The sequence below is a fragment of the Protomyctophum bolini genome (assembly GCF_963924005.1).
Source record: "Protomyctophum bolini genome assembly, chromosome: 4".
Taxonomy (NCBI): domain Eukaryota; kingdom Metazoa; phylum Chordata; class Actinopteri; order Myctophiformes; family Myctophidae; genus Protomyctophum; species Protomyctophum bolini.
Genome location: NC_137865.1, coordinates 42,232,522 through 42,376,700, shown reverse-complemented (window position 1 = coordinate 42,376,700; position 144,179 = coordinate 42,232,522). Strand labels below are relative to the sequence as shown.

Sequence of the window (144,179 nt, the reverse complement as noted above, 5' to 3'; positions counted from 1 at the left end):
GATTTGACAAAAATGAAAAAAACGATGGGTTATAGCCCATGTTTTTTGAAATTTTGGGAAAAAAAGTTAGCCTCGTTTCTCATCATTTTGGACCATGGGCTATAGCCTATATCGTACGGCATACTATAGCGCGCCGTTTTTCATCATTTTTGATGATTTGACAAAAATGAAAAAATGAAAAAAACGATGGGTTATAGCCCATGTTTTTTGAAATTTTGGAAAAAAAAGTTTGCCTCGTTTCTCATAATTTTGGACCATGGGCTATAGCCTATATCGTACGGCATACTATAGCGCGCCGTTTTTCATCATTTTTTATGATTTGACAAAAATGAAAAAATAAAAAAAACGATGGGTTATAGCCCATGTTTTTTGAAATTTTGGAAAAAAAAGTTAGCCTCGTTTCTCATAATTTTGGACCATGGGCTATAGCCTATATCGTACGGCATACTATAGCGCGCCGTTTTTCATCATTTTTGATGATTTGACAAAAATGAAAAAATGAAAAAAACGATGGGTTATAGCCCATGTTTTTTGAAATTTTGGGAAAAAAAGTTAGCCTCGTTTCTCATCATTTTGGACCATGGGCTATAGCCTATATCGTACGGCATACTATAGCGCGCCGTTTTTCATCATTTTTGATGATTTGACAAAAATGAAAAAATGAAAAAAACGATGGGTTATAGCCCATGTTTTTTGAAATTTTGGAAAACAAAGTTAGCCTCGTTTCTCATAATTTTGGACCATGGGCTATAGCCTATATCGTACGGCATACTATAGCGCGCCGTTTTTCATCATTTTTGATGATTTGACAAAAATGAAAAAATGAAAAAAACGATGGGTTATAGCCCATGTTTTTTGAAATTTTGGAAAAAAAAGTTAGCCTCGTTTCTCATAATTTTGGACCATGGGCTATAGCCTATATCGTACGGCATACTATAGCGCGCCGTTTTTCATCATTTTTGATGATTTGACAAAAATGAAAAAATGAAAAAAACGATGGGTTATAGCCCATGTTTTTTGAAATTTTGGGAAAAAAAGTTAGCCTCGTTTCTCATCATTTTGGACCATGGGCTATAGCCTATATCGTACGGCATACTATAGCGCGCCGTTTTTCATAATTTTTGATGATTTGACAAAAATGAAAAAATGAAAAAAACGATGGGTTATAGCCCATGTTTTTTGAAATTTTGGAAAAAAAAGTTAGCCTCGTTTCTCATAATTTTGGACCATGGGCTATAGCCTATATCGTACGGCATACTATAGCGCGCCGTTTTTCATCATTTTTGATGATTTGACAAAAATGAAAAAAACGATGGGTTATAGCCCATGTTTTTTGAAATTTTGGGAAAAAAAGTTAGCCTCGTTTCTCATCATTTTGGACCATGGGCTATAGCCTATATCGTACGGCATACTATAGCGCGCCGTTTTTCATCATTTTTGATGATTTGACAAAAATGAAAAAATGAAAAAAACGATGGGTTATAGCCCATGTTTTTTGAAATTTTGGGAAAAAAGGTTAGCCTCGTTTCTCATCATTTTGGACCATGGGCTATAGCCTGTATCGTACGGCATACTATAGCGCGCCGTTTTTCATCATTTTTGATGATTTGACAAAAATGAAAAAATGAAAAAAACGATGGGTTATAGCCCATGTTTTTTGAAATTTTGGGAAAAAAAGTTAGCCTCGTTTCTCATCATTTTGGACCATGGGCTATAGCCTATATCGTACGGCAAACTATAGCGCGCCGTTTTTCATCATTTTTGATGATTTGACAAAAATGAAAAAATAAAAAAAACGATGGGTTATAGCCCATGTTTTTTGAAATTTTGGGAAAAAAAGTTAGCCTCGTTTCTCATAATTTTGGACCATGGGCTATAGCCTATATCGTACGGCATACTATAGCGCGCCGTTTTTCATCATTTTTGATGATTTGACAAAAATGAAAAAATGAAAAAAACGATGGGTTATAGCCCATGTTTTTTGAAATTTTGGAAAAAAAAGTTAGCCTCGTTTCTCATCATTTTGGACCATGGGCTATAGCCTATATCGTACGGCATACTATAGCGCGCCGTTTTTCATAATTTTTGATGATTTGACAAAAATGAAAAAATGAAAAAAACGATGGGTTATAGCCCATGTTTTTTGAAATTTTGGAAAAAAAAGTTAGCCTCGTTTCTCATAATTTTGGACCATGGGCTATAGCCTATATCGTACGGCATACTATAGCGCGCCGTTTTTCATCATTTTTGATGATTTGACAAAAATGAAAAAATGAAAAAAACGATGGGTTATAGCCCATGTTTTTTGAAATTTTGGGATAAAAAGTTAGCCTCGTTTCTCATCATTTTGGACCATGGGCTATAGCCTATATCGTACGGCATACTATAGCGCGCCGTTTTTCATCATTTTTGATGATTTGACAAAAATGAAAAAAACGATGGGTTATAGCACATGTTTTTTGAAATTTTGGGAAAAAAAGTTAGCCTCGTTTCTCATAATTTTGGACCATGGGCTATAGCCTATATCGTACGGCATACTATAGCGCGCCGTTTTTCATCATTTTTGATGATTTGACAAAAATGAAAAAATGAAAAAAACGATGGGTTATAGCCCATGTTTTTTTTAAATTTTGGAAAAAAAAGTTAGCCTCGTTTCTCATCATTTTGGACCATGGGCTATAGCCTATATCGTACGGCATACTATAGCGCGCCGTTTTTCATCATTTTTGATGATTTGACAAAAATGAAAAAATGAAAAAAACGATGGGTTATAGCCCATGTTTTTTGAAATTTTGGAAAAAAAAGTTAGCCTCGTTTCTCATCATTTTGGACCATGGGCTATAGCCTATATCGTACGGCATACTATAGCGCGCCGTTTTTCATCATTTTTGATGATTTGACAAAAATGAAAAAATGAAAAAAACGATGGGTTATAGCCCATGTTTTTTGAAATTTTGGAAAAAAAAGTTAGCCTCGTTTCTCATCATTTTGGACCATGGGCTATAGCCTATATCGTACGGCATACTATAGCGCGCCGTTTTTCATCATTTTTGATGATTTGACAAAAATGAAAAAATGAAAAAAACGATGGGTTATAGCCCATGTTTTTTTGAAATTTTGGAAAAAAAAGTTAGCCTCGTTTCTCATCATTTTGGACCATGGGCTATAGCCTATATCGTACGGCATACTATAGCGCGCCGTTTTTCATCATTTTTGATGATTTGACAAAAATGAAAAAATGAAAAAAACGATGGGTTATAGCCCATGTTTTTTGAAATTTTGGGAAAAAAAGTTAGCCTCGTTTCTCATCATTTTTGACCATGGGCTATAGCCTATATCGTACGGCATACTATAGCGCGCCGTTTTTCATCATTTTTGATGATTTGACAAAAATGAAAAAAACGATGGGTTATAGCCCATGTTTTTTGAAATTTTGGAAAAAAAAGTTAGCCTCGTTTCTCATCATTTTGGACCATGGGCTATAGCCTATATCGTACGGCATACTATAGCGCGCCGTTTTTCATCATTTTTGATGATTTGACAAAAATGAAAAAATGAAAAAAACGATGGGTTATAGCCCATGTTTTTTGAAATTTTGGGAAAAAAAGTTAGCCTCGTTTCTCATCATTTTTGACCATGGGCTATAGCCTATATCGTACGGCATACTATAGCGCGCCGTTTTTCATCATTTTTGATGATTTGACAAAAATGAAAAAAACGATGGGTTATAGCCCATGTTTTTTGAAATTTTGGAAAAAAAAGTTAGCCTCGTTTCTCATAATTTTGGACCATGGGCTATAGCCTATATCGTACGGCATACTATAGCGCGCCGTTTTTCATCATTTTTGATGATTTGACAAAAATGAAAAAATGAAAAAAACGATGGGTTATAGCCCATGTTTTTTTAAATTTTGGAAAAAAAAGTTAGCCTCGTTTCTCATCATTTTGGACCATGGGCTATAGCCTATATCGTACGGCATACTATAGCGCGCCGTTTTTCATCATTTTTGATGATTTGACAAAAATGAAAAAATGAAAAAAACGATGGGTTATAGCCCATGTTTTTTGAAATTTTGGAAAAAAAAGTTAGCCTCGTTTCTCATCATTTTGGACCATGGGCTATAGCCTATATCGTACGGCATACTATAGCGCGCCGTTTTTCATCATTTTTGATGATTTGACAAAAATGAAAAAATGAAAAAAACGATGGGTTATAGCCCATGTTTTTTGAAATTTTGGGAAAAAAAGTTAGCCTCGTTTCTCATCATTTTTGACCATGGGCTATAGCCTATATCGTACGGCATACTATAGCGCGCCGTTTTTCATCATTTTTGATGATTTGACAAAAATGAAAAAAACGATGGGTTATAGCCCATGTTTTTTGAAATTTTGGAAAAAAAAGTTAGCCTCGTTTCTCATAATTTTGGACCATGGGCTATAGCCTATATCGTACGGCATACTATAGCGCGCCGTTTTTCATCATTTTTGATGATTTGACAAAAATGAAAAAATGAAAAAAACGATGGGTTATAGCCCATGTTTTTTGAAATTTTGGAAAAAAAAGTTAGCCTCGTTTCTCATAATTTTGGACCATGGGCTATAGCCTATATCGTACGGCATACTATAGCGCGCCGTTTTTCATCATTTTTGATGATTTGACAAAAATGAAAAAATGAAAAAAACGATGGGTTATAGCCCATGTTTTTTGAAATTTTGGAAAAAAAAGTTAGCCTCGTTTCTCATCATTTTGGACCATGGGCTATAGCCTATATCGTACGCCATACTATAGTGCGCCGTTTTTCATCATTTTTGATGATTTGACAAAAATGAAAAAATGAAAAAAACGATGGGTTATAGCCCATGTTTTTTTAAATTTTGGAAAAAAAAGTTAGCCTCGTTTCTCATAATTTTGGACCATGGGCTATAGCCTATATCGTACGGCATACTATAGCGCGCCGTTTTTCATCATTTTTGATGATTTGACAAAAATGAAAAAAACGATGGGTTATAGCCCATGTTTTTTGAAATTTTGGAAAAAAAAGTTAGCCTCGTTTCTCATCATTTTGGACCATGGGCTATAGCCTATATCGTACGGCATACTATAGCGCGCCGTTTTTCATCATTTTTGATGATTTGACAAAAATGAAAAAATGAAAAAAACGATGGGTTATAGCCCATGTTTTTTGAAATTTTTGAAAAAAAAGTTAGCCTCGTTTCTCATAATTTTGGACCATGGGCTATAGCCTATATCGTACGGCAAACTATAGCGCGCCGTTTTTCATCATTTTTGATGATTTGACAAAAATGAAAAAATGAAAAAAACGATGGGTTATAGCCCATGTTTTTTGAAATTTTGGAAAAAAAAGTTAGCCTCGTTTCTCATCATTTTGGACCATGGGCTATAGCCTATATCGTACGGCATACTATAGCGCGCCGTTTTTCATCATTTTTGATGATTTGACAAAAATGAAAAAATGAAAAAAACGATGGGTTATAGCCCATGTTTTTTGAAATTTTGGGAAAAAAAGTTAGCCTCGTTTCTCATCATTTTTGACCATGGGCTATAGCCTATATCGTACGGCATACTATAGCGCGCCGTTTTTCATCATTTTTGATGATTTGACAAAAATGAAAAAAACGATGGGTTATAGCCCATGTTTTTTGAAATTTTGGAAAAAAAAGTTAGCCTCGTTTCTCATAATTTTGGACCATGGGCTATAGCCTATATCGTACGGCATACTATAGCGCGCCGTTTTTCATCATTTTTGATGATTTGACAAAAATGAAAAAATGAAAAAAACGATGGGTTATAGCCCATGTTTTTTTAAATTTTGGAAAAAAAAGTTAGCCTCGTTTCTCATCATTTTGGACCATGGGCTATAGCCTATATCGTACGGCATACTATAGCGCGCCGTTTTTCATCATTTTTGATGATTTGACAAAAATGAAAAAATGAAAAAAACGATGGGTTATAGCCCATGTTTTTTGAAATTTTGGAAAAAAAAGTTAGCCTCGTTTCTCATCATTTTGGACCATGGGCTATAGCCTATATCGTACGGCATACTATAGCGCGCCGTTTTTCATCATTTTTGATGATTTGACAAAAATGAAAAAATGAAAAAAACGATGGGTTATAGCCCATGTTTTTTGAAATTTTGGGAAAAAAAGTTAGCCTCGTTTCTCATCATTTTTGACCATGGGCTATAGCCTATATCGTACGGCATACTATAGCGCGCCGTTTTTCATCATTTTTGATGATTTGACAAAAATGAAAAAAACGATGGGTTATAGCCCATGTTTTTTGAAATTTTGGAAAAAAAAGTTAGCCTCGTTTCTCATAATTTTGGACCATGGGCTATAGCCTATATCGTACGGCATACTATAGCGCGCCGTTTTTCATCATTTTTGATGATTTGACAAAAATGAAAAAATGAAAAAAACGATGGGTTATAGCCCATGTTTTTTGAAATTTTGGAAAAAAAAGTTAGCCTCGTTTCTCATAATTTTGGACCATGGGCTATAGCCTATATCGTACGGCATACTATAGCGCGCCGTTTTTCATCATTTTTGATGATTTGACAAAAATGAAAAAATGAAAAAAACGATGGGTTATAGCCCATGTTTTTTGAAATTTTGGAAAAAAAAGTTAGCCTCGTTTCTCATCATTTTGGACCATGGGCTATAGCCTATATCGTACGCCATACTATAGTGCGCCGTTTTTCATCATTTTTGATGATTTGACAAAAATGAAAAAATGAAAAAAACGATGGGTTATAGCCCATGTTTTTTTAAATTTTGGAAAAAAAAGTTAGCCTCGTTTCTCATAATTTTGGACCATGGGCTATAGCCTATATCGTACGGCATACTATAGCGCGCCGTTTTTCATCATTTTTGATGATTTGACAAAAATGAAAAAAACGATGGGTTATAGCCCATGTTTTTTGAAATTTTGGAAAAAAAAGTTAGCCTCGTTTCTCATAATTTTGGACCATGGGCTATAGCCTATATCGTACGGCAAACTATAGCGCGCCGTTTTTCATCATTTTTGATGATTTGACAAAAATGAAAAAATGAAAAAAACGATGGGTTATAGCCCATGTTTTTTGAAATTTTGGGAAAAAAAGTTAGCCTCGTTTCTCATCATTTTGGACCATGGGCTATAGCCTATATCGTACGGCATACTATAGCGCGCCGTTTTTCATCATTTTTGATGATTTGACAAAAATGAAAAAATGAAAAAAACGATGGGTTATAGCCCATGTTTTTTGAAATTTTGGAAAAAAAAGTTAGCCTCGTTTCTCATCATTTTGGACCATGGGCTATAGCCTATATCGTACGGCATACTATAGCGCGCCGTTTTTCATCATTTTTGATGATTTGACAAAAATGAAAAAATGAAAAAAACGATGGGTTATAGCCCATGTTTTTTGAAATTTTGGAAAAAAAAGTTAGCCTCGTTTCTCATCATTTTGGACCATGGGCTATAGCCTATATCGTACGGCATACTATAGCGCGCCGTTTTTCATCATTTTTGATGATTTGACAAAAATGAAAAAATGAAAAAAACGATGGGTTATAGCCCATGTTTTTTGAAATTTTGGAAAAAAAAGTTAGCCTCGTTTCTCATCATTTTTGACCATGGGCTATAGCCTATATCGTACGGCATACTATAGCGCGCCGTTTTTCATCATTTTTGATGATTTGACAAAAATGAAAAAAACGATGGGTTATAGCCCATGTTTTTTGAAATTTTGGAAAAAAAAGTTAGCCTCGTTTCTCATAATTTTGGACCATGGGCTATAGCCTATATCGTACGGCATACTATAGCGCGCCGTTTTTCATCATTTTTGATGATTTGACAAAAATGAAAAAATGAAAAAAACGATGGGTTATAGCCCATGTTTTTTTAAATTTTGGAAAAAAAAGTTAGCCTCGTTTCTCATCATTTTGGACCATGGGCTATAGCCTATATCGTACGGCATACTATAGCGCGCCGTTTTTCATCATTTTTGATGATTTGACAAAAATGAAAAAATGAAAAAAACGATGGGTTATAGCCCATGTTTTTTGAAATTTTGGAAAAAAAAGTTAGCCTCGTTTCTCATAATTTTGGACCATGGGCTATAGCCTATATCGTACGGCATACTATAGCGCGCCGTTTTTAATCATTTTTGATGATTTGACAAAAATGAAAAAATGAAAAAAACGATGGGTTATAGCCCATGTTTTTTGAAATTTTGGAAAAAAAAGTTAGCCTCGTTTCTCATCATTTTGGACCATGGGCTATAGCCTATATCGTACGGCATACTATAGTGCGCCGTTTTTCATCATTTTTGATGATTTGACAAAAATGAAAAAATGAAAAAAACGATGGGTTATAGCCCATGTTTTTTTAAATTTTGGAAAAAAAAGTTAGCCTCGTTTCTCATAATTTTGGACCATGGGCTATAGCCTATATCGTACGGCATACTATAGCGCGCCGTTTTTCATCATTTTTGATGATTTGACAAAAATGAAAAAAACGATGGGTTATAGCCTTAGAGTATATATACAATAGAGAAGACACCCAAGTTCTCCTCCCGTCCACTTGCATTGAGTTGCTCAGAAGCGCATGAGGCGAATCCACTCCTCCTTCCGGTTTAGGAGCCCTGTGCATTCTGGATTTTTGCCCTCAAACACATGAACGCGCGACGACCGACACATGAACTAGCATCGTGCGTGTGTGCGTGTGCGTGCTACTCGTGGTGAACGCGCATCGCTATGTTGGCAGCAGACTCGTCTGCTGTTTTTTATCATATTAGCATTTTGAATAGATTAAGAACATGGATGTATCTGATTCTTTAAATTCGTTATTTTTATACACCTCTATGAACTGTTTACACACCATATAATATAATATTAATGCAATAAACTGAAGTTCATTCCAACTTGTGTTATTGTGTGGTGCAGTGCTGCAGTTGAATATTTGCTTTTAAAGGGACTTTATACTTTTGCTAATTCACATTTAGAAGAAAGTGAAAATATAGGCTACATACATTTTACAAATACACTTTACCAATGACAATGTAGAACAATTTTAGCTCTGAAGAACACTTTAAGCCTTCATGGCAAATGCAAGGTCACAGCACCACTCTAAACTATTAAATAATAATGCTACAGATCTCTAATAAAATGCCAAAATACAATAAATGATGGGTTCTTTTTCATAGCACTTGTAGCACTATGAATGCAAATATAATAAATATTAAATATGTATCAGACAACCAACAAATGTAATACAAACTATATATTTATATAACAAAATAATATTTAAAGTGTGACAATATTGTCACAATTGTAAAATTGTAATTGAAAAAGAATGTCAATATAGTTTAAAAAAGAGCACTTTGACACTTGTCATGCCAATTTGCGCACCACTATGAGCAATGACTTTTTAGACATATTACTAACAAAAATACCAAATCGTACATGATCTACTGCTTGACCAGACAGATATTGTTTTTGGTTCTTTAGACAATATGAACATATTCCAATATCTGATATGCAGAATAAATGCTGCGTAGGCTATTCTATGCCATTCAGGTTCATATATGTGCATAGGAAATATGTCTCAAAACTGGATGTACAGTATTCCAGTCCCACTGTTGTTTATCCAGTGTGAATAATAGATTATTTTAAAAATCATTGCAATTTGATCTGTGACTTTTGCAGAACCCAATGTTTTAATTCAGAGGTTGGTTTAAAATGAAAGCATTTTGATTATCTCGGTAAGCACATCAATACGAATCTGGGTTATTATTGTGGTTATCTTAGCACTTCATCATGGATTCCTTGGGTGAAATTCCCAGTTTTACACTTCACATGTGACATAGAGAAATTCTTCCTTGATCTCCACCTTTTCTTAACTGCACTTTGTCCAAACAGAATAAATGTAATTTACACACTTAACCATAATTTGATTTTAATTGGAAAATTGATCATTTTCAGTGTTATGGAATAATTTAACCATTGATTTTAGACTGTAAAGAGACGGCACTGCACAGAGCTCCACGACCACCAGTCAATCATTCAACCTCTGCCCAGGGATGGAGGCTTGAAGACGGGGTAAATGGAGAGACATACGCCTGGCAGAAAATGAGTTTCGCCTACTTGTAGGTTATCAAACCATGTATTTATATCGGTAAATAATCATGTTGATGCTAAATCAACATTAACATTTCATGTACAGCTGCTATTTAAAAAAAAAAAAAAAAGAATTCGGACTCGGGAGTTCTACAGCAGAAGCCTATGGTAAGTGAATGGGAAGTCCTGGCAGTCAAAATGACATAAGCGATCTTTATAATCTTAATACTTGGTCACAAACCAACTATTTTACAAGAACAATATTGATGTAACTAGAGATTAGACAAATTATCTATATTTTATATACACAGAATAATAAGTAATGAGCAAAAGTCCTGATGCGACATTTCCTGGTTTTAATGCGGTCTGTCTCTCAGCGCTCCGCTCTGGGGCAGAGCTCAGAGAGCTGGCTGAAACTTGCTGGAGTGGGCGGAGCCTAGTGCGCGTTCATGTGTTTGAGGGCAAAACCTTACCAAACTGCAATACCTTCTTCGGCCACTATGTCCATTGCGCTTCAGGATTTCCTCTGGGTGTCTTCTCTATTGTATATATACTCTAAGGTTATAGCCCATGTTTTTTGAAATTTTGGAAAAAAAAGTTAGCCTCGTTTCTCATCATTTTGGACCATGGGCTATAGCCTATATCGTACGGCATACTATAGCGCGCCGTTTTTCATCATTTTTGATGATTTGACAAAAATGAAAAAATGAAAAAAACGATGGGTTATAGCCCATGTTTTTTTAAATTTTGGAAAAAAAAGTTAGCTTCGTTTCTCATAATTTTGGACCATGGGCTATAGCCTATATCGTACGGCATACTATAGCGCGCCGTTTTTCATCATTTTTGATGATTTGACAAAAATGAAAAAATGAAAAAAACGATGGGTTATAGCCCATGTTTTTTGAAATTTTGGAAAAAAAAGTTAGCCTCGTTTCTCATCATTTTGGACCATGGGCTATAGCCTATATCGTACAGCATACTATAGCGCGCCGTTTTTCATCATTTTTGATGATTTGACAAAAATGAAAAAATGAAAAAAACGATGGGTTATAGCCCATGTTTTTTGAAATTTTGGGAAAAAAAGTTAGCCTCGTTTCGCATCATTTTGGACCATGGGCTATAGCCTATATCGTACGGCATACTATAGCGCGCCGTTTTTCATCATTTTTTGATGATTTGACAAAAATGAAAAAAACGATGGGTTATAGCCCATGTTTTTTGAAATTTTGGAAAAAAAAGTTAGCCTCGTTTCTCATCATTTTGGACCATGGGCTATAGCCTATATCGTACGGCATACTATAGCGCGCCGTTTTTCATCATTTTTGATGATTTGACAAAAATGAAAAAATGAAAAAAACGATGGGTTATAGCCCATGTTTTTTGAAATTTTGGGAAAAAAAGTTAGCCTCGTTTCTCATCATTTTTGACCATGGGCTATAGCCTATATCGTACGGCATACTATAGCGCGCCGTTTTTCATCATTTTTGATGATTTGACAAAAATGAAAAAAACGATGGGTTATAGCCCATGTTTTTTGAAATTTTGGAAAAAAAAGTTAGCCTCGTTTCTCATCATTTTGGACCATGGGCTATAGCCTATATCGTACAGCATACTATAGCGCGCCGTTTTTCATCATTTTTGATGATTTGACAAAAATGAAAAAATGAAAAAAACGATGGGTTATAGCCCATGTTTTTTGAAATTTTGGAAAAAAAAGTTAGCCTCGTTTCTCATCATTTTGGACCATGGGCTATAGCCTATATCGTACGGCATACTATAGCGCGCCGTTTTTCATCATTTTTGATGATTTGACAAAAATGAAAAAATGAAAAAAACGATGGGTTATAGCCCATGTTTTTTGAAATTTTGGGAAAAAAAGTTAGCCTCGTTTCTCATCATTTTTGACCATGGGCTATAGCCTATATCGTACGGCATACTATAGCGCGCCGTTTTTCATCATTTTTGATGATTTGACAAAAATGAAAAAAACGATGGGTTATAGCCCATGTTTTTTGAAATTTTGGAAAAAAAAGTTAGCCTCGTTTCTCATAATTTTGGACCATGGGCTATAGCCTATATCGTACGGCATACTATAGCGCGCCGTTTTTCATCATTTTTGATGATTTGACAAAAATGAAAAAATGAAAAAAATGATGGGTTATAGCCCATGTTTTTTGAAATTTTGGGAAAAAAAGTTAGCCTCGTTTCTCATCATTTTGGACCATGGGCTATAGCCTATATCGTACGGCATACTATAGAGTGCCGTTTTTCATCATTTTTGATGATTTGACAAAAATGAAAAAATGAAAAAAACGATGGGTTATAGCCCATGTTTTTTGAAATTTTGGGAAAAAAGGTTAGCCTCGTTTCTCATCATTTTGGACCATGGGCTATAGCCTATATCGTACGGCATACTATAGCGCGCCGTTTTTCATCATTTTTGATGATTTGACAAAAATGAAAAAATGAAAAAAACGATGGGTTATAGCCCATGTTTTTTGAAATTTTGGAAAAAAAAGTTAGCCTCGTTTCTCATAATTTTGGACCATGGGCTATAGCCTATATCGTACGGCATACTATAGCGCGCCGTTTTTCATCATGTTTGATGATTTGACAAAAATGAAAAAAATGAAATAAACGATGGGTTATAGCCCATGTTTTTTGAAATTTTGGAAAAAAAAGTTAGCCTCGTTTCTCATCATTTTGGACCATGGGCTATAGCCTATATCGTACGGCATACTATAGTGCGCCGTTTTTCATCATTTTTGATGATTTGACAAAAATGAAAAAATGAAAAAAACGATGGGTTATAGCCCATGTTTTTTTAAATTTTGGAAAAAAAAGTTAGCCTCGTTTCTCATAATTTTGGACCATGGGCTATAGCCTATATCGTACGGCATACTATAGCGCGCCGTTTTTCATCATTTTTGATGATTTGACAAAAATGAAAAAATGAAAAAAATGATGGGTTATAGCCCATGTTTTTTGAAATTTTGGGAAAAAAAGTTAGCCTCGTTTCTCATCATTTTGGACCATGGGCTATAGCCTATATCGTACGGCATACTATAGAGCGCCGTTTTTCATCATTTTTGATGATTTGACAAAAATGAAAAAAACGATGGGTTATAGCCCATGTTTTTTGAAATTTTGGAAAAAAAAGTTAGCCTCGTTTCTCATCATTTTGGACCATGGGCTATAGCCTATATCGTACGGCATACTATAGCGCGCCGTTTTTCATCATTTTTGATGATTTGACAAAAATGAAAAAATGAAAAAAACGATGGGTTATAGCCCATGTTTTTTGAAATTTTTGAAAAAAAAGTTAGCCTCGTTTCTCATAATTTTGGACCATGGGCTATAGCCTATATCGTACGGCAAACTATAGCGCGCCGTTTTTCATCATTTTTGATGATTTGACAAAAATGAAAAAATGAAAAAAACGATGGGTTATAGCCCATGTTTTTTGAAATTTTGGGAAAAAAAGTTAGCCTCGTTTCTCATCATTTTGGACCATGGGCTATAGCCTATATCGTACGGCATACTATAGCGCGCCGTTTTTCATCATTTTTGATGATTTGACAAAAATGAAAAAATGAAAAAAACGATGGGTTATAGCCCATGTTTTTTGAAATTTTGGAAAAAAAAGTTAGCCTCGTTTCTCATCATTTTGGACCATGGGCTATAGCCTATATCGTACGGCATACTATAGCGCGCCGTTTTTCATCATTTTTGATGATTTGACAAAAATGAAAAAATGAAAAAAACGATGGGTTATAGCCCATGTTTTTTGAAATTTTGGAAAAAAAAGTTAGCCTCGTTTCTCATCATTTTGGACCATGGGCTATAGCCTATATCGTACGGCATACTATAGCGCGCCGTTTTTCATCATTTTTGATGATTTGACAAAAATGAAAAAATGAAAAAAACGATGGGTTATAGCCCATGTTTTTTGAAATTTTGGAAAAAAAAGTTAGCCTCGTTTCTCATCATTTTTGACCATGGGCTATAGCCTATATCGTACGGCATACTATAGCGCGCCGTTTTTCATCATTTTTGATGATTTGACAAAAATGAAAAAAACGATGGGTTATAGCCCATGTTTTTTGAAATTTTGGAAAAAAAAGTTAGCCTCGTTTCTCATAATTTTGGACCATGGGCTATAGCCTATATCGTACGGCATACTATAGCGCGCCGTTTTTCATCATTTTTGATGATTTGACAAAAATGAAAAAATGAAAAAAACGATGGGTTATAGCCCATGTTTTTTTAAATTTTGGAAAAAAAAGTTAGCCTCGTTTCTCATCATTTTGGACCATGGGCTATAGCCTATATCGTACGGCATACTATAGCGCGCCGTTTTTCATCATTTTTGATGATTTGACAAAAATGAAAAAATGAAAAAAACGATGGGTTATAGCCCATGTTTTTTGAAATTTTGGAAAAAAAAGTTAGCCTCGTTTCTCATAATTTTGGACCATGGGCTATAGCCTATATCGTACGGCATACTATAGCGCGCCGTTTTTAATCATTTTTGATGATTTGACAAAAATGAAAAAATGAAAAAAACGATGGGTTATAGCCCATGTTTTTTGAAATTTTGGAAAAAAAAGTTAGCCTCGTTTCTCATCATTTTGGACCATGGGCTATAGCCTATATCGTACGGCATACTATAGTGCGCCGTTTTTCATCATTTTTGATGATTTGACAAAAATGAAAAAATGAAAAAAACGATGGGTTATAGCCCATGTTTTTTTAAATTTTGGAAAAAAAAGTTAGCCTCGTTTCTCATAATTTTGGACCATGGGCTATAGCCTATATCGTACGGCATACTATAGCGCGCCGTTTTTCATCATTTTTGATGATTTGACAAAAATGAAAAAAACGATGGGTTATAGCCCATGTTTTTTGAAATTTTGGAAAAAAAAGTTAGCCTCGTTTCTCATCATTTTGGACCATGGGCTATAGCCTATATCGTACGGCATACTATAGCGCGCCGTTTTTCATCATTTTTGATGATTTGACAAAAATGAAAAAATGAAAAAAACGATGGGTTATAGCCCATGTTTTTTTAAATTTTGGAAAAAAAAGTTAGCTTCGTTTCTCATAATTTTGGACCATGGGCTATAGCCTATATCGTACGGCATACTATAGCGCGCCGTTTTTCATCATTTTTGATGATTTGACAAAAATGAAAAAATGAAAAAAACGATGGGTTATAGCCCATGTTTTTTGAAATTTTGGAAAAAAAAGTTAGCCTCGTTTCTCATCATTTTGGACCATGGGCTATAGCCTATATCGTACAGCATACTATAGCGCGCCGTTTTTCATCATTTTTGATGATTTGACAAAAATGAAAAAATGAAAAAAACGATGGGTTATAGCCCATGTTTTTTGAAATTTTGGGAAAAAAAGTTAGCCTCGTTTCGCATCATTTTGGACCATGGGCTATAGCCTATATCGTACGGCATACTATAGCGCGCCGTTTTTCATCATTTTTTGATGATTTGACAAAAATGAAAAAATGAAAAAAACGATGGGTTATAGCCCATGTTTTTTGAAATTTTGGAAAAAAAAGTTAGCCTCGTTTCTCATCATTTTGGACCATGGGCTATAGCCTATATCGTACGGCATACTATAGCGCGCCGTTTTTCATCATTTTTGATGATTTGACAAAAATGAAAAAATGAAAAAAACGATGGGTTATAGCCCATGTTTTTTGAAATTTTGGGAAAAAAAGTTAGCCTCGTTTCTCATCATTTTTGACCATGGGCTATAGCCTATATCGTACGGCATACTATAGCGCGCCGTTTTTCATCATTTTTGATGATTTGACAAAAATGAAAAAAACGATGGGTTATAGCCCATGTTTTTTGAAATTTTGGAAAAAAAAGTTAGCCTCGTTTCTCATCATTTTGGACCATGGGCTATAGCCTATATCGTACAGCATACTATAGCGCGCCGTTTTTCATCATTTTTGATGATTTGACAAAAATGAAAAAATGAAAAAAACGATGGGTTATAGCCCATGTTTTTTGAAATTTTGGAAAAAAAAGTTAGCCTCGTTTCTCATCATTTTGGACCATGGGCTATAGCCTATATCGTACGGCATACTATAGCGCGCCGTTTTTCATCATTTTTGATGATTTGACAAAAATGAAAAAATGAAAAAAACGATGGGTTATAGCCCATGTTTTTTGAAATTTTGGGAAAAAAAGTTAGCCTCGTTTCTCATCATTTTTGACCATGGGCTATAGCCTATATCGTACGGCATACTATAGCGCGCCGTTTTTCATCATTTTTGATGATTTGACAAAAATGAAAAAAACGATGGGTTATAGCCCATGTTTTTTGAAATTTTGGAAAAAAAAGTTAGCCTCGTTTCTCATAATTTTGGACCATGGGCTATAGCCTATATCGTACGGCATACTATAGCGCGCCGTTTTTCATCATTTTTGATGATTTGACAAAAATGAAAAAATGAAAAAAATGATGGGTTATAGCCCATGTTTTTTGAAATTTTGGGAAAAAAAGTTAGCCTCGTTTCTCATCATTTTGGACCATGGGCTATAGCCTATATCGTACGGCATACTATAGAGCGCCGTTTTTCATCATTTTTGATGATTTGACAAAAATGAAAAAATGAAAAAAACGATGGGTTATAGCCCATGTTTTTTGAAATTTTGGGAAAAAAGGTTAGCCTCGTTTCTCATCATTTTGGACCATGGGCTATAGCCTATATCGTACGGCATACTATAGCGCGCCGTTTTTCATCATTTTTGATGATTTGACAAAAATGAAAAAATGAAAAAAACGATGGGTTATAGCCCATGTTTTTTGAAATTTTGGAAAAAAAGGTTAGCCTCGTTTCTCATAATTTTGGACCATGGGCTATAGCCTATATCGTACGGCATACTATAGCGCGCCGTTTTTCATCATGTTTGATGATTTGACAAAAATGAAAAAAATGAAATAAACGATGGGTTATAGCCCATGTTTTTTGAAATTTTGGAAAAAAAAGTTAGCCTCGTTTCTCATCATTTTGGACCATGGGCTATAGCCTATATCGTACGGCATACTATAGTGCGCCGTTTTTCATCATTTTTGATGATTTGACAAAAATGAAAAAATGAAAAAAACGATGGGTTATAGCCCATGTTTTTTTAAATTTTGGAAAAAAAAGTTAGCCTCGTTTCTCATAATTTTGGACCATGGGCTATAGCCTATATCGTACGGCATACTATAGCGCGCCGTTTTTCATCATTTTTGATGATTTGACAAAAATGAAAAAATGAAAAAAATGATGGGTTATAGCCCATGTTTTTTGAAATTTTGGGAAAAAAAGTTAGCCTCGTTTCTCATCATTTTGGACCATGGGCTATAGCCTATATCGTACGGCATACTATAGAGCGCCGTTTTTCATCATTTTTGATGATTTGACAAAAATGAAAAAATGAAAAAAACGATGGGTTATAGCCCATGTTTTTTGAAATTTTGGAAAAAAAAGTTAGCCTCGTTTCTCATAATTTTGGACCATGGGCTATAGCCTATATCGTACGGCAAACTATAGCGCGCCGTTTTTCATCATTTTTGATGATTTGACATAAATGAAAAAATGAAAAAAACGATGGGTTATAGCCCATGTTTTTTGAAATTTTGGGAAAAAAAGTTAGCCTCGTTTCTCATCATTTTGGACCATGGGCTATAGCCTATATCGTACGGCATACTATAGCGCGCCGTTTTTCATCATTTTTGATGATTTGACAAAAATGAAAAAATGAAAAAAAACGATGGGTTATAGCCCATGTTTTTTTAAATTTTGGAAAAAAAAGTTAGCCTCGTTTCTCATAATTTTGGACCATGGGCTATAGCCTATATCGTACGGCATACTATAGCGCGCCGTTTTTCATCATTTTTGATGATTTGACAAAAATGAAAAAAATGAAATAAACGATGGGTTATAGCCCATGTTTTTTGAAATTTTGAAAAAAAAGTTATCCTCGTTTCTCATCATTTTGGACCATGGGCTATAGCCTATATCGTACGGCATACTATAGCGCGCCGTTTTTCATCATTTTTGATGATTTGATAATATTGAAAAAATTAAAAAAACCATGAGTTATATTGAAGCGTGCACCTACACACGCACAGGCGCACATGCGTATGCACACCTGGACCTGTAAATGAACAACACAAAAACTAAGGCACTGGTGTCGGACTTCTGGTTTACCGGAACGGGGTTCAACTCCCTGCAGTGCCCTGCTCAATGTGTTGTATTTACCGGAAAGGATGGGAAACATTAGCAAATTGCGGAGTGTTAGAAAAATTTCCATTTCCATTTCCAACTATTAATGGCAGCTGGGTTTCATCATTCAAATAAAATAGAATTCTGTCCGTTTAGCTATAAAATTATGTCAGGGAATAGGGATACACAGTATATGTCTTTTATTTGCATTGCATCTCCCCCCCCCCCCCCCCAAGCTTTTATTTTCGTTCGAGTAATAGTACAACTCTAATAGTATTACTTATAATAATGTAATTAAAGATAACTTCATTCAGATTTATTTATTTTTATTTCATTTTCCAGATTTTCTTTTAGGAAAACATTTTTTCCGCAATTTTCCGCAATTTCGCAAATTTTTCAAAAAAATTAAAAATTAAAAATTCCGCAATTTCCGCAATTTTTGAAATTTTGAAAAAAAAAGTTAGCCTCGTTTCTCATCATTTTGGACCATGGGCTATAGCCTATATCGTACGGCATACTATAGCGTGCCGTTTTTCATCATTTTTGATGATTTGACAAAAATTCAAAAATTCAAAAAACGATGGGTTATAGCCCATGTTTTTTGAAATTTTGAAAAAAAGGTTATCCTCGTTTCTCATCATTTTGGACCATGGGCTATAGCCTATATCGTACGGCATACTATAGCGCGCCGTTTTTCATCATTTTTGATGATTTGACAAAAATGAAAAAATGAAAAAAACGATGCGGAAAATTGAATCAAAATTCAAAATTCCGCAATTTCCGCAATTTTTCAAAAAAATGAAAAAACATGGGCTATAACCCATCCTTTTTTTTCTAACACTCCGCAATTTGCTAATGTTTCCCATCCTTTCCGGTAAATACAACACATTGAGCAGGGCACTGCAGGGAGTTGAACCCCGTTCCGGTAAACCAGAAGTCCGACACCAGTGCCTTAGTTTTTGTGTTGTTCATTTACAGGTCCAGGTGTGCATACGCATGTGCGCCTGTGCGTGTGTAGGTGCACGCTTCAATATAACTCATCGTTTTTTAAATTTTTTAAATATTATCAAATCATCAAAAATGATGAAAAACGGCGCGCTATAGTATGCCATACGATATAGGCTATAGCCCATGGTCCAAAATGATGAGAAACGAGGCTAACTTTTTTTTCCAAAATTTAAAAAAACATGGGCTATAACCCATCGTTTTTTTCATTTTTTCATTTTTGTCAAATCATCAAAAATGATGAAAAACGGCGCGCTATAGTATGCCGTACGATATAGGCTATAGCCCATGGTCCAAAATTATGAGAAACGAGGCTAACTTTTTTTTCCAAAATTTCAAAAAACATGGGCTATAACCCATCGTTTTTTTCATTTTTTCATTTTTGTCAAATCATCAAAAATGATGAAAAACGGCGCGCTATAGTATGCCGTACGATATAGGCTATAGCCCATGGTCCAAAATGATGAGAAACGAGGCTAACTTTTTTCCCCAAAATTTCAAAAAACATGGGCTATAACCCATCGTTTTTTTCATTTTTTCATTTTTGTTAAATCATCAAAAATGATGAAAAACGGCGCGCTATAGTATGCCGTACGATATAGGCTATAGCCCATGGTCCAAAATTATGAGAAAAGAGGCTAACTTTTTTTTCCAAAATTTCAAAAAACATGGGCTATAACCCATCGTTTTTTTCATTTTTGTCAAATCATCAAAAATGATGAAAAACGGCGCGCTATAGTATGCCGTACGATATAGGCTATAGCCCATGGTCCAAAATGATGAGAAACGAGGCTAACTTTTTTTTTTTAATTTCAAAAAACATGGGCTATAACCCATCGTTTTTTTCATTTTTTCATTTTTGTCAAATCATCAAAAATGATGAAAAACGGCGCGCTATAGTATGCCGTACGATATAGGCTATAGCCCATGGTCCAAAATGATGAGAAACGAGGCTAACTTTTTTTTCCAAAATTTCAAAAAACATGGGCTATAACCCATCGTTTTTTTTATTTTTTCATTTTTGTCAAATCATCAAAAATGATGAAAAACGGCGCGCTATAGTATGCCGTACGATATAGGCTATAGCCCATGGTCCAAAATTATGAGAAACGAGGCTAACTTTTTTTTCAAAAATTTCAAAAAACATGGGCTATAACCCATCGTTTTTTTCATTTTTTCATTTTTGTTAAATCATCAAAAATGATGAAAAACGGCGCGCTATAGTATGCCGTACGATATAGGCTATAGCCCATGGTCCAAAATGATGAGAAACGAGGCTAACTTTTTTTTCCAAAATTTCAAAAAACATGGGCTATAACCCATCGTTTTTTTCATTTTTTCATTTTTGTCAAATCATCAAAAATGATGAAAAACGGCGCGCTATAGTATGCCGTACGATATAGGCTATAGCCCATGGTCCAAAATTATGAGAAACGAGGTTAACTTTTTTTTCAAAAAATTCAAAAAACATGGGCTATAACCCATCGTTTTTTTCATTTTTTCATTTTTGTCAAATCATCAAAAATGATGAAAAACGGCGCGCTATAGTATGCCGTACGATATAGGCTATAGCCCATGGTCCAAAATGATGAGAAACGAGGCTAACTTTTTTTTCCAAAATTTAAAAAAACATGGGCTATAACCCATCGTTTTTTTCATTTTTTCATTTTTGTCAAATCATCAAAAATGATGAAAAACGGCGCGTTATAGTATGCCGTACGATATAGGCTATAGCCCATGGTCCAAAATTATGAGAAACGAGGCTAACTTTTTTTTCCAAAATTTAAAAAAACATGGGCTATAACCCATCGTTTTTTTTATTTTTTCATTTTTGTCAAATCATCAAAAATGATGAAAAACGGCGCACTATAGTATGCCGTACGATATAGGCTATAGCCCATGGTCCAAAATTATGAGAAACGAGGCTAACTTTTTTTTCCAAAATTAAAAAAAACATGGGCTATAACCCATCGTTTTTTTCATTTTTTCATTTTTGTCAAATCATCAAAAATGATGAAAAACGGCGCGCTATAGTATGCCATACGATATAGGCTATAGCCCATGGTCCAAAATGATGAGAAACGAGGCTAACTTTTTTTTCCAAAATTTCAAAAAACATGGGCTATAACCCATCGTTTTTTTCATTTTTTCATTTTTGTCAAATCATCAAAAATGATGAAAAACGGCGCGCTATAGTATGCCGTACGATATAGGCTATAGCCCATGGTCCAAAATTATGAGAAACGAGGTTAACTTTTTTTTCAAAAATTTCAAAAAACATGGGCTATAACCCATCGTTTTTTTCATTTTTTCATTTTTGTCAAATCATCAAAAATGATGAAAAACGGCGCGCTATAGTATGCCGTACGATATAGGCTATAGCCCATGGTCCAAAATGATGAGAAACGAGGCTAACTTTTTTTTCCAAAATTTCAAAAAACATGGGCTATAACCCATCGTTTTTTTCATTTTTTCATTTTTGTCAAATCATCAAAAATGATGAAAAACGGCGCGTTATAGTATGCCGTACGATATAGGCTATAGCCCATGGTCCAAAATTATGAGAAACGAGGCTAACTTTTTTTTCCAAAATTTAAAAAAACATGGGCTATAACCCATCGTTTTTTTTTTTTTTTCATTTTTGTCAAATCATCAAAAATGATGAAAAACGGAGCACTATAGTATGCCGTACGATATAGGCTATAGCCCATGGTCCAAAATTATGAGAAACGAGGCTAACTTTTTTTTCCAAAATAAAAAAAAACATGGGCTATAACCCATCGTTTTTTTCATTTTTTCATTTTTGTCAAATCATCAAAAATGATGAAAAACGGCGCGCTATAGTATGCCATACGATATAGGCTATAGCCCATGGTCCAAAATGATGAGAAACGAGGCTAACCTTTTTTTTCAAAATTTCAAAAAACATGGGCTATAACCCATCGTTTTTTTCATTTTTTCATTTTTGTCAAATCATCAAAAATGATGAAAAACGGCGCGCTATAGTATGCCGTACGATATAGGCTATAGCCCATGGTCCAAAATGATGAGAAACGAGGCTAACTTTTTTTCCCAAAATTTCAAAAAACATGGGCTATAACCCATCGTTTTTTTCATTATTTCATTTTTGTCAAATCATCAAAAATGATGAAAAACGGCGCGCTATAGTTTGCCGTACGATATAGGCTATAGCCCATGGTCCAAAATGATGAGAAACGAGGCTAACTTTTTTTCCCAAAATTTCAAAAAACATGGGCTATAACCCATCGTTTTTTTCATTTTTTCATTTTTGTCAAATCATCAAAAATGATGAAAAACGGCGCGCTATAGTATGCCGTACGATATAGGCTATAGCCCATGGTCCAAAATTATGAGAAACGAGGCTAACTTTTTTTTCCAAAATTTCAAAAAACATGGGCTATAACCCATCGTTTTTTTCATTTTTTCATTTTTGTCAAATCATCAAAAATGATGAAAAACGGCGCGCTATAGTATGCCGTACGATATAGTCTATTGCCCATGGTCAAAAATGATGAGAAACGAGGCTAACTTTTTTTTCCAAAATTTCAAAAAACATGGGCTATAACCCATCGTTTTTTTCATTTTTTCATTTTTGTCAAATCATCAAAAATGATGAAAAACGGCGCGCTATAGTATGCCGTACGATATAGGCTATAGCCCATGGTCTAAAATGATGAGAAACGAGGCTAACTTTTTTTCCCAAAATTTCAAAAAACATGGGCTATAACCCATCGTTTTTTTCATTTTTGTCAAATCATCAAAAATGATGAAAAACGGCGCGCTATAGTATGCCGTACGATATAGGCTATAGCCCATGGTCCAAAATTATGAGAAACGAGGCTAACTTTTTTTTCCAAAATTTCAAAAAACATGGGCTATAACCCATCGTTTTTTTCATTTTTTCATTTTTGTCAAATCATCAAAAATGATGAAAAACGGCGCGCTATAGTATGCCGTACGATATAGTCTATAGCCCATGGTCAAAAATGATGAGAAACGAGGCTAACTTTTTTTTCCAAAATTTCAAAAAACATGGGCTATAACCCATCGTTTTTTTCATTTTTTCATTTTTGTCAAATCATCAAAAATGATGAAAAACGGCGCGCTATAGTATGCCGTACGATATAGGCTATAGCCCATGGTCTAAAATGATGAGAAACGAGGCTAACTTTTTTTCCCAAAATTTCAAAAAACATGGGCTATAACCCATCGTTTTTTTCATTTTTGTCAAATCATCAAAAATGATGAAAAACGGCGCGCTATAGTATGCCGTACGATATAGGCTATAGCCCATGGTCCAAAATTATGAGAAACGAGGCTAACTTTTTTTTCCAAAATTTAAAAAACATGGGCTATAACCCATCGTTTTTTTTATTTTTTCATTTTTGTCAAATCATCAAAAATGATGAAAAACGGCGCGCTATAGTATGCCGTACGATATAGGCTATAGCCCATGGTCTAAAATGATGAGAAACGAGGCTAACTTTTTTTCCCAAAATTTCAAAAAACATGGGCTATAACCCATCGTTTTTTTCATTTTTGTCAAATCATCAAAAATGATGAAAAACGGCGCGCTATAGTATGCCGTACGATATAGGCTATAGCCCATGGTCCAAAATTATGAGAAACGAGGCTAACTTTTTTTTCCAAAATTTCAAAAAACATGGGCTATAACCCATCGTTTTTTTCATTTTTTCATTTTTGTCAAATCATCAAAAATGATGAAAAACGGCGCGCTATAGTATGCCGTACGATATAGTCTATAGCCCATGGTCAAAAATGATGAGAAACGAGGCTAACTTTTTTTTCCAAAATTTCAAAAAACATGGGCTATAACCCATCGTTTTTTTCATTTTTTCATTTTTGTCAAATCATCAAAAATGATGAAAAACGGCGCGCTATAGTATGCCGTACGATATAGGCTATAGCCCATGGTCTAAAATGATGAGAAACGAGGCTAACTTTTTTTCCCAAAATTTCAAAAAACATGGGCTATAACCCATCGTTTTTTTCATTTTTGTCAAATCATCAAAAATGATGAAAAACGGCGCGCTATAGTATGCCGTACGATATAGGCTATAGCCCATGGTCCAAAATTATGAGAAACGAGGCTAACTTTTTTTTCCAAAATTTAAAAAACATGGGCTATAACCCATCGTTTTTTTTATTTTTTCATTTTTGTCAAATCATCAAAAATGATGAAAAACGGCGCACTATAGTATGCTGTACGATATAGGCTATAGCCCATGGTCCAAAATGATGAGAAACGAGGCTAACTTTTTTTTCCAAAATAAAAAAAAACATGGGCTATAACCCATCGTTTTTTTCATTTTTTCATTTTTGTCAAATCATCAAAAATGATGAAAAACGGCGCGCTATAGTATGCCGTACGATATAGGCTATAGCCCATGGTCTAAAATGATGAGAAACGAGGCTAACTTTTTTTCCCAAAATTTCAAAAAACATGGGCTATAACCCATCGTTTTTTTCATTTTTGTCAAATCATCAAAAATGATGAAAAACGGCGCGCTATAGTATGCCGTACGATATAGGCTATAGCCCATGGTCCAAAATTATGAGAAACGAGGCTAACTTTTTTTTCCAAAATTTAAAAAACATGGGCCATAACCCATCGTTTTTTTTATTTTTTCATTTTTGTCAAATCATCAAAAATGATGAAAAACGGCGCGCTATAGTATGCCGTACGATATAGGCTATAGCCCATGGTCTAAAATGATGAGAAACGAGGCTAACTTTTTTTCCCAAAATTTCAAAAAACATGGGCTATAACCCATCGTTTTTTTCATTTTTGTCAAATCATCAAAAATGATGAAAAACGGCGCGCTATAGTATGCCGTACGATATAGGCTATAGCCCATGGTCCAAAATGATGAGAAACGAGGCTAACTTTTTTTTCCAAAATTAAAAAAAACATGGGCTATAACCCATCGTTTTTTTCATTTTTTCATTTTTGTCAAATCATCAAAAATGATGAAAAACGGCGCGCTATAGTATGCCGTACGATATAGGCTATAGCCCATGGTCTAAAATGATGAGAAACGAGGCTAACTTTTTTTCCCAAAATTTCAAAAAACATGGGCTATAACCCATCGTTTTTTTCATTTTTGTCAAATCATCAAAAATGATGAAAAACGGCGCGCTATAGTATGCCGTACGATATAGGCTATAGCCCATGGTCCAAAATTATGAGAAACGAGGCTAACTTTTTTTTCCAAAATTTAAAAAACATGGGCTATAACCCATCGTTTTTTTTATTTTTTCATTTTTGTCAAATCATCAAAAATGATGAAAAACGGCGCGCTATAGTATGCCGTACGATATAGGCTATAGCCCATGGTCTAAAATGATGAGAAACGAGGCTAACTTTTTTTCCCAAAATTTCAAAAAACATGGGCTATAACCCATCGTTTTTTTCATTTTTGTCAAATCATCAAAAATGATGAAAAACGGCGCGCTATAGTATGCCGTACGATATAGGCTATAGCCCATGGTCCAAAATTATGAGAAACGAGGCTAACTTTTTTTTCCAAAATTTCAAAAAACATGGGCTATAACCCATCGTTTTTTTCATTTTTTCATTTTTGTCAAATCATCAAAAATGATGAAAAACGGCGCGCTATAGTATGCTGTACGATATAGTCTATAGCCCATGGTCAAAAATGATGAGAAACGAGGCTAACTTTTTTTTCCAAAATTTCAAAAAACATGGGCTATAACCCATCGTTTTTTTCATTTTTTCATTTTTGTCAAATCATCAAAAATGATGAAAAACGGCGCGCTATAGTATGCCGTACGATATAGGCTATAGCCCATGGTCTAAAATGATGAGAAACGAGGCTAACTTTTTTTCCCAAAATTTCAAAAAACATGGGCTATAACCCATCGTTTTTTTCATTTTTGTCAAATCATCAAAAATGATGAAAAACGGCGCGCTATAGTATGCCGTACGATATAGGCTATAGCCCATGGTCCAAAATTATGAGAAACGAGGCTAACTTTTTTTTCCAAAATTTCAAAAAACATGGGCTATAACCCATCGTTTTTTTCATTTTTGTCAAATCATCAAAAATGATGAAAAACGGCGCGCTATAGTATGCCGTACGATATAGTCTATAGCCCATGGTCAAAAATGATGAGAAACGAGGCTAACTTTTTTTTCCAAAATTTCAAAAAACATGGGCTATAACCCATCGTTTTTTTCATTTTTTCATTTTTGTCAAATCATCAAAAATGATGAAAAACGGCGCGCTATAGTATGCCGTACGATATAGGCTATAGCCCATGGTCTAAAATGATGAGAAACGAGGCTAACTTTTTTTCCCAAAATTTCAAAAAACATGGGCTATAACCCATCGTTTTTTTCATTTTTGTCAAATCATCAAAAATGATGAAAAACGGCGCGCTATAGTATGCCGTACGATATAGGCTATAGCCCATGGTCCAAAATGATGAGAAACGAGGCTAACTTTTTTTCCCAAAATTTCAAAAAACATGGGCTATAACCCATCGTTTTTTTAATTTTTTAATTTTTGTCAAATCATCAAAAATGATGAAAAACGGCGCGCTATAGTATGCCGTACGATATAGGCTATAGCCCATGGTCCAAAATGATGAGAAACGAGGCTAACTTTTTTTTCCAAAATTTCAAAAAACATGGGCTATAACCCATCGTTTTTTTCATTTTTTCATTTTTGTCAAATCATCAAAAATGATGAAAAACGGCGCGCTATAGTATGCCGTACGATATAGGCTATAGCCCATGGTCCAAAATTATGAGAAACGAGGCTAACTTTTTTTTCCAAAATTTAAAAAACATGGGCTATAACCCATCGTTTTTTTTATTTTTTCATTTTTGTCAAATCATCAAAAATGATGAAAAACGGCGCACTATAGTATGCTGTACGATATAGGCTATAGCCCATGGTCCAAAATGATGAGAAACGAGGCTAACTTTTTTTTCCAAAATTAAAAAAAACATGGGCTATAACCCATCGTTTTTTTCATTTTTTCATTTTTGTCAAATCATCAAAAATGATGAAAAACGGCGCGCTATAGTATGCCGTACGATATAGGCTATAGCCCATGGTCTAAAATGATGAGAAACGAGGCTAACTTTTTTTCCCAAAATTTCAAAAAACATGGGCTATAACCCATCGTTTTTTTCATTTTTGTCAAATCATCAAAAATGATGAAAAACGGCGCGCTATAGTATGCCGTACGATATAGGCTATAGCCCATGGTCCAAAATTATGAGAAACGAGGCTAACTTTTTTTTCCAAAATTTCAAAAAACATGGGCTATAACCCATCGTTTTTTTCATTTTTTCATTTTTGTCAAATCATCAAAAATGATGAAAAACGGCGCGCTATAGTATGCCGTACGATATAGTCTATAGCCCATGGTCAAAAATGATGAGAAACGAGGCTAACTTTTTTTTCCAAAATTTCAAAAAACATGGGCTATAACCCATCGTTTTTTTCATTTTTTCATTTTTGTCAAATCATCAAAAATGATGAAAAACGGCGCGCTATAGTATGCCGTACGATATAGGCTTTAGCCCATGGTCTAAAATGATGAGAAACGAGGCTAACTTTTTTTCCCAAAATTTCAAAAAACATGGGCTATAACCCATCGTTTTTTTCATTTTTGTCAAATCATCAAAAATGATGAAAAACGGCGCGCTATAGTATGCCGTACGATATAGGCTATAGCCCATGGTCCAAAATGATGAGAAACGAGGCTAACTTTTTTTTCCAAAATTTCAAAAAACATGGGCTATAACCCATCGTTTTTTTCATTTTTTCATTTTTGTCAAATCATCAAAAATGATGAAAAACGGCGCGCTATAGTATGCCGTACGATATAGGCTATAGCCCATGGTCCAAAATGATGAGAAACGAGGCTAACTTTTTTTCCCAAAATTTCAAAAAACATGGGCTATAACCCATCGTTTTTTTCATTTTTTCATTTTTGTCAAATCATCAAAAATGATGAAAAACGGCGCGCTATAGTATGCCGTACGATATAGGCTATAGCCCATGGTCCAAAATGATGAGAAACGAGGCTAACTTTTTTTCCCAAAATTTCAAAAAACATGGGCTATAACCCATCGTTTTTTTAATTTTTTAATTTTTGTCAAATCATCAAAAATGATGAAAAACGGCGCGCTATAGTATGCCGTACGATATAGGCTATAGCCCATGGTCCAAAATGATGAGAAACGAGGCTAACTTTTTTTTCCAAAATTTCAAAAAACATGGGCTATAACCCATCGTTTTTTTCATTTTTTCATTTTTGTCAAATCATCAAAAATGATGAAAAACGGCGCGCTATAGTATGCCGTACGATATAGGCTATAGCCCATGGTCCAAAATGATGAGAAACGAGGCTAACTTTTTTTTCCAAAATTTCAAAAAACATGGGCTATAACCCATCGTTTTTTTTCATTTTTTCATTTTTGTCAAATCATCAAAAATGATGAAAAACGGCACGCTATAGTATGCCGTACGATATAGGCTATAGCCCATGGTCCAAAATGATGAGAAACGAGGCTAACTTTTTTTTCCAAAATTTCAAAAAACATGGGCTATAACCCATCGTTTTTTTCATTTTTTCATTTTTGTCAAATCATCAAAAATGATGAAAAACGGCGCGCTATAGTATGCCGTACGATATAGGCTATAGCCCATGGTCCAAAATTATGAGAAACGAGGCTAACTTTTTTTTCCAAAATTTCAAAAAACATGGGCTATAACCCATCGTTTTTTTCATTTTTTCATTTTTGTCAAATCATCAAAAATGATGAAAAACGGCGCGCTATAGTATGCCGTACGATATAGGCTATAGCCCATGGTCCAAAATGATGAGAAACGAGGCTAACTTTTTTTTTTTTAATTTAAAAAAACATGGGCTATAACCCATAGTTTTTTTCATTTTTTCATTTTTGTCAAATCATCAAAAATGATGAAAAACGGCGCGCTATAGTTTGCCGTACGATATAGGCTATAGCCCATGGTCCAAAATGATGAGAAACGAGGCTAACTTTTTTTTCCAAAATTTCAAAAAACATGGGCTATAACCCATCGTTTTTTTCATTTTTTCATTTTTGTCAAATCATCAAAAATGATGAAAAACGGCGCGCTATAGTATGCCGTACGATATAGGCTATAGCCCATGGTCCAAAATGATGAGAAACGAGGCTAACTTTTTTTTCCAAAATTTCAAAAAACATGGGCTATAACCCATCGTTTTTTTCATTTTTTCATTTTTGTCAAATCATCAAAAATGATGAAAAACGGCGCGCTATAGTATGCCGTACGATATAGGCTATAGCCCATGGTCCAAAATGATGAGAAACGAGGCTAACTTTTTTTCCCAAAATTTCAAAAAACATGGGCTATAACCCATCGTTTTTTCATTTTTTCATTTTTGTCAAATCATCAAAAATGATGAAAAACGGCGCGCTATAGTATGCCGTACGATATAGGCTATAGCCCATGGTCCAAAATTATGAGAAACGAGGCTAACTTTTTTTTTCCCAAAATTTCAAAAAACATGGGCTATAACCCATCGTTTTTTTCATTTTTTCATTTTTGTCAAATCATCAAAAATGATGAAAAACGGCGCGCTATAGTATGCCGTACGATATAGGCTATAGCCCATGGTCCAAAATTATGAGAAACGAGGCTAACTTTTTTTTCCAAAATTTCAAAAAACATGGGCTATAACCCATCGTTTTTTTCATTTTTTCATTTTTGTCAAATCATCAAAAATGATGAAAAACGGCGCGCTATAGTATGCCGTACGATATAGGCTATAGCCCATGGTCCAAAATGATGAGAAACGAGGCTAACTTTTTTTTCCAAAATTTCAAAAAACATGGGCTATAACCCATCGTTTTTTTCATTTTTTCATTTTTGTCAAATCATCAAAAATGATGAAAAACGGCGCGCTATAGTATGCCGTACGATATAGGCTATAGCCCATGGTCCAAAATGATGAGAAACGAGGCTAACTTTTTTTCCCAAAATTTCAAAAAACATGGGCTATAACCCATCGTTTTTTTCATTTTTTCATTTTTGTCAAATCATCAAAAATGATGAAAAACGGCGCGCTATAGTATGCTGTACGATATAGGCTATAGCCCATGGTCCAAAATGATGAGAAACGAGGCTAACTTTTTTTTCTAAAATTTCAAAAAACATGGGCTATAACCCATCGTTTTTTTCATTTTTTCATTTTTGTCAAATCATCAAAAATGATGAAAAACGGCGCGCTATAGGATGCCGTACGATATAGGCTATAGCCCATGGTCCAAAATGATGAGAAACGAGGCTAACTTTTTTTCCCAAAATTTCAAAAAACATGGGCTATAACCCATCGTTTTTTTCATTTTTTCATTTTTGTCAAATCATCAAAAATGATGAAAAACGGCGCGCTATAGTATGCCGTACGATATAGGCTATAGCCCATGGTCCAAAATTATGAGAAACGAGGCTAACTTTTTTTTCCAAAATTTCAAAAAACATGGGCTATAACCCATCGTTTTTTTAATTTTTTAATTTTTGTCAAATCATCAAAAATGATGAAAAACGGCGCGCTATAGTATGCCGTACGATATAGGCTATAGCCCATGGTCCAAAATGATGAGAAACGAGGCTAACTTTTTTTTTTTAATTTCAAAAAACATGGGCTATAACCCATAGTTTTTTTCATTTTTTCATTTTTGTCAAATCATCAAAAATGATGAAAAACGGCGCGCTATAGTTTGCCGTACGATATAGGCTATAGCCCATGGTCCAAAATGATGAGAAACGAGGCTAACTTTTTTTTCCAAAATTTCAAAAACATGGGCTATAACCCATCGTTTTTTTCATTTTTTCATTTTTGTCAAATCATCAAAAATGATGAAAAACGGCGCGCTATAGTATGCCGTACGATATAGGCTATAGCCCATGGTCCAAAATGATGAGAAACGAGGCTAACTTTTTTTTCCAAAATTTCAAAAAACATGGGCTATAACCCATCGTTTTTTTCATTTTTTCATTTTTGTCAAATCATCAAAAATGATGAAAAACGGCGCGCTATAGTATGCCGTACGATATAGGCTATAGCCCATGGTCCAAAATTATGAGAAACGAGGCTAACTTTTTTTCTCCAAAATTTAAAAAAACATGGGCTATAACCCATCGTTTTTTTTATTTTTTCATTTTTGTCAAATCATCAAAAATGATGAAAAACGGCGCGCTATAGTATGCCGTACGATATAGGCTATAGCCCATGGTCCAAAATTATGAGAAACGAGGCTAACTTTTTTTTCCAAAATTAAAAAAAACATGGGCTATAACCCATCGTTTTTTTCATTTTTGTCAAATCATCAAAAATGATGAAAAACGGCGCGCTATAGTATGCCGTACGATATAGGCTATAGCCCATGGTCCAAAATGATGAGAAACGAGGCTAACTTTTTTTTCCAAAATTTCAAAAAACATGGGCTATAACCCATCGTTTTTTTCATTTTTTCATTTTTGTCAAATCATCAAAAATGATGAAAAACGGCGCGCTATAGTATGCCGTACGATATAGGCTATAGCCCATGGTCCAAAATTATGAGAAACGAGGCTAACTTTCTTTTCCAAAATTTCAAAAAACATGGGCTATAACCCATCGTTTTTTTCATTTTTTCATTTTTGTCAAATCATCAAAAATGATGAAAAACGGCGCGCTATAGTATGCCGTACGATATAGGCTATAGCCCATGGTCCAAAATGATGAGAAACGAGGCTAACTTTTTTTTCCAAAATTTCAAAAAACATGGGCTATAACCCATCGTTTTTTTCATTTTTTCATTTTTGTCAAATCATCAAAAATGATGAAAAACGGCGCGCTATAGTATGCCGTACGATATAGGCTATAGCCCATGGTCCAAAATGATGAGAAACGAGGCTAACTTTTTTTTCCAAAATTTCAAAAAACATGGGCTATAACCCATCGTTTTTTTCATTTTTTCATTTTTGTCAAATCATCAAAAATGATGAAAAACGGCGCGCTATAGTATGCCGTATGATATAGGCTATAGCCCATGGTCCAAAATTATGAGAAACGAGGCTAACTTTTTTTTCCAAAATTTCAAAAAACATGGGCTATAACCCATCGTTTTTTTCATTTTTTCATTTTTGTCAAATCATCAAAAATGATGAAAAACGGCGCGCTATAGTATGCCGTACGATATAGGCTATAGCCCATGGTCCAAAATGATGAGAAACGAGGCTAACTTTTTTTCCCAAAATTTCAAAAAACATGGGCTATAACCCATCGTTTTTTTCATTTTTTCATTTTTGTCAAATCATCAAAAATGATGAAAAACGGCGCGCTATAGTATGCCGTACGATATAGGCTATAGCCCATGGTCCAAAATGATGAGAAACGAGGCTAACTTTTTTTTCCAAAATTTCAAAAAACATGGGCTATAACCCATCGTTTTTTTTATTTTTTCATTTTTGTCAAATCATCAAAAATGATGAAAAACGGCGCGCTATAGTATGCCGTACGATATAGGCTATAGCCCATGGTCCAAAATTATGAGAAACGAGGCTAACTTTTTTTTCCAAAATTAAAAAAAACATGGGCTATAACCCATCGTTTTTTTCATTTTTGTCAAATCATCAAAAATGATGAAAAACGGCGCGCTATAGTATGCCGTACGATATAGGCTATAGCCCATGGTCCAAAATGATGAGAAACGAGGCTAACTTTTTTTTCCAAAATTTCAAAAAACATGGGCTATAACCCATCGTTTTTTTCATTTTTTCATTTTTGTCAAATCATCAAAAATGATGAAAAACGGCGCGCTATAGTATGCCGTACGATATAGGCTATAGCCCATGGTCCAAAATTATGAGAAACGAGGCTAACTTTTTTTTCCAAAATTTCAAAAAACATGGGCTATAACCCATCGTTTTTTTCATTTTTTCATTTTTGTCAAATCATCAAAAATGATGAAAAACGGCGCGCTATAGTATGCCGTACGATATAGGCTATAGCCCATGGTCCAAAATGATGAGAAACGAGGCTAACTTTTTTTTCCAAAATTTCAAAAAACATGGGCAATAACCCATCGTTTTTTTCATTTTTTCATTTTTGTCAAATCATCAAAAATGATGAAAAACGGCGCGCTATAGTATGCCGTACGATATAGGCTATAGCCCATGGTCCAAAATGATGAGAAACGAGGCTAACTTTTTTTCCCAAAATTTAAAAAAACATGGGCTATAACCCATCGTTTTTTTCATTTTTTCATTTTTGTCAAATCATCAAAAATGATGAAAAACGGCGCGCTATAGTATGCCGTACGATATAGGCTATAGCCCATGGTCCAAAATGATGAGAAACGAGGCTAACTTTTTTTTCCAAAATTTCAAAAAACATGGGCTATAACCCATCGTTTTTTTCATTTTTTCATTTTTGTCAAATCATCAAAAATGATGAAAAACGGCGCGCTATAGTATGCCGTACGATATAGGCTATAGCCCATGGTCCAAAATTATGAGAAACGAGGCTAACTTTTTTTTCCAAAATTTAAAAAAACATGGGCTATAACCCATCGTTTTTTTTATTTTTTCATTTTTGTCAAATCATCAAAAATGATGAAAAACGGCGCGCTATAGTATGCCGTACGATATAGGCTATAGCCCATGGTCCAAAATTATGAGAAACGAGGCTAACTTTTTTTTCCAAAATTAAAAAAAACATGGGCTATAACCCATCGTTTTTTTCATTTTTGTCAAATCATCAAAAATGATGAAAAACGGCGCGCTATAGTATGCCGTACGATATAGGCTATAGCCCATGGTCCAAAATGATGAGAAACGAGGCTAACTTTTTTTTCCAAAATTTCAAAAAACATGGGCTATAACCCATCGTTTTTTTCATTTTTTCATTTTTGTCAAATCATCAAAAATGATGAAAAACGGCGCGCTATAGTATGCCGTACGATATAGGCTATAGCCCATGGTCCAAAATTATGAGAAACGAGGCTAACTTTTTTTTCCAAAATTTCAAAAAACATGGGCTATAACCCATCGTTTTTTTCATTTTTTCATTTTTGTCAAATCATCAAAAATGATGATAGTATGCCGTACGATATAGGCTATAGCCCATGGTCCAAAATGATGAGAAACGAGGCTAACTTTTTTTTCCAAAATTTAAAAAAACATGGGCTATAACCCATCGTTTTTTTCATTTTTTCATTTTTGTCAAATCATCAAAAATGATGAAAAACGGCGCGCTATAGTATGCCGTACGATATAGGCTATAGCCCATGGTCCAAAATTATGAGAAACGAGGCTAACTTTTTTTTTCCAAAATTTCAAAAAACATGGGCTATAACCCATCGTTTTTTTCATTTTTTCATTTTTGTCAAATCATCAAAAATGATGAAAAACGGCGCGCTATAGTATGCCGTACGATATAGGCTATAGCCCATGGTCCAAAATGATGAGAAACGAGGCTAACTTTTTTTTCCAAAATTTCAAAAAACATGGGCTATAACCCATCGTTTTTTTCATTTTTTCATTTTTGTCAAATCATCAAAAATGATGAAAAACGGCGCGCTATAGTATGCCGTACGATATAGGCTATAGCCCATGGTCCAAAATGATGAGAAACGAGGCTAACTTTTTTTCCCAAAATTTCAAAAAACATGGGCTATAACCCATCGTTTTTTTCATTTTTTCATTTTTGTCAAATCATCAAAAATGATGAAAAACGGCGCGCTATAGTATGCCGTACGATATAGGCTATAGCCCATGGTCCAAAATGATGAGAAACGAGGCTAACTTTTTTTTCCAAAATTTCAAAAAACATGGGCTATAACACATCGTTTTTTTCATTTTTGTCAAATCATCAAAAATGATGAAAAACGGCGCGCTATAGTATGCCGTACGATATAGGCTATAGCCCATGGTCCAAAATGATGAGAAACGAGGCTAACTTTTTTTTCCAAAATTTCAAAAAACATGGGCTATAACCCATCGTTTTTTTCATTTTTTCATTTTTGTCAAATCATCAAAAATGATGAAAAACGGCGCGCTATAGTATGCCATACGATATAGGCTATAGCCCATGGTCCAAAATGATGAGAAACGAGGCTAACTTTTTTTTCCAAAATTTCAAAAAACATGGGCTATAACCCATCGTTTTTTTCATTTTTTCATTTTTGTCAAATCATCAAAAATGATGAAAAACGGCGCGCTATAGTATGCCGTACGATATAGGCTATAGCCCATGGTCCAAAATGATGAGAAACGAGGCTAACTTTTTTTTCCAAAATTTCAAAAAACATGGGCTATAACCCATCGTTTTTTTCATTTTTTCATTTTTGTCAAATCATCAAAAATGATGAAAAACGGCGCGCTATAGTATGCCGTACGATATAGGCTATAGCCCATGGTCCAAAATGATGAGAAACGAGGCTAACTTTTTTTCCCAAAATTTAAAAAAACATGGGCTATAACCCATCGTTTTTTTCATTTTTTCATTTTTGTCAAATCATCAAAAATGATGAAAAACGGCGCGCTATAGTATGCCGTACGATATAGGCTATAGCCCATGGTCCAAAATGATGAGAAACGAGGCTAACTTTTTTTTCCAAAATTTCAAAAAACATGGGCTATAACCCATCGTTTTTTTCATTTTTTCATTTTTGTCAAATCATCAAAAATGATGAAAAACGGCGCGCTATAGTATGCCGTACGATATAGGCTATAGCCCATGGTCCAAAATTATGAGAAACGAGGCTAACTTTTTTTTCCAAAATTAAAAAAAACATGGGCTATAACCCATCGTTTTTTTTATTTTTTCATTTTTGTCAAATCATCAAAAATGATGAAAAACGGCGCGCTATAGTATGCCGTACGATATAGGCTATAGCCCATGGTCCAAAATTATGAGAAACGAGGCTAACTTTTTTTTCCAAAATTAAAAAAAACATGGGCTATAACCCATCGTTTTTTTCATTTTTGTCAAATCATCAAAAATGATGAAAAACGGCGCGCTATAGTATGCCGTACGATATAGGCTATAGCCCATGGTCCAAAATGATGAGAAACGAGGCTAACTTTTTTTTCCAAAATTTCAAAAAACATGGGCTATAACCCATCGTTTTTTTCATTTTTTCATTTTTGTCAAATCATCAAAAATGATGAAAAACGGCGCGCTATAGTATGCCGTACGATATAGGCTATAGCCCATGGTCCAAAATTATGAGAAACGAGGCTAACTTTTTTTTCCAAAATTTCAAAAAACATGGGCTATAACCCATCGTTTTTTTCATTTTTTCATTTTTGTCAAATCATCAAAAATGATGAAAAACGGCGCGCTATAGTATGCCGTACGATATAGGCTATAGCCCATGGTCCAAAATGATGAGAAACGAGGCTAACTTTTTTTTCCAAAATTTAAAAAAACATGGGCTATAACCCATCGTTTTTTTCATTTTTGTCAAATCATCAAAAATGATGAAAAACGGCGCGCTATAGTATGCCGTACGATATAGGCTATAGCCCATGGTCCAAAATTATGAGAAACGAGGCTAACTTTTTTTTTCCAAAATTTCAAAAAACATGGGCTATAACCCATCGTTTTTTTCATTTTTTCATTTTTGTCAAATCATCAAAAATGATGAAAAACGGCGCGCTATAGTATGCCGTACGATATAGGCTATAGCCCATGGTCCAAAATGATGAGAAACGAGGCTAACTTTTTTTTCCAAAATTTCAAAAAACATGGGCTATAACCCATCGTTTTTTTCATTTTTTCATTTTTGTCAAATCATCAAAAATGATGAAAAACGGCGCGCTATAGTATGCCGTACGATATAGGCTATAGCCCATGGTCCAAAATGATGAGAAACGAGGCTAACTTTTTTTCCCAAAATTTCAAAAAACATGGGCTATAACCCATCGTTTTTTTCATTTTTTCATTTTTGTCAAATCATCAAAAATGATGAAAAACGGCGCGCTATAGTATGCCGTACGATATAGGCTATAGCCCATGGTCCAAAATGATGAGAAACGAGGCTAACTTTTTTTTCCAAAATTTCAAAAAACATGGGCTATAACCCATCGTTTTTTTCATTTTTGTCAAATCATCAAAAATGATGAAAAACGGCGCGCTATAGTATGCCGTACGATATAGGCTATAGCCCATGGTCCAAAATGATGAGAAACGAGGCTAACTTTTTTTTCCAAAATTTCAAAAAACATGGGCTATAACCCATCGTTTTTTTCATTTTTTCATTTTTGTCAAATCATCAAAAATGATGAAAAACGGCGCGCTATAGTATGCCGTACGATATAGGCTATAGCCCATGGTCTAAAATGATGAGAAACGAGGCTAACTTTTTTTTCCAAAATTTCAAAAAACATGGGCTATAACCCATCGTTTTTTTCATTTTTTCATTTTTGTCAAATCATCAAAAATGATGAAAAACGGCGCGCTATAGTATGCCGTACGATATAGGCTATAGCCCATGGTCCAAAATGATGAGAAACGAGGCTAACTTCTTTTTCCAAAATTTCAAAAAACATGGGCTATAACCCATCGTTTTTTTCATTTTTTCATTTTTGTGAAATCATCAAAAATGATGAAAAACGGCGCGCTATAGTATGCCGTACGATATAGGCTATAGCCCATGGTCCAAAATGATGAGAAACGAGGCTAACTTTTTTTTCCAAAATTAAAAAAAACATGGGCTATAACCCATCGTTTTTTTTCATTTTTTCATTTTTGTCAAATCATCAAAAATGATGAAAAACGGCGCGCTATAGTATGCCGTACGATATAGGCTATAGCCCATGGTCCAAAATGATGAGAAACGAGGCTAACTTTTTTCCCCAAAATTTCAAAAAACATGGGCTATAACCCATCGTTTTTTTCATTTTTTCATTTTTGTCAAATCATCAAAAATGATGAAAAACGGCGCGCTATAGTATGCCGTACGATATAGGCTATAGCCCATGGTCTAAAATGATGAGAAACGAGGCTAACTTTATTTTCCAAAATTTCAAAAAACATGGGCTATAACCCATCGTTTTTTTCATTTTTTCATTTTTGTCAAATCATCAAAAATGATGAAAAACGGCGCGCTATAGTATGCCGTACGATATAGGCTATAGCCCATGGTCCAAAATGATGAGAAACGAGGCTAACTTCTTTTTCCAAAATTTCAAAAAACATGGGCTATAACCCATCGTTTTTTTCATTTTTTCATTTTTGTCAAATCATCAAAAATGATGAAAAACGGCGCGCTATAGTATGCCGTACGATATAGGCTATAGCCCATGGTCCAAAATGATGAGAAACGAGGCTAACTTTTTTTTCCAAAATTAAAAAAAACATGGGCTATAACCCATCGTTTTTTTTCATTTTTTCATTTTTGTCAAATCATCAAAAATGATGAAAAACGGCGCGCTATAGTATGCCGTACGATATAGGCTATAGCCCATGGTCCAAAATGATGAGAAACGAGGCTAACTTTTTTCCCCAAAATTTCAAAAAACATGGGCTATAACCCATCGTTTTTTTCATTTTTTCATTTTTGTCAAATCATCAAAAATGATGAAAAACGGCGCGCTATAGTTTGCCGTACGATATAGGCTATAGCCCATGGTCCAAAATTATGAGAAACGAGGCTAACTTTTTTTTCCAAAATTTCAAAAAACATGGGCTATAACCCATCGTTTTTTTCATTTTTTCATTTTTGTCAAATCATCAAAAATGATGAAAAACGGCGCGCTATAGTATGCCGTACGATATAGGCTATAGCCCATGGTCCAAAATGATGAGAAACGAGGCTAACTTTTTTCCCCAAAATTTCAAAAAACATGGGCTATAACCCATCGTTTTTTTCATTTTTTCATTTTTGTCAAATCATCAAAAATGATGAAAAACGGCGCGCTATAGTTTGCCGTACGATATAGGCTATAGCCCATGGTCCAAAATTATGAGAAACGAGGCTAACTTTTTTTTCCAAAATTTCAAAAAACATGGGCTATAACCCATCGTTTTTTTCATTTTTTCATTTTTGTCAAATCATCAAAAATGATGAAAAACGGCGCGCTATAGTATGCCGTACGATATAGGCTATAGCCCATGGTCCAAAATTATGAGAAACGAGGCTAACTTTTTTTTCCAAAATTTCAAAAAACATGGGCTATAACCCATCGTTTTTTTCATTTTTTCATTTTTGTCAAATCATCAAAAATGATGAAAAACGGCGCGCTATAGTATGCTGTACGATATAGGCTATAGCCCATGGTCCAAAATGATGAGAAACGAGGCTAACTTTTTTTTCCAAAATTTCAAAAAACATGGGCTATAACCCATCGTTTTTTTCATTTTTTCATTTTTGTCAAATCATCAAAAATGATGAAAAACGGCGCGCTATAGTATGCCGTACGATATAGGCTATAGCCCATGGTCCAAAATTATGAGAAACGAGGCTAACTTTTTTTTCCAAAATTTCAAAAAACATGGGCTATAACCCATCGTTTTTTTCATTTTTTCATTTTTGTCAAATCATCAAAAATGATGATAGTATGCCGTACGATATAGGCTATAGCCCATGGTCCAAAATGATGAGAAACGAGGCTAACTTTTTTTTCCAAAATTTAAAAAAACATGGGCTATAACCCATCGTTTTTTTCATTTTTTCATTTTTGTCAAATCATCAAAAATGATGAAAAACGGCGCGCTATAGTATGCCGTACGATATAGGCTATAGCCCATGGTCCAAAATTATGAGAAACGAGGCTAACTTTTTTTTTCCAAAATTTCAAAAAACATGGGCTATAACCCATCGTTTTTTTCATTTTTTCATTTTTGTCAAATCATCAAAAATGATGAAAAACGGCGCGCTATAGTATGCCGTACGATATAGGCTATAGCCCATGGTCCAAAATGATGAGAAACGAGGCTAACTTTTTTTTCCAAAATTTCAAAAAACATGGGCTATAACCCATCGTTTTTTTCATTTTTTCATTTTTGTCAAATCATCAAAAATGATGAAAAACGGCGCGCTATAGTATGCCGTACGATATAGGCTATAGCCCATGGTCCAAAATGATGAGAAACGAGGCTAACTTTTTTTCCCAAAATTTCAAAAAACATGGGCTATAACCCATCGTTTTTTTCATTTTTTCATTTTTGTCAAATCATCAAAAATGATGAAAAACGGCGCGCTATAGTATGCCGTACGATATAGGCTATAGCCCATGGTCCAAAATGATGAGAAACGAGGCTAACTTTTTTTTCCAAAATTTCAAAAAACATGGGCTATAACACATCGTTTTTTTCATTTTTGTCAAATCATCAAAAATGATGAAAAACGGCGCGCTATAGTATGCCGTACGATATAGGCTATAGCCCATGGTCCAAAATGATGAGAAACGAGGCTAACTTTTTTTTCCAAAATTTCAAAAAACATGGGCTATAACCCATCGTTTTTTTCATTTTTTCATTTTTGTCAAATCATCAAAAATGATGAAAAACGGCGCGCTATAGTATGCCATACGATATAGGCTATAGCCCATGGTCCAAAATGATGAGAAACGAGGCTAACTTTTTTTTCCAAAATTTCAAAAAACATGGGCTATAACCCATCGTTTTTTTCATTTTTTCATTTTTGTCAAATCATCAAAAATGATGAAAAACGGCGCGCTATAGTATGCCGTACGATATAGGCTATAGCCCATGGTCCAAAATGATGAGAAACGAGGCTAACTTTTTTTTCCAAAATTTCAAAAAACATGGGCTATAACCCATCGTTTTTTTCATTTTTTCATTTTTGTCAAATCATCAAAAATGATGAAAAACGGCGCGCTATAGTATGCCGTACGATATAGGCTATAGCCCATGGTCCAAAATGATGAGAAACGAGGCTAACTTTTTTTCCCAAAATTTAAAAAAACATGGGCTATAACCCATCGTTTTTTTCATTTTTTCATTTTTGTCAAATCATCAAAAATGATGAAAAACGGCGCGCTATAGTATGCCGTACGATATAGGCTATAGCCCATGGTCCAAAATGATGAGAAACGAGGCTAACTTTTTTTTCCAAAATTTCAAAAAACATGGGCTATAACCCATCGTTTTTTTTCATTTTTTCATTTTTGTCAAATCATCAAAAATGATGAAAAACGGCGCGCTATAGTATGCCGTACGATATAGGCTATAGCCCATGGTCCAAAATTATGAGAAACGAGGCTAACTTTTTTTTCCAAAATTAAAAAAAACATGGGCTATAACCCATCGTTTTTTTTATTTTTTCATTTTTGTCAAATCATCAAAAATGATGAAAAACGGCGCGCTATAGTATGCCGTACGATATAGGCTATAGCCCATGGTCCAAAATTATGAGAAACGAGGCTAACTTTTTTTTCCAAAATTAAAAAAAACATGGGCTATAACCCATCGTTTTTTTCATTTTTGTCAAATCATCAAAAATGATGAAAAACGGCGCGCTATAGTATGCCGTACGATATAGGCTATAGCCCATGGTCCAAAATGATGAGAAACGAGGCTAACTTTTTTTTCCAAAATTTCAAAAAACATGGGCTATAACCCATCGTTTTTTTCATTTTTTCATTTTTGTCAAATCATCAAAAATGATGAAAAACGGCGCGCTATAGTATGCCGTACGATATAGGCTATAGCCCATGGTCCAAAATTATGAGAAACGAGGCTAACTTTTTTTTCCAAAATTTCAAAAAACATGGGCTATAACCCATCGTTTTTTTCATTTTTTCATTTTTGTCAAATCATCAAAAATGATGAAAAACGGCGCGCTATAGTATGCCGTACGATATAGGCTATAGCCCATGGTCCAAAATGATGAGAAACGAGGCTAACTTTTTTTTCCAAAATTTAAAAAAACATGGGCTATAACCCATCGTTTTTTTCATTTTTGTCAAATCATCAAAAATGATGAAAAACGGCGCGCTATAGTATGCCGTACGATATAGGCTATAGCCCATGGTCCAAAATTATGAGAAACGAGGCTAACTTTTTTTTTCCAAAATTTCAAAAAACATGGGCTATAACCCATCGTTTTTTTCATTTTTTCATTTTTGTCAAATCATCAAAAATGATGAAAAACGGCGCGCTATAGTATGCCGTACGATATAGGCTATAGCCCATGGTCCAAAATGATGAGAAACGAGGCTAACTTTTTTTTCCAAAATTTCAAAAAACATGGGCTATAACCCATCGTTTTTTTCATTTTTTCATTTTTGTCAAATCATCAAAAATGATGAAAAACGGCGCGCTATAGTATGCCGTACGATATAGGCTATAGCCCATGGTCCAAAATGATGAGAAACGAGGCTAACTTTTTTTCCCAAAATTTCAAAAAACATGGGCTATAACCCATCGTTTTTTTCATTTTTTCATTTTTGTCAAATCATCAAAAATGATGAAAAACGGCGCGCTATAGTATGCCGTACGATATAGGCTATAGCCCATGGTCCAAAATGATGAGAAACGAGGCTAACTTTTTTTTCCAAAATTTCAAAAAACATGGGCTATAACCCATCGTTTTTTTCATTTTTGTCAAATCATCAAAAATGATGAAAAACGGCGCGCTATAGTATGCCGTACGATATAGGCTATAGCCCATGGTCCAAAATGATGAGAAACGAGGCTAACTTTTTTTTCCAAAATTTCAAAAAACATGGGCTATAACCCATCGTTTTTTTCATTTTTTCATTTTTGTCAAATCATCAAAAATGATGAAAAACGGCGCGCTATAGTATGCCGTACGATATAGGCTATAGCCCATGGTCTAAAATGATGAGAAACGAGGCTAACTTTTTTTTCCAAAATTTCAAAAAACATGGGCTATAACCCATCGTTTTTTTCATTTTTTCATTTTTGTCAAATCATCAAAAATGATGAAAAACGGCGCGCTATAGTATGCCGTACGATATAGGCTATAGCCCATGGTCCAAAATGATGAGAAACGAGGCTAACTTCTTTTTCCAAAATTTCAAAAAACATGGGCTATAACCCATCGTTTTTTTCATTTTTTCATTTTTGTGAAATCATCAAAAATGATGAAAAACGGCGCGCTATAGTATGCCGTACGATATAGGCTATAGCCCATGGTCCAAAATGATGAGAAACGAGGCTAACTTTTTTTTCCAAAATTAAAAAAAACATGGGCTATAACCCATCGTTTTTTTTCATTTTTTCATTTTTGTCAAATCATCAAAAATGATGAAAAACGGCGCGCTATAGTATGCCGTACGATATAGGCTATAGCCCATGGTCCAAAATGATGAGAAACGAGGCTAACTTTTTTCCCCAAAATTTCAAAAAACATGGGCTATAACCCATCGTTTTTTTCATTTTTTCATTTTTGTCAAATCATCAAAAATGATGAAAAACGGCGCGCTATAGTATGCCGTACGATATAGGCTATAGCCCATGGTCTAAAATGATGAGAAACGAGGCTAACTTTATTTTCCAAAATTTCAAAAAACATGGGCTATAACCCATCGTTTTTTTCATTTTTTCATTTTTGTCAAATCATCAAAAATGATGAAAAACGGCGCGCTATAGTATGCCGTACGATATAGGCTATAGCCCATGGTCCAAAATGATGAGAAACGAGGCTAACTTCTTTTTCCAAAATTTCAAAAAACATGGGCTATAACCCATCGTTTTTTTCATTTTTTCATTTTTGTGAAATCATCAAAAATGATGAAAAACGGCGCGCTATAGTATGCCGTACGATATAGGCTATAGCCCATGGTCCAAAATGATGAGAAACGAGGCTAACTTTTTTTTCCAAAATTAAAAAAAACATGGGCTATAACCCATCGTTTTTTTTCATTTTTTCATTTTTGTCAAATCATCAAAAATGATGAAAAACGGCGCGCTATAGTATGCCGTACGATATAGGCTATAGCCCATGGTCCAAAATGATGAGAAACGAGGCTAACTTTTTTCCCCAAAATTTCAAAAAACATGGGCTATAACCCATCGTTTTTTTCATTTTTTCATTTTTGTCAAATCATCAAAAATGATGAAAAACGGCGCGCTATAGTTTGCCGTACGATATAGGCTATAGCCCATGGTCCAAAATTATGAGAAACGAGGCTAACTTTTTTTTCCAAAATTTCAAAAAACATGGGCTATAACCCATCGTTTTTTTCATTTTTTCATTTTTGTCAAATCATCAAAAATGATGAAAAACGGCGCGCTATAGTATGCCGTACGATATAGGCTATAGCCCATGGTCCAAAATGATGAGAAACGAGGCTAACTTTTTTCCCCAAAATTTCAAAAAACATGGGCTATAACCCATCGTTTTTTTCATTTTTTCATTTTTGTCAAATCATCAAAAATGATGAAAAACGGCGCGCTATAGTTTGCCGTACGATATAGGCTATAGCCCATGGTCCAAAATTATGAGAAACGAGGCTAACTTTTTTTTCCAAAATTTCAAAAAACATGGGCTATAACCCATCGTTTTTTTCATTTTTTCATTTTTGTCAAATCATCAAAAATGATGAAAAACGGCGCGCTATAGTATGCCGTACGATATAGGCTATAGCCCATGGTCCAAAATTATGAGAAACGAGGCTAACTTTTTTTTCCAAAATTTCAAAAAACATGGGCTATAACCCATCGTTTTTTTCATTTTTTCATTTTTGTCAAATCATCAAAAATGATGAAAAACGGCGCGCTATAGTATGCTGTACGATATAGGCTATAGCCCATGGTCCAAAATGATGAGAAACGAGGCTAACTTTTTTTCCCAAAATTTCAAAAAACATGGGCTATAACCCATCGTTTTTTTCATTTTTTCATTTTTGTCAAATCATCAAAAATGATAAAAAACGGCGCGCTATAGTATGCCGTACGATATAGGCTATAGCCCATGGTCCAAAATTATGAGAAACGAGGCTAACTTTTTTTTCCAAAATTTCAAAAAACATGGGCTATAACCCATCGTTTTTTTCATTTTTTCATTTTTGTCAAATCATCAAAAATGATGAAAAACGGCACGCTATAGTATGCCGTACGATATAGGCTATAGCCCATGGTCCAAAATGATGAGAAACGAGGCTAACCTTTTTTTCCAAAATTTCAAAAAACATGGGCTATAACCCATCGTTTTTTTCATTTTTTCATTTTTGTCAAATCATCAAAAATGATGAAAAACGGCGCGCTATAGTATGCCGTACGATATAGGCTATAGCCCATGGTCCAAAATTTTGAGAAACGAGGCTAACTTTTTTTTCCAAAATTTCAAAAAACATGGGCTATAACCCATCGTTTTTTTTCATTTTTTCATTTTTGTCAAATCATCAAAAATGATGAAAAACGGCATGCTATAGTATCCTGTACTTGGCCCATGGTCAAAAATTATGAAAAACTACACCATGAAGAGAGGTTGGATTAAAAGCAGAGATGTACAGTATATGAGCTAGCACAGCTGGTCATCAAAAATGCACGGCAGCTGTAAATGGTTGTGTAAAATGTTATCAACCCCCAGGATCTCCACCGATGATGACAACTGGGTGAAGTCTCTTATTGGATCTGGCAACAGTAGTTACAGTATGAAGAAGCGCAGGCTCCATAATTGAATCATAGCTACACTATGGTTGACAACTTGTTAAAAACAACTGTGGAAAATTGTCCCCCAAGGATGCTTGTGCAGGCGCACGCACACACGCACGCACGCACGCACGCACACAAACAAACAAAAACACACACAATCACAGATCATTGCAGGGGATCATGTTTAGCTGAGTTTTATATTTGCACACCCAAAATGGCAAATCTATAAATCAGGCATTAGAGGTTGTTTCTTACCATGTTGTACAGAGTCAACTCAGATCAAGTTTACGTGGTTATGGGAAAATATAATCTAGCACATTTTAAGTTATACAAATGTGCTTCACAAGAAAAAAAAAGAAAGAAATACAAGAAATCTAAAAAACATAAAACAACAAGATCAACAACACCAACAGAAAAACACAGTAATGAAAGAAATACACATGCAGAGAATAGAGAATGTTGTGGTTATGTTCATGCTGTGAAAGTGACGATGGGTTCTTGAATCTTGGCATTTGCAAGTGAACTTTTCGTGCTCTGACTTTGTAAAAAGAACGCATGAGACGCACACAGAGTCCACTCCTTTTTCCTTTGATCAAATATTTATTGAGGTATCAAATGGAAACATTGCAGCTCACCATACACGCCACTCAGTATGGTTCCCGGAAACAAAATGAAGAAAGAACAAAGCAAGACAAAGGACGAAAAGCAAACAGCAAATAAAGAACAAAATGAAAAGCTAAAAAGAAATCATACATGCTGTATAATGAGCCCACATGGTCAATTCATGAACTCCCATGCACTATCGCACTACCCCAGGGTGCCGGGGAAGATCTAGCCACACGCTCCTTCAAATAGAACACCAGTCACCACAAGTCCATATGCCGAGCAGACGGTGCAAACAGGAATGTTCAATACACTTCAGATCAGAGAAGTAAAAACACATTCACATCCAGTTACCACCAATAAACAAAAATCACACCTGTGTGAACTGAGCGGTGCGACTATGCTCTTATTGTTATAGGACAGGTACTGTCAGTGCCACCAACAGTGCCACCCCAGCTCACAGAGTGCTACTGCAGCTGTCCGTGCTGAAACGGACATACATACCGTACATGCATACATGCATACATGCATACATACATACATACGGTACATACATACATACCGTACATACATAGGCTACATACACACACACCAAAGATGAAGGAATGACGAAGTGAAGTGTTGAGAATTTATTAAGAAGATTCACCAGAGTAATTTATTACTATTATTATAATTATAATTATAATTATTAATATTATTACAAGACTATAAGGACTGTCTGAGAATGTTGTAGATTAAATAATCTTCCAAAAATGAAGGAATGAAGAAGTGAAGTGTTGAGAATTTATTAAGAAGATTCACCAGAGTAATATTATTACTATTATTATAATTATAGTTATTAATATTATTACAAGACTATAAGGACTGTCTGAGAATGTTGTAGATTAAATAATTTTCCAAAAATGAAGGAATGACGAAGTGAAGTATTGAGAATTTATTAAGAAGATTCACCAGAATAACAACACACAGAGAGTGAGGAACAGGCCTCCTCCTTGCCTATTCCATCAGCCCCTCCGGGCGCAAGACTCCTCAACCCCATCCTCAGACAGTCCTTATAGTCTTGTCTTAACAGAGATGCTCTACTCCTGAATGTCCATATACGGATCTGCGCTAAACTCGTCGCCATATCTTGTAGAATAAATAATCTTCCAAAGATGAAGAAATGACGAAGTGAAGTGTTGATAATTTATTAAGAAGATTCACCATGAGAGTAACAACACACAGAGAGTGAGGAACAGGCCTCCTTGCCTATTCCATCAGCCCCTCCGGGCGCAAGCCTCCTCAACCCCATCCTCAGACAGTCCTTATAGTTTTGTCTTAACAGAGATGCTCTACTGAATGTCCATATACGGATCTGCGCTAAGCATAAGGGCGACACACAAATAAGTATACCTTTGCTGACAGCGTGGAGGAGTCAAGTCAGCTGTTAGATTGACAGCTGCATTAATTAGACTGAGCACATTGGTGAGCAAAGAGACTTAATGGAAGGAAGACAAATACACAATAATGCATATATTTGGCACTGTAGTTGGCATTCTAAAATTCCAATTACAACACACACACACACACACACACACACACACACACACACACACATAAAGAGCTGAGTATTGGAGCGGCTAGACACCGCTCAAAAATATAACTCACCTCCTCACCATATTGAATGTATGTGTCATACATACCAATTTGAATCAATAAACTCCCCAGAACTGATCTATACTGATCTCCCACGAGCCCCATTAACACTCCAGCCAATTACCAGTGGACAAGCAAAACACAATGAGCCAATCAATATACATATTCCAGGTCAGAGGAGGAGGAGGAGAGCCAGGGTGTGTCAAAAGCCAGGATAGCAAGCCAGGGTGAACAAAATGGCCTACTGGTGGATCTACTAGTGTGCCCATAATTGATCCAGTTCATTGATCCAGTGGATAAATGGGACCATTATGTGGTCGATCTCCAGAATATGATGGGATATGTTACACCCCTACAGCCAGGGTCTTAAATCCTCCGCTTTAACTGCCATGTTGGCACCCCTCCAAACACAACACCACAGAAGTCCACATGCTGAGCAGACGAGACGATAATAATAACTAGAAAAAGTGCACAGGTCTCCACCAGGAGGACAGGAGTCTGTGTGATATTTGGCAAAATGTTTAGGAGTAATATAAACGTGTTTTGTGTGTGTGTGTGTGTGTGTGTGTGTGTGACTGTGTGTGTGTGTGTGTGTGTGTGAGACTGTGTGTGTGACTGTGTGTGTGTGTGTGTGTGTGTGTGTGTGTGTGTGTGTGTCATGACTTGGCCTGTTGTAGCGCCACCATGACGCTGATTTGAAAACGGTCAAGTGACATTTCTTCCTCACGGCCAAGCTACACCAGGCTTTTCAGAGCGCGTTTACGCGAATACTTACATACAATTGTCATCACACAGACAATTTCTCTGTGTATATGAAACAGACTGTAGGGCCTACGGACACTCGGACACTGACCCTGGTAGGCTACGGGAGGGGGGAGGGGGGGTTATATGTATGTATACACAGGCATATAAAAAAAATGGGGGGAAAGAAAATGGCACATGAATTATTGTAAAAAAAAATGAGAGGGGAGTTAAAACAAAATGGAGAGATAAAACAAAACAAAAGTACAATAATGTTGTAAATGACTATGTTGATCACTCGCCTCCCGGTTCTATTGTACAATTGTTTGAATACCGTAAGTGTGCTTATCAATAAACAGAGCAGTGCAGTGGAGCGGTACTTTACCGCCAGTGGTGCCGGTGGTGAGCTGGTCTTGGCCAAAAATGTCAGGGCCAAGCTATAGGCAGCTGGGCGCCAGGAGGAGGTAGAGAAGGTCGTCCAATGATCCCTGGGTCGGTGGTTCGAATTCCGGCTCCTCCTGTCCAGTCCATGTGTCCTTGGGGAAAACACTGAACCCTACATTGCCTATAATGAGTTGGTCGGTGTGAGCTTTCCACCATTGGTGGGAAGTGAGGACACTGGCGTCGACTGTTCGCCGCTTCACCTTCAAATGTATGTTTTTGTAAAGCGCTTTGAGCATTGTAAAGCGCTTTGAGCATTGTAAAGCGCTTTGAGCATTGTAAAGCGCTTTGAGCATTGTAAAGCGCTTTGAGCATTGTAAAGCGCTTTGAGCACTTGGAAAAGCGCTATAAAATGCAATTCATTAGGCCGTGTAAGTTCCAGACTTACTATTAAGCACTAGTCTTTTACGCACTGGCAATACTGCGCCTGTATTTTATGTGAGCATTCAATGAAGGCATTTGCATTGAAGTCACAGTCACGCACACACACGCGCAAACACACACACTCACGCACGCGTACTGTATATAAGGCATTTTTAACAAACCATACATCCTCCACACATTCAGTAAGCATTTGGCTAATTGTTGTATATACCTCTGATGGATATAGTTAGATTAGATTGCTTACCACTTAATTCCTAAGAGAAGTGAACTCACTGCTCCTGAGTTGGACTGTTTCCAATAGGGGATCAGCCATGCCTAATTGCCTTTTCTGGATTGGCCTTATAGAATGTGTCCAGAGCATTAATGTTCTATAGAATCAAAACATCCCCACTGCCAGGATGTAAATTCAGTGGAATTTTCTGGAGACCGTTACATTCAGCCAATTAACTTCATTTCACCCATATACTGTATAGGCTATACAGTATTAGGTCGCTGTAAGGAAGATGCAAAGATATTCCTAATGTTAATTTTCTTCAATAGCTAGTAAAAGCCGGTAAACGATTAACTGGATCAAGATCAGGAAGAATGAGGGTTTTACAGCTCTTGTGAAACAGGACCATGAAGTAAAAAGATAAACACTTACTACGCTGCCCGCGGTATACATCTAAGCAGTCGGTAAGCTTGTAGTAAAAGGGCTAACACTGTATGAAGAGGTCTATAAAGTCCTCTCCAAATGTGCAACATGTAAAGAATGCAAAGAATGCAACATAAATACTCAACGTAACCTCTTATCAGTGGTGTAAAGTACTTTTACTTAAGTACTGTATTTAAGTACAATTAATTTTGGTTTTGTCAGTTCTACTACACTATATACCTCTCAGTGGTCAAAATATTTTTCAAACATTTGAAAACTTGAAATGAGACTTATTATGCATAATGACTACTTTCTATGTTTGGTACTTTAAGTACATTTTGATGGCAATATCTTTGTACTTTTACTCAAGTAGGCCTACATTTACTTAACAAAGTAGGCTATTTCTATATTGCAGTAGTAAAAAACTGTAAGTACTTTTCCACCACTGCCTCATAGCAGGTAATGGATATGCAGTTAAATTGATTCTGTGATTAACACTAGTCTGACTCTTTCCCCTTTTTTTTTTTATAATTCAAAATTGTATTGCTTTTTCAGTTTAGTCACAAAGGAATAACTGCATAGAATATACATAAAATAATCATACCAACAATTAAAGACAACAAATGAAACAAAACTAGACAAGAAAAGAATAAATAATCTTTAATGACACCGTTTTGATTTCCCGGCCTGGCTGAGGGTGGTACTGGTATACGGCAGATGCACTTTTTGGCACGCTCCTATTAGGCACAACAAGTGCATCAAATCCCTACCCGAGCCATGGCTAAATGATTCCATCCCAGGTGTCAGACGCACATGCAGGCGTTCTGAGAGAAAATGACTCAAGGAAAAGCTCCATATATCCCTAGACATCCTGCTATATACGCAACTGCCTCTCTGATTACCAGAGGGCAGTGAAAGCTGTCAAAACCAAGTTCTCTTTAACATTTTCAACTCCCTCACTAACCCCCCGAACGATACACTATTGCCTTCTCCACCTACCCTCTGTGTAAAATTCTGACGATTTTGGTATTGACACAATGTCAGACCTACTGTATAGGGCCGCACTCGCACACTTTCATCGCCACTGACCCCTCCCCTGTGGCCTGTCTCTAAATCAGTTCCAGCCATAACTCTCTACAATGCAATTACGCACCTTCGACCCACGAACTGCCCCTCCGACAGCATTCCCCCTCAAAGAAGTCCTTGGTGCGGTTGGTTCAAGTGTGTTATCACTAATCAACTGCTGCCTAACCTCAGATTGTGTGCCTTCAACCACGCTGTGGTAAATCCCCTATACTTAAACATTAGATCCATCCATTTTATCTAATTTTAGGCCTATCTCCCAGCTACCTTTCCTTTCGAAAGTTCTGGACAATGTAGTCTACACTCAACTACCTTTTGCTCCTTGATCTTTCCCTTTGACACTGTAGATTACATAGGATTCTCCTATCACGCCTCAAACACCAGGCTGGTATAACAGGCACCGCCCTGTCCTGGTTCAAGTCCGTACCTGACTGATAGGACTTTTATTATCATCACCTCACGTGTGGCCCCCCCAGGGATCCGTCTTGGGCCCACTATTTACCAAACATAACATCTCCTTCCATTGCTTCACCGATGACGTCCAGATCTACCTGTTCTCAAACTAGACTCAAACAATTCATTCCAGACACTGCTCGATTGTTTGCAGGATGTGAAAATGGTCATCAATTTCCTGATACTCAATGAAAACAATAATATCCGACCAGTGTCATGAACTGTGTATAGGCTTACTATTATTGTATAGTTATGCTTCTAGTGTTTGGTTTTCCAGTACTAAAGATCCCCAACCCAGATTCTGACCAAGACTCAAGACTCAAGCACTCCAGACAGAGGTCTGCAGTCTCGGCCCCAGCTGTCCCACCGCCCATAAGCCCTTTTGTTCCCCAGTTCTCAGGGCCCCAGTTTCCTGCCTCTCCCCAGCCCTCTGCTTTGCTCTGGAGCTCCCTGCCCCTTGTCAAGCGGTTTGGTTGGTCCACCAACCAGCCCAATAGCTGCCCTTCCGGTTTGTCTGTCTGGTGTCTGCCCGTCTCCATATCTATTGGTCTGCTGTGTCTGCCAGTCTGCTTGTCTGCCTGTCTACTCCCCAGTCCTCTTATTTCCCTTCTATCCTGTTTAACCACCTGTCAGGGCCCCAACATTGCAGCTCTAGGCCAAGCTTGAATCCTGAGCTTTTGTTTCATAAAATTAAAAATCCACCGTAGACATGTTATAGAACTACTTTCTGTCAAGAAATTCTGTGCAGGTGATTCTTTTTTAAAGTGTTGGAGTTTGGAAGCACTCGTCAAAGTCACTGAACGGCCCTGCGTACCACCTGTTTCCAATGTGCACATAATGCAAGAGGCAGCAGCGCGACCCGTTAACCCATTCTGACCTGAGATCAGATTCATACGAGGTTTCCACTGGACACAAACTGGTCTGATTAACCCATTCTGACCTGAGATCAGATTCTAAAAAATGTCAGTCGATTTTTCAAAAATAGCAGACCTACAAGCTTGTAGCGCGCCACTCGGTGGCGCGCTATGAGCTTGTAGATCTGCTATTTTTCAATAGGTAAAGCATAACATGATGCTAACACCAAAATGGGTGCCCGGTCAGAATGGGTTAATAAAAAACGAGTGCAATGGAGGGTATAGCAACTCTAGATTCATCCCGCAAAAAACCCAGAGTTGCAAATTGCGGACCAACTTGACACTGGGAACTGCACCCCCTGCGGTGGTGTGGCACGCATGTGTCGAATTTGAAGTCGGTGTTATTTCTCCTCAAAGCTTCCATTCTATCCGAGCCTTTATTTAACAATTTTACTTGAAGAGGTTTTATCTCTGTTTTGAAGCAAAGGCTGTCTTGGCTCTTCAGTAATATTTCAACATTGCAAAACAGCTACTGTATTTAAATATTTCTGAGATTCTGCAGTTCACTTCAGTTTACTTGGCTTCACTTAGTATTGAGATGGCACGTATAAGCACTGGTATGTATGTATGTCTAACACGTGCAGGACCCCACATTGTATTTTTAGACAGATTCAGATTTATTTATTTTTTTGGTGCCAGGTACTCCCATACAATATTTGTCTCTGACAGAACTCGTACTCCATCATTCTGATAGATTAGTCCTCATCCAACGAACTGGCCAGATGTATGGAGAACCGGGATGTCTGGAAACGACGATGGAGGGCTCGTCTGAGGACGACCTAGACCTAGAGAGTCCTCATGATGTATACTATTTTCCTCTATTTTTACAGTTCCTGTAAAAACAATTAAAAATAAATCTGCCATTGGATAAAGCTGAAGAGGTGGATGCACTCTTTTCCATAATCCAAAAACAAGCGACTCTAACACAATTATTTCAAGATATGTTGAAAAACGCATTTTGTGAGCTTGTAGATCGGCTATTTTCAGGTACCTAGTTAATGTATGTAGGGTTTAAAGTTGGTAAACTGATTTTGATGCTGCTTGATTTCATTTTGCGGGGAAGACCACTGAAACACATTAACTTGTTGCTGCTCACACATCTGTCCATGAGGTTTCACAATAACATAACATGATGGCATAAACATCAACAAGAGCCACAACAACGGTAATAGTAATTAATAAACATTAATAATAATAAACATTTGTATTTCAAAACAAGGTTTTGAAGTGCTTTTCAGAATCAGACTAAAACATCACAACACAAGCAGCATAACGAATATAAGACACAATAAAAGATTGAGACGGGAATGGGCGAGGAGTCCCGATCACGGTTTCTTTCTCCCGATCCGATTCCGATCATTTGATTTTGAGCATCTGCCGATACCGATCTTTCTCGATCGGATGTTTACATTTTATAGAACACGTTTATGCCACATCACAATAGTACAATATCGCAAATCACTTGATTCCTCCCCTGGTAACACCTCTATCCTCGAGCCAATTCATCCAGACATGGACTGTCCTTGATGGGTGCTTTTTGTGGCTCATCAAAGAGTGAGATTTATGATGTCTGCGTGTGGCAGTGGTGTCAGACAGACATTGTCATTACTGAAGATTGTGTAGACGGCATGTCGATCCAATAAACTTTTATAAGCAATATATATCTTTAATCATTGACTTTATAAGACAATGACTCCTTGTTTGAATGCCGGTACACAAAGTGCTTCTATTGCCTTTTTTGTCAGGACTAGAGTAATTGCTTATATTCAAATGCTTCTTAAAACTTTTTTCTTCTTTATGATCTCTTTTAATCTTTTCCCCATTTTGAACAGTAATGGTAGCTGTAAGCTAAATTGCTACATTTCTATTCAGGTTTTAGCCCTTTAGCTCTTTTTTTACTTCCTTTTTTCTGTCATCGGAATTTCGATGACAGAAAGACTGACTTGCTAAGGGCCGATTCATACTCCTGTTTCGGCGCTGTAGTGCCGAAATGATTTCGGCTCGTCAGAAAATTTCAGTAGCACCGAAGAGCCGACTTTAGGACGGTACCCGCCCCCCCGAACCTCAAATGACGTCAAATTGTAGGCTCTACAGCGCCGAACCGACTTTTATTCGGCTCTAAAATAGGAGTATGAATCGACCCTATGCCTGATCGTCATCAGGCTTAGCAAGACATTCACTCCAAAATGTGTATTTAATGTGCGGTCTCGATAAACATGCATGGTTGCCCATCAAAGAAGTTATTTGTTTGATTTGTTTATTTCTAAAAATGTAGTAGAGTAAAAAGTACTATGATATTTGTTGGAGAAAAAAAAGAGTTGAATAAACAAAAACAAATACTCAAGTCAGATACTCAAAGAATGTAGTCCAGTACTCAATGGACTTTGTTACTGTTTGTTACCATTGGTGAGACATTGTGCAATTGCCATACTCTATTTCCCTTTGGAGTAGACTAATTGCATGATGGTTAAAGTGCGTCTTTAAATCAAATTTGCATAGAACTTTTGCAGCCCGACACAAATATATAGCCTATACCAGAAAATATAAATCACAATAACATCATATATTTAAATTATTTGACTAAATATCGTGCGGCGTTGTTGTGTTCTCTTAGGGCAGTTGGTTCTTGCACAGGTGGAAAAGGGGCGACTGTGTGTGTGTGTGTGTGTGTGTGTGTGTGCGTGCATGTGTGCGTGCGTACTGTACGTGTGTGTTGCAACACTTAAAATATAGAATATGAAATATCGTATCGGTATCGCAATATTTGGCATTTAAATACCGCAATTTGAATTGTTTTCCATGTATCGTGCAGCCCTATAGCGCAAATGGTTGGTTACCGTGTTCTTTGTAAAAGCTGTCTGTAAAAGCATGTTTTAAAGCTGTAAAGTAAGACCTATAGCTTATGTTGAGCTAAATTATTAGTGAAAGCTACCGAAAAACGTATATTAGATTTGTTACATATTTGTTTGACAGTGACGAGGAGCATGCGAGTTGAATCCAGATAGCAACTTTGTTCCCTGGATTGTGGGTCGTGACCTTCGACTGACTGCAGACTGTTGTGGGAAATATGAAGACTCAAATCTACAGTATATAGTATATGGTTCCATGCTATAGTCTGTCTGGTCGTGTCTGTGAGCAACGACACCTTGGCCTGAAAGCCTGTCTCAATCCAATCAAGTTGTATGTAAAAGGCTATGTCACACCTATTGTTTGTTATGAGACCCTGCTGGGCCTGAATAGGTATCACTAGGTAGTTCCTGTCTCAGGAGGAGGGGCGATAGCCAAGACAGCTATTGTATTGTACCTTTGTGATGGTGATGTTTATCTGTGGACCTGCTATTGGGGTATAAGAGAGGACCTACAGGGAAGCTCAAGAGACTGGTGGGAGGGAGACCACGAGAGAGAGATGGAACTGAGAGAGAATGTTGTGGATCCAGGCTAGGCCTGCGAGACTGAGAGATGTTGTTTGCTTGTTGCTGTTCTTCTGAATAAACTTCTAAGATATACATTCACCCGGATGGACATATATTGATTTCCATAACAAGACACAAATGTAAATGAAATGAGCAAAAGCAGGAGAAACTCACTGCTGGCATTCCTTCCTGTATGTGTGCTGTAGCCTATACTGTGCTGCTTATGCTATAGCTACATCCCACTGAGCAAAAGACGGCTATTAGACGTGCGTCAAAAAATGCGATAAAAAAACGGCAAAATAAAAAAATAAACGTTTATTAGACGTCTGTCCTATATACGTTGATTAGCGGTTGTTTAAACGTCTAGACGGTCTATAAAGAATAGACGTCTAATAAACTTTCATTTTTAGCCGTTTTTAATTGCATTTTAGACGGCCCTTTACATGAATATTCGACCATTAGACCAAAACATGCTCAGTGGGATGCTTTATAGGTTTAGGCTATCACCATGTGATGAATTAAGGTGCTATATACTGAGTGGGATGACAGTGCAATAACATCTCTGGTTATTCTTAAATCTTGATTGCTACTGTAAATCAACACTGAGGAATGGGAACTGTGCCATGCATGCAGGTATATCAAACTGCTGACCCAACTTTTGTTATTCTTTTCTTTGCTGATAAAGAGACTGCAACTTAACATGAAGATAGGCCTATAGGCCTACTGTCAATTCACCTGTACAGTAGGGAGTATAGCCTATACGTTCACATGGCAATATACTAACATCCATGCTTTCACAACATACGCATGCATACATTTTTGCAAACAAATGGCAAACGCTGCAAAATAGCTGGACACCTTTTATAGGCTTTACTTGGCCGCTTTTTGAGTCGTCTCTTCATCCTGCTACCCTAATAGAAAGGGGTGCATGAGCACCTGGCCGTTCATTCGTGCTCTATCTCCGACCAAGCCACACTTCCACCACACATCTCTCTATGCAAAATAAAACCTGCACACTCCCACAAAAGACATAGACTACATTGCATTCGCCAAAAATGTCTTATTTACTGTTTAAATATTACTTTTCTGAAACACGCTATTCTTGCTCAACCTCAACAGCCTACGTCAGAATCGTCATGTTGGCGTCTACTACGCCAACTACGTTCACTTAATGGGGCCAGTCCTTCACAGTGACACACGCGTTAGATGAACCACGCGACCGGCATGGTTTATACCCCTCAATGTCGTGCCTACTCTACACTGCCATCCCAAGTCCCCTCCCCCTTTCACTGCTCCTGTGTGTGACCTGTGAACTACTCTCTGACTGCACTGTGGCTTGATTTATATGTGCGAGGTTGAAATGTAATGCACATAAATTAATTATAGGTCCAGCAAGCAAATCATGATTGGCTGTTTGTGCTCAATAGGTCACCATCACATTCCGATTTTAGCTGTTGTATTTTGTATGACATTTATTTGGGCCAGTAGTTTCATATCTATCCTTTTTCCGACCAACACAGAACATGCTAACGGTGTTAGCGCGTTAGCATCCATCTTGCTTTTGATTTATATGTGCGAGGTGGAAATGTAATGCACATAAATTAATTATAGGTCCAGCAAGCAAATCATGATTGTCTGTTTGTGCTCAATAGGTCACCATCACATTCCGATTTTAGGTGTTGTGTTTTGGATGACATTTTGACCAGTAGTTTCATATCTATCCTTTTTCCTTTGACCAACACAGACCATGCTAACGGTGTTAGCGCGTTAGCATCACACAGCTTACAGCGTCAGTGTTGCATGAATACTTTCAACCATGACAATGCCGACTACTTTTGCTACACACACTTCCAAAGGATTATGGAGATGTCTTTATATTTTTTTTAAGGTTGAGAAATGAAATAATTATGGTCGTTTCTAATCTCAGCATTTCACAAGAGAAAGACGTGGATGCCTTTCGCTGCGCTGTTGGCGTTGCCATGTCTCATAGAAACAAGTAAATAGGTCTATAAAAATAATCCCAAAACAAGCGCATATAACAGGGGTCTGTAACCTATTTTCAATGAAGTGCCATGTTTTTAATTTCTAGATAGTGAGTCAGCCACAAGCTCACATCACAACAATAATCCATGTAATAATCACAATAACAATACTAATAATAATAATCATAATAATAATAATAACAATAAACTTCTTTGTAAACTCACTCATTTACAAACAAGCTCACATCAGAACAATAATGCATGTAATAATAATAACAATAATAATAATAATCATTATAAGAAAAACAACACTAACAACAGTACAGTACAGTACAGTACAGTACAGTACAGTACAGTAAAGACGTACAGTAAAGTACAGTACAGAGGACAACATTACAGTACAGTGCAATACTAAGGAGTGCAGTACAGTATCCTGCTACCCTAATAGACAGGGGTACATAAGCACATGGCCGTTTATCCAACAGCTTTCTCCCACCGAACCACACTTTCACCACACATCTCTATATGCAAAATAAAACCTGCACACTCCCAGAAAACATATAGACTACATTGCATTCGCCAAAAATGTCTTATTTACTGTTTAAATATTACTTTTGTCAAACACGCTATTATTGCTCAACCTCTACAGCCTACGTCAGAATCGTCATGTTGGCGTCTACTACGCCAACTATGTTCACTTAATGGGGCCAGTCCTTCACAGTGACACACGCGTTAGATCAACCACGCGACCGGGATGGTTTCTACCCCTCAATGTCGTGCCTACTCTACACTGCCATCCGAAGCCCCCTCCCCCTTTCACTGCTCCTTTGTCGCCAACTACGTTCACTTAATGGGGCCAGTCCTTCACAGTGACACACGCGTTAGATGAACCACGCGACCGGGATGGTTTCTACCCCTCAATGTCGTGCCTACTCTACACTGCCATCCCAAGTCCCCTCCCCCTTTCAGCGACTCGAACAGCAGCTCCGTCCGAAAGCCCACAGCACTACTGCACAGCCCCACACATGTCACACACCCAAATGAATCGAATGAATGAATAAGGCGCTTATATCGCTTTTGCTCAGTGGATGGGACATTTACATTAAAAGCAATCGGATGGACGCGTGGATAACGGCATGGTTGTGTGCAATCGGAGGGAAAGCTTCCATAATCCATATAGCTTCCATGCTAGCTGCTTCAGACACAGGGGAGGGAGATGGCCCGGTCTCGAGTGCGAAATAGCGCTTATGCAACAATTACCCTAAAAACACAAACACATCAACTCGATGTCATTGTGAATAAGAATTTCGAGCGACAAAATAATTTTTGGAAGGACACTTTCACCCAGTATGAAGCTATATGTGGTAGCCGTCTGTGTCACACCAAAACTGGTGTCCTATACAATCCTGTAACGATCCTCTCTTGCATCTGGGCTGAGGCACTGCCTGCGAGTTGGCTCCGTCTAATAAGCAAATTTAGAAATTCCTGTTTGAGAGCTAGCTAATTTAAGACATCCGGTTGCCTTCAGAATAAAATAAGGTCATTTAATTCGTTAATTACATAATTATTACATTACATTATTAGTATTATTGTTACATTACAGTTATTGTAAAGACACACATTATGTTCCTGTGTAAAAATAAGTAATTCAATATATCTAAATGGATAAATGCTATTCACTACAGTGCATGGACTTTAAAAAGTGGAAATTATACTTCTGGATTTGCAGGCCTGGCGCCACGGGGGGGGGGGAGGGGTGTTTGCCCCCCTAAATCAACCTCTCTGCCCCCTTACATCAAAAGTGGAAAAAACTCTACAGTTACAGACAAAACAATTACAGGTACATTTCCAGGCATTCAATTAAATTCCCTTGCTTGAAAGGAAGGAAGTAAGGATGCATCTTAATACAGGATCCAGCAGCATCTTAATGATCTCCCATCTACAACTGGAAAAACAACATTCCTCACCTATAGGCCATCCTTGGGGTGGGGAGGGGTGCTAATGTAATTGTTGCAGTGGTCAGGGTGCTTAAGTGGCCAGCTACTGTAACTAGCCAGGGGTGCTAATGTCATTGTGCTGGGTGTGGTCAGGGTGCTTAAGTGGCCAGCTTAGCTAACAATAAGCTTCTTTGTAAACTCACTCATTTACAAACAAGCTCACATCAGAACAATAATGCATGTAATAATAATAACAATAATAATAATAATCATTATAAGAAAAACAACAATAACAACACTAACAACAGTACAGTACAGTACAGTACAGTACAGTACAGTACAGTACAGTACAGTACAGTACAGTACAGTACAGTACAGTACAGTACAGTACAGTACAGTACAGTAACGACGTACAGTAAAGTACAGTACAGAGGACAACATTACAGTACAGTGCAATACTAAGGAGTGCAGTACAGTACTATAATAATTTATAACCCATCCGTTACTACATGTGCAGGGCACACTACTGAGTTTAAAAACACAGCTGAAACATGAAGTGGAGTCTGTCAACTCCTTCTTCCCATATTGCGCTGCAACGACACTGGGATGAGGCCCCCGAAGGGGGCCGAAATTCTAGTGTATCTAATAAATGCAGATTGCAGACAAGCCAGCTGTCAACCCCCGCTGTCCGCGCTGCAGACAGCAGGCAGACCGTGCAGTCGGTGCACTATGTGTGTGTATGTGTGTGTGTGTGCGCAATGTCACAGATTTAAGATTTTGAGATCCTGATTGATAGTGACCAATCACAATAACCCATTTAAGACTGAGAAAACACTAGCCTCCAGTCTTGTGCCCACAAGACATTTTCTTCATTTTATATCCATCGTTCAGTGAGGACGTCATAGGAGATCAGAGTTTTAACTGTGATCTGTTTGCACAACAGTGGCACGGTAGCGTGGGTCAGTTGGGTCACGTTCCCAATGAGCCTCTGGGCAGGCTAGCTGTGTCCCAACAGAGTTCCCATCATAGAGTTCTAAAGGATAGAGTGCGGACAGCCCCGCCCCCTGCTATTCATTTCAATAGAAGTTGCTCAGTGGCGTTTTGAAGCAGCAGGAAGACTGACGGAAGCACCATTACAACTCAATAGAAGACTGACGGAAGTACCGTTATAACTCAATAGAAGACTGACGGAGGTACCGTTATAACTCAATAGAAGACTGACGGAAGCACCGTTATAACTCAATAGAAGACTGACGGAGGTACCGTTATAACTCAATAGAAGACTGACGGAGGTACCGTTATAACTCAATAGAAGACTGACGGAGGTACCGTTATAACTTAATAGAAGACTGACAGAGGTACCGTTATAACTCAATAGAAGACTGACGGAAGCACCATTACAACTCAATAGAAGACTGACAGAGGTACCGTTATAACTCAATAGAAGACTGACGGAGGTACCGTTATAACTCAATAGAAGACTGACAGAGGTACCGTTATAACTCAATAGAAGACTGACGGAAGCACCATTACAACTCAATAGAAGACTGACGGAGGTATCGTTATAACTCAATAGAAGACTGACGGAGGTACCGTTATAACTCAATAGAAGACTGACAGAGGTACCGTTATAACTCAATAGAAGACTGACGGAAGCACCATTACAACTCAATAGAAGACTGACGGAGGTACCGTTATAACTCAATAGAAGACTGACGGAGGTACCGTTATAACTCAATAGAAGACTGACGGAGGTAACTCAATAGCTCGAGCGAGCAAAAGTTTAGAGCGGACTCAAATTTGAGGTCAGCATTGACGCAATTTTACGTCCCGGGAACGTGCTGCTGTTGTATCTGGAAACACAACACCCTACAGTCATGTGAAATGCTTAAAAAGCTAACCAGAATACGACCACTTTGTCAGTTGTGGGGCGTGAGCCCGTCGGCCATTCTGGCTGGCCTGAGCCTTAAACCTGTGCTGTGCTGTACTCTGAAATAAACAACCGCCAAGGAACATCATATCACTCCGTCTGCTGTCTGCCGTGTCACAATTCTCTCCTGCTTTCCAGGTTTTGTTTAAGTCTCTGTACAGTGTACAATGGTATAGAATCAGCTACCAGACTGCAGCTCCAGCTATGGCCAGTAGGGGAGTGGCAGCTTCAACGTTGTACAGCCGTTCTGGGGGGCTCAGAACATCACTCTGAAGTGGGCAACGGCACCATGCCACTTAATCAACTATCTTGGATCTGAGTGTCTATACAACCCAATCCAGATTAGGGCCTGCTAATCCCATTGGATGTTCAGTTCGCTCGGCTTGCCAGAGAACTGTGGCGGTTGGTCGGAGTGCCATGTTTAGTTTTTTTTTGTCAAGTTAACAATTTGTGCACCTGCCTCGTTCCGTGACAGTCTGTGAGATTAACATCAGTAGGATGATGAGAAATACATCACACATGATGTGAAGTGAGCGGTGGCTTTGGAGTCAAGCAGACGTAATAGAATGTTCGACCTTTGGGTGTAACTTAAAAAAGTATCATAAAAAATAACCAAAAATGACATTGGTGTTACAATAAAAACTCGGCTTCCCATCATGCACCTGTAACCAGTTGTATTCACAGTGTGGAACATACTGTACATACGACGGACAGACAGACACAGATAGCTGTGCATAGGAGACGGTGTGCCACCGCTCAAAAACGTCTTCTTGTCTCAGTCTGTCTGAGTGCATGCATTTAATTGTTTCCAACAGGTTAGGTTACTACAATATGCCCCTTTTTGCTGGACTTATAACAGAGTGTTGGAAGACTTCATCTGATTCAAAATGCTGCAGCCTACAGTACTCACTGGGACAAGACAAACTGAACTTTACTTTGATCACATCATCGGCTCTCAATAATTGGGTTAGAGTCTAACCCAATCAGAACTCTCTCTCTCTCTCTCGTTCTAGAGAAGGTGCATAGTGCAGTGGCCTAGAATCATTTAATGATACTGCAGTGAAAAAACCTCATACTGTATGCACCGAAAGGAGATTGAGTGACAATCTTTCCTTCTTCTCACATGAGTTGTTTTGTGCTGCCTTCCGTGTTGGTAATTTAAATGGGCTGCCAATATTTGACTCCAATACGTAATGAATTATAGCTGTCCCGTGGCTCTGCCAATGTCATGGCCAACTGAGGTCAGTGAGTGATGACCAATAATGTGCTTTTTAAATGGAAGCTCATTGTGGTCTTGTGTTCATGCATTATGGTGCAGCGGTGGCTCTGATGGTTTGAGTAGTGTGTTTATGGCCAAAAGGCCTGAATCACGACGGGCATGTTGAACGCACAGACAAATCCAATCCATCGTTATGCACCAAGCACATTTAAAAACCAGAGTTGACCAAAGTGCTGTACAGTCAACAAATAAAATAAAAGCACAATAGAAAACAATATTATTATCAAACTGTGTTCAAAGCTGAGGAGTAAAAATGTGTTTTAGGACACGTTGGAAAACAGGTCGTGTGGGGGCCAGCCTGATCACCTGCAGGGGGAGGCGGGGGCCTTGTCTTAGGGAGGCCTTGTCTTAGGGAGGCCTTGTCTTAGGGAGGCCTTGTCTTAGGGAGGCCTTGTCTTAGGGAGGCCTTGTCTTAGGGGAGGCCTTGTCTTAGGGAGGCCTTGTCTTAGGGGGCCTTGTCTTAGGAGGCCTTGTCTTAGGGGGCCTTGTCTTAGGGAGGCCTTGTCTTAGGGAGGCCTTGTCTTAGGGAGGCCTTGTCTTAGGGGAGGCCTTGTCTTAGGGAGGCCTTGTCTTAGGGGGCCTTGTCTTAGGGAGGCCTTGTCTTAGGGGGCCTTGTCTTAGGGGGCCTTGTCTTAGGGAGGCCTTGTCTTAGGGGGCCTTGTCTTAGGGGGCCTTGTCTTAGGGGGCCTTGTCTTAGGGAGGCCTTGTCTTAGGGGGGCCTTGTCTTAGGGGGCCTTGTCTTAGGGGGCCTTGTCTTAGGGGGCCTTGTCTTAGGGAGGCCTTGTCTTAGGGAGGCCTTGTCTTAGGGGGCCTTGTCTTAGGGGGCCTTGTCTTAGGGGGCCTTGTCTTAGGGAGGCCTTGTCTTAGGGAGAACAAGCATCAGCTGATCTCAGTTAACTGGAGGGGACAGAAGACGGTGAGATGTATTGCTGACGCTAGCCCATTAACAGAACTGTGACTTCTTTCGAATTCCTGTTAAAAGACATGAGGCAGCGTTTTGGACCAATCAAGGATTTATAGGAGATAAAAACCTTTAGACATTAGGATAGGGAGTGAGCAGCACATTATCCTTTGGCGTGACTACCAGTGAGCAAAGTGTAGGCAGATGTTGAAAGAATTAAGATAGTGTGAACAGAATTAATCATGACACATTTAAGAACACACTATGACCAACCCCCTGGGAACTAATTCAATAGTGTTCCATACGGTAAAGCTGTATAAAGAGGCTTATAGGGCATGTCCAAGAGAAGAGTATCTAAGGACACCTGAGCTCCACATTTGGAGATTAACCCATTCAGGCCGTTTTCTTAATCCTGACAGTTTTCTGAAATACCTCATGTTTCTGTATCAGTGGTGCTCAATATTTCATGTCAAGGACCTAAAAAATGATATGTAATTGGCCGCCGACTCCCATCTGAAAATATGTTGTTCCAGGGACCAGCAGAAGCAAAGGTTTGAGTTAAAATGTTCGCTGTGAAAGAATATATATTCAAAGATTTGCGCCACATTGTCACAATCTTTCAAAAATAGCAGATCTACAAGCTATGAGCTTGTAGATCTGCTATTTTTCAATAGCTTAAAACACCAAAAGGGGTTCCCGCCCAAAATGGATTAACGCAGTTAAAACTTCAGCATGAGAGAAAATCACCCTGACTCTACAAATTGAACTAATTTGTACAGAGTCAGTCAGAGTGAACAGTTTGAATTACATAATGGTCAAACGTGTTACGATCACATCTGATCACAGCATCACACGGCAGATACTTCCCAATGGACGTTAAAAGGCAGTCCAATAGACTTCCCCAAAAGCTCATTCTCTGCAGAATATTGTCCTGTCCAGAAAGTCGACTGTGCGGCACTTATCGGTCAATGCAACTCAATCCAGATTATAGTGAAGCTAATTGGATGTTTGCCACCTCAGGTTGCTCACTCGACAGGAAGACAAACTGTGGCAGTTGGCCATGCAGGGTGTCATGTTTAGCTTCTTGTCAAGTTAACAAAGATGTGGTCAAAGTACATCCCTTTGTTCATCTGCCTAGTTTCATATGACAGTAACGGTTTGAGAAGGCTCATGGCATCAGGTACTGAATGTTGATAATGATGTCCTTAACCCATTTTGACAGTTTTCTGAAAAAGCTATGTCTCTACGTCAGTCGTTCTTCGATTAAAAAAAACATAGCAGACCTACAAGCTCGTAGCGCGCCACTCGGTGGCGCGCTATGAGCTTGTAGATCTGCTATTTTTCAATAACACAAAAAGCATAACATAAACACCAAAAGGGGTTCCCACCCAAAATGGGTTAATGCCTCCAAGGGTGAATTAATGTGTGCTGAGGATGTCAGTGCTAAACAAACTATATAACAAGAGACTACTACAAAACACAACACATTTACACAAATAATTTCCAAAATATCACTACATTATTACTAGGAAAGCTTTATATGATTAAAAATGATACATCTGCCCAGGCGGTGGCGTAACCTTCTGGGCACCCGACTGGTAATCCAGTCGCAGTGTGCCGCGGGTTCGACTCCCGAGCCCGACACGGCCTTTACTGCATGTCTTCCCCCATCTCTCTCCCGTTTCCTGTCAGCCTACGGTCTGTCCCTTCAAAAAACCAATAAAAGGCGTAAGCCGCAATATATTAAAGAATATATATATATATATACACATCTTAAAAAATAAGCTTCTTGTTTCAATCTGATGATGGAACAGCGGTAGGCCTACGTGTATTTGTCTCTAACAAAAAAAATACATTGCTCTTTTTCTCCATAACTCAACCTAATTGGCTCAATACACAATTTATTTCAAATATAAGGTAACTCAATGTGAGCTCAGACAGACATAAAATATGTTCAAACCTTATATAAAAGCATTCATAAAACCCCTCACACACCTCCATAGAGTAATATTCACATGCACGTACTGCACGTACGCACTTTCATTGGCCCTAGACAGCAAATGTTTCGTGGTTGGAACAGAAACCAATCATACAGTGTGTGCATGTAATTCTGGTTCAGTGAGGAAACCCTCAGAACACACACGCGCGCGCGTGGGTGGGTGGGTGCATGACAGGAAACCAATATAAGTGGAGCGACATTTGAACTGTAAGTGCAATAACTGGCTTAGCCGTGCGCCCATATATGCTGGTGTAGTGATTCCGTGCCAAGCTGGGATCGAACCCCAGTCTCCCACTCCACAAACCGACGCATGCACAATCTACCGTGCCAAGAGTATGAGCCCAATTGGCAGAGTTGTTGTGGGTGGGACATGTCTGGGCCAGAACACTGGCTTACCTTTTTCTGCCCTCAGAGAAGGGGGTTCTTCTAAGGGTGAAAACAAAACAACTTAACACTCTTACAACAGAGCTGTGTCCCGGCCAAGTACAGTATAGTGTTTCAGTCTCAGAGTGATTCCACTAAGAATTGTGAAACATCTGGGGCATTAGCAAAGTATGGACATGGTTATGTCTTTGCAGGCATGGATTATTAATAAAGCCTGCAGGGCCCTGTGTGAGACTATTTCATAATAGGTACAGCTGCTGCTTCCGTCGAAACCGTATTCAAAGGTCACCCATATCAATGCAACACAGGAATCCCAACAGTTTCTTAAAGGACCACTTCACCACTTTTCAACCTATCTTCATATAATAGGTCCTCACTAATAAATAATAATAAAAAAAATAATCTAACAAGTGTTACGAAAGCACTAATCTTAGCCCACATCCCATTACAACACAACAGTGGTCCCCAGGTTGATCCTTTGTCAAGGTGGTGGTCCCTGGTTCAACACAACAGTGGTCCCCAGGTTGATCCTTTGTCAAGGTGGTGGTCCCTGGTTCACAATCAGTTGAAAACCCCTGGTCTAGTAGGAGTCTTCGTGGTGGAGTGCTACTAGATCTGCTATTTTTCAATAGCTAAATTATAACATAATGTATGTAACCACAAAAGGGGGTCCCGCTCAAAATAGCTTAACTGAGATCAGCTGATGCTTGTTCTCCCTGAGACATGCCCCCCTGCAGGTCAGGCTGGCCCCCACACAACCCGTTTTCCAATGTGACTTTTTAACTAGTTTAAAGTTTAAAAAGTAGGTGCGCAAGCCACCTGCTTTGTAAACTACTTGCAGTCTACTGACACACAAATACACGTGTATACGGCCCAGAGAGAAGAGAACATGCGCAAGCACGGGTGCTGCATGCGGCCTGTTTTTATAATTATATTTTATTGGGCGTTTAGAGGCAGCCGTAAAATAGTTTTTAAATTATTAACTATAATTATTACTAATTAATTATATTTTAATTATTTAACTTTAAAACTTTTGCCTTTGCCTTTCAATTTTGACACACCTGTGTATTTTTAATTGGATGCCAATTCTACCTGGATGCCCCATGGCTAAGTGTAAAGTATTTTGAATGGAAAGAGCAAATTGTAGAGTTGCTGGGGTCCCAAGAATTGACATGGAGAAGGAAAAGTATCCATTGTGTTGGGAATGCTTGCAGGTGAGGTTAATATGAGTGGAAGGAATGGGTTCAGGCACTGCCAATGATTCAGTGTGGGGAGATGTGAGCCGGTGGATTTTTTTTATTCTGATTAGTGTTTTTTCTCATGGCCTGTCCGGAGCGGGGCCTCGTCTAAACTACGCCTCTGTTATGATGCAAAGTGAATTGAACCCATAAGCAGAGTCACAGCAAAAAAGGGCAGATTTAAAGTATATTCTTAATTATTAAGAATATAAGGCAAAGACTCACACTGAAGTAGAATTCCAAAAATCATCAAGGCAAAAATACACTGGAGCAGAACGCAGGAATCTGGAAAATAACTCACTTCAGTAGAACACAGGAAATCAGGAAACATCGGAATGACAACAGAGGAACAACACGCATCGGCAACAACAAACTATGAACTGACAAAGGTGTTTTGCAATGAGTCCAGTTATATAGAGGGCAGGCTGATTGTAGAAGTGTTCACAGGTGGGATGACGAGGGAGTTGGAGACAGGTGAGTGAATGGGACTGCAGTGTGGAAAGGAAAGTGGGAGTGGCCAGAGCTGACATGGTCTGTGGAGAGACAGACCCTAACAGCCTCGTCTAAACTACGGTTTTCGGACTATTGCGGGAACTTCTGTCTTTCTAATATCATGTCGGACCGTTGGAGTAAAAAGACGGTATTTCGGACAATGGTCCGACACTGTCGGACCATTGTCCCGTCGGCTATTTGTATGTCGGAAAAAAGACCTGCACCCGGGGCGACTACCACACGCTGGGGTCAGGACGGGGGGGAAATAACCAAATATTCTTTCGTTTTTGGGTCTGAGAGGCTAAATGTCATCAAATGGTGGTCCGTCCGTGGCTTAAATGCTGATTAAATAATGGACCTTGATATGAAAAGGTTTGAAAACCACTGATGTAAATCATTTGCCAGCCAAGTCTATGGACTTTAATGTTTGTTTAGGGCACGAAATGAGACGTAAGACATCATGTGGTCGATATAAATACAGCGGGCGCCCCTTATTTCCCATGAGTGTTTTTTTCTTTTCTTTGCATTGGCATCCTCTTTTCCGTTTTACTCTGAGGAAGATGCAAGTCGAAATGTCAGTCCCAGTCGAGTCTCTCTCTCTCTCTCTTGTACTCAGAAGAGCCCTCCGTTGTCACTTTCTGGTTCTCCATAGATCTGGCCAATTCGTTGGTACTTTGCACTCCTGCATCGTTCTGGAGTACATCCACGTATGTTAGTGTGGGACGTCCTCGTTATCGATGCCTGTGTGGTGGTTTCCACAGCACCGATTTCCTGGCTGTCAGTTCTTGTTGTCTTTGGCAGTGTCCTGCTATAGTCTCATTCTCCTGGCTGCTATTTTCTGGCTCACCCTTAGTATTACATAACATGTACACTCTTGCGAGTCGAGTGCTCCAGTATTTTATTTGGGTAATCTCTTCTTAAGTGCCCAGATACATTTCTTTCTTAGAGTGTGAACATTGTTTGTGCCACGTCGTTTGGTGCGGAATTGAGCAACAGTGCATCTTGACAATACGTGCCCCCTGGTAGCCGCTGATACGATAGGATACTATCAACAAAAGTGCCTCACAAGAACAATGTTGGTGTAACTAAGAGATAATATGATTGCTTATTTATAGATTATCAACTATGATCCAACGTTTTGAGTTTGCCAGGCATTTCTTCGGTTTTGTGATGTCATGGAAGTGGCATGAACTTACTTTTAAGGACACAGTAAATGTGTGCAAAAGAAGAGAAACAGGCTTTATTGCTCTATTTTGAAAGCCATCCTTTTATTGCATCATCTCAGGATCGATTCAAAGTATATTCTATAAAATTTAGTAAAATTACAGTTTATTGTAAAACATTGAAGACTTTAAATAAAAAAATAATCAAATAAACGAGATTCCTTTTAGAAGGAAAATCTTAAATGTACCACATAGACAGTAACTGTTAGTTGGTTTTCTAGATGGTGGTAATAATATATAATAAAAAGGTTTCTGTAATCTGCTCGCTGAGGTAGTTACAGTATGATAAAACTGTGTTATGTGAATGCGATGCTTAACACTGCAAAAAAAAATGTTTCCTTTAGTCTATTAATCTTACCGTAAGACTTAAAATCGCAATATCTATGTTGAAATCAAGTGATCTGTCTCATTTCAAAGGAATGTTTATACACGATTATTTTACATTTATGGAACAAACAATTTATTTCTTCACTTTTTTAAAGAAATAAACAGTCACTCAATATGATAAAAACACTTTTTTAGATAGATATTTCTCTATAGTATTTTCAGGTTATAGTTGTTAAATTATGACTGTAGGCCTATATACAGCTACACAGCAGCTCAAATTGTTTTTTATAATATAGATACTTGCAGGTCTTCGCTCACTGCAAACAATTTCCCTCAGAATAGTATGCTATCTCAGCAAAGAGGGTTAGTATAGGCAAACCTACATCTGGAGAGGTACAGTAGAGGTACAGTAGTCAACATGAATGACCAAAACTCACCCACACGTCTCCCTCCAAAACACACCCTTCTCCCGGTCTCTCAAAAGAGTCAGACATTAAACTCCATCTCCAAATCTGGCAGAGTAATGCTATATTGCTTAATTGACTCTGTGTACACCAACATCGGTTGGGCCCCACATTTGGGTCACAAAGTAGTTTCAGAGAGCAGTGTCATACTCATAATACAGTAGCTCTAATATCTGTATTAGAAGATGATTTAAGGTCTCAATTGTTTCTCTTCACTGGTTAAGCGATGTGCATTCTAACAAGCAAGCTAACGGTCCATCAAGCAATCCTTTGAGTTAGCGGATATGGAAATCCATTGCATATCAGCTAGGTTTGGTACTGTACCCGGTACAGTAAAACCAAAGCACCATCAGAGAGAGAGAGAGAGAGGGAGAGAGGGAGAGAGAGAGAGAGAGAGAGAGAGAGAGAGAGAGGGAGAGAGCTGCTCTTGAACACCCCCTCCACTCCACAATAGCAATGTTACATTAAAATGCCAGATTTCACAGTGATGTCAGTGAATATGAAGCATTGTTCTGCCCTCCGCTAACAGACAGCGAGAGAGAGAGAGAGAGAGAGAGAGAGAGACAGACAGAGAGAATGGCAAGTGTCAGTGTTAGCATGTACAGTAAAGCCACTTCACTTCTACTCCAGGTTGTGAATCGAGATGCTACAGATCATACTGTTAAGGCTCATACATAGTCTGGATTTCCGGTGGTGAGGTGACCACCGAACTACAACATGACGTCACGAGCCGCGGTGAAGAGCAAACCACCGCCACCGCTCCAGCCCTTCTCTCTGTTTTTACTCACCACCGCTCAACGTTATTTCAGCTCCAGTGGTCACCTCACCACCGAAAATCCAGACTATGAATAGGCCTTTCTATGTTGGCATATCCACAGACAGCTAGTGGGTCATTCCAGGCAGTCGCTATAGTACTCGCTACGCGGGTAACCTCTGCTCGGGGGCCTTGTAGGACGGCAGGAAGGGCAGATACTGGCAGCATTTGAACCGCCGCAGGAGGCCATTGCACAGCGGGATGTCGTAGCAGGACAGGTCCACAGAGTGACCTTTGCCCTCCTCCTCCACCTTCTTCCGCCAACTCTTTATGCCTCTCTCTTTTTCGGTTCCTAAAAAAAAGCAAACGATATACATCTTTCTCCTGTCGGGAAAGAAACCTCATAATTCCAAAATGTTCATTTCTCAGGAAATTAAGAAAACCATTATACTTTCTTTATTTTAAAACAAAGCAATACAACCTCATCAAAGTTGGTGTTGTAACTCTATATATTGTCAATTACTTCCATGAGAGGGGGAGAGGTGGTGGCGTTAGTTGCTTTAGAGGTTTTGTCCAAAGCACTTTTTACTACTTTCCATTGTTTCAATATTTTCGAAACAACACACAGATGTAAAGGTTGTTCAATAGCACTGATTCATGGCAAAAAAAATCTAAAACCTCAAAAATGGAGTTATGAGGTTTCCTCCCGACAGCAGCGATATATATACGGATACGCAAGCAAGTCCATTCAATTGCTTTCCAGTGAGAGAGAGAGAGAGAGATAGAGAGAGTGTTGTGGACCATTTTTCCAACATTTCTACTACTCACACCCAGCGATAAATCTATAACCCATCCGCCTGGGCCGCGGTTAGAACCGCTGGATTACGGGTCGGCCCGCGCTTGACTTGAGGCAGTGTTTCCTGCAGGAAAAAGCTTTGGCATGGTGCTGGGAGCGGGGGCGAAGGCACTGGGGAGGCACTGGGGAGGCTCTGGGGAGGCTCTGGGGAGACACTGGGGAGACACTCAGGGGCACACTGGGGAGGCACTCAGGGGCACACTGGAGAGGCACTGGGGAGACACTGGAGAGGCACTGGGGAGACACTGGAGAGGCACTCAGGGGGACACTGGGGAGGCTCTGGGGAGGCTCTGGGGAGACACTCAGGGGCACACTGGAGAGGCACTGGGGAGACACTGGAGAGGCACTCAGGGGCACACTGGGGAGGCACTGGGAAGGCTCTGGGGAGGCACTGGGGAGGCACTGGGAAGGCTCTGGGGAGGCACTGGGGAGACACTGGAGAGGCACTGGGGAGAAACTGCAGCCACTGGGGAGGCACTGGGGAGAAACTGCCCAAAAACTGCCCAAAAATAAATCTGGAAAATGAAATAAAAATAAATAATTCTGAATGAAGTTATCTTTAATTACATTATTATGTAATCAGCTAGGTTTGGGGGGGGGAGATGCAATGCAAATGAAAGACATTTTTCCAACATTTCTACTACTCACACCCAGCGATAAATCTATAACCCATCCGCCTGGGCCGCGGTTAGAACCGCTGGATTACGGGTCGGCCCGCGCTTGACTTGAGGCAGTGTTTCCTGCAGGAAAAAGCTTTGGCATGGTTCTGGGAGCGGGGGCGAAGGCACTGGGGAGGCACTGGGGAGGCTCTGGGGAGACACTGGGGAGACACTCAGGGGCACACTGGAGAGGCACTGGGGAGACACTGGAGAGGCACTGGGGAGACACTGGAGAGGCACTCAGGGGCACACTGGGGAGGCACTCAGGGGCACACTGGAGAGGCACTGGGGAGACACTGGAGAGGCACTGGGGAGACACTGGAGAGGCACTCAGGGGGACACTGGGGAGGCTCTGGGGAGGCTCTGGGGAGACACTCAGGGGCACACTGGAGAGGCACTGGGGAGACACTGGAGAGGCACTCAGGGGCACACTGGGGAGGCACTGGGAAGGCTCTGGGGAGGCACTGGGGAGGCACTGGGAAGGCTCTGGGGAGGCACTGGGGAGACACTGGAGAGGCACTCAGGGGGACACTGGGGAGGCACTCGGGGGGGGGGGGGGGGGGGGACACTGGGGAGACACTGGGGAGAAACTGGGGAGGCACTGGGGAGAAACTGGGGAGGCACTGGGCAGACACTGGGGAGGCACTGGGGAGAAACTGGGGAGGCACTGGGCAGACACTGGGGAGGCACTGGGGAGAAACTGCAGCCACTGGGGAGGCACTGGGGAGAAACTACCCAAAAACTGCCCAAAAATAAATCTGGAAAATGAAATAAAAATAAATAATTCTGAATGAAGTTATCTTTAATTACATTATTATGTAATCAGCTAGGTTTGGGGGGGGGAGATGCAATGCAAATGAAAGACATATACTGTGTATCCCTATTCCCTGACATAATTTTATAGCTAAACGGACAGAATTCTATTTTATTTGAATGATGAAACCCAGCTGCCATTAATAGTTCTTCACTTATAGCTATCTATTTTCAGGTAGATTGTTTTATTTTACTCAGTCAGCCATATCACTACTCATTGTTTTTCATGAAAAAGGTCATAGCTGGGTAATCTATTTTCAGGCAAATTGTGTTTATTGTATTTTATTTTACTCAGCCATAACAATTTATTTTCTGTTAACCAACTTGCTGGCTGGCAGGCAGGCAGACAGCTACTCATAGACAGGCAGACAGACAGCTACTCATGGAGAATTGGACAGGCAGGCAGACAGCTACTCATAGACAGGCAGACAGACAGCTACTCATGGAGAATTGGACAGGCAGGCAGGCAGACAGCTACTCATAGACAGGCAGACAGACAGCTACTCATGGAGAATTGGACAGGCAGACAGCTACTCATAGACAGGCAGACAGACAGCTACTCATGGACAATTGGACAGGCAGGAAGTCAGACAGCTAACTCATAGACAGACAGACAGCTACTCATGGACAATTGGACAGGCAGGAAGGCAGACAGCTACTCATAGACAGACAGACAGCTACTCATGGACAATTGGACAGGCAGGCAGGCAGGCAGACAGCTACTCATAGACAGACAGACAGCTACTCATGGACAATTGGACAGGCAGGCAGGCAGACAGCTACTCATAGACAGACAGACAGCTACTCATGGACAATTGGACAGGCAGGAAGGCAGACAGCTACTCATAGACAGACAGACAGCTACTCATGGACAATTAGGCAGGCTGGCAGACAGCTACTCATAGACAGGCAGACAGACAGCTACTCATGGACAATTAGGCAGGCAGGCAGACAGCTACTCAGACAGGCAGACAGTAAGACAGCTACTCATTGACAGACAGACAAATAACTACTCATGGACAGACAGACAGGCAGGCAGGCAGGCAGGCAAAGAGCTACTCATGTTATGTTATGTTATTATGTTATTATAACAGCTACTCATGTTATGTGCAATAATTTGTGCAGTTATGGAAACAGCTCTTTGTGTTTATGCAAGAAAATGTAACGCATTACATATTGTGTGCATGCACATTGTACTTTGATACATTTTGCGAAAATAAAGCAATTGAAAGAGAGAAGTTATCAAGTATCATTAATGTCGTATAATTTTATCTACTGGCCCCTGGCCCCTTGCCATTTTTGTAATGTGGCCCACAGGTAAATCTATTTGAGTATCCCTGACTCTGATTGCCGAAATGCATAAATGTTCTCAATAAAATGAGAAATTGCATCCGAGCACCTTTTATTTTGTGTTGCCGCTTTTTGAGTGCCTCTTTTACCACTTTGGTGGTTTTATAATTACAGGCACATATTATGTGTCTGAAAGTATTCCAGTAGTCTTGATTACAATGGATGGGATGATTATTTGAAACGGAGCGTGCTGCGCTGCGTGTCCAACAGCAGAAGTGTTGCAACAATCAGAGCAGAGACGGCTCTTTATGTTGTATTAGTGTTGTGTTAACTTGTGTATTTTGTTTATTACAAAGAAGTATTACTTGTGGCAACAATTCAAAGGGCTGTTATACACAAATGATCCAAAACAAAGGCCCATGTTGTAAAAAACAAATAAAAATAAAAGAATAGAAAAGAAAAGAAGAACACGCAATTCTTTGAAGTGCGTGAAGGTGCTGTGTGCAACATGATTACTGCTACAGTAGGTCATAAACACCAATTTACATTTGCGTTTGTGTGTATATAAAATCAGTGAAGTGTTTATGGTGGGGCTGATGTCATACCTGGTATGGTGTTGTCCAGCACAAAGCCAAAAAAGCCTCCAATGAACATGTGTGTGGTGAACAGAACCACGATAACTTGATCCAGCTCTGCAACTCCTGAAAGCAGAGAGGGACAGAAAACATGGATGATTTCTTTGTTTTTATTTAGGGTTTACAGACACATATTCAAATAAACAAAAGTTAAAACGACAACAACAACATATAGTACAAAGACAAACTTCACGACAACCACTTAAAGACACAGAAAACAGAACAAAGTAAAACATGAAACAAAACAAAACAAACAAATCATATAAATAAAATAAAGCAACTCAAATAGAACCTTTACTTGGGGCACCTTTTTAACTTTTCCATTATATTACTCTATTATGTTTCTTTCTTTTACTATTTTTTTGAAACTGCAAATGTTGGGAACTTGTATGACAACAAAGTACAGGATAATCTTGTATGACAAAGAATGCCACCCACTTTTTAGAGATCGGGAAAAGTATCGGATCGGCCCTATAATTTGTCATATCGGTATCAGTGAATATGCCAGTCTAACCAGCGATCCGACACAGGGGTAAGGGGGTTGACAGTACTATGGCAGGTAAATAAAATGTTGAGGCATATGGAGTTTGCTTTGGAGTTGCCCAAACTGCAAGTGCACATTTGAGTGAGGAGTCTGCTACAAACACAACACGAGATATATAGCTGGATAGCTATAAACACAACACGAGATCACGACACTGGTATCTGTATTCAGTATCGCTATCGGCTAACACAGTTATTGAGGTATCGGGATCGGAAGCGAAAAAAGACATCCCTACGTACGTACATATTTATATTCTGCTTAGTACAGAAACCACACACAACCCTGATGTTCAGTAGCACCCATTTTGAGTCGGAACCCCTTTTGGTGTTACATACATTATGTTATAATTTAGCTATTGAAAAATAGCAGATCTACAAGCTCATACAGAGTGGCGCGCTATACGAGCTTGTAGGTCTGCTATTTTTGAAAAATTGTTCAAATGTGCCTCAAATCTTTCAGGAAAATGGTCATGATTTAGAAGATTATTTTTTAAATTTCGAAGTCAGGCCTGAATGGGGGAGAATAAATGGTCCTCACTCTCCACCATGGTCGTCTGCATCCGAATCAACGCACAATGGCGAACACAACCTATCCAACCAGTAATTATACAGTAGTTCACTGGGTCCTTCCCAACAATAATAGAGCAGCGATAGCAATTCAGCAGGACGTTTTAATAATATAAAGATCAGGGATGGAGGGCATTTATGGGTCTTTAAGGGATTTAAAAACTTCTGCTACGAAAATGCATTTAATAGTAAAACCAGAATCTGAGGCACCAGGATAACCACTAGAAGGCCTCGATTTTCCAGAATATAAAAGGGGTTATTTCAGTTGATTGTCATTAATCAATGAACCAATCAAATTCAGCTCTCGATTTCCTAATGCAAATACTGCAATTTATTACGGAGATGTTGAAATCTAGCCCGGGGAGAAGGGAAGGAATTTAATTATCTGGCTTCAGCCCAGGCAATGTTAGACTGATGAAGTATAGTAGAGAGAGACTTCTGAGAACACCACGGGTTGTTTCTGACTTTCATTAGAATTATTTGTAGTGGTGAGTGTTTGTTTGTTTGCAACAGTTAAGAAAACAGTGTAATAATAAATAGTAGTTAATATAATTAACATAATAATTCCACACACTGTCCACATCTGGGATCATGCTAATCCTGTCCAGGTCACCATTATCTCTAAATCATGCAAAAATGCATGATTTGCAGGAATGCAGAAATGCTCACTGAACCTCTTTAAAGTATCCCCCCCCCCCCCCCTTCTTCCCCTTGACTCACGGGACTGTTATGGGAAGTTAGTATATCTGACACGTGTGTTCACGCAGTGGTCGCTTTAGATCACTTGAGAAAACATTACAGTACATACTGTAGCAACAAGAGCCCCAAAAGGGGTTCCCGTCCTGAAGGGTATAAACAAATCCTAAAAGGGGTTCCCGTCCTGAAGGGTATAAACAAATCCTAAAAGAGGTTCCCGTCCTTAATGTTAAATTAACAACCCTGGAGAGGCTCCAATCACAACAGACGCTGCTGTTATGGGGACTGTGTGATGTGCTGTTATGGGGACTATGTGATGTGCTGTTATGGGGACTGTGTGATGTGCTGTTATGGGGACTGTGTGATGTGCTGTTATGGGGACTGTGTGATGTGCTGTTATGGGGACTGTGTGATGTGCTGTTATGGGGACTGTGTGATGTGCTGTTATGGGGACTGTGTGATGTGCTGTTATGGGGACTGTGTGATGTGCTGTTATGGGGACTGTGTGATGTGCTGTTATGGGGACTGTGTGATGTGCTGTTATGGGGATTATGTGATGTGCTGTTATGGGGACTGTGTGATGTGCTGTTATGGGGACTGTGTGATGTGCTGTTATGGGGACTGTGTGATGTGCTGTTATGGGGACTGTGTGATGTGCTGTTATGGGGACTGTGTGATGTGCTGTTATGGGGACTATGTGATGTGCTGTTATGGGGACTGTGTGATGTGCTGTTATGGGGACTGTGTGATGTGCTGTTATGGGGACTGTGTGGTGTGCTGTTATGGGGACTGTGTGGTGTGCTGTTATGGGGACTGTGTGATGTGCTGTTATGGGGACTGTGTGGTGTGCTGTTATGGGGATTATGCCGTTCACTCCTGAGCCAATCCCACTTAAATGTCCTAGAGGCACACACTCTGTGAAAATAGCCGTCCGATCTTCAAGCTCACAATGCAACGTGAAAAGTGTCGCAATGTGAGCTTGTAGATCGGCTATTTTCTTGAGTTTGGGTCACGGGGAGACATCAAATGTATCTTTTGGGTCACGTGCTAAAGAGTTTGGGAACCACTATAGCCTAGGACAGGGGTTCCCACATGTAAATTGTAAATTGTAATGTGGGTCCTCGTAATGTTCATGATAAAATAATAATCAAATCTAACATTTATATATATTAGATTTGTATTATTGTGAAAAAGATGGCAATTCCATTGTTGCATTGCAACTGAACTGCCGACAGCCCTCCTCTCCTGCTATGAGACATAGACCAAGTACTGCAGTAAAAAAAATATTTTTATCATGAACATTAGTGAGGACCAATTATATGAAGGTAAGGTAGGTTGAAAAGTGGTGGGTCGGGTTGGGACAAACCGTTTTTTAAGGTAAACCACACCAATGCAACTCATTGGTGTGGTTTACCATAAAACCGTTTTGCCCATACACGAGGCGGGTTTGGCAAAAGGGCCTTTCTGTGTGGAGTTTGCATGTTCTCCCCGTGTCCCCTAGGGTAGGTACCCTCACAAAAAACATGCAGTAATCCTGGTCTCTAAACTGCCACCCCCTGGCCAGCTGGGGCGCCTGATGGAGGGGAAAGGAACTGGTTGGAATAACGTGTTCCTTCCACGTGCTACGTCCAACCAGGGAAACTCCCCCCTGTCAGGTGTAAAGGAGCAACTTGGACACTCAGGCATGAAGGAAGCATGAGTTCAAGTCCGTTGCTCTCCCCAGGTTGGTGCATCACATTAGATAATTGACACAGGGGTGAAAAATGGGTTACAAAAATCGTGGAATAAAAATTATATAAAAATAAAAAATAAACTTTTAGTTACTCCACTGCAACCGCTACCAATATTGCCAAGAGAAAAATCTCATAGACAAGATGTTCCTTCCCGAGAAAATAAATCCCTTTCTGGCCAAATAGGGCATTTTTAAAATGTGGTGGGGGGCTCAGAGTGCGTCCACTAAGGAAAGTAGGCTTGCTACTAAGGAAAGTAGGCTTGCTACTAAGGAAAGTAGGCTTGCTACTCTTGCTACTAAGGAAAGTAGGCTTGCTACTAAGGAAAGTAGGCTTGCCGTCAAATCTTTTTAGCTCTCCTGTAAGTGTGCCCTTGCATGAAACTCTATACCCTTGCACACACACGCAGCCAATGTCTCCTGGTCTGAACAGAAAACATCCACTTATGCTCTCATAGAACTCCAGCTGTCTCTTCCCCTCCTTGCTGTGGGTGCATTGTACACGTGCGTGTGTGCGCATGTGAGCGTGTTCGTGTAGAAGAGATCCGCCGTCAAAACGGCTTTGTCCCGGCCATGCTGATTACAGCAGATTACACACAGTGACACAGGATAGCGTTGGCGGGTGCAGTGGGGAGGCTACTATAGCCAAGAGGATTTGTTCAGGTAAGTAGCCCAGCCAGAAGACCTGGAATGACCAGACAGTTCAAGTTCTCGGTGCCGTTACGTCTCGCTCCCTATCGACTCCACATCTCTGTGCTGTGAGTGTTCTGTGTCCGGCAGCGCCACCAGAGGGACGCTGTCAGGGTTGACATCACAACTACCTAGTCGTTACGTCACCTCCTCCTTTTATAAGGCATCGGTGCCAGAATCATTCTCTGTCGGATTATAAACTACAGTCAAGTCCGTATAAGAATATAAACCTATAAGCCTTAAAACTAAGATTATCTTTTAACTTGTCCATCTTTAAACCCGAAATCTCATCTACTCGGCAAGCCTTTAGTCAAGACTATACTCCTCCCGAAGCTAGGAGTTACACCTGGTCAGCACTTCCGCTCTTGTGACGGCGGAACATTCTCAACCCTTACAGACGCAGAGCACTTCACAGCACACCTCGGCACAGGTGTTTCCCAGCTCCACTCTCCACTCCTGTTCGGCGACGTCAGCAATCAGCTTCAGAGTTCTACAAGAGCCATATATATATATGCCTGCCTGCTGCTCGGTGCCAGTTCTTCTCCAGTCTATGGTTGGTAAAGTTAGACAGCCAGACTTAGGCCATCAGTGTTTTAGAGTTAAGACAGTTAAACGTCACGCCGCTACTGTGCTTTGTTCTCTCCTCTGTGGACCTGCCATTGACTCACCTTCTCTTCTCTCCAGTGTTTCCCTAAAGGAGAGGTCGCGTGCACACATCTGACTGGGTGACGGCAGACTACTGTGCGAGCACTGGCTAGGGGTCAGATCAGCATATGGAATGAAGTCTGTACTGGCCATACAGTATGGAGCGTGTCTAGAGTGTACCGAGATATCTAAGGGTTTGGCTCCATATATGCAGATCTAGGTGATGATCCAGTCTTCTCCGTGTATGGTAATCGTGAGTTAGATGAGGTCAGTGTTGTGACCTTCATATATGGAGATGGCCATATATGGTGGCGTGACATGTCACGAGGTCACGAGGCGTGACCATATATGGAAGCGTGATGTCATTAGGCGTGACCATAAGGGAGGTGTGATGTCACAAGGCGTGACCATATATGGAGGCGTGGGGTGACTAAGTAACTGACGGACGGACGGACGGGAGATGCATGTTTTCATAGTAAATGCGACCTGCCGTCACAATGACAATGCATGACTAGAAAAGTCGCCAGAGGCTCCTTGTAAATGCGGATGTTTAACAATAACTTGAGAGCATTTCATGCTCCACTTCAACCACTTGAAAAGTGGTCCTATAAAGCACCCACTGACCACTTACAGTACAATAACAAAATAATCACACTATAATGCATTATTACAGTGTATAATGCATCATGAAATAAAAAGGTTTTTTTCTTAATGCTGCATTTTACTCATTCTCCTCGTTCTGTTTATTCATGTATATTTGTATTGTTAATCCATCTGCATCGACTGGAAGCACTCGCGCACACACACACACACACACACACACACACACACACACACACACACACACACACACACACACACACACACACACACACACACACACACACACACACACACACACACACACACACACACACACACACACACACACACACACACACACACACACACACACACACACACACACACACACACACACACACACACACACACACACACAGTAGAACAGGGGAATGGGCCCCTCTAATGCTGTCCCCTTCCATTACATTCTGTAAAATAATTGATGAAAAACAATACTTGTGTTACGACCCTTGGATTCCACATTGGCTGCTGGTGCGCAGAGTGCAATGCAAGCCGTTGTAACCCTGCTAATCTCTCAAGCTGGAAAACATATTTTAGCATGTTTTTTATCATACACACATGACAATGGTTAAATGCTTGTATCTAACAACACTGTTGTACGTCATGGTGCACAGAGAATATTGACAGCATAATGACCCTCATTTATCAAACTTGTGTATGACCAGAACGTGGGCAATTCGGTCAATTCAACGCAACGTCGGCATCCATCAATCTCGTCGTCAATTTGACATGAGAATATAGCCAACGGTCAATGTGTGGTAAATGGCTGCATCGAAACATATGCAAACGTTTGTTTATTAATAAAAAAATGTCAAAATATTATATTTCGTAATCTACGTTGACATTAACTCTGGCTCTATGAAGCTATCCTGCCTTCATAATAACTTCTGGTCACTCGCAGATTTTTTCATTTGGCCAGGATCAGACTAACTGACTCCTAGGATCAGACAGTAGCACATTATAATTCTTATATGTATATCTCCAATGTTATAGGTTAAATGCTTGTAGTTTAGAGACCAGGATTACTGCATGTTTTTGTGAGGCTACCTACCCTATAGGGGACATGGGGAGAACATGCAAACTCCACACAGACAGTGGAGTAACTAAAAGTATTTCTTTTACGGTGGAAACAAAATCCCCTTTTGGCCAAAAAGAACAGTTTATACGTGTGGTGGGGGGGCTCAGAGTGCGTCCACTAAGGACAGTAGGCTTTCTAACGTTCAAAAACGTAGCAAAAACGTTATTTTTATTTACGCTAAAGAGGAGAGGCTGGTCTGCATTCATGCGAGTGGCGGAAGTTGAGAGTAACATAGCTCTTAATGAAACGCATTAGAGCTATGGACCAGAGCTTATAGGTGTAGGTAAACATGCTTAATCCCCTCAAAGGTAATCACACTTTAAGCTTTTGACCTCCAGTAACCTCAGAGGTGACTAGATTAAACCAGACCAAATCTAAATATAAGATTTAGAAACTTGTAGTAATTCTAGTACTAAAACATAATTGCCCAGACTCTTCTTCAACAAAGATGGCGAAAGCAAACATTCTTTGTTCTGTACTTATACATGAAAATTGTATGGTACAAAACACTGAAGTCTTTAAACCAGAAACCTAACCTTAACCACCACACAGAGCCACGTAGTCGGAGCCACTCTGTTCCCCTTCAGTACTTGACTACTGAAGGCTCATTTATAGTATGGATTTTCGGTGGTGAGCTGACCACCGCTCCGGTGGTGAGGTGACCACCGGAGCTGAAATAACGCTGAGCGGTGGTGAGTAAAAACAGAGAGAAGGGCTGGAGCGGTGGCGGTGGTTTGCTCTTCACCGCGGCTCGTGACGTCATGTTGTAGTTCGGTGGTCACCTCAGTGACATCATGTTGTAGTTCGGTGGTCACCTCACCACTGAAAATCCATAAATATGAATAACGCTTGAATCAGACGACTGCAGTTGATTCAGAACTACGCTGCTGCCAGAATCCATACTGATACCAATTAAGTAGAGCACTCCACTGGCTCAAATAATCCATTTCAAAACACTACTGTTGGTCCATATACATATTTTTGTTTAGGGGCAATACACATCCCTGATATGTGCTACATGAACCGTCCCTACATCTCAGGTAATCTAGGAAAGGTCTCAACTCAACTCAAACTTTATTTATATAGCACATATCACAACGACAATGGTCGAACAAAGTGCTGTACAGGTATAAAAATAGAAAGGACAGAACAGTACATAACAAAAGTGCAACAATATGGAGGAACAGAGAGACAAGAAGAAAAGAAAATAGAGCTATGGACAGTATAACATTTACATAATCAGGCACTGTCGAAGGCCACAGAGAAAAAGTGAGTCTTCAATAGGGATTTAAAAACCTCTAATGAGGTGGCAGAACAAATGTGGAGGAGTCTGCTTTCTATCGCTACAATCAAAACTAAGCGTGGAGATTAAGCAGCGTTCAGTTTTTATCCACCACATATCTGTAAAGTAACAAACTGCAGTTCCAGAAAACTGCAAGTAGCCCATGCTAGCCTAGAACTTTTTTTATCACAGCTAAAAACTTTTTTGTTTGCTACTGCCTTTCATTGAATTTTTCTTTTACTCTTATGTTTCATTGAATTTTTCTTTTACTCTTATGTTTTTGCTTTAGTTATTTTTTCCCTATTTTTCCATTATTTTGGCTTAACTTATTCTTTTCTCTTTTCTCTCCATTAACCGAACAATGTTTTGTCATTGCCTTATTGTTGAAATGTTGAAATTTGCAATCTGATCTCGACAATGGCAGATCATTAAAAAAAAAGAGAGAGAGAAAATTAAAAATAAAATAAAACATTTGACCCCTTGTATCTTTTCATGCCAAGGTGCCACAATTTGGAACCTCAGTTAAGGAGAGAAACCCTTGAAAACGATTGAATGCCATTTCTTTGCCAGTACATATGCAAACCAGGTTGGGAGTATATATTAACAGAGACGGCACCCGGAGGAAACCCTGAGGCGAAATGGACATACAGTAGTGGCCGAATTTGTCATTGCAGTTCGAGCCAGTTGACGATCATTGCGCACGTTCATGTTATTGGGCCCATGACACGTGAACGAATGTTTCATACGTGAACGCGCGCAATGATAGTCAACGGCCAGCGCGTTCATGTTATTGGGGCAATCCATCCCAGAATGCACTCTGTTCCTATACCCGGAAGGAGGAGTGAAATTGCCTCATGCGCTTTTGCAACTTAATGCAAGTGGATGGGAGGAGAAATCCGGTGACGTCTCTATTAACCCATTCTGACCTGAGATCAGATTCATACGAGGTTTCCACTGGACACACACTGGTCTGATTATAACCCATTCTGACCTGAGATCAGATTCTAAAAATGTCAGTCGTTCTTCGATTTTTCAAAAATAGCAGACCTACAAGCTCGTAGCGCGCCACTCGGTGGCGCGCTATGAGCTTGTAGATCTGCTATTTTTCAATAGCTAAAGCATAACATGATGCTAACACCAAAATGGGTTCCCGTTCAGAATGGGTTAATATATACTATAAGGTTTTGGCCACTGAGACCTCAGCAGGAGATCAGAGACACGTCCACTAGTATATCACAGCTAACTATTAGCAGCGGCAACTCTCCTAAACGTCCGGAAGCAGTGCGATGCCACGGGGACGTGCACAACACACCGTCATTTGTCAAAATGGCAGCGGGTGCACTGCAGTAATGGATTAAATTAACCACACGTTGCGAGCTGGAGCTGGAGACGTTTGTGGATATTCGTTGGCGTATTTTGTGTATATCGATGTTCGAATGGGGGAGAGGCAGGAGAGATGGTGTCTCAATGGAGACAGGAGAGAATGGACGAGGGATAAAGGCCAGGTTTGTTTCCATATGATATGGAATTCAGCATAAGACAAAGACGTTTTTTTCGTTCCTGTGACATGTGGATGTTTCGGGGACGAGGTGTTATGACCCTAAAGGTTGTGTGAGGGTGTTCATTTTATGTTTGTTTGTGTTGTAACCACTGTGGCTGTAGTTGTGTGTGTGTGTGTGTGTGTGTGTGTGTGTGTGTGTGTGTGTGTGTGTGTGTGTGTGTGTGATGAGCTGCAGAGCTTGGCGTATTGAATGGCGTGGATGATTGAATGTGTACAGTATGTTGTTCCAGGGAGCCGATTGGTTCCAGTCTCCCAGAGGTGGATTTAAAAGGCCAGGTTTTCCCTAGCTCCTCCGGGCTTTCCTCTCTCCACTCCCAAGCCAGACTGCCAGCAAAACTGTCACTCTGTGTGAGATGTCTTTATAGAAGGGTTCATTGATTTCACATCATACTTCATCATGCACTCATTCAATCAGCCAAGCACACACACCTGCAGCCCATTACGCACGCACGCACGCACGCACAGAGAGACAACCACAAACATCCACGGAGGCGCAGAGAAGATTAAAAACACATACAGTCATGGAATAAACAACATCATATGACCTCGGTCAGGATCGCATCACTTGTACCTTCCAGTAAATGCACACTGGGACTATAGTCTGGGACTAGTCTTCTTGTCTACACATTCTTGGGCTTTTATTTTTCTCACGTGTTTACCCTTATAGTCCTACTTGATGTTGATATTATAACAAATAATATAAACATAAAATATATATAACAAATATAAACAATTGATCCCGGCGGTTTGACTAAGTATACGGATACGAAGAACAAGAAAAGGCTAACGTTACTGCCGCCAAATAAATTACATTTTCTATCAAATATGAGTGACTATAGTCGAGCACGCATCCGCCTGGGTGACAGCAGACTGCTGGGCGAGCGCTGGAGTTTTGGCATGCATGGGTTTTGTCTTTAACCCATTCTGACCGGGCACCCATTTTGGTGTTGGCATCATGTTATGCTTTAGCTATTGAAAAAAAGCAGATCTACAAGCTCATATCGCGCCACCGAGTGGCGCGATACGAGCTTGTAGGTCTGCTATTTTTGAAAAATTCGAAGAACGACTGACATTTTTAGAATCTGATCTCAGGTCAGAATGGGTTAATCAGACCAGTGTGTGTCCCGTGGAAACCTCGTATGAATCTGATCTCAGGTCAGAATGGGTTAATTGCGACCGTATAAGTTGTGTTTACTATGAAAACCTGCATCTCCTGTCCATTAGTCACACCTCCATGGTCACGCCACGTGACATCACACCTCCATATATGTACGTATGGTCACGCCCTGTGACATCACGTGACTTTGGGCTAAAAAAGTTTGGGAACCACTGCTCCGTAGGATCAAATATATGAATACACAAACAGAGAAGGAGAAAGGAGCGTGGTGCTCCCCTGTCTGTCTGAGGGCGAGAGAGAGAGAGAGAGAGGATGTGTGTGTGAAGTCACTGTCCCCAGCGGGCTACTCTGGTGACGCCTAAATGAGAGGACCCCGTCATAAATCATATGCACACTGCCAACCTGTCATCACAACTCATATGGCATAATATCATGAATTATACCTTTTTTCCATTTACACACACATTATACCTTTTTTTTCTCCAAATTGTGGCACCGTGGCATGAAAAGATGGCGTCAAATGTTATATTTAATCAGATCTGCCATTGTCGAGATCAGATTGCAAGGCAAGGCAGATTTCAACATTTAAACAATAAGGCAATAATGACAAAACATTGTTCGGTAAATGGAGAGAAAAGAGACAAGAATAAGTTAAGCCAAAATAATGGAAATATCGGGGAAAAAATAACTAAAGCAAAAACCTAAGAGTAAAATAAAAATTCAATGAAAGGCAGTAGCAAACAAAAATGTTTTTTAGCTGTTATAACCAGTACGCGGGAAGTGAACGCAGCTCGTACATATTTGGGTTTTTTTAAGATTTATTTTTAAGTTATTTTTTTTTTAAGTTAAGTTATTTTTAAGTTAAGTTTTTAACTTAGCCATAACCATATAAGGAGTCCCCAAAGCAGCTATACGTCCAAATATGGAGTGTGTTGCATCAATCACAAACAAATCACTCAGCTCCATATATGGGCACAAAGGGGGGACACACGGACACACACACGGACAGACAGACATGATCTGCTAGTTCTCATAGTAAGTGCTCACTGCATTCGCAAAAAAAGGCCTGCATTTATATAGTGCTTTTATCCAAAGCACTTTACATATATATTTTTGGTGCATTACATTCACCCATTTACACACCCATTGATACACCGATGGCGGAGGAAACCAATCAAACCATGCAAGGCACCAACCTGCACATCGGGTGCAATTAGGGGTTCAGTGTCTTGCTCAAGGACACTTGGACACTAACTCTGAGGGAGCCTGGGCTCGAACCGGGAACCTCACGGTTCCCAACCGGTCGCTCTACCAGCCGCTCTACCCCTGAACCAATCTACCCCTGAACCAATCTACCCCTGAGCCAATCTACCCCTGAGCCAATCTACCCCTGAACCAATCTACCCCTGAGCCAATCTACCCCTGAGCCACTGCCGCCCCATATGGTTATAATCAGAAGTCCAAGGATCCACTAACATACTGAAACATTTTGTTGATATCATTGTCACAGAAACAGATTTGACTCATTTACTGTCTTGTCTAGCTAGGTCTTGTATCCCTTAATTGTTTCCCTGTCGGTAACCGGAAAAGTGGACACCGGGGAACTCCGTAAAACAATTGAGAATAAATGTATGCTTTGGAAAATTAAGTGTTTAAGCCACATGGGTCTCTGACTGCATGCAAGTCATTAAGTGTCAAGAAGTGTTCAGTGTTGGGCTTGAATGAATAGAAAGAAGTTAATCACTATGTAATTGTGTTTGAATGTTCTGATGCAAGCCGTTCCAAACAATGTGATGTCATATTCTTTCAAAATATAATGTCATATTCTTTCAGAATGTGACTCTCAGACTATGACTCATATCCTAAAATGTGTCCACACAAAGTGAGCGGAGCAGCGCATTATGTTATTGACAAAATGTGTCCACACAAAGTGAGCGGAGCAGCGCATTATGTTATTGACAAAATGTGTCCACACAAAGTGAGCGGAGGAGCGCATTATGTTATTGACAAAATGTGTCCACACAAAGTGAGCGGAGGAGCGCATTATGTTATTGACAAAATGTGTCCACACAAAGTGAGCGGAGCAGCGCATTATGTTATTGACAAAATGTGTCCACACAAAGTGAGCGGAGCAGCGCATTATGTTATTGACAAAATGTGTCCACACAAAGTGAGCGGAGCAGCGCATTATGTTATTGACAAAATGTGTCCACACAAAGTGAGCGGAGGAGCGCATTAAGTTCACACGGAACATTTATTGACGCCCACAGCATCTGAACCTATCAACCGAGCTTGTTTCTTTGTGAGAGTAGTGGGTTATTTGCTTCGACGAAGGGAGTTGATTAACCCATTCTGACCTGAGATCAGATTCATAACGAGGTTTCCACTGGACACACACTGGTCTGATAAACCCATTCTGACCTGAGATCAGATTCTAAAAATGTCAGTCGTTCTTCGATTTTTCTAAAAATAGCAGACCTACAAGCTCGTATCGCGCCACTCGGTGGCGCGATATGAGCTTGTAGATCTGCTGTTTTTCAATAGCTAAAGCATAACATGATGCTAACACCAAAATGGGTGCCCGGTCAGAATGGGTTAAGCCAAATGCTATGTATAATCACATTCCATGTCACTCACAATGGTGAAGTTCCCACACTCTACTTTAAGGATGCATAATAAAATAAACCTTAATGTTTACGACGACCTTTATATACAAAATGATTCTTGGTGCCCAGTCTGTTTTGGTGTCCGGATATACTTTTCAGATGTCGGCGGATTTGCGAGGCCGCCCACAGCGTTTATATGACGGTCATATGACGGTCATTCCCGGTTGTGTCAGTGTCTTATGTGGCATCATGGCTTGTCTTTATTACTTGTTTCCCCTTTACAGGAACCATTAAAACATCCAATGTTGGGTTAGTGGTAAACCAACCAACTTGGGTTTTTTATTTCTGCCTGCCTCACTGTTCTGCATGCTTCTCTGTGACTGTCAACGATGCATCAAAACCACAAGTAAGTTGTCACGCCGGTGCTGTCAACTATTGCGATTGAGAATGGTCTGGGGTTTCTTTTTTACTGTAAAAATGTCCTGCACTGTTTATTGCAGGTTATTGTGTAAAATAAATGGTGCATTTATACTACTATGGTCTACGACTCTAAACATTCTCCAGCTCCAACTTGTTCCTGTTCGCAGATGACTCAGCACTGCTGGTCTCGGACAGGAACAAACTGCAGGTTGAAAAGACCCTCGACTCTGAACTCGGTAGAATCTGCACCTGGCTCTCTTACACCTGGGAAAATCTTTAATTACCAACGTAATCAAAAAAGTCAATCAAAGAACAAGATTCCTTTACAGGATCTCCTCACTGGTCAACAAAAACACTTTGAAGACCTTAACAGGAGCCCTCGTACAAGGTTTCTTTGACTATGCATGCACCTCTTGGTACCACAGCACCTCAAAGGCCCTTAAAACAAGGCTCCAGACCTCCCAAAACAAACTGGTCAGGCTCCTACTTGGCCTCACCCCCCGAACCAACCTCACCCCTGCCAACTTTGCCAGGCTGGGATGGCTTAGGGTCGACGACAGAGTGCAGCATCTTGCAATGGGTCTGGTCCACAAGATTCGATACACCACCAAGATACCCATGTACCTGTCTAAATACTTCCTTAATGTAAACGAAGTCCACACCCACAACACCAGAGGGAGTGCAACAAACCATGTACAACCCAGATTTGGCACAAACAAGGGACTAAATTATTTTCGCTCCTATGCCACCAAAATGTGGAACGCCCTACCAACAGTCATTAAGACATGTGAATCCCTTGACTCCTTCAAAACCGCTCTCAAAGGGCACCTACGGACGGCTGCAATTCGAAACTGCCCCCCCCCCCCCCCCAGTTTTCCCCTCACTGTATATGTTTCTTTTCCCTATTTGCTTCCTTTATGATGAATTCCTGTTCTGTTCTTTAACTATATAGAAGTGTCTATTTGTACGTCTCTAAATGTTTTGATGAATTGAACATGGTGGACCCTGTTGTAAACAATGATATGATATGATATGAAGTTTATTTGTATAGCGCTTTTTAAAACATAGTTCCAAACAAGTGCTGCACAGAACAGGATTAAAAACAACAAGAAACACACAGTAACAAAATGATAATGGCACACAAAACAATAGCAAGCATGTATGTACAAATTGGCTAATTAAGTAGTTAAAAAAATACTCTGTATAAAGGTGTGTTTTCAGACGAGACTTAAATAGGGGGACGGATGGGGCTACCCTAATGTGCACTGGCAGTGCGTTCCACAGTCTGGGAGCTCGAGCGGAAAAAGCCTGGTTACCCCGGGTAACTAGGTTTGTACGAGGGACAGCCAGGAGGGCCTTATCCGAGGATCTGAGGGTGCGCACGGAGTTGGGGAGGGATAGCATCTCACGGATGTAAACAGGGGCCAGCCCATTTAGGGCTTTGAACGTGATTAAAATAATCTTAAAATCACATCTGGTGCTCACTGGCAACCAGTGCAGATCTGCTAGTATTGGTGTGATATGGTCCCGTTTCTTAGTATTTGTCAGTAGTCGAGCGGCAAGTGTAATGCTTAATTGGGTCGTCCACTCACAGTTAACAGTCTTTGTATTGAGTTTGTGCTTGAAATGTACTGTAATTCTGCAAACTGTTAATAAATATTTCAATCAATCAATCAATCCTTTGTACACTCGTGGCAAACTCCACCCATCTGACCCTGAGCTGGTACGCAGGCTGACGTACTGTACAGTAACTACATTACAGTATATAAGCTCTTATATTACCTTAGCGCCAACAGACATGCTTAACCCTTATACCTTATACAGACTCCACGCTCAACCTTAATCTAAAAACACATATACGGTACAAGAATATGCATGCCCAGTGCCCGTACACAGTATAAAGCACGCACACACACACCCATGTACACAGTGAGTACATTCACTCAGGAACTTATGCAAACACACAAACACGCACACATGCATAAGCAGGTGTGTGTGGGGGGGGGGGGGGGGGGGGGTGTGGGTGTGTTTTTGTGCGCACGTGTGTGTTGCAACACTTAAAATATAGAATATGAAATGTCGCAATATTTGGCATAAATAGCGCAATTTGAATTGTTTTCCATGCATCGTGCAGCCCTAACTGTGTGTGTGTGTGTGTCTCTGTGTATGTGTGTGTGTGTGTGTGTGTGTATGTGTGTGTGTGTGTGTGTGTGTGTGTGTGTGTGTGTGTGTGTGTGTGTGTGTGTCTGAGAGTGAGAGCATTTGGATGTGTGCATGTTCACTTCAATATTTTATTGTGTGCCTATGTTTTTGGTAACATATACGTAGGCACTTCCCTGCATGAAGCCAATTCTAGCCAATCGGTATGGAATGTAAAAAGAATCACACCCGTGTGTGAGTGACGGTGAGTTGCGCTCTAATCATTGTACATCATCATCAAGAATGGTGGTCCCTTATTGGCCAAGGGTGGCCACCGATATACCCAGCCGATTTGCTCAGACACAAATCAGACGTAAATTCTCCATTCATTGTCAATGGCATTTCATGAATCTACACTATAGCTGATTATAGGAGGGGCTAATGATATTGTCCTGCTAATACGAGAGGGGGCCGTGTTTATTCAATTACGTTTTTAATTTATTTTATTTCTTTTTGGAAAATTAAAAGAAATTCCAAAAACATTAATGAAAAACTTGCATGGAGGTCCCTGAAAGGCATGGCCAGTAACAACAGTTCCATACTCTCGTGGCCAGTAGGGAACTCCTACCTCCCCCATCAAATCAAACTCAGCTTCTTCAACGCAACGGTGGAGTCTCTTCTCCTATACGCCAGTATAGGAGGGTTGGACCCTGAAGCCAACCCTGCAGAAGTTTGTAGATGGATGCTACACCAGAATGTTGCGTGCAGTATAGTTAACATCAGCAAGAGTTGTTACCAACAAGAATCTGTATGATGGAATGCCGAGGGTGAACCAAAAAATAGCAGCCAGGAGAATGAGACTAGCAGGACACTGCCAATGACACCAATGAATTGCATTTTTATTTTTTAATGGCGCTTTTCTATGCACTACGTGCCTACTCAAAGCGCTTACGGTTCATTCATTCATTCATACATTGAGAGGTGAAGCGGCAAACAGTCGACGCCAGCGTCCTCACTTCCCACCCCCAATCCAACCCTTAATGCTGAGTGTCAAGCAGGGAGGCACTGGGTCCCATTTTTAGAGTCTTTGGTATGAAGACTCTAAATAGCTGCCAGCCAGCAAATTAGTGCTGTGGGAACCAACACACGGGCACCGGTCATTAACATAATTGTGGATGTACTCAAGGAAGACGCAGGAGCGCAAAGCACCAACGAGCTGGAGAACCGCGATGACAGGAAGCAACGACGGGGAATGCTCGACTGAGGACGACCTTAAGAGAGTACTGACAACTTGAACCAAATGTTTGACACTGGATTGGTCTAGCGGTTTGCAAGATGAGCTCCAGACTCATACACACAGACAGACACGCGAAACATTGTCCCCGCCCACCCCCCGGCCTTCAGCGTGGCGGAGAAACATTGTCCCCGCCCACCCCCGGCCTTCAGCGTGGCGGAGATAAGGAGCTGCGTGTGATTACACATCTGTTGTGCATCCAGCTAATCGATGCAGATGGATGCACACAGGAAATCAGCCACATCATCACAACACTCATGACAAGTTGTTCCATCTGCAGTCCTTTTAGATTCCAGAAGTTATGTGTGGTGATAAAGTCACTTTAGTGAGTCCAATACTTATAAGGCATGGCAAGCAGCTTGATGTACGTTTCCGTACAGCTCTGGAATCAAACGAGAGCAGATGGAAGATAGTTGTCATGATAAGGTTCTCATTTGAGTGTGTGGCTGATTTAGACTGCATGGACATAGTATAACTATAAATGCACCAAGTCTCTGTGTGTGTGTGTGTGTACGTGTCTGTCCACGTAACTCGAGAACCGTTCGCCCCACCGACTTCAAAATATACTTCCCAAAATATTCTGTAGTTTGAAGGGTTTAAAGATCCAATCTTTAACCTCCTGCATGGTCTGCTCAGAGACACATCTGGGCTGCCCGGACAATATCACATGTTTAATATTCAGGATGAGTTGGACTTCATGGATGCCAATGAACGTTGGACGGCTGAAATGGAGGAAAGGCCTGTCGATGTGGCAAGAACATGACAGCACACAACCGCTTGGGCAGGCTCCGTCGTTGAGGGAGCGCGTTGCTAATAACATCTTATTCTGTGTAGTGTGTGAGGGGCAATTTGTTTTTCTTTTGTGATTAGTATTTTACTGGATTTTCTTTTTCAGACAACACAACACACATCCTTATACCAGTCAATACCAGTCAACAGTAACAACAATACAGAGCAAACTAACGAAGGAAAAAAAAGAAAAAGAAAAAAGGGTTTGACACAAATCGACAGTCACGTTGCAACAAAACATTATTTTCTAATCGTGTAGTGTGTGCATGTTTGAGATCATAGAGAATAACATTTGAGAAGATTCACAAATGTGTGTCGCAACAACAATTTCAAAATCGGTTATGATTTTAAAACTCCTGTAGCGTGAGCCCAACTTAATTGCTCTGCTCTTCTGTTATTAGTTAACAGCTGGCAGCTGCGCTCTGAAATAATTGTTATTCTTTTTGATGCCAGAGCATTTAGAGTTGAGCAGCAGTAATCGACAGGAGGAAATGCAAGCGCGGGAGACTTTCTCTAGTTCAGTAGGAGTCACAAAATACTTTTTATATATTTCTTAGCTGTTAAAACCTGCATGTTAATGTGGCCTATAGTAGAATCACGTAAAGACACAGAGCAGGGATCATATTATTGTGGCACACTGTACTTCATCTGCTGATGAGGAAACTGAACTACATGCAATATACTGTACTGATCCTTAGTCATGCTCAAGATTCGGTCTACTCACTCTCCTTGGTGGGCTACGGACAGTTCAGAAACCTGTCTACCAATGACATCATCAGTGGGGATTCCAAGCAAATATTACTATATCCTCTATATCTTTACCTGGAGAGTCAGCATACTTAAATTCTTGCATAACAATATAACTGAATTGAAATTCCAAATATGCCTATGTGTGTGTGTGTGTGTGTGTGTGTGTGTGTGTGTGTGTGTGTGTGTGTGTGTGTGTGTGTGTGTGTGTGTGTGTGTGTGTGTGTGTGTGTGTGTGCGCGCGCGCGTGCGTGTGTGCGTGCGTGCGTGTGTTAGTTAGTCACCTGTGTCAATGATACCAGGGTTGGAGTGGAACCAGGTCGGTAGGACAAGGCCACTGAACGTAGAGAAACCCAGAATGAGGAGGTTTCTGGATGAGTTGAGATCCACATACTGAAACACAAAGGGAGAGAGAGGGAGAGAGTGAATGGGAATAAGGGAGAGAATAAAAGGAAGAGAGGCTGGTGTGGGCATGAGTAATGAAAGAGAGGCTGGTGTGGGCATGAGTAATGAATGAGCGAGAGGAATACAGGTATGAGAATGTATGAGTCAGCGAGAATAGAGAACGAGTGAGTCATTAAGTTGAGTGAAAGGTTGAACTTGACAGTGATAGAACAGATGGCTTTACTGTATCCATTTTCTTTGAATGGATGAGATTAAAATGTCATGGACATGGGCAAATAAAGAAAATACTAAATAGACAAAAAATCAGACCCATCTGAAGTGAATATGTACTGTACTGTACTGTACTGTACTGTACTGTACTAGCCCTCCTCCCTGGCCAGTGTTTGTCTGTGTGTTAGGCTGTGCAACAGTGATACTTGGTGGTGAACAAACGCTATAACGCTATTTCCGTGCTCGGACACAGCCAGGGACAGACCCAGGGACACAGCCACAAAATATACATTAAAGGTACATAAAACATATTTTGCTAAAAGCTAAGGAAAATAAGTGAGTTTCAAAAAAATGTTTTAAAAGCTAACACAGCTGTAGCTGTCATACTCATGTACATGAGTAGCATTACTTAGAGCAGGGGTTTTCAACTGGTGGTCCGTGAATGTATTGCATGTGGTCCCTGACCATGCATTTAGTAATGAGAAAAGTGAAGCTCTTTATTTTTACCTTTGACCTCACCTTTATGGCCCACTAGTTGAGAAACACTAGCACTAAATGACCTGGTGACCTACAGCACGATGACGCGTCAATGTTGTCAGTTAGTTACCGCATGGGAAGTCAGACATCAAAAACTTCCACAGCAAATTGAGTTAGAATCTCAAGGGAAAGTGTACCGGATTACCTGCTTGTGTCACCATTATTAGGACATGTGCCTACAGTATAAATTCAGTCACAAGTTTCAGTCACACGTTGCGTGAGTTCAATATAGAAGGTTAAGAATAAGGGCAACCATGGGAAACTAATAGATCGGTGGTGCTCAATCTATTCTTAGCTCTGGACCACTAGTATATCTCAGTTAAATAATTTAATTCACCTCAAATTAACAAATTAAATCATTGTCATCAGTCATTATTTAATTTCAAGCTTTTTTCCCCCGAACACCAAGCCCATATCCCCCCTCCCAACACAATGGTGCTCCCTAGGTTGATTTGATTGATTCTTCTTAGTCAGGGTGGTGGTCCCTGGTTCATATTAAAGGAGAATTCCATACTAAAAGGCTTTCTTACCTTTCTTTGTAGTTGTTACGTCCCCATCAAAGAGGTCCAGGTGTTATTTTGTGCAAAAGCTCCTCATTGGCTATTTCCCCTACCCTAAGCCCTAAATGAATTGCATTGAATTGAACGGGATGTATGGGGTGTTGTGCTAATTCGCTTATTTCCATCGCTCAAAATTATATATTTTTTGTATATATCCTCTCTTCATAATGTAAATAATAACCCAAGCGGCACACTTTACTACTTATTTCAATGGAAATAAGCGAATTAGCACAACACCCCATACATCCCATTCAATTCAATGCAATTCATTTAGGGCTTAGGGTAGGGGAAATAGCCAATAAGGAGCTTTTGCACAAAATAACACCTGGACCTCTTTGATGGGGACGTAACGACTACAAAGAAAGGTATGAAAGCCTTTTAGTATGGAATTCGAGTCATCAAATGACACTCCATACATGGACATGACAAGGAAGGTCATTTTGGTACCGTAGGGCCTGCAGAAGAAGATAAGATATAGGGCACATTTGGGTTTATGAAGGGGAAGACAAGACCATTAATTAACCACAGGCCTCCAGCCTGGAATCCATGTGGTCGCGGCATAATCTCTTTTCAGTCATCACATTCTGATAAGTAGACAGGTGCTATAGTGCTATACCATTAATCAAGCTATAAAAACCAATAACATGATCAAAACATATGCCAAATCTAAAAATGAAACGAAAAAATGAATATATGGCTCTGTAGTCTGAATAGACGAATGAGATGTATTGATTACTGCATGGTAAGCCTATATACTTTAATTTGAAAATGATGGCATCTTAAGCACTTGACTCTACTATATGTGAATTATAATTGATGAACAGACCTCAACTCCATTATAGGCCAGTGGTTGTCAAACTTTTTAACCCATTCTGACCTGAGATCAGATTCATACGAGGTTTCCACTGGACACACACTGGTCTGATGAACCCATTCTGACCTGAGAACAGATTCTAAAAATGTCAGTCGTTCTTCGAATTTTTCAAAAATAGCAGACCTACAAGCTCGTATCGCGCCACTCGGTGGCGCGATATGAGCTTGTAGATCTGCTATTTTTCAATAGGTAAAGCATAACATGATGCTAACACCAAAATGGGTGCCCGGTCAGAATGGGTTAATGTCAGGGACCCCAAAACTAATATGCATTTTACCACAAACTGGCCCCACTTTGAGAACCACCTCCTACAGGCAACATCGTTGCTTCTTTTCCATAAGATATATTTGGGGGGGGGGGAATCAGTATTTGCTTTGTTCACAGGGAAGTAGAGAGACAAGACAAGGAGGACAGAGAGGGTGATGCAGCCAAGGAGACACATCACAGGCCTCCAGCCTGGAATCCATGTGGTCGCGGCATAATCTCTTTTCAGTCATCACATGTTTTCAATCCTCATGTGGCTCACTCACTTATGTTGTCTATAATGCCATTAAATGTATATGTCCTGCAATGTCCTGCTTGCACTACACACACCATACAGTACATGGGTCAAACAACTGGCGCCTTCACTTAACGGCCTGCAGGTTCATATCGGAATAGAGGGTACTGTATGCGTGTGACATCATCATTATACCCGGAAGTGAAGCGGGAACGCCTACCGAGTGGCAAAGAACTACTTTCTGGACTTACCTGCTTTAACCCATTCTGACCTGAGATCAGATTCATACGAGGTTTCCACTGGACACACACTGGGTCTGATGAACCCATTCTGACCTGAGATCAGATTCTGAAAATGTCAGTCGTTCTTTGATTTTTCAAAAATAGCAGACCTACAAGCTCGTAGCGCGCCACTCGGTGGCGCGCTACGAGCTTGTAGATCTGCTATTTTTCAATAGCTAAAGCATAACATGATGCTAACACCAGAATGGGTTCCCGTTCAGAATGGGTTAATTACTTCAGTCTACAGTATCATAATAAATAATAATATTAACATGAATAGGCTATAAGTACATGCATTTGAAATGATTAATTAATAATCATTTCGTATATATAAAAATAGCAGATCTACAAACTCTAAACGTGTCGCAGCACTTTTTTGTGACTTGGTTTGTGAGTGTGAAAATATAGTGGCCCTCTGGAGTGAGTGTAGAAATATAGTGGCCCTCTGGAGTGAGTGTAGAAATATAGTGGCCCTCTGGAGTGAGTGTAGAAATATAGTGGCCCTCTGGAGTGAGTTGTAGAAATATAGTGGCCCTCTGGAGTGAGTGTAGAAATATAGTGGCCCTCTGGAGTGAGTGTAGAAATATAGTGGCCCTCTGGAGTGAGTGTAGAAATATAGTGGCCCTCTGGAGTGAGTGTAGAAATATAGTGGCCCTCTGGAGTGAGTGTAGAAATATAGTGGCCCTCTGGAGTGAGTGTAGAAATATAGTGGCCCTCTTGAGTGAGTGTAGAAATATAGTGGCCCTCTGGAGTGAGTGTAGAAATATAGTGGCCCTCTGGAGTGAGTGTAGAAATATAGTGGCCCTCTGGAGTGAGTGTAGAAATATAGTGGCCCTCTGGAGTGAGTTGTAGAAATATAGTGGCCCTCTGGAGTGAGTGTAGAAATATAGTGGCCCTCTGGAGTGAGTGTAGAAATATAGTGGCCCTCTGGAGTGAGTGTAGAAATATAGTGGCCCTCTGGAGTGAGTTGTAGAAATATAGTGGCCCTCTGGAGTGAGTGTAGAAATATAGTGGCCCTCTGGAGTGAGTGTAGAAATGTAGTGGCCCTCTGGAGTGAGTGTAGAAATATAGTGGCCCTCTGGAGTGAGTGTAGAAATATAGTGGCCCTCTGGAGTGAGTGTAGAAATGTAGTGGCCCTCTGGAGTGAGTGTAGAAATATAGTGGCCCTCTGGAGTGAGTGTAGAAATATAGTGGCCCTCTGGAGTGAGTGTAGAAATATAGTGGCCCTCTGGAGTGAGTTGTAGAAATATAGTGGCCCTCTGGAGTGAGTGTAGAAATATAGTGGCCCTCTGGAGTGAGTGTAGAAATATAGTGGCCCTCTGGAGTGAGTGTAGAAATATAGTGGCCCTCTGGAGTGAGTGTAGAAATATAGTGGCCCTCTGGAGTGAGTGTAGAAATATAGTTGCCCTCTGGAGTGAGTGTGAAAATATAGTGGCCCTCTGGAGTGAGTGTAGAAATATAGTGGCCCTCTGGAGTGAGTGTAGAAATATAGTGGCCCTCTGGAGTGAGTGTAGAAATATAGTGGCCCTCTGGAGTGAGTGTAGAAATATAGTGGCCCTCTGGAGTGAGTGTAGAAATATAGTGGCCCTCTGGAGTGAGTGTAGAAATATAGTGGCCCTCTGGAGTGAGTGTAGAAATATAGTGGCCCTCTGGAGTGAGTGTAGAAATATAGTTGCCCTCTGGAGTGAGTGTGAAAATATAGTGGCCCTCTGGAGTGAGTGTAGAAATATAGTGGCCCTCTGGAGTGAGTGTAGAAATATAGTGGCCCTCTGGAGTGAGTGTAGAAATATAGTGGCCCTCTGGAGTGAGTGTAGAAATATAGTGGCCCTCTGGAGTGAGTGTAGAAATATAGTGGCCCTCTGGAGTGAGTGTAGAAATATAGTGGCCCTCTGGAGTGAGTGTATAAATATTATATAATATGCATTATAAACATACTTGTATTGTGTTATACACTACAATTATAGTTATAAGAACTCCTAATACTCAAACTCCTAATACTCAAACATATAAAATGCTTCATAACATGTTATGATTATTCTCATAAATGAATATGTATGGCTTCCTATTTGTTTTCAATAGAATCGTTTCTTTCATTCCATACCTGCAGGTTGGATATTCCCACCGCTGCGATCATTCCGAACATGACGAGGAACATGCCACCGATGACAGGGTCTGGGATGGTGATGAAGACCGCTCCGAACTTCCCGAAGATCCCCAGGACGATCATCAGCAAGCCCGCTGTCTGGAGAACCAATCTGCTGCCAACCTGGCAACCAACAACAACAACAGCAACCAGGGCCTCATTTATCAAAGCAGAGCCACTGAGACTATTCGTCATCCCAAACTCAAATACATGCACACACACACACACACACACACACACACACACACACACACACACACACACACACACACACACACACACACACACACACACACACACACACACACACACACACACACACACACACACACACACACACACACACACACACACACACACACACACACACACACACACACACACACACACACACACACACACACACACACACACACACACAGCAGCCTGATAGATGGGGAGAGGGAAGAAACTGCCGTGCCCAAAAAAACATTCATGTGAAACTTGGCAACACAGTTTTTGTTGATTTTTGCATCATAAATCCTGTCGTGTTGATGGCGTTTAGATTAGAATGATGAGATAAGTGTTCAGGAATGCGTGACTAAGTATAGTAACCACAGTGGTTATCATCACAATATGATAATTATATTGGCATTCCCATATATGGGCGTAATATTGATCACCATATTTGGGCATATGGGATTTTCCTTTTTTTTTTAAATAAACAGCTTCAGAATTCTGCTAAATATGATGCAAATTAAACATCAAAACATTAAACGCTATTGACATTGAAGGGAAAATGTACGTCATACAGTATGTAACCAAGCAAATCAGCTAACCAATCACAGGCATTCTGATTGGCCAGTATGAGATGATGTATGATGATTAGAGCTGATAATTCCGCTAAATATGATGAAACATAAAAAGATGAATTGACATTGAAGGGAAAACTTATGTAAACGAGCAAATCGGCTAACCAATCACATGTTGGTGGGAGCGCTTGGCCAATCTCGCGCTACGAGCTTGTAGGTCTGCTATTTTAGAAAAATCGTAAAAATGTGGCGCAAATCTTTGAACATATATTCTTTCAAAGTGAATGTTTTTAACTGGGGTCTAAATGGGTTAACGGGGCAGTACCTTTGTGATGCCCAGTGCTGCGATGTTCTGGCTGTAGGACGTGGTTCCGTTCCCGGTGCCCCACAGGGCCGCGAGGATGCACCCGATGCCCTCCACGGCGATGCCGCGGTTAATGGCGTGGGTGGGCGGGGGAGGGGCGCCGGATAGGCGGGCACAGGCATAGTAGTCCCCGATGGATTCCATGGTGGAGGCCAAGACCCCCGCCATCATGCCCAGTACGGAGCTCACACTCACAGTGGGAACGCCCCACTGACCTGTAGGGGGGAAAGAGTTGGTGTTAATAGCACGCACGCACACGCACACACGCACGTTTTCTAGCCCAAGGAGTGTTGTTTGTGCAAAAGTAATGCTTGGAATGGATTCAGAATCATGAAAAACCCCTAGTTTCACATGCTACTTAGCAAAAGAAAAGCTTGACGTTTTTGACAATTTTGCCTGCCATAGGATGTTAACTGAAAAAAGAAATTGCCCAATACTAAAAGCCTGTCGGCCTGCTATTATGCTCCCCGGAGGACAAGATATCTTTAAAACTGATGGCTGGATTAGAATGACATTTGCAGAGCGCATTCATGCTCACCGGAGAGTGACGCCATGATCTTTGCTTTAGAGCTACCCATAAGCGCGCGCACACACACACACACACACACAGTCACACACACACAGTCACACACACACACACACACACACACACACACACACACACACACACACACACACACACACACTGTACACTGTAATTAATTAGTCTCATGACACGCAGCTGCGTCTAGATTCTCCCGGCAGATCCTGCCGGGAGCTGCCTATGCCATAGAAAGCATAGGTGAACCCCAGGCTAGACAATATCTGACTCCAAGTCTTAGGAATTAATTATTGGGTGAGTGCACACGCAGTGCTACAAGTTGAAATGCTGACGTTGTTAAATGTGCACAGATAGTCCTATCTGTGCACGTTTGGACTGATCTATGGCTAGGTATTTAAGATCACACATTCACACTAGGGCAATTAATGATATTTTTAAGGTGATTATTACTAAAGCCAAACAATAACGCCAGACAATATTGTTGGCTGCTAGGAGCGTCACAGAAAAAGTGAAACCAAGAAGTCACTTGTCCAACGGACAAGTAAAAATGTAATGCACTGAAGATGTATTACTTGTCCCGGACACCCGGACAAGCCTTAGGGCTGTATTTTGCGTGTCTTAAGTACCAGGTCTTATTCCCTAACTTGAGTGGCGTGAGGAGGCGTGATCAATGCCATTTGGCTATTATGAGTGGCCAAAGAGCATTGATCACGCCTCCAGGTCTTTAGTTTACTCAAGTTAGGGAATAAGACCTGGTACTTATAAGACATGCAAAATACAGCCCTTAATTTCAAGTCCTGCCATTTCATTCATTATCAATGGCATTTAATGTTGGTGTTAGGGCAAAGTTTGTGTTTACACGCACACTAAAAGCTGGACATAGGAGGTGCTGGCGCCCCTCAAAAAATGCCAGCACCCCCAGGACACCGATAGCACTTTTCAAGGACAGGAACAAGGCAGCACGTGTGGTGCCGTGGCGTGTTAACAAGTGTCACGGGTTCTGGATTTGTGTCTACACGCAGATATACAGTATGCTCCTCAGAACCTAATTACTGCTCAGCTCAGGGGGAGGTACTACTAACCATGACTTAGTGGGCCTTCTGGACTCCTCTAACATATCATGCACAGTAATTACACAGCACAGTGTTTTCTCTGTCTCATTATTGCTATATGGATGTGTCTTTCTGATGTGCAAGAGTCAGCGATAATCCACCGACAATGCGAAGTTTGATTCATGACAGCTATGTCTATAAACTTACTTTTTCAAGTGGGTTGGGCACAGAGGTGGTGAATTAAAACCATCCAATTTCGCGCACAGACACAAATACACTAAATAATGACACCAAAACAGCCAAGGCATACATTTATACCACACCAGTGTTTGAATCATGAATGGCAAAAACTAAACTAAAAAACACGTGTCACTTTGAGGATTCCCTCCATAGAGTAGCACTTATATTGCACTAGCCTCAACGACCTTACCGGTCGCAGAGGCTCAACTTATGTCATGTATGTAGACATAGCACTCTACAGTGCAGTGCTACTCAACCCGCGGCTCTCATTAGTTTTATTGTCCGTGGCCATGAAAAGTGCTTATAGTGGCGTTCTCTCCTGAAGTTTGTTTGTTAGTTTGTTGTGTTGTGCGTGAGTGCGAGCAACGCGATCACCGGCATCTGGACACTGACGTGACAGCCAGGCACAGCCAGCCAGCCAGGGCAGCGAAGGTAACAGTTACGGCACTTGAAAAAAACAAAACACAAAGAAACCTGGCTAATAAAAGAAGGACGGTTTTTATGTACTTAATTCAACGCCACCCCCGGTAATTAATAGGGGGACGGCTTTTTATTGAAGGAAGGAATGTATTTGAGGATTTACTGTATTATGGCTTATAGCAGCTTTAATATACCTTTGAGCTGTTAATAATAATAATAATAATAATAATAATAATAATAATAATAAAAAGTCCCCCCATTCTGTGTTTCATTAACACAGAATGAAACACATTAACAAAAATCATTAACGTGGTGAATCACACCATGTTAATGATTTCTTTCAGATTGGCAAAAGGCCGATGCACACCTCAGAAGGCTAGTGACAGGTGCGTAGGGCAATAAAGCATACTTAAAAAGGTTATCTTTGAAAAACAAAGAAGGGTCGCTTAGACCTTCATCAGGACAGACAAATTATTGTCTGTCCTGAATGAAGGTCTAATCGACCGAAACGTTGACCAATAAAGAGCAACATTTTTGGCAAGTTTCTGACAGTGTGCGGGACCCTTCTTTGTTTTTAAAAGATAACCTTTTTAACCCATTCTGACCTGAGATCAGATTAAAAAAATGTCTAATACATCCTGACAGTTTTCTGAAAAAGCTATGTTTCTATGTCAGTCATTCTTCGATTTTTGCAAAAATAGCAGACCTACAAGCTCGTAGCGAGCCACTCGGTGGCGCGCTATGAGCTTGTAGATCTGCTATTTTTCAATAGCTAAAGCATAACATAATGCTACGTAACACCAAAAGGGGTTCCCGCCCAAAATGGAGTAATGATTTCTTTCAGACCTCCAGTTCTAGGAAACAGAATGGGGGGGGACATTTTTATTATTTCAGCTCAAATTTATAACAGCTCAAAGGTATGTTAATAATAGTCCCCTTTAACCCATTCTGACCTGGCACCCATTTTGGTGTTAGCATCATGTTATGCTTTACCTATTGAAAAATAGCAGATCTACAAGCTCATAGCGCGCCACCGAGTGGCGCGCTACGAGCTTGTAGGTCTGCTATTTTTGAAAAATCGAAGAACGACTGACATTTTTAGAATCTGATCTCAGGTCAGAATGGGTTAATCAGACCAGTGTGTGTTCAGTGGAAACCTCGTTATGAATCTGATCTCAGGTCAGAATGGGTTAATAATAGTCCCCTTTAAGTGTGCATGCCGGTAGGATGATTTGGAGTCAGCCGCAGCTAATCATCCACTCTGGCGTTCCTCATGCTTATACTACAGTATGCTAAACACTATATATACTATAATACTATAGGCCTAAAGAAAGCTACGTACGTCTGCATCTTCGACAATGACAGACTACCAAGGAGGAGATGGAGGTGTGTGCGTGCGGGCGTGCTTTTATGGGGTTTGGTTTGGATGTCCGACAGATGTCTGCCAGCTAACGTGCATAAATTGAAGCAGATAATAGGTGGGACAGGACTGGGAAACTGACAACTGCTGACAGGTTTATTACGTCTTTATGAATACATCTTCAACTTCCAGTAAACCTTTTTTTATCCGAGTTCCTAGAAGTATTATGCTTTCAAGCTTTCTGTACTTTCTGAGTCAACCTATCTTTATACGTAGGTTCTCCTGTCCCCCCCCGGCCCCCACACATGTAAAGCGTCTTTGGGTATTAGAAAAGCGCTATACAAGTCCCAGATATTATTATTATTATTATTTATAATAATATCTTGGTCTTATAGCGCTTTACATGTTACCCAGACGCTTTACATGTGTGCAGACCAACTGTGTGGCTTAAAGGTGCAACTTTAGTTTTTTTCAACCAAGGTTCATGTTTTAGGTTGTTAGAGAAAATAAAAGATGAATGTAATTAATTTTTTCATTTGCTACTTTCTTTCGTTTTAGCGATTTTAGCTATTTGTTACAGGGGGGGGGGGGGGGGCATTCGAGCATGGGGCTAAATATGTATTTTATTACAAAATGTTATAGCGATTTATTTCTTTATTATTTACTATAGTCCTACTAGACCCCGTAAAATTACATCTGGCCACAAAAGATCACAGGATCTACTGCATGTGAAGGGGATGTGACAAACTGTCATATTGTACATGTATAACACATGTGGCAGCCCCCTATAGTAAGGGGGGCTTTACAGAGTAAAGGCGGACATATCTTCCAGGCACCCCGAGCTTCTATTTTGAAGAAATCCCGGCACTAATAATTGTGTTAAAGAAAACACCCAGTAATGTTTTGAGCATGCTTAATTTCATCTGATGATGAGGCATACTCGACATGTCACTGTGTTAAGCTGTCTTCATGAATGCACCATGGGAGTTCATCTGCACTGTTATTTATACTACTGTATATACGGTATAGTCACATGACATGGTCGTGTGCTGAAATAGCATGCGTTGTGTGAGCTTGTAGATCGGTTATTTTTGGCGTGCAACACGCCATTCGCCTAAGTATAAATAAATCACACTGCAAGTGTGATTTCTTTATAGGCAGAGATGGTGTACAGTATGTATATGAATTCTCCATGCATTTTCTACAGCATACGTTTCTCCCCAATAAGTCCTGTGATACATCAGTGCCTTCCTCAACACGAGTGGCCAAATCATCATGACGGCAGACTCACCAGTGCACACAATACCAAAATGATTACAGGGTGAACTAAATGTAACCCTTTACATGTATTGAACAGAGAGTACAAGCTAATGCCATCCGGTAGGAGATATAGAACTCCACAGGATGACTATAATAGATTTAAGCACTCATTTGTTACCGACTAGATGCACTTTATTGACTAGTTGTAGCCTGATTATCAGACTGTAGCTTTCTTGAGATTCAGTCCACTCAGAGAGTGGGCGGAATCTTTGGGCTGGATCCAGGCTAGACTAGTTGCACTTTATCAAGGGAATGTGTGCAATATCTCAGTTTTTTATGTTGATGTGTTTCATGGTGTTTTTATTTTCTTTCTGTGAATGTGTATGTGATATGCAGCTGTGACTCGATCTGTGTCCAAGACAAATTTGTCACTTAACAGTACGTGCAGGGTGCCATACAAGCGCGAGACCCGAGACTGACACAGGGCGCCTCTTTCTCTCTCTCTCTCTCTGCATGCACACACACAGGGCGAAATGTTTGTGATAGCGTAGCCTACAGTACATGCGCTATAGCAGGACGTTAAATCTCCACACACACACACACACACACACACACACACACACACACACACACACACACACACACACACACACACACACACACACACACACACACACACACACACACACACACACACACACACACACACACACACACACACACACACACACACACACAGTACAAAAGATTGCAGCGTTGAACGATGTATGGTTTATCAATGTTGGGCTAATATAGCTAAGGAATAAAGGTTCCTTAGTCTTTAAATAAATACTTTCTGAAACGTCTATGGGAAAAATGAATTGGAAATTCTCTTCCGCCCCCTTTTGTCATGAAAGTGGGCGGGACTGCGATGCTCCATAATCCCTAATCCCTAATCCATAATCTCCATAATCGTTATAATTACGATGAGGCTCTGTATGAATCTATAGGCATCTATAAGAAGGTCTTCTGTCCGTGTCTGTGTGTCCAAAGTTAATCTCACAAACTGCTGGATCAATCAGCAGCATCTTTCCTGTGCACTCTGCCAGGGCATATTTTTTCACATGTGTTTCTGTGGGGGGGAAATATTGAACCGTTGGAAGTCAATGTGGCTCTGATCAGGCTGAAACCTTGATCAATTACTTTATCATATCAAGATGAGCAGCGCTCATTGTCTTCCGATGTTACGGCGGTTTGGCTACGTTCAGAACGTACATGATGACATGTTTAGAACGTACATGATGCGACGCGGTGACGGAATTAAGGCACACGGGGTTGTACGTTTGCGTGTTTAGATGTCAAAGCAGGAAAACGGAAAAAATTACTATTATTAATTTATTTCATACAGAGCACTTGGTTTGGCATAAGCGTGACATTGATTCCAGCATCACTGCCAATGTTTTGTTCGGGTTTCAGACTCGCGGACATCGGCGAGGCGGATGCAGCATAATGAGAATATCACCGCGGAAAAAGCCCTGTCCCGTTTATTTACAAACATTCCGAAGTGGTCAATTGGGCCGGAATTGTTTTACAGCAACATTAGGAAGGCATTAAAACAACTGTACATTAGCTAAGTAATAAAAAATGACATACTGCATTAACAAATGTCTATATGTTTTAAACTGAATTTGATAATATTCATGTATAATGTTGTTTACATATTATTGTCGCTGCTCTGCGGAAAACTCTACTGTTACTAGTACTAACTGTTGGTCTATAAAGCTTTGAATGGTTTAGGGCCAAAGATACATTTCTGATCTTCATGCGATCATCATGAACCATCCAGATTTGGGAAAAAGGTCTGCTTTAGTGCTTTCTGTCCCTAAAAGCACTAGAAGAGTTAAGGCAGATCCATGCACACCTCAAAGGTTGGCGACAGGTGCATAGGACAAACATTCCTAAATATACGTTTTTCCTCTTTAAAACAAGGAATGGACCTCCCACTCTCTTTGCACAGAGGGAAACAAAACACAACATCAAGAAAGAAGAGGGGTGATCCGAGCACTCCAAAAAGTTAGGGGGGGGGGGGGGAGGAGGAGAGGGTAAAACACAGTAATCATTTGTTTTTTACATACCTGGGTAAGGCACGTGGAACCAAGGAGCGCTGGTTACGGCGTCCAAGTTGGTGTCGGTTCTGGCCAGGTAACCATAGCGGTCGGGTTCTGACGGCAGGACATCAAACACGGTCAGCAGGAAGCAGACCAGCCAGCCCCCGCACATCCCAAACAAGGCCTAGGAGTGGGATTCAAAGCAGAGATACGTTAACAATGACGTCTAGAATAAAGGTTCAAAGCAGAGATACATTAACAATTACGTCTAGAATGAAGGTTCAAAGCAGAGATACATTAACAATTACGACTAGAATAAAGATTTTAACCATTATGTCTAGAATAAAAGGTACACACGCACGCACGCACGCACGCACGAACGAACGCACACACACACAAGCACACACACACACACACACACACACACACACACCCACACACACACACACACACACCCACACACACAACCCGCATGCGGGGTTCCTAAGACACAAATCACAGTAATGATGTGGCCAAGAGAGCAGCATAACATTTATTACCAGGCATAAACCCAATACAAACATACGTAAAAATACAACTAGACCAACTGGGTTGGTCTAAAAATACAACTAGACCCAACTAGACAGACAGACCCTGACGAAGACCTTTTGGTCGAAACGCGTACACGTAGGTCCTGTTATTTATTTGCCAGCTTGCTCATCATCAAATTAACTATTTAATTGTTCACCTAAGACGGAGTGCCTTGGATTATTTTCTTTTCAAGTCTGCAATTTACACTTTGACAAGCAGTACAACTTGGAGGAAGGATACCGTTTGTCTATAAAAATACAACTGTCACACACTACAACTGTGCAGTACACACTGTATATGCAATGCATACGTCACAGACCTTTCCTACATTAATTAACTTAAGGAAAGCTCTATTTTGATTCATCACAATATATTCTGCTTTACATTTTTGGAATTAGTCTGGAGACCCCCCGATTAAAATTATGATCATATGAGCAATAAGCCTGCAAGCCTTAAAAGAGAAGGATCCAGGCAATGTTTTTGGATCTCCACACTATAAATAGGTCTAAAATAAAGGACTTGAGTCAGTAACGGAAAACAAAGCTGGAATTAGTTCTGAGATCCTGCTGCAATTGCATTACAAACAGACCCAGTTGATACCAAATGTCAATTAAAGTGTCCACCAATATAATACAATTCTGAAAGATTTTAAGTAGAATTGGACATAATACTTGTTTGTATTTGTTCCAGAGTTTAGTGGTATTGTTCGTATTAGCAGTTTGTCCCTGCCAGAAATATTTAGTTTTTTGTTGTCAGGGCATCATACACACTCGATGAAACATGCCCATTAATTACTACAAATCTGTGTAGAAATGATTGTTCTTCAAATCGTTAAAATGGCACAATGATCACAATGACATTATTACAGCATACCACAGTACATACTGTATGTGTAAAATTGATTTATGACCAGGACCAACTGGATGGTATTCAGCAGCCTATCCATCTAATAATTTAGCGACGTCTTTTTTGAGGGGCGCTAGCCCCTCCTATACACAGGTTTAATGTTTGTCCTTAGTTCAATGTTTGTTTTATAAACGCATTGACAATGAAGGGAAAATTTACGTCATAATTATGCATATATGTCATTGATTGATTGATTGAAATATGTATTAACAGTTTGCAGAATTACAGTACATTTCAAGCACAAACTCAATACAAAGACTGTTAACTGTGAGTGGACGACCCAATTAAGCATTACACTTGTTAACAAGAGGGTCCACCTTGTTCAATTCATCAAAACATTTAGAGACGTACAAATAGACACTTCTATATAGTCAAAGAACGGAACAGGAATTCATCATAAAGGAGGTAAAAAGGGAAAAGAAACATACAGTGAGGGGAAAAAGGGGTGGGCGGTGGGATTCAGATTTTACGGGGGCCAGTTTCGAATTGCAGCCGTCCGTAGGTGCCCTTTGAGAGTGGTTTTGAAGGAGTCAAGGGATTCACATGTCTTAATGACTGTTGGTAGGGCGTTCCACATTTTGGTGGCATAGAAGCGAAAATAATTTAGTCCCTTGTTTGTGCCGAATCTGGGTTGTACATGGTTCGTTGCACTCCCTCTGGTGTTGTGGGTGTGGACTTCGTTAACATTAAGGAAGTATTTAGACATGGGTATGTATAGGGTAGGTACATGGGTATCTTGGTGGTGTATCGAATCTTGTGGACCAGACCCATTGCAAGATGCTGTATACTGTCGTCGACCCTAAGCCATTCCAGCCTGTCAAAGTGGGCAGGGGTGAGGTGGGTTCGGGGGGTGAGGCCAAGTAGGAGCCTGACCAGTTTGTTTTGGGAGGTCTGGAGCCTTGTTGTAAGGGCCTTTGCGGTGCTGTGGTACCAAGAGGTGCATGCATAGTCAAAGAAACCTTGTACGAGGGCTCCTGTTAAGGTCTTCAAGGTGTTTTTGTTGACCAGTGAGGAGATCCTGTAAAGGAATCTTGTCGTTGGTTACGTTGATTACGTTTGCTGTATTAACATGTGTTGTTCTTGTTTACTGTAAATCGCTAATGGATTAAGAGTGTCTGCTAAAATGCCTACATTGTGAATTGCATTTCTAGTTTGCTATTTTCTCTTGCTGCTGCAATTTCGAGAAGCCAAAAATCAACAATTTTACTCTCTTAAACAATATGTATAATAAAAAAATATTCTCTTGGATATTATATTCACTCGAACAGCAACAAGGACTCAGGAGTTCAAATGTACTCTGTTATGGTGTCACCGTGTTCCGCCCCTCAGCAGAGGACACATTTCACATCGTGTGTTTAAATCTGTAGAATGACAAATAACCCAAGAGAGGAGAAGAGAACATGAACACTTCCTTGTGCTCTGCCGTTTAGCTTGTTATTTCCCCCCTCGTTTTATTTTGCAATGTCAGTGTTTTGGTTGTCAGCAGTTTCCTTTGCTGTCTGAATTGATTTGTTTACACCATGTGTTCCCCAGTTTTGTTTCGTTTTTTTTTAAACCCACACTTTTTTTTCACCCAGTGTCAATTGTCTTATGTAATCCTGGCCACTACACTCCCTCTGCCAACCTGGGGAGAGCAACGGACTGACCTCGTGTTTCCTTCAATGCATGCCATGAGGAGTCGAAGCCGCTTCATTTCACCTGACAGGCGGGAGTTTCCCCGGTTGCACGTAGAAGGAACAGTGTTAGAGACCAGGTTTTTTGTGAGGGTACCCTATAGGGGACACTGGGATAACGTGAAAACTATTTAACTATTTTAAAATTGATAATTGATAATTGATTCATAATATTGATTAATGACTTCATGACTAATTTGCCATGACACTCATAAACTCTGGTCCATAGCTCTAATGCATTGCATTTAGAGCTATGTTACTGTCAACTTCCGGGGCTCGCATGAATGCAGACCAGCCTCTCATCTTTAGCGTAAATACAAAGAACGTTTTTGCTACTCACCAAAACAAAGGCGGGTTGTGTCATTAGAAAGCCTACAGCGTGACACACAGACAGACAGTTTAGGCCAGCTTCTATATAGTTGGTGCTCAGTGCGTTCGCAAACAGCAATTTGTGATCGCATTGTCATGTAATGTTTCTTCAGAGGATAATGTCCATGTTGGTTGTGTGACAAATTGACAACAGGGAGCTTTATCATGTCAATTTTGGAGAGAAGACATTTACCGTCTCACAGTAACTTTCAGAATAACCGCAATAACGTTAAACTGTGTTAAACTGCAGCCGAGAGACAGAAAAAACATAGACCAAAAATCTAACAATAAAGCATACAGCACTGCATGACAACCCCGGATAAATGAAGTAATCGAACTTAAAGTAAAACTAAACAAAAAAAATGGCGCCAATACCATGTATCGCACTGTTGAGCCACACAAAATCACTGCAGGGTGAAATTCCTTCACTGCAACTTCTTGGGCTATAAAGTGCGAGGATATAAATATTTAGCATTTTTGTATGACACATGCCTTGGGTGACAACGAGCTCTCATGAATGAAATGGAGTGTAGAAAATATGTGGAAACGAGTGAACAGGCCTTACTAAGAAAGGCTGATAGCTTCAGGGCAGGAGAACATCTTCAACTAACATTCTGGTATCTACCCGTGGAGCTTTGATGTTAAAGCCCCTGGCTTGACACATGCTCGCCCTAATAATGTAGCATTGTAAAGCATGATCAGTTAAGGTTGAAGAGATTCATGGAAAGTATCGTATACCAGGCATGTGCAGAGGGGGGGGGGGGCTTGAGCAATAAGGGCTTGTGGGGGGCCAATAAGGGCTTATGTGGGGGCCAAAAAGGGCCATTGGCCCTTCAAGACGAATATTTGACAAGTAATGATAAATTCCACTATCATAATGAATTATCTTTTAATCTGCCATCAGTCAGTTTTAGTTTCAGACTAATGAGAACATATTGCTTACTTTACTGTCCAATGACATGAAATGGGAGGGAAGGACTCCACAAAAAGACCAGCCCCACACATGTGCCCTTTTCTGGAGTTTGAGCCCCTGCCCCCCCAGTGCTCTCTGCACGGCCCCGTCGTATACATTTGCCCAGGCAAATGATCCCTAGCTTCCAACATGGTAATCTTACTAATCTCCATGACTAGACTACATTAAACCAATCATTTGCCACAAGCAGGTCTCGACTTGAAACACTTGTTTACACTGGATGCTAAACAAACTGTGTGTGTGTGTGTGTGTGTGTGTGTGTGTGTGTGTGTGTGTGTGTGTGTGTGTGTGTGTGTGTGTGTGTGTGTGCGTGTGTACGTGCGTGCAAGGGGGGGGGGGGGGGGGGGGGGGTGAGGGGATGCTGCACCTGCTCTCTCAGTTTTTGTTGCCTTGCGCAACAAACCGCACCCCTGTGTAAACTGTAAAGACCAGTATGAAAGGATTTGCATGTTATGTTACATTTAATGGATGGGATGTGAGTCACTGCTGTCATTAACTGAAAAGAGATGTTTTGATTTTCTGTTCAGACATTAAAACCATTCTTAGAAACTGGCCGGGGGCAAAATGTGTACATGCTGTGTAACTGTATAGAGGAGGTTGTGCTGTAAGTGCACTTAGTGCAGGGTAAGTAAAAGTTATCTCTCTCTCCAGATTCTCACCCTCTGGGCCCACTGGTGGGCCATGAGGATATTGCAAGTGGGCCACAAAATAATAGCTGCAAATTAACGATAATATATATATTTTTAAGTGGTGCAACCACTTCTACAACCAGCTCGCAAGTCCGTGTACCTGTTTGTTTGTGATGTAGGTACGTCAAATGAGCACGAGTGGTGTGCGCATGCGTGAAATTGGAACGACAGAAGTATGTGCGCACGCACCCGCGTGTGTGTAGTGCCGTGCATGTGCGCGTGCACCCGCACCCGTGTGTGGATGTTGTTGCTAGATAAATAGCGTCAATGCTAGCGAGCTAAAATATAGCCATCGTTGCTCTAGAAAGCACCAATGTTTCCATCTAGACCACCGGATTATCAGCAAAAACCTCCGAAAATCGCGCTAATGGACCAAACCATGGAGAGCTCCGTAGATTAGGAGTTATTCAGCTTTTAGAGAGGGGAGTTGCGCCACTTGGTTCACACAGGTGTGATTTTTAATAGCGTAAAAATATATTGTGGCATCAATAAATAGGAAATAAACATGCTCTGAAAATGCACGTGGACCATGCACCCATCTGAGCACTTAAAAAGACCACTTCGCCACTTTTCAACCTATCTTCATATAATAGGTCCTCACTAATGGTCATGAATAAAATGGCACAATTATTTCCTACTCAGTCTGTGTCTCATAGGAGGGCTGTAGGAATACAGCCCTCCCCCTACCCACAAGGACTAGCAGTGAACCAAAGCATTATGGGAATTGTAGTCCAGGACGGAAGTGACCATCCTCTCACGGGCCAGAGCCAGAGGCTCAGGGCCTTTGGGTCTGGGTGAAATATGTTGAACCCCGCCTGTGCGAGCAGGTCCCGTCTGAGTGGGTGCTGCCACGGCCGGTCATATAGGAGAGCAGCTATTTCTGACCTCCAGGAGCCCCAGGCTGGGGTTACGAGGAGCAGAGACAACCGTCGAGTCCTGATCTGGCTTGATCAGGTTGAGGGGCGGGAACGCGTATACAGCAGCCTCATCGAGGATTATTTAACCACCGTAATCGGGGAGAGGAGGATCCTCCTGGTAGGATGGAAGTTCCTCTACGGGCTCCTCATCGTCCATGATATCGCCCCAAGAGCGGGCCAGGGAGGCAGGGGGGGGCATCAGAGATACCCCTCAAATGCGTATTCTGAAGGAAATTAGCTGATTAAAATAACCACTTCAGTTTGAAGGCTTACATTTTGAATCATGTTCGTTGATTGATCCCGCTTTTAAAACTGTTGCACCTTCCGCTATTATCCGTTCACTGCATGCACAGTGTGGCTGATTCCCATCTATTATCCATTCACTGCATGCACAGTGTGGCTGATTTCCATCTATTATCCGTTCACTGCATGCACAGTGTGGCTGATTTCCATCTATTATCCGTTCACTGCATGCACAGTGTGGCTGATTTCCATCTATTATCCGTTCACTGCATGCACAGTGTGGCTGATTTCCATCTATCATCCGTTCACTGCATGCACAGTGTGGCTGATTTCCATCTATTATCCGTTCACTGCATGCACAGTGTGGCTGATTTCCATCTATTATCCGTTCACTGCATGCACAGTGTGGCTGATTTCCATCTATTATCCGTTCACTGCATGCACAGTGTGGCTGATTTCCATCTATTATCCGTCCACTGCATGCACAGTGTGGCTGATTTCCATCTATTATCCGTTCCCTGCATGCACAGTGTGGCTGATTTCCATCGCATGGTCGTCGTCGTCGTCGTTGTTTTTCCTGGTGTTGTTGCTGTTGTTGATATTACAGTAACAGGCCTACTGTAGAAATGTGCACAGCTGTTGAAACGAGGGCTTGCGTGCGTGCATGTGCTTTTAGATTGTCCAAGTTTTCCTGGACGTGGAACAGAAAGACCGACGCACTGAAGGGAAATGCGTGGGAAACGTTTTCAAACATCACTGTACATAATTATGTCACCCATCATAATATGACGAGTATATTATAATAACCCTATTTGGTCTGTCTGGCTCCAAAAGATATGTTAAGTGGAGCGAGCCTCTTGGCTATAGATTTATTATTTTGTGTCTAGTGACTAGTACTGGTTATAGTTTTATATAATAATAATAATAATAATAATAATGTAAAAATAATAAATATTGCCAGGAAATCTTAATGAAAAACACTCTCTATACTTCAGAATGATTGAATTATCCTTAAGCAAGGGTAACATCATTCAGTGAAATTGGATGATTCATTCCAGCAGTCAGTTGCTCCTGACTTAATGAACCTATCTTTTGTTTTATTATGTACTTATGATGATCATATTGTTGTCTTGTTTGAGCTGAATTGTACAGCTCATGTTTTATCTGCATTGTTTGCTTGTTTACTTTGTTCTGTATTTGTATTGTATTGTAAAGCACTTTGTGAGTCCTCTCTGTGAAAGGTGCTATATAAATAAAATTTACTTACTTATTTACTAGAGGAACACTGATTGTAAGCTCTGAGGTACACATATGGGTGGGTGGTCCTTAACCCATTCTGACCTGAGATCAGATTCATACGAGGTTTCCACTGGACACACACTGGTCTGATTAACCCCATTCTGACCTGAGATCAGATTCTAAAAATGTCAGTCGTTCTTCGATTTTTCAAAAATAGCAGACCTACAAGCTCATAGCGCGCCACTCGGTGGCGCGCTATGAGCTTGTAGATCTGCTATTTTTCAATAGCTAAAGCATAACATGATTCTAATACCAAAATGGGTTCCCGTTCAGAATGGGTTAAAGGACAGTATGCGTGTTCAACCCAGCACCTTGGTGGTAGCCTAAGCCTACACTTTGATACATCCTGATGACAGATATTAATACCTGAGGGGCTTAGAAACAGGTCCTGTCTGCTGCAGCCGTCACAACCACCTCACCCATGCACTGTACATAGTGTCATTCACCCCTTCAAAGGTTTCGCATAGGCTTGCATTTGCTGGAGGGAATTTCGAATGACTCACATCGATGATCTGTGTTGATCATCGATCATTAAAATAGTTTCGGCACATGTCGACAGACATCTGTGACATTAAAGTTAAACAATGTGGTTCAGAGAAAGTTGCCTCAACTTAATCCTTTAGTGAAAAACATTACAGACGGTTAAGGTTAAGTTATTCATGAAGGAATAATTTAGCAGTGCCACTTCATTCATTACCTATAGCACTGCTTCATTGTGCTTGTGATGACAAACCAAACATTTGTGGTCAGGCTTTGATAATTTTATATATTATAAGTAATGCTTATGCCTGATATATATCATGCTGATATCTTATATTCATGTCATAATCTTACCCTGCTACCGGAATTATGTGAGCTGCTCCTACAATGTGGAATGCCCTCCCCGTTTCCATAAAGAATGCAGAGTCTGTTGACATTTTTAAGAAGTTGCTGAAAACATATTTATTTCGTTTGCATTTTGGGCTGTGAAATGTCTACCTGGCCTATTTGTGTAGGTCAATGTTTTGCTGTTTTGTTTTGCTTTTCTTTTTGCCGTGTTATTAATCTTGTGTTTTAATTTGATTGTTTTTATTACCTTGTTGACGTTGTAAATTGAAAAAGGGATAAAGGTGATATTCCTCTATCCTGGACGTAGACACTAAAAAGTAGCATATTGCTTGTTGACGTACCACAACAATGTGGATGGATGGAAGGATGGATTCATTTGCACCTGCTTGTTTAATTTGCACCTGCTCTTATAATACACTAACTTGTTACTCCATGTCCTCTAATGCAAATCTACAGTCTCTAAACCTTGACTTGACAATATGAAACAAGGAATTCTGGTTAAAATAAAGCAAATTATTCCCAGCCCCACGCGGCGCAAAGATGTCCCGTTACCGTGGATAGACGTGGTCGAATGAGGAGACTGAAGCCCTCATCGAAATATGGTCAGACAAACACATTAATCAATTGCTTAAGGAAACACATAAAACACTGCATGCCGTGTGGGCTAAATATAAGAGAATATAAATACTTCAAATGCATATGCATAATAATTTTATATGATGATCGGATCATCAATGGGAGTCCATACAGTATAAGGCTATTGTAAATGTCTGACTCGGAGCTGTCAGTCTGTACTGTGCCTCCACGTGCCCAAAATAAGAGTACGCAGGCACACACACACACACACACACACACACACAGAGAGAGAGAGAGTGAGAGAGAGAGACGTCCAGTCCCCGACGACATACAGTACTGCATCGTTGCCCTCACAGCCAAACGCAGCAAATCTAATAAGAATGAATAAGAACTTCTCCGCCCAATCGCAACGAATTTCGTTCAACAATATTCAGCGGTGAAAACAACAGATCTGCAAGCTCACAATGTGTCGTATTATAGGACAACGAATAAATCAGACTTTAAGCTTGAGAGTGACTCACCGAGAAGAGCTTGAACAGGGGATACTGGAAGACCTTCCACTTCTTGTCCTTGTAAGCAATCATTGGAACATTCACTTTACTGAGATACTGCGAGAACAGAAGGATCAGGCACACTGTCCTGTTACAAAAAACAAAGAGAGAGAGAGAGAGATGTTTTAGAAAACAGAACCAGAATCACGGTATTCACCAAGCAGGGTACTTGTCTTGGTGACACTGGTACAGTCAGATATGGACACAGAAGAATAGATCACTATCATTACAATTATTGCATTGACCATACAGCACAGGACGGTAAAAACAGACGGTATGCACATTCTCTACATAAATATCGTGTACTGTACTGTATAGGGTGCATTATAAATATGATTGTAGAATATATGGTATGATTGAAGCATGATTGGTCCCACCTTTCTGAAAATGTGTGTTTCCCAAGCTTATTCTTTGTTTATCCTAGCCTGTTCTTTCATACGCCTGATTGTCAGGTAAGAGGTTGCTTTCTTTACTAATGCCAGAGGTTGGGGTGGCTAGAATCTTTAACATGACATCCGACGTACATCCTGGAAGCTCATATGACCCAAGTCACTGACCCTCTCCACTGCGGCAGCATTGATGTAAATGGGGATGTGACTTTTGCTCGGTGCAAGTTGGTGAGTTTGACGTTGTTTAATACAATCAGATAGGACTTTTTCTGCCTAACCTTAATTGTCACTTCGCATTGTAAAGTGACATTTCAGACCTGCGGAACGCAGCAAATCTGGAACCCAGGCTAGGAAGTTGCACCTAGTTAGCACCTGGCAAGATGGCCACGGTCTGAATGTCATCAATTGTGTCAGGTTCACGTAATGCACTTAACCCATTCTGACCTGAGATCAGATTCATACGAGGTTTCCACTGGACAACACACTGGTCTGATTAACCCATTCTGACCTGAGATCAGATTCTAAAAATGTCAGTCGTTCTTCGATTTTTCAAAAATAGCAGACCTACAAGCTCGTAGCGCGCCACTCGGTGGCGCGCTATGAGCTTGTAGATCTGCTATTTTTCAATAGCTAAAGCATAACATGATGCTGAACACCAAAACGGGTTCCCGGTCAGAATGGGTTAATTGACCTGTGCGTTGGCCTGGCATTGGCAGACTAATATCACTACCTAGATATTAGTCTGGAATCTCTGTGTGGAACCTGGGTGCATTTCCAAGGGGTGGATTAGAAAAATGCCTCCAGTGATAAACCATACTGGGCTCTGATTGGTGCCCCACAACTTTGGGGAAAGCGAAATACAATCACGGCCGAGCGGGGCCAGACTTTTTACAGATTAGTCTGGTTTCCAGGCTACCTGCGTGGCCATGCAGTCCGGTGTACAGGGATTAGAGAAGGGAAATGAGAACACAACAACTCTGCAGGGGTTCAGTTCTGTGTTGAGGGTCAGAGGGTGGAAGAGGTGTTGGAGCCCCTTCCTCACCCCCAGACCTGAGCCAGCGTGCTCATACTGTATTATTCCTGAAATAATATGAACATATTCCTCTGTCCCTGAATTGACACATATTACAGAGCAGAACTATAGTTTCAGAAATATAAGATAAGACAATGTGCCTCTTCTTGGGCTGAGCTGACCGTGTGGTGGGAAAGCGCATGGGTGATGAAAGGGTTAAGAAGGATGTGTCTGAGTATCATCCAGACAGACATGGCGGCAGAGACTGGACGAACTGACCCTTTTAAATCCCACAAAGGTTCATTCAATGTATTTCAATGACATTCCAGGGCCCGGCAGTAGGAAAACAAAGACAAATTTCACCATTGGGTTGGGTTGGAGTTGGCTAATGGCCAAAGGTAAATCAAAGGGCAACTCCCAGGAAAGCAGCTTCATGAAGATTAAATACTATGGATTAAACTATTGGACTCACATTTATCACAATTGCACAATTGATATGCAGTATCTCCCTCCCAGTCCCACCAGTTTAGAATGATTAATAATGCTCCTCAGGCTGCCCCCCCAACATTGCCGCCATAATTCATTTTCACATACAGTGTTATCACTTTTTACGACGGTTATCAATGAAAAACAAGCCAAGACATACCAGCCGCTTCACAAGTCTAAAAATCCATAACGCCTCAATCTGTATAAATAGGAATAGTTTTGAATGATGCAATATATTTTAATTCACATTTTTGTCCAAAAGGCCCAAAGACGATTTTGTGAAAATGTGTCACACAGCCTAGGTTCTTACAATAATATGATCTATGAAGGTTTCAATGACACACCACTGACAATATATGCGCGCAAAACCTGCACATTGTCAGCCTTCTTCCTATACTGTAGATTTGTCACACACACACACACACACCTCTTGAAAATCTATTCATAGCATTTCCATACCTACGGTATGCTCGCCACCACGTGGATTTCCCACGTAAGTTTACTTAAACCAACTGCATTTCGGCTTAATGAACCCAAATTTTGTCTACATTAATTGAATTGCCACATTCACACTGAAGTGCCTGTAAGACAGTCAGCCGCCAGCCGGTAATAGTGACCAAGTCTTGTTAAGTTGTTTAAATGCATAAAAAATGGTTGGTGGAAATGCTGCAGGAGAGTGCTGGCATGTTTTAGAACAGGCTTGGTTGGTACAGTCATAGCGCGCCACCGAGTGGCGTGCTACGAGCTTGTAGGTCTGCTATTTTAGAAAAATCGTGAAAATGTGGTGCAAATCTTTGAATATATATTTCAGAGCGAACATTTTTAACTAAAATATTTGCTTCTGGGGCGTCCCCTGGAACTACATATTTTGAGATGGGGGTCCGTGGCCCAATAGAGCATAATTCTGGGGGTCCTTGACATGAAAAAGGTTGAGCACTGCTGACACCGCTGAAACATGGGTTTTTCAGAAAGATTTAGAAGCCTTTTTTTAATCAGTCCAAAATGGGTTAAATCTTTTCACGTTTTGTATCATTATTCTACTGTTATTATCTATGCTACTGAATTGTCTGAAGGAAGCCAAATTAAAATACGTATGTACGGTACCTGTACACAAGCTGTACAAATATAGTAGGCTACAACCTTGAAATCTTGAACTGTACTCTATCCACCTAGTTTGTACTAGTATACCATTATTGGATGTTTCATACACTATAAGCTATTCAAGGCTTTATGGTGTGGCTTGCCTACACATACTGTAGCCCGGTATATAAGTTTACAATGCTGTCCTTGCATGATCTAGTACGTCATTCAAGCCTGCATTTTGTCACGTTATCTTCCTGCAGGATGTCTGTGAGATATCGGCCTTGATGTACAGTATATGGTGGGTCTTCCACTGTTCATATCTAGCTATCGGTTCTCATCGATTTATAGTTTTCCGGTTGGGTTGCTCAAGGCTATAATGAGCTCCAGCTCATATCACACCACTGCAGAAATGCTGTATGTATTTTGTACATTGGCTCTAACTACAGCATTATGAGTCACTGTATGGAGTTTAAGATGTCAAGGAATAATCCAGACCAGATCTGTAAAGCTTACATTTTATCATGGCGCTTGCATCTAGGTGTCCGTGGGCGATCTGTATGGTGGGCGTCTCATTAATCGTACTGTAGTGGAGGGGTTCTCAACCCGTGGGTCGAGGACCCCTGAACTACAGAGGTTCAGGGGTCGAGACAGCCAGCCTATTTATCTCAATGGAGTTAGCTTCAGCCGGTAGAATTTGAGCTTGTATTCTAGCTGGATCAGGATGCAGACTTCAATTCATTTCAATAACAAACGAATAAAGAAACCATTAGCCCCTATAGGGGTCGATGGCTGTCAAGGAGGATTATATTTGTTTTCAGTATTTATTTATGATGTCTTTTTTCTATTATTAAGGTGGTAGAGGTCGATTTTTATTGGTGGTGGGGAGGGGGGCGGGGCAGGGGTCATGACCAAAGCATTTCCGGGGGTCCCTCGCCAGCCAAAAACATTGAGAACACCTGCTTTAAAGGACAGATATGTGAGTGGTATAGTTTTCTCTTTCAGAGATTATTCTTTGTAAAAATGTAATTATTTACAGGCCTGAGCTTCCAGTGAGGTATAGCTTGTACTGAAGACACTGCAATGAACTTGCACTTTCCACTCACAGGGCTGCTATTCCCCAGTGGGCTCCGGACTTCTTCCCAGCCTCGATGAACAATGAGAGTCCAATGAGGTTGATGGTGGGAGCGATGGCGAGAGGCCCGATGAACTTCAGCACCAAGCCCACGAGTCCAGTAAAGCCCAGGACGATCTGGAGCAGAGACGAAATCAAGATGGCTCCCTGGATCTTTATAGGCGACAAGAAAATACATGCGTTATTGCTTTTGTTTTATTGCATATTACATACGGACTGTATCCTATAATTATCAAGATTATAGCGAGGCTTATGACAAGAATGTGATAGATGTTCATTGAGACCCTAAATATAATGTCAAAAACTAAATCTGAGAATATAAAAATATCATGCATCGATCCTTACTCAGTCAGTCATTATTGGATATAATAACATTAAGGTAAGAACATGGTTAATCCGGAATACTCCTTTAATGTAACTTCACATACATAGTACCTAACCAGTAGAAGGAAATGATGAGAAAATGAGGTACCTCACGCATCCGTGACATCCACACCTCGTCAGAGCTAATCTGCATCGGGGCGCTGGTTCCATTCTCCAGCTGCACAGACACCATGACGGGGGCCCCAGGGTCCCCAGGCTCCGGACACTGCCATTTGGGAAGAGCAAGGATGGCTAATGTGGGAGTGATGAAGCTGAATGTCCCCCCCTGGAGGATTGGTAACCTGTGGATCATCACATTTAGGGGGTTAAAGGTATATTCAGTGATTTCACTTAATTTAAATATCTTCTTTGTTTTGTTGTGATAATCCTCCCTACTATAGAGTGTGCTGACCATATAAGAAGTTCCTCCCTGTCCCCAGTTAACCCCTGGGGTAAAAAAAAACGTAGGTTTCATTTTTGCATGGCTAGGTGGCCCAGCCTTCATCCAATCAGGATAGAGGGGCCTACATAGTTAAAAAAAAAAAAAAAGTTCAACTAGCCGATCTACACGTAGAGAGCTTGTAGATCGGCTATTTGAAATATTTTAAAAGGTATTTCAAAATAGTAAAAAAATAATAATAATAAAATAAGAGGTAAGATATAGCCCCTGATCTCCATAACTTGCATTTTATCATGTCTTTTTCATCTTCTTTCAGTCAGGCTCTTGGTTCAATGCTGTTTTCAGGGTTTGGTAATCACTCCCTGCCGACAGCAGGGAGTGCTGTCTGTCTTAAACATGTCCTCTGGGCCAAAGTTGGTGCTTTTAGACTGATTAGCGTCATATATATCCCTAAGGTCCTGGACTAACTGGCTTTAACTGGCTAGTAGAATGTAGCTTTTCACCTGCAAAAATAGTGTGCCTAGACCAGGGTTAGCCAACGTTGATCGAGAGGGCCACTATATTTCCAAAATAATTCCAGGGGCCACATTGCTTATTTGAACTTTTTCGTGAATGCATGCCCTGGCCTGGCCCCTGGCCTACTTAGTCATTCTATTATGTCACACAACAGAACATAATGGGCTTGGTGGAAGACAAACGGTGTTGGAAATGTAAAGGGGGAAAATGGTACATTTTTACATGCTTTTTGGGAATGTCCTGTGGTTTTACCATTCTGGAAAGAGGTACTGGGGAAACTTGGAGAATGGATGGGGCTAATGCTACCGGAATGCCCATCTCTTGGGAGATGGCACTGTACTGCCACAGGGGGTCACCAAGGCACAACATGCATTACTGTAGTGACTGCAGGTCTTATTACTGCAGCCAGGTTGATACTGGAAGAGTTCTGCTACGACAGAGATCACAGACTGGACCCAACGTATGACTGAAACGGCATCCTTCGAATATTCAATTGCCAGGAGGAACGATCCTGCACAGACACCATGTGTTCCATGAAATATGGGACTACTTTTATTTGTATATTAAAGGATGGTTGCATTAACAATTTGTAATTGGTAATGGTACATTACAGATGATATAATCACTATTGTCAACAACAAAATGTGGAGGGGTGTTGTCCGTTGGGTTTTTTTTATATGGTGTGTGTGTGTGTGTGTGTGTGTGTGTGTGTGTGTGTGTGTGTGTGTACTATGCTATAGACGCGTTATTCCCAGATATATTCCCAGAGGCCACGTCTCATTAACCCATTGGCTGCTCCCCCAGATTGCGCAATAGTCTTCAAAACCACACATTAAAACACACCCAGATGATGGAACGGTACCAGGGTCGTTACAATCTAGAACAAATCCACAAATTAAAACAACCCAAACAATGGACCAGTACCAGAGTCGTTATAATCTAGAACAAATCCACAATTAAAACCAGTGGTGGAAAGTAACTATACGTACACGTACACGTACATTTACTTAAGTACTGTACTAGTACTGCACTAGTACTGTAGTAGTATTCTAGAAAGCCTGCAGTTTCTATTAGCTTGGATTCCCCATCGATGATGTCACTGGTGGCCGGGCTTCTGAACTGCCCACAGCCCTCCCATGAGACCCATGAGTAGTAAAAATAGAAAAAATAGAAAAAAAATGTGGTATTTTATCATGATTATTAGTGAGGACCTATTATATGAAGATATGTTGAAAAGTGGTGAAGTGGTCCTTTAAGTATTTTTTTTTAAATGGGAGCACATTTTCCACCACTGCTCAAAACCACCTAAATGCATGAGTGCTGTCTCAACTAGACCCACGTCTGGCAGGCCTGAATGATTTACAGCCGTGCAAATCTTCATATGAGCTTAGTTGACCTATAACCCAAGAGGTGTGCAAATACAGCTCAGCCAAACCCTTGCTGTGTCTGGGCATGAACCTGCTGCACAAACCACTGCATGGTACGCAGCACTATGTGGTGATGTCATGGCTGTGGGTGAGTAGGTTATGGCAGTTAGTTAAGTAAAACTTGATTTTCCCCCCCTCTGGCAGTGGAGTTTAGTTACACACACGTAGGTTCAAAATGCCTCAAATCATGAACGCAGCGTGCAATTTACGTGACATCTTTCACAGACTTTCCTACTAGGCTGAGAAATGGCAACCTTTTCACATTGGCCTATTATAGCACCACCAGGAGGCCACAACCTGACCTGCCCTGGTGTAGACCTTTGCCCCGAGGGGCACTTTATCTAGTTTTTTTTGTACGTTTCTGATGTTTTTGTTGGAGGAGAGAAAAGTAACTGGTTACATGACATTCAATGGTTGCATGGTGGTAGGCTGAATACAACGAATGCTTCTGTAAAAAAAACCAATAAACATTTATAAATAATATAAAATATTCCTTTTCGTAAAAAACCCCACTAGAATAATAAAAGATTAAGTGTCAATAAAGAATCCTCGCTGAAGAAAATATTCTGATGCTCTTCTTGGAAAGATTGGGGGATTTCCCCTCTTTTTGCAGAGGCTGTCCGATCTTGTAGCGGGGTCTTAAGATGAACCACCTCAGGGTGACTCAAAGTGAAAGTGTTCTATCTCTATTCCGCAGGCAGTGAGGCCTCTGTTCAAAAAGTTTCTGAAACTCTGACTGACTCCATTATTTAGACTTTTAGAGTGAAGGGTGAATGTAGACTACACACTTGCATGCACACACACACACACACACACTCTTTCTTGGGAAAATCCAATAAAATCAAAAAAAATTAAATGCTCATGTGATTTGTGTGACCCCTACTTCAGTCAGTGAAATCCTTAAGATCCGCGAGCGTGTGTGTGTGCGTGCGTGCGTGTGCGTGCATGGGTTTTACCTTGTTCCTACAGCAGTCTGGAGCAAGGTGCACAACCCTGACACAAAAAAGATGGTAGAGATGAGCTGGCTCTTAGCAGCGTTGTTGTCGCCGATGCAGAGAGGCTCCGACAGGATCAGGGGAATTGCAATGATGCCTCCAAAGGCTAGTATATAGTGCTGTGAAAACAGATAAATGACAATAGTGTTTTCATGGAGAAAATATAAGGAAGACAGAAGAGAAGTCTTTATTTTGGTCACTATCTACATCTGTATCTGTAGCTGTAACATAATTAAGCTTGTTGGGAAAAGCAAGGCACTATTGCTGCTAGTGTTGCGGGTTCTATTCCCGTGTAGGTATATTAGAGTTAGGAGCAGGCACCCATTCTCAGAGTGTGTGCCTTAATTCTTGTTTCCCTGTGTTTGGCATGTTTGAAGCGTAATGCCACTGCAAAGCAACTTTTTAATGTTTCGCTTATCTAATGCCAGGTGGTTTTTGAATGGATGGATGGTTTTATGTGTAAACCTCTGTGACAAGGGGCTGACAAATTGCCTTGCAAATTGTAAATCTGACAGCGGACTAGCCACGAAGATGTTTGAACAAATTCTGCTGGACATACGGATTAACTGGACGTATGAGGAGCAAATGAAAGGAACAGAGAGAAAAGTAACTTGAAACAGATGTTGGTTATCTTGTTCGGATTAACCCAATGTGTGCCCAAGGTCACGAATCCATCCAACCATAGAAACGGTGCATGGCCGCGACAACGCTCCACACGTCCTAAACTGTTCTCCCTTCTGGCTCCAAAACTGTGGAATGCACTTCCCGTGGCAATCAGAACTGCAGCATCACTCCTAATCTTCCGCCGTAGTCTGAAAACCCACCTTTTCAGACTCCATCATGGCCCGTAGTACTTACCCTACCCCCTTAGATAGCACTTTTGTAGACTTAGATAGCATTTGATACAGACTTATAGCATGTTATGTAGACAGCACTAGAATTGCATTATATGTAGTCATAGCCCTTCATAGTACATATGTATAGCATAGTATAGTACAGTATATAGGTATAGTTTCATTATATAGACATTCCACTGTTACGTTCTTAACTTACGCATGTTTCATGATAACTACTTTTTATGTAAGTCGCTCTGGATTAAGAGCGTCTGCTAAATGCCTAAATTGTAAATTGTAATGGTTTCCACAACTTTGGGTTGTCCTGGCATGACATGGTTTTGTTAAAGAGGTAATGTTTATTGAATTACTAAAAAATACAAATGAGTTTGACATATTATTAAACTAATGCAATTATTTTAGATTTTCTGAGCCCATAGGCAGCATGGCTGGTGCTTGAACACGCATTGCAGAGATCCTGTGTAACTAATTATTACTGTATGAGTCCCATCTCATGGCTGTTGTGCTGTGAAGTTCAACCCAGAACCTTCTGAGAGTCTCCGTGACGCATACTTATTATTAGTCCACATAGGATGCCGCTTGAAGCAATTAATTTCCTTCTGTGTGATCTAGCCTTACTGGTCTTCAGAAGAGAGCAGCATAGGGAGTCATCACACTCACAGAAACGCGTCCCCAGAAAACAAAAAACTATTGTATTCCCATAGTTTTGCGCACCTCTCGTGCTCTTCACTCTCAACAACAGTAAAATAATACATCACAGCTAGACACAGCTACAGTAGTAGACTAATACTGCATTCAACACTAAGCTACAAAACTCTGCAAAGCTACAAAACGTGAAAAAGTCCTCAGAGCACAGGTCTCCACCAGAAGATTCGTGGCAGAGGTTCGGAATTAGCATCCAGGGAGTGTGTGTGTGTGTGTGTGTGTGTGTGTGTGTGTCATGTGCACAGTTTCGTAGCGACTGGGCCAACAGTGCCGGAGATTAGCTGGTTAAAAAAACCGAAACATGATTGGTTGATGCTTCAGTGCATCATTGGAGGCAGAGCAGAGTCCAGAGCGTCACACCCGGCGTCACGTATAGCAACAAGTGTTGAGTGTCACTTACTTTGTACTAGCTTTCTTTGAAAATGACCGGTAGCCTGTCGCTGACATACTGCCATTGTGTCTCTCTCTCTCTCTCTCTCTCTCTCTCTCTCTCTCTCTCTAATAAAGTCTATACATGTTGGCTTTTCTTGAGAATTATTACTGTGGTTAGGGGAGTTTGAACAGTGACCAGTGGCGACTGTGTCAAGTGCCCACTAATCCAATCAAAGCGTCCTTGAGCAAGGTGTGAGAGCCCGAACGTACCTGGAAGCCTAGCAGAATGCAGAGGTACCACGGTGGTCTGTCGTTGAGGGAGTAAACGAGCTTCTGGCTATTATCAACATCGTCCAGGGACTCTGTGGGACTGTCCTCCAGGTCTGCAGCTGTGGGGTCTGTACCTTTGTCGGGGCCCTTTAAAGAAAAGAAGAAAAAACAGTAACACTCATCAATCTTCCTTAACCCATTTTGGCCTGACGTCAAAAAAAGAAAAGAAAAGGCTTCTGAAAGAATATATATTCAAAGATCTGTGTCGCATTTTCACGATTTTTCAAAAATAGCAGACCTACAAGCTCGTAGCGCGCCACTCGGTGGCGCGCTATGAGCTTGTAGATCTGCTATTTTTCAATAGCTAAAGCATAACATAATGCTAACACCAAAAGGGGTTCCCGCCCCCAAAATGGGTTAATCCCAGAGGGGAAATTAAATGAGAAGCCGTTCCCATCGGTAAATCACATCCAAGGTAATAAATATATAAAATAGGCAATTGATGAGACTGTTGTGTAATTAAGACTCCTGTGCTTTGTTAATCACGCATATGAACAACAACACAGGAGGATATTGGCACACCAAGTCTGTATAGCCCATCCTTGCTGGGTCTGCTGCTTGCTACTGTATGTGTTTAAATCAAAGTCTTTAATAACACTGGATTTCTATGTCTGGGCTGATAAGAGCAATGATCCCCGATGTGTGTATGGCCATTTGAAGTGGCTATAACACAGCACTTGTGCGACCTTGTGTTCAGAGGTACTTCCTAGTAAAACCAGGTCCAGTACCATGTGTGGGTCTAAAGCCCTAACCACACCAAAGACGGCTTTACCGTTGTCCGTTGACCCACGTTGACCCTATATTCAACGCATGGAATTTAATGGCCCAAACCACACCAAAGGGTCGAGACGGTTTTAGCTTTAACTCCTTGCAACCGTTTGGACCCAAGGAGTTTGCATGGTGACCCTTTGGTGTGGTTAGGGCTTAAGAACACAGACCAAGTTTTGGGGCCAGCTGGGCCTTTTGGGAACTGGAGTTATGGAAGTCTAAAGCCCAGCTCCGGAACAAAATACAGTAGAATAGAATAGAAATACTTTATTAATCCCAGAAGGGAAATTAAAACTCTTTCAGCGACACCTGGTGGTCACCAGTTTAGGCTTTGAGTGCCAATTATCCCATCATAAAGAAAGAAAGAATTTGTAATTATATTATGCACAAAACGTATGTCCAGTCGCAGGCATTTTTGAAACTTGCGGGCCACCTTGAAATTTTTAAATTCTGCGTGGCCCGAGGTTGATTATCATATTAGGGTCATATGAAGGTCCTTTGTTTTGCCGAATTTCATGCTTTTATCACCAACTGAACTATCATGTATTGAAAACAGCAATTTCCCGCCTAGCTATAAACATTAAACAGGGATAAAGACGGAGCAATGAAAAGATTTGACTTGTTGGCTTTTCTTTCCAGAATGTAACCGGAATGTACCGGAAGCTGCGCTCCTTATATTAGGAGAACCCATGGGGTAGAACAAACGTTCCGTCCTCACTGCATGTTACACTTTGCTAGTGCAATTAATTCACAGTATAAAATGTAAGCCTTCATAAAACGAGTATTATAAATAAGTATAATTAAATAATGAAACAGACTCTTAGGTTAGGTTTAGGTGTGCTTCCCTGTGGGAGGTTAGGTTAGGGTGAGTTGTCTACATCGGTAGACAACTTGACTGAGTGTGAATGCGTTTGTTCTTATTTGTGAGTTCTCTTGGCACAGTACCATGGGTGTGTATAACAAAACCATGATGCTTCTATGCAACAATTGGTATGAAAAACATAATTGAAGCTGAGAAGGGCCATGCCAATGTCGGCTATGTGGTTGACACGCACTGTAGGAGGAGAAGATGAGTTCAGATATGTACCAATGCCACTGTCTGCTATTTTGTTTAACCCATTCTGAACGGGAACCCATTTTGGTGTTAGCATCATGTTATGCTTTAGCTATTGAAAAATAGCAGATCTACAAACTCATAGCACGAGCTTGTAGGTCTGCTATTTTTGAAAAATCGAAGAACGACTGACATTTTTAGAATCTGATCTCAGGTCAGAATGGGTTAATCAGACCAGTGTGTGTCCAGTGGAAACCGAGTCGTATGAATCTGATCTCAGGTCAGAATGGGTTAAAGCTGTATTACACCTCAAGCAGACTTAAATTATGAAACCTTTTAATTAATTGTCTGGTTTGGGTGTTATTTTGTTCATAAAGTGCATGCTATTCTTGTGTGATGCTCAACACAGGATTTGATATATCCAGACTAAAATTATTATTATTTTTTGAAAAATTATTAGTTATTAGTTAAATTATTAGTATATTCCATGTTTGGGATTTCAATAAATGGGTCTTATACAGTAAGTAGGCTACAGTTGCAGTCTGAGAAAGGGACACTTAGCTGCAAAGGTGAATGAGTGCGCAGTATACTTCATATTAGGTTATTGCAGATGGACAGTGTTACTTGGGGACATGAGGAGACAGGAAGTTCTACAAGCTAAACTAGTTTATTGGCAGACCGGTTTCATTAATTATGGCACTCCGTCTTTAAGAGAAGCTAAGCCTAACGAACATAAACACTTTGACTTGGCCAAGGACGCGGAGCAACAATTCTTTGCTGCGCAGTTCCAAACAAATTCAACCTTACACAGTTTACAGCTCACATTTTAACCACTGCACACTCTCCTGTGTGCAGTACATATCAAGAAACAGGTTCATCCAACAACAAAAAGATACAATTGAGGACTCAAGGATATAATCGAGGAATTTCATGTACAGTAAGTGATAATTATAATTAATTACGTGTGTAACCTTACCTGTATCTACAGTATTTTTCATCTTCAGTGAACTGAATTTCCCTCAGGGTCAATATCCTGCACATCAGGCGATTCCTCTAAATATTTATAATATTATTATAAATATTTAGAGGAATCGTATCAATATTTATATTGATTGGTACAAATAATGATAATTATATTGATAACATTCAATTATACAATATAATTAAGTGTTAAATAGTTCAATCTTAGCAATCATTGCTTTACTGTAGACCAGGGGCCTCATACCTGAAAGTGCATGTGAAAGGCACTCATTTTCCAAAAGATCATCATTTAAGTACTCAAAACTGTAGATGAATAATAAACCAGTGCTGACGATTTAGGTCAATGATATACAGTAGGTACAAGTGTAGATCTGCTATTTTGCACTTGAACAATCGTTCAGTTATCGGAAACAGTGTTCAAAGCGTTTGAAATAACCGTGAATATTAATTAACTTCTCCCCAGCCCTGACGCCATGGGAATTCCACTTCCCAGACTGCTACGTATTATCATGCTCCTGGGCTCTGCCTTCATGATCCTCCTGATCTTCATTTACCCGGACGACGTCGGTGTCTCGCCACGCCTGCACGCCAAGCTCCACGATAGACAAGTTAGATTCTATGTAATTATTATTATTAACAGTCACTGTAGGAGCCGTAATGTGTTTGCATCCTATGTGCTATTATGATTGACGTAAGGTATGTCACTTTAATGGGCACTGCACAGGTAGTGGGCGTGTCACCGGGGCTGGGGCGCTGCCACTCTACTTTCATGGCGTTATCTGTCACTTGGGTGAGGGAAGTTGGATAGAGAGAGGAGGTGAACAGTGGGAGAGGACATTTTTGTTGACCGTATAAAACGCACCAGCTATCACCAGTAACAACCACGTTCAGTTATAGCTAAAGCCTGGGAACTGTTGTAACTTCGTGTGGTGACAAGAATAAACGGTAAAACTTACAGCTGGAATGGACCTGAATTCATTGCGTGCGCGTCAGACAAGCGTCTCTTTACTCTCATGTTTAGCTCCTTGCGGCGGCCTGTAAACCGCCGCTACAGTCACCTTTAATGTGCTGTGTTGCTGTCATGACTCATGCCTATTATTTAAGGACCAAGCAGTTCTTGTTTGTGTCTGTTTTTTTCTTCTCCTACTTCCGCCAAAAATAGCAGTTCTGTCTGAACCTTACAGTCGGTTTTCGTGAAACTGGAAACGTGGAAATATGGTAGAGGGCCATGCCAAACGGTGAGGATGCGAAGCCCACAACCATTGTCCAAAGGGTGGCGCTATAGCGCTCAATTGAAAATGTAAACTTTGAGTGCGCATAGCTCATGAACCGTTTGACCGTCGGCAATGAAACTTCGACACACACATGCGTCTCCTCATACCGAACAAGTTCCGTGCTCTTACTTTTGTCTTCTGACCTCTAGATCACCCACCATTTTGAATTATATGTAAATCAGTTAAAATGCATCTTCTCCTCAGGATCTTTGATCAAAATGCACCTTCACTTAATGCATCCCGCAGGTTAATATCGGTATACTGATATATTATTGATTTCAGCTGTTACAATTCCAAACATGCGAACGAACATGACCCGCATTAATTACTTCAGTCTATATTTGTTTATTTAGACGGGACAGAGCATATTAATTAAAACTGTAGCGTAAATACACGGATTTAGCAGAGATGCTATTTTCCATCCCGTGATCACAAGACTGGTTGTTTTTTAGCCACTGTTTCAATTGTCCTTTAAAAGCTGTGAAAGTGGGGATCTCCCTCAGTGTGAGAGGGAGCTCATTCCAGTATAGAGCGCCGCAGTCCCTCCCCCTTTCAGAAAAACGAGTGGCCCAGGAAATGAAAACCCAATGCATTCTCCCATCGGCACTTCTTATTACATTTATTTAAAGGCGGTTACGCCGCGGACAAAGCCGACTCGGATCGTGACAAATCATGACAATGAACACAATGTTTTGGGCCGATCAAATAATTTATAAGACGAAAAACAAAACAAATAGTGTTGTCTCCTGACTTTCTTTTCTTCTTTCTAATGATGAAATAAGAAGTGCCGATGGGAGAAAAAAAAAAAACAGACTAAAACAATAAGGGATCAACATCCCTTCGGGACGTGCTTGGTCACTTAATAATAAAAAAATAATTGATGTCACAATCCCTTTAACCACTGCCCTTTTGGGTCAGATGTTAAATTAAATATTATATCGACGCGTACACATGTTCTGAGCTTGTTGATCCGTTATTTTCACCGTCAACACCATCATATTCTGCTAAAGTAATTTATCATTTATACAAAACAACGATGATTGAGTCAGGTTATGGACAGCTTCAGAGTTGAATTGTGGAGATAACCTTCCTGGACTGTAACTGTACTGAACGGACAGATGCAGAGAAAGCTTCTGCTTAAGGAGATGTGCAGTAGCGGTGGCTTGGTGTACCCTGGGAAGAACCGCTCCATCCATGACATCCCTTACGAGGAACTGGGAAACCTTATAGTGGATGACGTACACGGCATCATCTACTGCTATGTTCCTAAGGTACTGTACATGTACAGTAGGCCTGGTTTTCAGTGGCCCACTGGTGGTCCATGGATGTATTGCATGTAGTTATGTAGTATTTGATTGGATTCTTTGAGAAACAGAGACACAGTGAACTGAATGACCTGGTGACGTATGATGAAATTCAACAGAAAAGGGAGTTATAGAATCTCAAGAGGGGGAAGTGCACCGGATTGTCTGGTTTGAGTCATTGTTATTAGGACATAATTAGTAGTCATTGACAATCAGGTTAAGAGTCTGGGTGTCGTCCTTGATAGCACACTCTCATTCCACACCCACATCAACAGCACCATCCGGTCTGCCTACTTCCACATCAGAAACATCAACCGCCTTCGCTCCTCACTCACTTCCCACAGTACCGCAATCCTGGTTCATGCTCTTGTCACCTCCCGTCTGGATTACTGTAATTCCCTTCTTTTTGGTCTCCCCCACAAACTTCTCCATAAACTCCAACTGGTCCAGAACACTGCAGCACGTATCATCACCAGAACCCCTGTCATCAGTCACATCACCCCTGTTTTACACCAACTCCACTGGCTTCCCATAAAATCACGCATCGACTACAAGATCCTTCTCCATACTTTCAAGGCCATCCATAACCTCGCCCCCCCATACCTGTCTGACCTTGTCCACATCAACATCCCCACCCGGTCTCTCAGGTCTGCCTCCTCCCTCACCCTGAAAGTCCTCCCAGCCCGTCTGTCCACCATGGGGTCAAGAGCCTTCAGCCGCTCTGCCCCTCACCTCTGGAACTCCCTCCCCCCTGACATCAGAAACATGGACTCTATCACCACTTTCCAAACCCACCTCAAAACCCATCTGTTTAGGCAGGCCTATGACCCTCCATGAACTGTCTGCTGCAAGCTGTGTTTTTGTTCTGCTATTAACTGTTCTGCTTTTAACTTGTACTGTTTTAACCTGTACGGCGACCTTGAGTGCCTTGAAAGGCGCCTTATAAATAAAATGTATTATTATTATTATTAATGTAGCATTGGTTGAGAAGCAATGGTGTATTGTATACACATGGGATGCACAGCAAACTTGTGTTACAAAAGCACTAATCTTAGCCCATATCCCCACCCAAAACAACAGTGGCCAGGTTGATTCTAAGAAAGTCAGGGTGGTGGTCCCTGGTTCACAATCAGTTGAAAACCCCTGAATTAACCCATTCAGGACGGGAACTCCAAATGATATAATGTATCACAAATGCAGGTTATGGCAACTTGCAATGACATTGTCATCAGGACAGGGGAAACGACACACAAGCTTACAGAGTTGCAAAAATGACAAGTACACTGTCACTGAGTCGGGATGTCTCTTCCCGCGATTACTTGTTGCTAATCCTAAATCCTTAGAACAAAAAAAAAAAGATCAGACCTGTGTGAAGTGAGGGGTGCTAATATATTAAAGCCTAACTCATGTTGATTAGGTGATGTAATGGTGATGTAAAACAAACGGTGCCAACACAAACATTAAATGTCATCAACAATAAAGAGACAATATGTCGTAATGAGGGACAATATACGTAATCTTTTCCGTCATTGTCAATGGCATTTTTTAAGACAAACATTGAACTAAAAAAGAAACATTAAACCTGTAATTGTAAATAGCGCCCCTCAACAATTATCGAAACGTTTACTCCTCGCGTCTAGGTGGCGTGCAGTAACTGGAAGCGGGTCATGATAGTGTTGAGTGGGATTGCAGCGCAGGACGGTGTCCCCTACAAGGATGCACAGGCTGTCCCCCGTGATCTGGCCCACGACCCACGCGTGCATTTCACCTTCGACAAGTTCTCCAAACGTTACGGCGAGTTCTCACGTCAGTTCATGGAGGTAAGTCCATGACAAAAACCGTTCAGAAAGCTTGACCATTGTATGGTCAACACAACGCAGTTCCACATAATACACGGGTAGCTGGTCTAATGAATAAATACATCATTATCAATATGTTGAAATGTAATAAATCATGAATCACTTATTTGAATTCCAGAGCTTGAATTCATAACTAAAAAGATCAGTACAGTTGTCACTGAGCTATCAGTCCTCGTTTGAAAAAATAATATGTAAACTGTATAGAATTTCAGGTGCGCTGCATTTTTAACAAATCCTATCACCCTCTCATTTGCATTTTCTGTGATGCTTATTTCTCAAAGCTGAAGCTAAAAAACTACACAAAGTTCCTGTTTGTGCGGGATCCCTTTGTGCGACTCATCTCTGGCTACCGCAACAAGTTTGAGAAACTCAACGAGGTCTTCTACCACAGCCACGCACAGAACATCCTGCGGCTCTACACTGACATGACGCCCCCTGCCTCCGCGGCTGTTGCGTTCGCCAAGGGGATTCGCCCATCCTTTGCCCACTTCATCCAGTATCTCCTGGACCCCCTTACAGAGAAGAACAACTCGTTCCAAGAGCACTGGCGGCAGACGTACCGGCTTTGCCACCCCTGCCAGATCCAGTATGACTTTGTGGGCCATATGGAGTCGGTCCAGGAGGATGCGGAGCAGCTTCTGCGTCAGCTGAGGGTAGATGGTGAGGTGGAGTTCCCCATGTCGCATAAAAGGGAAATCACAAACAGCAACTGGTTCGCTGACTGGTTCAGCACTGTGCCTCTAGCGGCCCGGAGGGAACTCTACAAGCTGTATGAGACTGATTTCAGGCTTTTTGGTTACGACAGACCAGACTCCATCCTTAATGAATGACGAGCACTCCTGTCATGCTCAGATAAAGTGTGACAAACTGCTTTGTATGTGATTTGAAAAAGAAGGAAAAAAAGATGGCACATTGGTATAAGGTCTTTGCACAGAAGTCCAAATGTTACACCTGAAAATTTCAAGTGCGATGAAATAAATACAAGCTCATATTTTGTCATTTACGGATTATTGTTAACTTTAAACCAACTCTGATAGTGACATCTGTCAAAATAAATTTCAGAACAGTTTAGATTTTCTGCATTTTTTCACATCTGTCAACAAGATTGTTAGTGGCTCAGTGGATAACGGATATGACAAAACGCATATATGAACATTTCAGACGTGCAGTGTTCAAAGACCTTTACAGAGAGGGACTTCACCCCTTGACGTAGGTTTTGCAGTTGTGTGCACTGTGCTGTAGTCTCTAGTCTAATCTAATATAGCATTCAAAAGGAAACTCTACCTTGAGTATCTGCATTTCCTAACTTTGATGTCACACAGAACCATACCTGTAAGTTGTGATGTCACAGGTTATTTCTTAAGGGGAAAGCCTGAAGGGACTTATTGTATTTGTCTGTTTTTTTTCTTCCTCTTCTCCAAAATAGCAGTTCTGGCTTGACTGTGCAGTCGTTTTTTGCTAAACCTGGCAATATTGTAGAGGACATCTACCATGTCCGTCTTCACTGTAACTGTAACTATCAAAGCCAAAAACAAATCTTATAAAGGAAACAAAAAGAAAATGCAAACTTTGAACAGGCATACGTGTACGTTCAGTTCACGTACACCCAAAATATGAAAGGGTTGAACGCGTTCAGGGACAACACTGGATATTGTTCCCAAAATGTGATTTGTTCTTCCATCACTGAATACACACTTACAGCCACAACAGAACGAATCCAACATATTCCTTATACTCTCAAGTCCAATGATTGACTGCAACATGAGATATATTTGTCTTGTTCGATTTGATTTGATGTGGTATATTTACAGTTCTTCCTTAAGCTAAAAACAGAGTATTAAAGCATTTATTTCAAAGTACAGAGACAATGGTGCTCTGATAAGGATGCTAGACTGAACTCTTTTCACAGTTACAATGAAAATGTATACTTTCACAGAACAGAGGTGAATACATGGGGTGGGGTTGCTTAACTGGCCCCTCTCAAAAGGTAAAGCTCCTTCAGACTGAGTGGATTATACCGATTTTACATACAGATCAAAATAATCATCTGCTATGCATAGGTGTCTCAGAGGTGCGGTCCAGGAAGCCATACAAGACAATAGATATAATGCGATTAGGTTTGAACCTACACAAGCCTCAAGGTTTTGAGTCACAATGGTAGCTGTCTCCCTGCTGAGAGTGTTAACATTTCTTATACAGACTTCTCTTGCTAGCATAGGTGGACCCCAGGCTACTGGCGATAGACCCAAACTAACTGCGTCCTCATAATAGCAGACTAAAGAATATCACATAGCCTAAGATACTTTTCCCTTCCTTTATATACAGTAGCTGAATATTGGACACGGCAAGGGACATTATCGTTAATATATGTACGTATGTACTGTATATGTACAATGAGTTAATGTTATGGACTACACTGTTTATGACCATAATAAACCATTGCCAGAGAATTCACGTTGTTCTGAGGGAGAAGAGAGGCAGCTGCAGGGAAACTGCTCCAAAATGAGCCATACAGCACGGTGTCCATACTGTAGCAACTGAGCACAGATATGGCTTCTGTTAAATGAGGAATGAAAGGAGAAAAAAAATCATAGTCAGATACTCAAACTATGTTGTTTTACCGACAGTTCCGGTTTCCATATATAGTTTCAAAGGCACTGCAGGAGCCACGTTTGCCCACTCTGCAGGTCTTGAACTATAAATACAGTAATAATTCACTTATCGTTCATGCTATCGTGTATGGAATAGATTAGCGTTATTAACTCAAGCTGAGCACTTCTCTGTAATTTGCATGGACAGAAACAAAAAAGGCAGGGTTATGATGACCAATAACTGCTGTAATACACACAGGAGATTAAAATCCTCTCATGCTCCTTCACGCATGAGCTGGAACATCTGGCGTCGTCCATTCTACCTCCGCTAAAGAGTTTTCCTCGATAATCTTCTATGGCACAAAGTACTGTAGATACAGGTATATGTTTAAAAAGTTCTGCCTAACTTTTATCAACACATGGTGTCCCACCAGGAAACATACGACTTCCATTCAAGGAGGGATACATGGCTGCCCATCTCTCACCTTTTGTAAATGCACCATTTAGATCACGATGACATTTTCTTAACTCATCTCTATCTCACACGCAAAGAGGTCTTTATATAGCCTTTTGCCCCAGATCACTTAGATAAAACGAGTCCTTATAGACATCCTTGACTATGTCTACACCTGGGGCACACACACCACACACCACACACACACACACACACACACACACACACAATTAGCTGTCCACAGACGGACACACAAACGGACGGAGTGCAAAACATACTCTCCCCCATATCTGCGGCTGGCGGAGACAATGACACAGGTGCTTTACACGTTTTATAATATTCATCACTCCTCCATATATGGTCATGCCTCGTGACATCACAACTCGTTACATGTCACGCCACCATATTTGGCCAATATGAAGATCATGACACTGACCTCATCTAACCCTGGATAACCATACACGGAGACATCACCTAGATCTGCATATATGGAGCCATCAGCAACTCTACATAATGGAATGTTCTGACATTCCATATTGTATGTGGAACCTCCCCACCCGTCCTTCCTGTTCTGACATTCCATATGTTGATCTGACCTCATCTAACACTGTACACTCAAGACACGCTCCATATACTGTATGGCCAGTACAGAATTCATTCCATACAGTATGTTGATCTGACCCCTCCCATGATAAAGCGCCAGCGCTCGCCCAGCAGTCTGCCTTCTGCCATGCACGCGACCTCGCCCTTTATTGCGTCTTACTGGTAATAATAGTAATAATTATATTGCGCATGAACTATTGTAGTATAGGGCAAATCTGACAGTGCACTGTTGGTCATTCATTATTATTCAGGTTTCTACAACTGGAAACAGGGCTGAGGCCAGCTGCTCCAGCTCCCTGAAACGAGAGATTCTTCCATAGACTGATCAGTGATCAGCTGCTTGACACACTTTGTCTTCATGCTTTTATCTACATACATCTGATTGGCTGCTTCGTGGGCCGCCATGTTGCCTCAGAATTATTTAGGGTAACTACTTTGAGCATAACAGTGCAGCACAGTACAGCTAAACAGTGAGCAGACTTGCATAACCAGTTGAGCACACGCACACCCACTGATTTAATGGGTAACAGTAACACATTTGAGTCTCAGTCACTGTACCCGCGGACCCCCACGCAGACTACCGTGGACCCCCACACCGACCTCCGCGGGGACCCCCGCTATACCCACGGACCCCCACACAGACTACCGCGGACACCCACACAGACTACCGCGGACCCCCGCACCGACCTCCGTGGGGACCCCCACTGTACTCGCGGACCACCATGCACACACACATGACAGATGTTCTTTATATCTGCCAAGCCAGTGTCAACGCTACAAACGACAGCTGTGTGTGAGATGCGATATATAATGGTTTGGAGAATGGGCTACCTGAGAGTGTACAAATACAACTAAATGGAGTCTGGACCCATAACAGTTTCAGAGTTCATTGTTATAAATGGGACCATTGGTTCCATTTTGTAGTACGGCTACTCTCACAGGTACAAAGTAATCCGGAACGAGATCCTGTTGTTGTTTCCACACTACACAAATACACAATACAGATATTTACATTTCATAGCACAATTCTGGACATAAAAAGGCAGCAGCTGGTGATTATTGTTGATGTTCATCAATTCTTGTTTTTATAGATTCTTTGAGGTAACAACGTTTTGGAATGATCAACGCCTCAAAAAGGAAGAAAAACACATAAGTCCTTTGGGGAGCAAAACGATAGCCGGGGACAATAACGAAAGGGAATGGGGCCCGATGTGTGTGGGCGGCCGTGGAAGGCCTACTGTAGCTTTGCATCAACAGTAAACAAGGCCTAATGGCCCGCTGAGGTTTATTGATATACGAGAACAGGCGCTGTCTTCAAATGCAAAGAGGTCAGGTGCCTCTTAACACGCGCCCCATGGGACGGATCCCTTTCCATAAGCTTTGTGCAAACCCTTTTGTGGATGTGACTGTTTGAAGTGTAACCGTGTTTACAGTGGAAGGCCTTCAAGTATTCTGTGGTGTTAACTGAGCGTTTCAAGGGAGTCACTGATTATTTATTTGGTAACACTACTTTATTTGAATGGTATATATGTATAGGGCAGTGATTTGATTAGTGGGCTCCAAAATAAGTGGAAAAAACACAACTGTTATCATTGCCCGCAGGGGACCACAATTCTATACCTAGATAGCGGACAGCAAGTGCACATCTTCTCAAATTACTGGCCAGCATCACTTTTTGACCCATTCCCAGAATACTAATAATAATAATCATAACGAAACTGATTGAGAGCAGCAGTGATCATGGGAGGACTTTAATAAGCTTTACAGTAAAAAAAAAAGAAAAAAGAAAAAAAAGGGTGAAATTAATTTTGTCAGGGCTCCTCACACTTCCAGTTCATTAAAGGACCACTTCAGCACTTTTCAACCTATCTTCATATAATAGGTCCTCACTAATAATCATGATAAAATGGCACAATTCTTTTTCTAGCAACTCACTGGCTATTGTAGAGGTTCTGGATGGAGGGAAGCTCACACCCACAGATGTTCTGTGCTGTCCGCACCACCCTCTCCATTGCAGAGCGGTTGAGAGCAGAACAGCTTCCAAACCAGGCAGTGAAACGTCCAGTCAGAACACTTTCAATAGTATCCCAGAATCCCATGCCAAAGTTCTTTAGCTGCCTGAGGTGAAGTGATAGAGACGTGGTTGGGCAACCTGAGATCACCAGAGATCTGGACTCATAGGAACTTGGAACTTCCTCGGAAAATCTTAAGAGGAGTTCCCAGTAAGTACTCAAATGGCATTCGTAACATGAGTAACAAAACAGCAGCAACAACAAGAAGAACAAAAGACATCTGAAGTCTACCACAATGTGTTATGCATCAGCAAAATAAACCTATAAATAATTGTGATTTATGGGTATCTGGCAGCTGCTACACAGTTGGAAAGCTCAAGTGAAACTACCTGTTCCATGACCACACGGTCTCATTACAGAGCAGTGCCAATGGCCGCAAAGCGTCGAGTACTACCACCAATGTGTCAATGATTAGTAATTACATATAATAGCTGTAATTATCCTCAATACGTGTCAATAAGAGGCAGGATTTCAACACATTTACAAGAAACATGTCAGCCGTGGATACAGATGATGGATGATCTTTCTGTGCGTGGCGATCTGGGGGGCATCTGATGACAATGTTTTGTGTTTAGACATGAAATGCAAGTGGGGCAATGGGGAGAAGAGATAGTATTAAGGATGCTGATTGTTAACCCATTCTGAGCTGAGATCAGATTCATACGAGGTTTCCACTGGACACACACTGGTCTGATTAACCCATTCTGACCTGAGATCAGATTCTAAAAATGTCAGTCGAAAGAGCATTGGCTCAAAAAATTGGCTCAAAAAACATCAATCAAAAATCCATTATGAATGAACTACTTAAGCCCTATTTAAGAGTGAAAATTGCCCATCTGCATGCTCACAATGATGGATTGCATTGCAACTGAGCTTGTAGATGGGCTATTTTCACAATTGTCTTAAAATACTTTTTCGTTTTCATTCAGAAAATAAAACAATTAAATCGTTGGGGAAAAAAAGGGGGATATTTAATCAACCCATTGTTTGGGAACCACTGGTTTAGAGAGGCTTGTATACGATCAGGTGCGGCTGCTGTGTCACGACATTCTGGATGGAGGGAAGCTCACACCCACAGATGTTCTGTGAGTCCGCACCACCCTCTCCATTGCAGAGCGGTTGAGAGCAGAACAGCTTCCAAACCAGGCAGTGAAACTTCCAGTCAGAACACTTTCAATTCTTCACCTTCACCCACTTCACTCACCCCACTGAGCTTGTAGATCGGCTATTTTCACAATTTTCTTAAAATATATTTCGTTGTCATTCAGAAAACAAATTACATTTGTGGGGGAAAGGGGGATTTTTAATCAACCCATTGTTTGGGAACCACTGGTTTAGAGTGGCTACGATCAGGTGCGGCTGCTGTGTCATGACATTCGCGACGCTGCCGCGCCCGAGAATCCTGTGTTTCCAATTTATCTCATATGGTGGGACAAGCTTAAATCTGTCTGGACCTGGCCTCACCCAGGCCCTCACATACTTCCCCCAAACACCCCCCCGAGTCTCACTATTACAATATTTCATTGTATCTTGAAGAGCTTTACACTCTCGCTGAATTATGTAAAAAGAAAATCTCGTGTCTACCATCTGCCTCCATCCAACCTACAGTACAGCGCATGTATGTTGTTACATACATGCGCTGTTAGTTACAGTACCGTTACAGTACCGTCTGTCTACTCCTGCATGCTGCATCATCCTTTTATACTAGTCCTAGTACAATCATGTGCCTGTATCTACAGTATTTGTTGTTCCTGCACTATAAAGACAAATTCACATAGAGTCATAATATTTTGTTTTGAAGGAATCACCATAGGAGAGGATATTTAAACTGCTGATGTTTCTGCATCATACACTGGTCATTTCCTGCCATCTGCTGGTCATGCACCTGAAGTTCAACCTTTTGGACTCTGACTTAATAACTGAAACCCTTAAGTCCCCAAGGGATTATTGGGCATCTGCCTGAAAGTAAAGTTTGCTTCACTTTGGCTCTGCTTCAGTCCTCTTAGAGCCACTAGAGTAGTTATTCAAGGATGCATAACTTATTTGCTTTGTCATTATGTAAACAAGCGGCATCATTTTTAGGAAGAAAGATAAGTTATGGATTACAGTGATGTGCAACACGGCACACACTGTCAAGGTAGATATAACTGATTTCCTCACCCTGGTCACTGTGGGATGTGGGAACATGCTGTGTGCAACCCACCATGACATTGACACTCATAGCGGGTTGCTTATTCCTGGATTGTATGGCTTTATTTTACACGCATGCGCACGCATGCGCGAGCACGCACACACACACACACACACACACACACACACACACACACACACACACACACACACACACACACACACACACACACACACACACACACACACACACACACACACACACACACACACACACACACACACACACACACACACACACACACACACACACACACACACACACACACACACACACACACACACACACACACACACACACACACACACACACACACACACACACACACACACACACACACACACACACACACACACAGGCCTATGCACCCAGTGACCACACATTCCTTAGCTGTGGCCGAGAAAAATAACTTGAGCATTTCCTTGTTATTATAGCTGTGATGCGATTGCAAAACGATATTGTAACGAGATTCGTCTCACTGTGAGTGCATGCATGCGTACGTGTGTGTATGTACCGTATGTCACTCTCTCTGTGCAATAATAAGGTTCAATGTTCAAGGTTACATATTTGTGTACAGGTACATAAGAGGAAAAAGTACAAAAATCACGGCACTCCATCTGTAAGGTTTTTCCTAGCATGAGGAAGTTCAAAGTATGGACAAAACCACTCAGTCAATACTATTGCTCAGTTGTTTGGCTTAGCAGCATAAATACCAGTGTTGTTTTCGTCAACTAAAACTAAGACGAAAAATGCTCGTCGACTACCTTTTTTCACTGACAGAAAACGAATGGAAACTAAATGAAAACTAAGCTACGATGACTAAAACTAAGACTAAATATACTGACAATTTCCTCGACAAATAAAAACTAGACTAAACTGTTAGGAAGGGACTAGTGGACAAGAGATCCAGTATAAGTCATTTTACACGTGGTTGCATGCTGAAAATAGCCGATCTACAAGCTCACAACGCATTGCGACGCATTGTGAGCTTGTAGTTCGGCTATTTTCAGCAAGTGTAAAAACACTCATTACGACGGCATCAAGGCCCACCAAAATACATTTTAGTCGACTAAATCAACTGTAGATTTAGTCGACTAAAATCTTATGACATTTAGTCGACTAAAACTAGATTAAGACATTCCAGGTGACTAAAATGTGACTAAAACTAAATTAAGTTTCAGTCCAAAGGCTATGACTAAACTAAAATAGAAATTTGCTGCCAAAAACAACACTGCATAATACAGGATATGGCTTGTGTTGGCTGCGTTGGATGTGCCTTCATTCTGGCCACGGCACCCACTGTGACTGGGTGTGTCTTGTCAGAATCGTTAAAATACTTTTATTGGCAGGCCTGACGTCAACATTTTAAAAATGTCTTCTAAATCATGACAATTTTCTGAAAAACCCATGTGATAGGAATAGTTCTACCATTATACTTTAAAGGACTGTATTAAAATAAAGACCATGATAAATAAGGAAAAGCTTCGATAACAGAGAGCTTGGAGCTCCGGAACACCGGAACTGTAAAAATACTTTTGGAAGTAATCTAATTACAATAAAATACTCTTCACCGGAATAGAAGCAGAAGGCTTGTAACTTTACAGAAATGGTTATAAAAACCTTTTGAACTATAATGAGTAAAAGTCAGAGTATAACAGAGTTAACCAAAATACCTTAGAACGAATTGACCGACACAAGGAA

The 144,179-nt window shown here is 40.1% G+C and overlaps 2 protein-coding genes across 3 annotated transcripts; one reads left to right on the top strand and one right to left on the bottom strand.

Moving 5' to 3' along the window:
- Window positions 1–71,411: 71,411 nt before the first annotated feature.
- LOC308314600 (solute carrier family 23 member 1) lies at window positions 71,412–130,401 on the bottom strand (the record flags this gene model as incomplete). Its single annotated transcript, XM_080762230.1, has 13 exons — window positions 71,412–71,599; window positions 75,471–75,566; window positions 94,330–94,438; window positions 99,513–99,677; window positions 100,671–100,924; window positions 107,697–107,853; window positions 117,234–117,351; window positions 121,337–121,518; window positions 121,838–122,030; window positions 125,028–125,185; window positions 127,268–127,414; window positions 128,005–128,124; window positions 130,375–130,401. 13 exons carry the CDS (start codon window positions 130,399–130,401, stop codon window positions 71,412–71,414), a joined length of 1,914 nt encoding a protein of 637 aa, XP_080618356.1.
- Window positions 129,916–135,558, top strand: LOC308314253 (carbohydrate sulfotransferase 12-like). 2 transcript variants are annotated; one of them, XM_080761790.1, is made up of 5 exons: window positions 129,916–130,081; window positions 130,594–130,738; window positions 132,523–132,675; window positions 134,349–134,528; window positions 134,849–135,558. In XM_080761790.1, the coding sequence occupies exons 2-5, from the start codon at window positions 130,604–130,606 to the stop codon at window positions 135,395–135,397; spliced, it is 1,017 nt and encodes a 338-aa protein (XP_080617916.1). In that variant the 5' UTR covers window positions 129,916–130,081; window positions 130,594–130,603; the 3' UTR covers window positions 135,398–135,558. The 2 variants fall into 2 exon arrangements, with proteins under 2 accessions (XP_080617916.1, XP_080617917.1); XM_080761791.1 differs by lacking the exon at window positions 132,523–132,675.
- The last annotated feature ends 8,621 nt before the right edge of the window (window positions 135,559–144,179 follow it).

What these genes read in the sequence shown, in the direction of transcription:
- LOC308314253 (XM_080761790.1), top strand. Translation starts at nt 130,604, where the DNA reads ATGGGAATTCCACTTCCCAGACTGCTACGTATTATCATGCTCCTGGGC. An exon ending in CCAAGCTCCACGATAGACAA is followed by an intron (nt 130,739 to 132,522) that starts GTTAGATTCTAT and finishes CTGAACGGACAG; the next exon opens with ATGCAGAGAAAGCTTCTGCT. An exon ending in TCTACTGCTATGTTCCTAAG is followed by an intron (nt 132,676 to 134,348) that starts GTACTGTACATG and finishes CCTCGCGTCTAG; the next exon opens with GTGGCGTGCAGTAACTGGAA.